The 144,179-nt window shown below is 41.0% G+C and overlaps 1 protein-coding gene across 4 annotated transcripts; it reads right to left on the bottom strand.

The window, feature by feature from the left end:
- Positions 1-23,673: 23,673 nt before the first annotated feature.
- si:dkey-71h2.2 (low density lipoprotein receptor adapter protein 1) lies at positions 23,674-133,163 on the bottom strand. 4 transcript variants are annotated; one of them, XM_059981639.1, is made up of 10 exons: positions 132,779-133,163; positions 68,377-68,519; positions 61,364-61,476; positions 57,225-57,339; positions 52,022-52,094; positions 41,534-41,614; positions 41,291-41,421; positions 37,247-37,281; positions 31,664-31,697; positions 26,702-26,806 (listed from the first exon to the last, which is right to left on the bottom strand). In XM_059981639.1, the coding sequence occupies exons 1-10, from the start codon at positions 132,861-132,863 to the stop codon at positions 26,798-26,800; spliced, it is 819 nt and encodes a 272-aa protein (XP_059837622.1). In that variant the 5' UTR covers positions 132,864-133,163; the 3' UTR covers positions 26,702-26,797. The 4 variants fall into 4 exon arrangements, with proteins under 4 accessions (XP_059837621.1, XP_059837623.1, XP_059837622.1 ...); XM_059981641.1 differs by having other exon boundaries at positions 26,711-26,806; positions 41,527-41,614; positions 132,779-133,161; XM_059981638.1 differs by lacking the exon at positions 31,664-31,697 and having other exon boundaries at positions 23,674-26,806; positions 132,779-133,158.
- Positions 133,164-144,179: the final 11,016 nt, after the last annotated feature.

Raw genomic sequence — 144,179 nt, 5'->3', positions numbered from 1 at the left:
GTACATGGAGCTTAGAAAAATAGAGGGCTATAGGTAAGCCTAGTAATTTCTAGGGTAGGGACATGTTCGGCACAAGCTTGTGGGCTGAAGGGCCTGTATTGTGCTGTAGATTTTCTATGTTTCTATGACACTCAAAGCTGCTGCGCAGGTTGACTACGTGGTTAAGAAGGCATATGGTACGTTGGCCTTCATTAATCATGGGATTGAGTTTAGGAGCCGAGAGGTAATGTTGCAGCTATATAGGACCCTGATTAAACCCCACTTGGAGTACTGTGCTCAGTTCTGGTCACCTCACTACAGGAAGGAGGTGGAAACCATAGAAATGGTGCAGAGGAGATTAACAGGGATGTTGCCTGGATTGGGGAGTATGCCTTATGAGAATAGATTGAGTGAACTTGGCCTTTTCTCCTTGGAGTGACGGAGGATGAGGGGTGGCCTGATAGAGGTATACAAAATAATGAGAGGCATTGATCATGTGGATAGTCAGAGGCTTTTTCCCAGGGCTGAAATGGCTAGCATGAGAGTTTTAAGGTGCCTGGAAGTAGGTACAGAGGAGATGTCAGGGGTAAGTTTTTTATGCAGAGTGGTGAGTGTGTGGAATGGGCTGCTGGAGGCATTGGTGGAGGTGGATGTGATAAGGTCTTTTATGAGACTCCTGGGTAAGCACATGGAGATTAAAAAAATAGAGGGCTATGGGTAACCCTAGGTATTTTCTAAGGTCAGGACATGTTCGGCACAGCTTTGTGGGCCAAAGGGCCTGTATTGTGCTGTAGGTTTTCTTTTTCTAAACACATTTTGCATGTTTTTAAAGTAACATCTCTTCTTTTTCTAATATGAAGTGGTATTCATGTTAAATAAATAACTCTCTTTAAAAATTATTTGAACTATAATTTATAAATTGGCTCTGCTCCTCTCACCGATGCTGTAAGCTCCATGTGCCCTCATTTTGTATACACTCAGTGGCCACCCTATTAGATCTTTGTGATCTGCTGCTGCTGTGGGCCGTCCACTTCAAGGTTCAATGTGTTCTGTGTTCAGAGATGCTCCTCTGCACACCACCGTTGTAGCAGGTATTTACTTGAGTTACTGTTGCCATCCTGTTAGCTTAATCCAGTCCAGCCATTCTCCCCTGACCTCTCTCGTTAACAAGGCATTCTTGCCCACAGAACTGCCAATTACCGGGTGATTTCTGCTTTTTATTTTCATCAGTCTCTGTAAATTCTAGAGACTGTTGTGTGTGAAAATCCCAGAAGGTCAGCAGTTTCTGAGGTGCTCAAAATGCCCGGTCTGGCACCAACAATCATTCTCATCAAAGTCACTTAGATCACATTTCTTCCCCATTCTGATGTTTGGTCTGAACAACTGAACCTCTTGACCATGTCAGCATGCATCGATTTGCTGTCCTATAACTAAAATGAGCAGGTGTACGGGTATAGCTAACAAAGTGGCTGCTCAGTGTATAAGGCACATTTATTTCGGACCAGGGCAGAATTGATTAACATTACTTCATTCTGTTGTCTCACAGTGAACAAATGGGGATATTAAACAACAACAGCAGAAACCTCTTAACTCCTGTCAGGAATTGAAGCTATTTGGTTTCTTTCCAGTTCAATCAAATATTTTTTCTCTCTCTCTCTGGCCACTTTCTTAGGAATACTGCTTTATTTGTGCTCGTGTTCACCTCGGACTCCAGAGTATTCAAGAATGATCCAGATGCTTGGCTAATAATCAAGCAATGTGTTTGTAGTGAGGCTAGCAGTTCCGCATTTTCTACTTTCTCCAAACCATTTAAATTTTTAATAACTTCTCTTAGCTCCCTTCTTAGCCGCCTTTCTCAAGAGACAAAGAACCAAAATAGGATACATAGCAGGAAAAGATGGACTGTCATTTCCGGTATTACCATAGAAACATAGAAAACCTACAGCACATTACAGGCCCTTCAGCCCACCAAGCTGTGCCGAACATGTCCTTACCTTAGAAATTACAAAGGGTTGCCAATAGTCCTCTATTTTTCTAAGCTCCTTGTACCTATCCAGGAGTCTCTTAAAAGACCCTATCGTATCCTCCTCCACCACTGTCACCAGCAGCCCATTCCATGCACTCATCATTTAAACTCTGCGTTTTAAAAAAAAAACTTACCCACCCCTGACTTACACCTTAAAACTGTACACTCTCGTGGGAAAAAGTCTCTGATTATCCATAAGATCGATGCCTATCATCTTATACATCTCTCTCAGATCATACCCTTCATAAAGTGATCTGTCAAACACCCAAAGCCTGCACCCAAAGAGTGCTGCGGGAATACTAAGTTACACTGGACAAAAATTTTTTTGGAAGTTTTGCTTCCTCAGAATTGTTTTTATTTATGACAGACTGAAGTTGAACACAAATATAATTTCAGACTGCATCACATAGGAATTTGAAGAAACAATATATTCACTCTTACTGAATATAATGTGTTTAATTGCATAATGACACTGGTACTTTGCAATAGTTCAATGGAGCTAAAAGTGTCTTGTTGATGATCTTTGGTTGTACTCAGCGGCTGAGGCTACTCATTTAAATGCCCAACAATTATCAGCCAATATTGATGGATTCCAGTTGCCCTGATGCTGTTTCGCCATGACCACTATATCGTGGTGAAAACTTTCACCGTGCTCATCATGGACAGTGCCAAGATTTGCAGGGAAGAAGTCTAAACTGGAATGCGGAAAATTAATCTTTAGTGAAATGTTGAACTTCATGGTTGTGTATGCTTGAAGCATGTTGACAACTAGCTTCATGTAGTCTGATGCTCTGTAATTGCCAAGAAAGTTTTGAACATCCTTGACTGTCTTCCATTCGATTTTTCTCAAATCCCACTAGAAGTTCTTCGAATTGCCTGCCATTGATCTGTGGACTAACAAAATTCCATTCCTTAATCTTGGCATCAGTTATTTTGACTTTACTTATGAATTGAAATAACATTTATTGGTGATTTCAAATAAAATGGATGTGATAGGGAAATTTCATGGTGATTTCATGATCAGCAGCCCAAATTCTGCAAGATATGCTCAAAAGTATTCAGGAAGCAAAATCTTTGCCCAGTGTTACCTGATGTATTGTCTTCTGGATGAAGTGTTACTGAGGCTGGGTATTTCCTGATAATTCCCAAACCCTCACTGCAAAATCTGTTACTTCAGTAGAAGTTCTTTCTTTTACAATGTACGGTGAAACTAAATAATGATGAGGAGACGTACAGGAGTGAGATGGGTTGAGTGGTGTTGTAACATCAAGCTCACGCTCAACAACAGCAAGCCTAAGGAGTTGATTGTGAGCTTCAGCAAGAGGAACTCAGAAGAGAATGCATCAGTCCCCTTTAAAGCGTCAGTGGCTGAAAGGGAGAGCAGCTTTAAGTTCTTGCATGTCAGCATCTCAAAGGGTCTATCCCGGGCACAAAGCCTTGATTGAAGAAGGCACATCAGCTGCTCGACTTCATTATGAGTTTAGGTATGTCACCAAAGTCTCTTGCAAATTTCTATAGTTGTACAGTGGAGAGCATTCTCGTTGGTTCATTACAGCCTGGTAAGTGTGCTCAAATACACAGGATTGCAGGAGGCCACAGACAGTTGCTCAAGATTTCCAGTTTCTGTGCAAACTCCTTTGTTACAGACTTGCCCAGCTCCATCCCTACTATTGAGGACATCTTCAAAAGTAAAGTCAAGTTTAGAAACATAGAAAACCTACAGCACAATACAGGCCTTATGACCCACAATGCTGTGCCGAACATGCACTGACTTTAGAAATTACCTCAATTTACTGATAGTCTTCTATTTTTCTGAGCTCCATGTACCTATCCAGGAGTCTCTTAAAAGACCCTATTGTATTCACTTCCACCATTGTCACCAGCAGCCCATTCCATGCACTCACCACTCTCTGCGTTTATATATTAAAAAAATCTTACCCCCGACATCTCCTTTGTACCTACTTCCAAGCACCTTAAAACTGTGCCCTCTTGCATTAGCCATTTCTGCCCTCTGACAAAAAGCCTCTGACTGTCCACATGATCAATGTCTCTCATCATCTTGTACACCTCCATCAGATCACCTCTCATCCTCTGTCGCTCCAAGGAGAAAAGGCCAAGTTCATTCAGACTATTCTCAAAGGCATGATCCCTAATCCAGGTATCATCCTTGTAATTCTCCTCTACACACTAGTTTCCACATTCTTCCTGTAGTGAGGCAACCAGAACTGAGCACAGTACTCCAAGTGGGGTCTGACCAGGGTCCTATATAGCTGCAACATTACCTCTCGGCTCTTAAACTCAATCTCACGATTGATGAAGGCCAATACACCACTTGCCTTCTTAACTACAGAGTCAACCTGCGTGGCAACTTTGAGTGCCCTGTGGACTTGAACCTCAAGATCCCTCCGATCCTCCACACTGCCAAGAGTCTTACCGTTAATACTATATTCTGCCATCATATTTGACCTACCAAAATGAACTACTTCACACTTATCTGGGTTGAACTCCATCTGCCACTTCTCAACACAGTTTTGAATCCTATCAATGTCCCGCTTTAACCTCTGACAGCCCTCCACACTATCCACAACACCCCAAACCTTTGTGTCATCTGCATATTGACTATCCCATCCCTCCATTTCCTCATCCAGGTCATTTATAAAAATCACAAAGAGAAAGGATCCCAGAACAGATCCCTGAGGCACACCACTGGTCACCGACCTCCATGCAGAATATGACCCTTCTACAACCACTCTTTGCCTTCTGTGGGCAAGCCAGTTCTGGATCCACAAAGCAATGTCCCCTTGGATCCCATGCCTCCTTACTTTCTCAATAAGCCTTGCATGGGGTACCTTGTCAAATGCCTTGCTGAAATCCATTTACACTACATCTACTGCTTTACCTTCATCAATGTGTTTAGTCACATCCTCAAAAAATTCAATCAGGCTCGTAAGGCACGACCTGCCTTTGACAAAGCCATGCTGACTATTGCTAATCATATTATGCCTCTCCAAATGTTCATAAATCCTGTCTCTCAGAGTCTTCTCTGTCAACTTAACAACCGCTGAAGTAAGACTCATTGGTCTATAATTTCCTGGTCTCTACTCCCTTTGTGGAATAAGAGAACAACAACTGCAGCCCTTCAATCCTCCGGAACTTCTCCCATTCCCATTGATGATGCAAAGATCAGCACCAGAGGCTCAGCAATCTCCTGCCTCGCCTCCCACAATAGCCTGGGTTACATCTCATCCGGTCCCGGTGTCTTAACCAACTTGATGCTATCCAAAAGCTCCAGCACGTCTTCTTTCTTAATATCTACATGGTCAAGCTTTTTGGTCCATTCTAGGTCATCCCTACAATCACCAAGGTCCTTTTCTGTAGTGAATACTGAAGCCAAGTGTTCATTCAGTACCTCTGTTATCTCCTCCAGTTCCATACACACTTTTTCAGTGTCGCACTTGATTGGTCCTATTCTCTGGTCTTATCCTCTTGCTCTTCATATATTTGCAGAACACCTTGGGGTTTTCATTAATCATGCTCATTAAGGCCTTCTCATTGCCCTTTCTGGCTCTACTAATTTCATTTTTAAGCTCCTTCCTGCTAGCCTTATAATTCCCTAGAACTCAATTATTACCTTGTTTTTTGAACCTTCCATAAGCTTTTCTTTTCTTCTTGACTAGATTTACAACAGCCTTTTTATGCCATAGTTCCTGTATCCTACCATGCAAATATCCCCTGAACATTTGCCATATTTCTGTCGTACATTTCCCTGAGAACATCCGTTCTCAATTCATGCTGCCAAATTCTGCCTTATAGCGTCATATTTCCTCTTACTCCAATTAAACTTTTTCCTAACTTGTCTGTTCCTATCCCTCTCCAATGCTATGGCAGAGGAGATAAAATTGTGATCACTATATCCAAAATACTCTTCCACTGAGAGATCTGACACCAGGTTCATTTCCCAATACCAGATCAAGTACAGCCTCTGCTCTTATAGGCTTATCTACATATTGTGTCAAGAAACCTTCCTGAACTCCCTGTACTCTGTTTTCAGGACCTCCTCCCTTTTCCTACCTATATTGTTTGTACCAAAATGTACCACGACCTCTGTCTGTTCACCTTTCCACCTCAGGATATCGTGGACACGATAAGAAACATCCCAGATCCTGACACCTGGGACACAAACTACCAGAATCACCTGTCTAACCCCATAACTATAGAGTCCCTTATCACTGCTGCCATCCTCTTCCTTTCCGTACCCTTCTGAGCCGCAGGGCCAGACTCTGTGCCAGAGGTACGGCCACTGTTGCTTCCCCAGGTAGGTCGTCCCCTCCAATAGTACTCAAACAGGAGGGGTACAGCCACAGGGGTACTCTCTAGTATTTGACTTCTGCCCTTCCCTCTCCTGACTGTTACCCACTTATCTGTCTCCCGAGGCCCCAGTGTGACTACTTGCTTGTAGTTCCTCTCTATCATCTCCTCACCTCCCCAGACCGGATGAAGGTCATCGAGCTGCAGCTCCAGCTCCATAACAGGGTCCCTAAGGCACTGCAGCTTGATACAGCTGGCGCAGATGTGGCCGTCCAAGAGGCTGGGAGTCTCCCAGATATCCCACTTCCAACACCCAGTACAGAACACCAGCCTCGCCGACATACTTCCTATTCCAATTCTTCACAAGTAAATTACCTCACCTCGACCCGTTATCGCCGAAGCCCCATTGAGCCAAAACCCACCTACTCTGACTCCCGCTCAATAAATCTGTCTTCTTCTCAAATTCTTCCCACCGGTCCAACTCACTGACATTCACATACCTGTGTAGTCGTGCCTCAATCAAGTTTATTGTCATCTTTCAGAGAAACATTGTCTCATTTCTATACACAGTACATGTATATAATGTGTATAACCATATAATGTATTTAGAAATGAGGCAAGGTTTCCCTGAACCAGGGTGTAAAGCACAGAAGTACACAAAACATGCCATAAATTATAAAGGTAAGGTTTCTTTCTTTCCTCGTGTTATGACCCATATGGAAGCAAAACTCTCCTATAGCTAACAAATTAAAAATAAATAATGTTACCTCTTTTCAGATGAAGAATGTAATTATACTTGTCATAGGTGCTGTAAATAGACCATAAGACATAGGAGCAGAATTAGGCCATTTGGCCCATCAAGTCTGCTCCACCATTCAATCATGGCTGATCCTTTTTTTTTCCTCCTCCTCGACCCCTTCTCCCCAGTATATGGTAATAAAACCACATACTGTTTATCTATAGGTCAGGAAGTAGTGTGCTGTGCCAACATTGTCACAGTGTAAAAACAACACTGATTGGAACATGGAGTGTGCGACCACACATATGCCTAGATTAAGAATTCAGTTTTCCAAAATAAACCACGGTCACTTTTTTATTCAGTGCCCCTTGCCTTTCACATCTGTCTCCTATCACACCCCATCCCACAGCACCTAAGTTTTTAATTGCCATGTTCGTGTCTGCTTCCGAATCCCAGCTGAAAATCTGATCTGTATGTGGCTGGCTCTGCTGCAGTGACAGCCGTCTACCACAAGGTGGAGCATTGACTCAGCACGAGCAAACACTGAGTAATGAGGTGAGAAATAAATATCTGTGGTTTGATAAGTAATAGCTGTGCCATAAACAATATCTGGCACAGAACATTTTCAATAAAATTTTAATCAGCTACTGTTGACGATCAACGCCGTTATTATCAGGGAGCCTCACCAATGATGTGTTGGGCTCGCTATTTATTACAAGCTTTGTCAGGCAGAAAAATATTGCGTCTGCAAGAGCAGATAGAGTTTGTTTCAGCATGGAAACAAGTGGACACCAAGTGTAACACTTGTCCCTGGTGGTGTGGATGATAAACCTGGCCCCATTACCCTCAAACAATGAAAGGGTGTATCACTCAGGGAGCCACATTGGTGGTTATGTTACCATAGTTTATGTTTTTAAAAAGCTGAGACAATTAAATGTAACAACCATGAATATTAAAGTTTTGTACTGATTCTTCATTCATAATAAAAAATATACACTAAATTGATTTCTAAAATTAATTTTTAAAAAATCGCTCTGGCCTATCCATTTCGCCCCCACTATGTTGCCCAGTGGTCTAGCCTCCTCTAAGTGTGTTTGTCTCATACCTCTCTCCCATCCACTCATTTGTCTAGAGAGATTTTGAATATTGCTAATGTGCTGCCTCTATCACAATTACTGACAGTTCACTCCATATGTGCACTACCTTGGTGTAAAGAAGCTGCTCCTGATCTTTTCACATCTTTCTTCTCTTAGCTTCCCTCTTGTTTCTCGCACCCTCTCCTGCTTTGCAGAGTAGGGGAATTAAGGGTTTTGGGGAAAAGGCAGAGGTAGGTGCAGTCGAGTCCGTGGTCATTTCAGCCATGAACTTATTGAATGGTGGAGCAGGCTCGACGGGCCAGATGCCGACTCCTGCTCCTATTTCTTATGTTCTGTGCTTTCACCCTGTCTATGCCCCTCATGCTCCTGTATACCTCTGTCAGTGTGGTAAACTATGTGGATACCTGTCTGGACACGCCCCTCTGCTGACTGCTCCTGTGGCTCCTCCCACAGACCCCTGTATAAAGGCGATTGGAGGCACTGCTCCTCCCTCAGTCTCCGAGATGCCGTGCTCCCTTTTGCTGCTAATAAAAGCCTATCGTTTACCTCCCGTCTCCGAGAGTTATTGAAGGTGCATCAATCAGGTCCCCACTCAAACTCCCATATAACAGGGTACTAAATCTTTGTACTGTAGTTGCTACCTCTCCTTGTAACTCAGGGCCTCACATTCAGGCAACATCTTGGTAAATCTTTTCTGCACTCTTTCTGGTCTAATAACATATTTCCTTTCACAGGGTGACCAAAACTGTACGTGATAGTCCAAGTGCAGACTCACCAACAATTTATATAACTGCAACATAACTTTCCAGCTCCTATACTCTGGGGCCTGACTGATGAAAGCTAAAGGGCCAACACTTTCTTCACCATCCTATCTACCTCTGATTCTGCTTTCAGTTGACTGAGCATTTGCACATCTGGACCCCTCTGTTCTATAACACTGCCCTAGGGCCCTTCAATTCACTGTTCAATTCCTACCTTGGTATGATCTCCCAAAATGCATTGATCATGAGTGAAAACCATTTATCAATCCTCAGATCATTTTTTATAACCCTCTACACTATCTACATCACACTTTTTTTCCAGAATCATCCAAAAATTTACAAACTGCTTTGTACGATCATATCCAAATCATTTATATAAATTACCAACAGAACCTGCACAGGCAGCTATGGTGGCCAAGTCATTGGGAAAATTTAAGACAGGGGTTGATTAATTCTTGATTAGTCAGAGCATGAAGAGATACGGGAAGAAGGCAGAAGATCGGGCTGAGAGTGAAAATGAATCGCCCATGAGGAAATGGTGGAGCAGACTCAATGGGCCAAATGGCCTAATTCTGCTCCCATATCTTAAGGTCTCAACATTTTCTGTTGACAAAGAGGAGTAGATGATATATAAAGGTTATGAAAAGCACATTGGCAAGCTTTTAGTTCAATGTCTACAATATAGTTCGTGTTTTTTTTTCTTTTGTGACATAGTGTTACAAATGTGCTGAAAGATAAATCCATCGCAGAAAGCAGGGTCTCTGCGTGATCCACTTTCAGAAGAGTGAACTGCACTAACTATGCAGAATATTGTACAATTTAATTTTGCTGAAGGATTCTAATCCTAGAGTTTCAATCTCTGTTAGATATTTTATAACGTCAGACACGAGCTGGTATTATGACTATTCTTTAAATCTTCATAGGACATCACAGCACAGCGAAGGCCTTTTGGCCCATGATGTTGTGCCAGCCTCTCAACCTGCTCTGAGATCAATCAAACCCTTCACTCCCACATAACCTTCCGTTTCTACTTCTTTCACACGCCCATGTAAAAGTCTCTTAAACGTCCCTAATGTTTCTGCCTTGACCACCAACCCTGATAGTGCTTTCCACACACCCATCACTTTTTGTATCTTTAAAAAAACAATCTCTGAAAGCACCCCCCTCCCCATACTTCCCTCCAAGCATCTTAAAATGATGCTGTCTTGTATTAGCCATTCCTAACCTGGGAAAATGTCTACAGCTGTCCACCCTATCTATGCCTTTTATCAACTTGTACACCTATCAAGTCACCTCTTGTCCTCCTCCACTCCAAAGAGCCTTAGCTCATGCAACATATCCTCATAAGACATGCTCTCTATCTAATCCAAGCAGCAATCTAGTAAAACTCTTAGTTTTACTCCTCTGCACCCGCTAAAAATTCCATGTCCTTCCCATATTGAGGCAACTGGAACTGAACACAATACTCGAAGTGTGTTCTAACCAGAGTTTTCTCAAGCTGCAGCATTACCTCACAGCCCCAGCTAATGAAAGCCAACATGATCAGTATTCTTGCGATACTTGTGGACTAAGAAAAGTGAACAGCCTTGGACTTGTGAGGCTAATGATACTGTTATCATTGCATCACCTTGTTCATCATTACTACATTTGCTACTACTCTTGCTGAATTTTGTTTCGTGATGTTGGTTCCATCTGGTGGCCTGTTCAAGTATAGGCAAAGTAATACTTCTCAAAAACTTAAAATCAGTAGTATTGAGTTGTGATATGCTGATAGTAATGTAGGTTCATTTTGGGTTGAAGTCATGAATGGTTGTAAGAAAGACACAGGTGACCTTCAAAATGGAACATTGGGGCATTACATAAATGGGGAAATATCTAGAACACATTTAAAGGGAACTGCAACTATAATGGGAAATTTTAACCTACAGTACATATTGATGGGTGGAACAAAGTAACAAGGGTATGATAGAAGTAGAGTTTGTAGAGTAGGTTGAAAACTGCTTTTTAGAACATCATGTTCTAGGAAGGTTCTGTAACAGGATGCTCTAAATCTGGTCATGAATAAATAACATGACAGTGAAGAAGGTCACCAAAAATTGGATGGTAAAGATAGCTGCCAAAAATTACAGGGGATCAGTTAAGTGGGCTGAGGAATGGCAAATGGAGTTTACTTCAGATAAGCACAAGGTGTATTATTGGAATGTCAAATCAAGGTAGGGCTTACTTGGTGAATGACAGGATTTGGGGCTGTTGATAAAACTGAGGGACCTCGAAATTCCACTACTTGGTTCCCTGAAAGTGAAACCACAGGTAGATATGGTGGTGAAGAAGTCTACTGACACACTGGCCTTCAGGCAAGCCATCGAGTACTGAAGTTGGGAGGTCATGGCATGCTAATGAGCGTGTGTTTGGAGTATTTTGTTCAGTTTTGGTATTTAAAAAAATGTTATTATACTAGAAAGAGTGCAAAATAAATTCTCAAGAATGTTTGCCATTGACCCACATGTTTTGGTCATGTCCCACCTTATATAACTATTGGAAGGATATATTTGCTATCATTTCCTCAGTTTGGAATATTGATTTACAACCCCATTTTATCACTGCAATTTTTGATATACCAGTTGAGGATGGTAGTCGATTTTCCCCTCCAATTAGACGAATGATCGCCTTTGCAACTCTAATGGCTAGAAGGTCTATACTACAAAATTGGAAAGAAGTAAATCCTCCTACCATGTTTCAGTGGTTCTCTCAAACTATTTCTTGTTTGAGCTTAGAAAAAATTAGAAGTACTATTTTTGACCCATCAATTAAATTTGAAGAAACTTGGGGACCGTTTATTCGACATTTTCATATGAGTTAATTTGACCTCTTCCGGATCTTTTCTCTTTTTATCCTTGTTCTGGTATGGAGTTCCAGAGTTCTTGACACTATCATGTATATATAAACTATTATTATTGCCCATGTTAGTTTAGGTTTATTGTTTTATTTCAATATATATTTTTTCTTGTATTTTTTTTCTCTCTTTTTGTGATTATCCCTTTTTTATATACAATTAATACAGGTTTGATTGATTATTTTATGATGTTCCTTGCTGATATCTCAATAAGATATTGATATCTTAATACTAATTTAACTTCAAGCCTAGTGTCTTTATAACCTACTCATTATTATGTTATGTTATATTTTTTTATATATGAAACTTAATAAAAAGATTGGAAAAAAAAAGAATGTTTGCCAGGACTTGAGGGCTTGAGTTATAGGGAAAGATTGGACAAGCTGGGTCTTTATCTTTTCAGCGATCATAGAAAGATCAGAATCGAGCTTAATATCAGTGGCATATGTCATGAAATTTGTGATGTTGTGGCAGCAGTACAGTGAAATACATAATACTACAAATGACTAACATATACATCATGGATTCTGCTTAATTGGGACATGTTTTGGTCCAATTAAATGGCTGTCCCAATCAGCTGAGGCATCATGGAAATAGTTAAAAAGTTTTTTTTTAAAAGAAAGGACAAGCTACCATCTAATTGAGTAATTATGTATTGAAATGAAATACAGAACAAATTATAATACCGCCAATACTGGAACAGTACTATGAAACTGTATTGGTTCCTAATAGTTAATAATGGAAGAATTCATCCAGGGTATGTTGCAGCGTACGGGGTGTCCAGGGAAGGGTAGCACCTCTGGTGAAGGGGCTTGTCATGGCCGTTCTGGGGCAGCTCACTCACTTCTGGCCCCCGCCAGACACTCAGCTCTCACCTGTGGCTCCAAGTAGCTGTTTGCCTGAAGTGAATAAATAGGGTGAATGCCCCCAGCCTTTTTCCCCAGAGCTCAGGAAATTGAGACCTAGAGAGTGTAGGTTTAAGGTGAGAAAGTAACGAATTAATAGAACTTGAGGGACAACTTCTTATTATATGCAAAGTGTGGAATGAGCTGCTAGAGGAAATGATTGATGCAGGCACAATAACAATTATTAAAAGACAGTTGGTTAGGGCAGGTTTAGGAGGACATGGGTCAAATTCTGGCAAGTTTGTGGATGCAGTTTTAGATCATAAGACATACTTTAGGAGCAAAATCTAGGCTATTCAGCCCATCGAGTCTGCTCTGCCATTCTATCATGGCTGATTCATTATCCCTCTCAATCCTATTCTCTTACCTTCTCTCTGCAACCTTGATGTCCTGATTAATCAAGAACCTGTCAACTACCGCCTTAAATATACCCAGTTATTTGGGTACATTCTTTTCTTAGATAAGGGGCCCAGACCATTCACAATAATCCATGTGGTCTGACCAGTGCATTATAAAGGCTCAGCACTGCATCCTTGTTTTTGTATTCTAGTTCTCATATAATGAATGGTGAACATTGCATTCTCTTTCCTTCCTATCAATTCAATTTGCAAGTTATCCTTTAGGAAATCCTGCACAAGAATTCCTAAACCCCTCTACACCTCTGAGTGTTGAACTTTTTCCCCATTTAGAAAATAGTCTACACCTTTTATTTCTTCTGCCAAAGTGCATAACCATACACTTCCCTACATTATATTCCATCTGACACTTCTTGCCATCCCTCAATCTGTCTAAATCTTTCTGCAGGCTCCCTGCTTCCTCAACACTACCTGTCCCTCCACCTATCTTCATTTTGTCCACAAACTTTGCCATAAAGCCACCAATTCCATCATCCAAATCATTAACGTGCAACGTAAAAAGAAGTGGTTCCAATACCAATCCCTGTGACAAACCACTGGCTACCAGCAACCAACCATAAAAGGCGCCCCTTTTCCACTCCTTGCCTCCTGCCAGTCAGCCAATCTTCTATCCATGCTAGTACCTTTCCTGTATTATCGTGGGTTCTTATCTTGTTAAACAGCCTCATGTGTACCACCTAGTCAAAGGCCTGAAAATCCAAATAAACAACATGCACTGACTCCTTTGCCTACCTTGCTTGTTATTTCCTCAAAGAATTACAAAAGATTTGTCAGGCAAGATTTCCCCTTGATTGAACCGTATTTACCGGCCTATTTTATCATGTGCCTCCAAGTACCCCAATTATGGACTCCAGCATCTTCCCAATCATTGAAGTCAGGCTAACTGGCCTGTAATTACATTTTTTTCTGCCTCTCACCCTCCTTAAACAGTGGAGTGACATTTGCAATTTTCCTGTCCTTTGGAACCATTCCAGAATAAAGTGGTTCTTAAAGATCATTACTAATGCCTTCACAATCTCCTCAGCCGCCACCTTCAGAATCTTGGGGTGTACACCAGCTGACTTATTTACCATCAAACCTTTCATTTTCCCAAGCACCTTCTCCTTAGTAATAGCAACAGCGCTCACTTCTGCCCCCTGACACTCTCACATTTCCAGCATTCTGCCAGTGTCTTCCACAGTGAAGACAGATGCAAAATGCTTATCAAGTTCGTCTGCCATTCTTTGTCCCCAATTACTACCATTTTAGCATCTTTTTCCAATGGTCTGATATCCACTCTCCTCTCTGTTCTGTTCTGTTCTTTAAAGATCTGAAAAAAATTTGTATCCTCTTTTATGTCACCCTTTCAAGGGGAACACTACTGCCTTCATATTATAAGGGCAATTATAATATGAAGATCATGTTAGAAAAGGTGGAGAGGGAATAGCTAAAGGTTGGGTCAGTAAGTAAACAGCCGATCCATAACACAAAGCAGGATTATGTCCCAATTAGAAAGACCTTCCTTGAGTAAGAAACACGATATGTGTTTAACAAAGAAGGTCATGGATAGTATTAACAATGTCAAATGGGGCACATAGTGTGGCAGGGGTGGATGGTGGGATTGAACTGTTCTTAAGACTGGCCATTGAAAGCCCATATGACATGAGAAAAATGATTATTTTGATATTACGTGCAAGGATTTTCTCATGCAAACTGCCAAAGTACCTATGGATATTTAATTAGGAATCTGTTGCTTAAGGTAGGTGTGGGATATCTGGAGATCAAGGCTGGTGAATGAATAACAGGAAACAGATATGTCATATGTTAAATACGTTGCATCAATCTTCATTATGAAGGATTCTGCAAATATCCTTAAGTTAACATGTGGGCTAATTTCAAGTACCAGGCAGTTACTTGTAAAAATCCTGATCACAAAGAATAAAGTATTAGATAAACTCACAGGGATTAGGGTGGAGAAATCACTGGAATTCAATGGGCTACAGAAATAGTTGAAACTTTTCAAAGCTTACCAAGTCACATGAAAGTACTAGAAGGTTGGAAATATGACTTCTTTGTTTAAAAGAAAAGGGAAGATAGAAGCTGGGGAACTAAAGGCCAGTTAGTTCGACATTATTATTGGTAAGATTATAGAGTTGACATTACTTTAAGAAACTCAATATAATCAAAGGTAGTCTACGTGGTTTTGTGAAAAGAAAATCATATTCAACAAATTGACTTGAATTGTTTGAGGATATTTGTTTTAGGTCTTTATTCTTTGGAGTGTAGAAGGTTGAGGGGACACTTGATAGAGGCATTTAAAATTATGAGGGGGTAGATTGAGTTGACGTGGATGAGCTTTTTCCATTGAGAGTAGGGGAGATTCAAACAAGAGGACATGAGTTGAAAGTTAAGGGGCAAAAGTTTAGGGGTAACACGAGGGGGAACTTCTTTACTCAGAGAATGGCAGCTGTGAGGAACAAGCTTCCAGTAGGTTCGGTATTGTCATTTTAAAAAAATTGGATAGGTATATGGACAGGAAAGGAATGGAGGGTTATGGGCTGAGTGCAGGTCAGTGGGACTAGGTGAGTGTAAGCATTCGGCATGGACTTGAAGGGCCGAGATGGCCTGTTTCCGTGCTGAAATTGTTATATGGTTATATGGTTAATAATGGGAACCTGTAAACGTCACGTATTTAGATATTCAAAATGCAATTGACAAGTGCTGCAAAATTTATGTCTCTTGAAAGCCCAAGGTATTGGACCAAGTATGTTGGAATAGTATGAAAAATATCAACCATATGGAAAACAAAGATTGGTAATAAACGTGTCCAGCTCAGGCTGGAGGGACGTAACTAATATTGCATCCAACAGATGGGTTGTTGAACCTTACATATTTACTATTAACAACTTGAAGGAATATAATCTAATGTTTACAAGAAATTCAAAAGATGCTGTCAGTAATAACTCATTGCTCCATACGGCAATGCACCAGAGTCATCAGCAAGGCAATATCTGAAAGATCTGTTTCAACTTCACATTCACTGAAGTAAAAAAAACAACTACCAAAGACTTCAGTTAGTCCTGATGAAGGGTCTTGGCCTGAAACGTCGACTGTACTTCTTCCTATCGAAACGGCCTGGCCTGCTGCATTCCACCAGCATTTTGTGTGTGTTGTTTGAACTACCAGAAATGTTGCTTTTGCTCAATGGTTTATTTAGTTGTTGTTACTACTAAAATTTCGTGAGTCCTGTAAAAGTAGCTTCACGTATACTGAAAGGACATATTGTGATGAGGAAATTGTGATTCAGCACCGGGATATAGATAGCAGTTGTGTGTAAATCTGACAAATAGTTTTATGTGAGGAAATACGAAATAATCCACTTTGATAAGAGGAATTAAAAGGCAAATTATCTAGAGAGGGAGAGTGTGAGAGAGAAAGAAAGACTGGAAATTAATGAACTCTGAGGTATCATCCCTGATGAAGGTGGCAGAATTTGTCATCCAAATGCTGGTTAAAATCTATACTTGTATCCAGTTTGAAGTCCGAGAATAGTTTATTTGCCACAAAAGTATTGGAGACGATCCAAAAGAGATTCACCAGACTGATTTCTGAGATGACAGTGTTGCCCTAACAAGCGAGAGACTAGATAACTTGAGTCTATATTCCTTGTAGTTAAGGATGAGGGATGACTTTATTCAAGCAAAAGATCCAAAGGGTAGATAAGGAGATGTTATCACTAGTGGGAGAATCATGAACAAGGATAATAAAGTAAGGAGCTGGTAATTTAAAAACAGTCAAGAGTATAAAAAAATTATTGATGGTAGTGAATCTCTGAAAATCTTTTTAAGATAGAGATAGAAACAAGATGGAGGCATTGCATTTTGCCTCAGATGGCCAAAGCCTAACTCCAATTTCTAGATCCAAATTACTTTTGAAAATAGCAAGAGAAGTAGTCACTATAATCACTTTGAGATGCCACTTCTCATGTTCTGCCAGAGTGATAATTTTCCTCATAACTTCTGTTTTCACTTTTGAAAACATTTTATTTCTATTCCCAACTCTGGCTCAACATTACTTGACATTCTCTTAAATTAATCTTTATTGAAGTCCCATTTAAAATCCATTCATACAAAATACTCTATGGGTAAAAATGATAGCTTTGATATAACCCTTGTAAATAAATTAACTAAACCTTTCACTACAGTTTTTTTTTATTCCTTACATTCTAAATTGTTTAGACAAGAGCTTCGTGGGGATGAATGACTTTTGAATTGTTCTCCATGATGCCTCAGCTTTTAGCAAACATTCAAAACCTTTCTAATTTCTTACATTCATATAAGTGTGTATCTGTTGTGGTCTGTGTATTGCAAAGATTGAAGCATTGGCACAATTTTTAATTTTTTTCATTTTAAAATTGGACAGTTTTACATAGAATTCAGAATATCCATGGACTGCCACAGAACCGTCAGCTTTCACTGCCTTGTTGCCTGTGTCAGGGGAAGAATTAAATGTTGAAATCCAAAAGCTGCTGTCAGGGATACCACACGCTTCCACACTGCACAGTGTTCAGCCAGGCAATTACTGAAGAATCTGTCAACACTAGTGTATCAACTTTTCAAGCACCATTATTATAAAAATCACCTAAAATGTTTGTTTTTACCAATGGCATTGTTACTACACTGGTATCTGGAAAGGGTAAATCGATTGCTGCTGAATCTTTCTGTGCAGGTTTGAGGTAGGTAGCCAAACGATAGTGCCCATGTGTTTACTTGGTTTCGAATATTGGAGTGAGCAATCTGATATTGGTGAGAAATCTACTTGGAGTCACAGCAAGTTAACACAAGCTTCCATAACTGAATATTATTTATTCTGTTAAATTTAGCTAAGAGGACGTTAATGAGACTTTGTGGAAACGTATGTTTGAATTATGATGCCGTTTGACAGAGTAAAATGATTTAGATGAAGGCATTGAGAATAACATCAGCAAATTTGCTGATGATACTAAGCTGGGTGGCAGTGTGACATGTGATGAGGACGTTAGGAGAATTCAGGGTGACTTGGATAGGCTGGGTGATTGGGCAGATACTTGGTAGATGACGTTTAATGTGAATAAGTGTGAGGTTATCCACTTTGGGAGTAAGAACAGGAAGGCAGATTATTATCTGAATGGTGTAGAGTTAGGTAAGGGAGAAATACAAAGAGATCTAGGAGTCCTTGTTCATCAGTCACTGAAGGTGAATGAACAAGTGCAACAGGCAGTGAAGAGGGCAAATGGAATGTTGGCCTTTGTTACAAGGGGAATTGAATACAAGAGCAAGGTTGTTCTTTTGCATTTGTACAGGGCCCTGGTGAGACCACACCTGGAATATTGTGTACAGTTTTGGTCTCCAGGTTTAAGGAAGGACATTCTGGCAATTGAGGAAGTGCAGCGTAGATTCACTAGGTTGATTCCTGGGATGGCAGGGCTGTCTTACGCAGAGAGGTTAGAGAGACCGGGCTTGTACATGCTGGAATTAAGGAGATTGAGAGGGGATCTGATTGAAAGATATAAGATTATTAAGGGATTGGACAAGATAGAGGCAGGAAATATGTTCCAGATGCTGGGAGAGTCCAGTACCAGAGGGATGGTTTGAGAATAAGGGGTAGGTCATTTAGGACAGAGTTAAGGAAAAACTTCTTCTCCCAGAGAGTTGTGGGGGTGTGGAATGCACTGCCTCGGAAGGTGGTGGAGGCCAACTCTCTGGATGCTTTCAAGAAGGAGCTAGATAGGTATCTTCAGGATAGGGGAATCAAGGGATATGGGGACAAGGCAGGAACCGGGTATTGATAGTAGATGATCAGCCATGATCTCAAAATGGCAGTGCAAGCTCGAAGGGCCGAATGGTCTACTTCTGCACCTATTGTCTATTGTCTATAGTAACTTCTAACCCCAGTTCATCAGATCTGATGTTAGCCAGGATCAGCCCACTAAAGCTGCAGGGCCTGATAACGTACCTGGTTGGGTGCTGAGGGACTGAGCAGCCCAGTTAACTGAGGTGCTAACAGATGTCTTCAACATCGCTCTAGAACTGTCCACTGGCCCCCTCGGGAATGCAGGGGCCACCATCATCCGGTACTGCTGTCTTCAACAATAATGACATGCTTCGAGCAGCTGGTTATAGATCACGTTAAATCCCATCATCCTGCTTAGCATTCAAATCAGTCCACCGATAATGCGATGGCCTCTGCAATCTATTCTATCCTGTCCCACCTGGAAAATGGCGCCTCATACCCCAGGATGTTCTTTGTTGAATTCATCTCGGCATTAAATATGATCATCCCTCAGAAGCCGGTGGGTAAGCTGCCCTTGTTGGGTCCCTCTCTCTGTAACTGGATCCTGGACTTCCTGACAGTAAGATAAGTCCTTGACATAGTCAGTCGGTGTTGGCAGAAACATGTTTAGCTCCATCATGCTGAGCACTGGTGTTCCCCGGACTGTGTGCTCAGCCCGCTGCTGTTCATGCTGCTGATGCATGACCACACTACCAGATCCAGTCTGAACGTCACCTTCACCTGCCAGAAGTCCCTCCAGCAGCAGCGTTAAGGAGTTGGAGCTGGAAATGGATGAACACCGAGTCATTCAGGAAATCTGAGGAGGTGATAGATGGGACATATAGAGAGGTAGTTACACCCAAGGTGCAGGGCACAGGATACTAGGTAATAGGAAGGGGCAAAGGGTTAAACAGCCAGTACAGAGTACCCCTGTGGCCATCCCCCTCAATGGCAGGTTTGGATACTGTTTGGGTGGGGGGAAGAGGGTGAGGGATAGAAACATAGAATATAGAAAACCTATAGCACAATACAGGGCCTTCAGCCCACAAAGATGTGCCAAACATGTCCCTACCTTAGAAATTACTAGGCTTACCTATAGCCCTCCATTTTTCTAAGCTCCGTGTACCTATCCAGGAGTCTCTTAAAAGACCCTATTGTATCTGCCTCCACCACCGATGCTGGCAGCCCATTCCACACACTCACCACTCTCTGTGTAAAAGCTTACCCACTGATGATCAAGCAGAGGAAAGCAAAGGTCTCTGGTGTTGTTTGGCTCTGTGACAGAGAAGGGAATGGGGGAGAAGAGGCACACAGTGCTGATAGAGGATCTGTTAGTTAGAGAAATGAAAAGGAGATTCTGTAGACAAGAATGAGATTCCCAGATAGTAAGTTGCCTCTTGCGTGCCAAGGCCTGGGACATCTCAAATAGAGTGCTCGGCATTTTTAATCATGGTCCATGTAGGTACCGATGACATGGGTAGGAAGACTGACAAGGTTCTGCAAAGTGAGTTCATGGAGTTAGGTGCTATGTTAAAGGACAGGACCTCCAGGGTTGTGACCTCAGGATTGCTACCTGTGCTGGTGAGGCCAGAAATAAGATGGTCGTACAGTTTAATATGTGGCTCAGGAGTTGGTGTAGGAGGCAGGATGTCAGACCTTTGGATCATTGAGCTCCCTTCAGGGAAGATGGGACCTATACATTAGAGATGCTTTGCACATGAACTGTGGGGGAACTAATATCCTAACGGGAAGGTTTGTTAATGCTGCACAGGGGGTGGGGGGTGGTGTTAAACTAGAACTGCAGGGAAATGGGAACTACAGTGGAGAGGTTGTGGAGAGATGTTGCTAAGAAGTCAGACAAAGTCAGGAATGAAAAGGCCCAGCATGGGTGCGACTAACGTTCTGAGCTGTGTTTATTTCAAAGCAACTGTATTGTAGGAAAGGCACATGAGCTCAGAGCAGGGATCAACACATAGAATTTTGATATTTTACCCATTACTGAGACTTGATTGCAGGACGGGTAAGACTGGCCACTCTATATTCCAGGGTTCCGTAGTTTTAGATGCAACAGAGCAGGAGGGGTGGTGTTACTAGTCCATCAAAATGTCATGGCAGTGCTCAGTCAAGACAGTAAGATTTAGAGAATAGACAAGGTAGGTGACAGAAGATTGTGTAGGGTAACACTTTGCATCCAGTAATAATGATGTCATTAGTTTCCATGTAAATATGGAGAAAGGTAGATGCTGTCTGCAGGCTGAAAAAGGGCAATGATGATAGTATCAGCAAGGAGCTGACAAACGGTGCAGAGTCTGTATGTTCCTGTCAGAATAAATGGTAAAGATAGCAGGTTTAGTGGACCTTGGTTTTCAAGAGGTATTGAGGCCCTGGTTAAAGAAAAAATGGAGGTGCATTGCAGGTCAAGGCAGCTAGGGACAAATGAGGTACTTGTGGAGTATGACAAATGCAAGAGAACACTTACAAAAAATATCAAGAAGACTAAAAGAAGGATTGAGGTTGCCCTAGCAGACAAGGTGAAGGAGAATTCTAAGGGATTAAACAGGTATATTGAGAATGAAAAGATTGCAAAGGACAAAATTGGTCCTCTGGAAGACCAGGATGATAATCTATATGTGGAGCCAAGAGAGACAGGATGACCTTAAATGGAATTGTTACAACTGTATTTTCTTGGGAGATAGACACAGAGTTTGTAGAAGTGACGAAAAGCAGGAACTAAGTCATGGACCCTATACCAATTACAATGGAGGAGGTGTTTGTGGTCTTGAGGAAAATTAGAGTGGTGAATCCCCAGGGTATAACAAAGAGTGTTCCCTCAGTCCCTGTGGGAGGCAAGTGCAGAAATTGCAGGGCACCTAGCAGATATTTAAATCATCCTTAGGTGAGATGCCTGAGGATTGGAGGATGGCTAATATTGTTCCGCTGCTAAAGCAAAGCTCTAAAAATAAACCAGGAGGGTCTGACTTCAATAGTGGGAAGGTTATCAAAAGGTATGCTAATAGACCGATATGAGTAGTTGGGTAGACATGACTGATTAGGATAGTCAGCATGACTTAGTGTGTGGTAAATTGTGTCCAATGAATCTTAAAGTTTTTCAAGGAAGTTACCAGGAAAGTTGAAGCCAAGTCAGTAAATTCTGTCTACATGGACTTTGGCAAGGCATTTTAAAGGTCCTGCATGGGAGGATGGTCAAGAAGCATTCGAGATGAGGTGGTAAATTGGATTAGAGATTGGCTTTGTTGGAGAAGCCACAGAGTGGTAGTAGATGGTTACCTCTCTGTCTGGAGGCCTGTGACTAATGGAAAGTCGTGGGGATCACTGCTATGTCTCTTGTTGTTTTTCATCTGTATCAATGATCTGGATGACAATGTGGTTAATGGGATCCGGACCAGATGGAAAAATGGGCTGAAAACTGGCAGATGGAATTTAATGCAGACACGTGCAAAGGTGTTGCATTTCAGTAAGACCAGCCAGGGTAGGTCTGACATACCTGAATGGTAGGGCACTGAGGACTGAGGTAGAACAAAAGGATCTGGAAGTACAGGTCTGTAATTCATTGTAAGTAGCAACACAGGTTGATAGGGCTGTACAGAAAGCTTTTGGTACATTGACCTTCATAAATCAAAATATTGAGTGAATATCATCACACTTCCACCCATTAGAGATAGTTATTAGGAGCACTGCATATACAGTGATCCCCTCCATCTGTCTTATCAAACTCTTTGACCGCGCCCCCCCCCCCCCCCCCATCATCAGGTGTGAGGTTCCATAGCATTAGGACAAGAACTGTTAGAAAGGGAAGCAGCTTCCTACTGATCTGTCTCATCATGTATGAAGTGCCAGTAGCATTATACTGTTTACTTTTTAACTTGGAGTTGTCAGGGTTAAGGTTTTTATGCAGAGAGTGCTGAGTGCATGGAATGGGCTGCCGGAAATGGTGGTGGAGGCAGTTATTATAGGGTCTTTTAAGAGACTTTTGGACAGGTACATGGAGCTCAGAAAAATAGAGGGTTATGTGTGACCCTAGGTAGTTTCTAAAGTAAGTACATGTTCCGCATAGCTTTGTGGGCCGAAGGCCCTGTATTGTGCCATAGGTTTTCTATGTTTTGTATCGCAAATGCACCCTATTATCTGTTCATTTATTTGTGGTGATATTACTTTGTGTTATGCGTGTGAGTTACACGTACCATGTTGCGCACCTTGGTGTGGAGGAACGTTGTGTTATTTAAGAGTATGCACGTGTACGGTGGACTGATAATAAGTTGAACTTGAGCTTAAACTTTAATTTCCAGCCCTTGATTCCTCGTTATTTAATTCCAAGTAAACCAGTTTCATCATGTTATTTGATGAAATAACACTTACCATTGAGACAATGATGAGTGATGAGGACCCATTTGCTGAAGTACAAAGGAGGAAATGCTTGCTGTCTCATCCGAGTTGCTTTTTGCTCTTCGATTCTGCCCCATATTTCCTCCTTTGTACTTCAGGAAATGGTTCCTCCTCATCCCCACTTTCTGGAAATGTTCCTTCAGTCTTCCTCCCAAGTTTTTCCAATGTTTTCAGATAAAACATTGGGGAAAAGCTTCCTCTTTGATATGGAAGGAGACGAGAGCAATCTGCACAGTGCCTGATCTAGAGATCACAGAGAAATCTGTGTGTCATCATCTCAGTGAAGTATCACATTGAACTTTATTTTCTACTTCTTGTATTTGTATGTTCAATCAAGACAAAAATTCAAATTAAAATGTCTCAAGATTTTTATTACATATTCATTAATAAAAATGACAACCAATAATTTTATCACAAGTATAATATATTTTATCCAAAAATCTGTAATTGTACAGTCATTAGAATACTATCAAATTGTGAATTACATTGGAAGCTAAAATTTTTAGTTTGTGCAATGCTGCCATTTATACTACATCCTTGGTGTTCACAGACAAGAGATTTGCTATGGTGACCAAGCTTTGTATTGGTCATAATTTTTGCCTATTTGTGTTCACTAACTCAGTTGGAATTTGAGAGTGAGGGTAAGCTTCCATAAACTTTGTAGTACTAAGGCTGCATTTGATATTTGGAATAAATGTCAGTGCTATATTATGGGAGAAAGAATTGCAGTGTTGTAAAAATTAAATGCATTAGCACAGAGTGTTTACACAGACTACACTCAGAAATAAAGCATTCTGTTTGCATAGCAATAACCAACCGCAAACATTCTCATGCTAAAATTAACATGGTCTTAATTTCTACCTCAATTCAATTATTTCATAGAATAGCTTCTTGACTTGATTAATGTAAATCTACAAACATAAACCTAATGTTAAAATTTATTTTTTCCTTTAAATAGCAGAGCTCAACTCCAAATAATCCAATCGGCACTAATTAACCTGGAAATGAGGAATTCTGTCATGGCACACGATGGCAATATAAATTATATCATATTTTGTCAGTAATATCCATAACAATGAAATAAATTAGTTATTTAATTTAAATTAAATTATGTCCAGTATTCTGCACGATCCACATTCAGTTATTCTTCAGTCAATATTCTCAATGCACCAGTATAAAGCATCAGAACCCACAGTGCCAAGGCCAGGCAAAATCCACCACATAATATCAAATACAGTAAATGTGCATCAAAATATTTCATACCGATATAGTCAACTATAACACAACAAAATGACATGGCAATGCACTTCTGTTGATTTGTTGCTGCAACATTAATTGGAATATAACATTCTTAGATCAAAATAGTTGCTGGTTAAAAATCTGCAGCACTTCCTGTTTTAAAAACTATAAGCTTAACATGTGATTCTCTTTGAATTATAACTACAAGTGCTATTATCTGGAATAATGTATCATATACCCAGGTGAAACTTGGTACATCTTTGGATATTTGAAATCTAGAGATTTAAATCCTTACAATGATCAAGGACCTAGAATCGCTCTGAATATTTTTAGTACAGTATCAGACTTGAATATGTCAAAAATATTTTTATTGTTAAGATATTGTAGTTTAGAAAGCTATCAAAATTGAAGTAGTTTTGAATGATGCTTACATGCAAAAATAACTTCCTGATTATTTATTTGCAAACTATAACATTTCAATAACATTATATTGTGGCATTGCATGAGTGATCACAATGTTTCACAAATGGATTTGAGGGCATGCTGTACTGTGAAAACCATTTGTAAAATATGGTAAAATTTATGCGTCAAAGACCACATGGGTCTCTACGATGGATCCTCTTTTACCAGCATATTTATAACAATTCACTTTTTCCACAGATGCACATCATAGCACAATGTATACATCATTCTCCAATGATTAAGTCCAACAGGCACAAACTTAACACAATTTTCTGTAACCATTTTTTAACCATCAATATGATACAAAAGGCATAAGCTTGAGAAATATACAGAGTTTGGAAAATACATCATTCAAAAGAAAAATCAAATAGAAATTCTTGTTTACAGACTCAAAGCTACATTCATCTTTAACAAAAACTACCACAATTATTTCAGACATTCTGAAATATTAACCATCAATCTGCAGCCAAAATTGTATTGAACTTGTAGATTGATAATTCAGTTTGTATAGCAGTCGGTGAAACAGCAGTGGACACTCTTATAGCTAGCTTTTTGTAGAGGGTTGTTAGTGCTGGTTCCTGCATGTTTTCTTGTGTAGGAGTGCATTGTACTGGCTGTTATTTCAGTACAATAGGAGATGGTAGGTTAATTGTCAATATACTAGAGGTAAACAACCTACCATAAAATTAGCAGTTTCCATTCCAGTCATGTGAGTAATTGTACAATAATTATCTGCCCAATAAATTCATGGTTACTAGAATCATACGTCCACCTGCACTGGAACCTAACAGAAGTGTTGAGTGATTAAAGCTTTCTGTTAAATCTACAACTGACTCAGAAGTGACACAAGATTAAGCTCAATGGTGCAAAGCTTTGGGAAATCAACGTGAAGTCATTGTCTTTCTCCCAAGCACTCTATTTATTTGCCAGAAGTCATAAATATATCCAATTTGTATTTGAATGAGTCTTTCATCCTTGTATCCAGGGCTTGGAAGGCAAGCAGAAGGTAAATTTTTAAAACAAGATATTTCTCATGACTAATAGCAGCAGCACATCAAAGAAGGAAAAAATAAATCGAGGGGAAAAAAAAATCATCTGGCTTTCCTTCAGGCTCTCTGCTCCCCTCAGGCCTACAGTAACCTGATGGCACGCAGCAGCTTGTAAGCACTAAAGCTATACCTTACTGACTATACTACCTGTGAAATTGCTGACTTGTCACAGTAAGTAGGAATCCCCTTTGGAGGCTTCCACTTTGAGTTTGACCACGTGTAATACAATCTGCTCTTAACTCACTCAGTCAGATACAGAGATGAAAAAAAATATTGTTTGTATATTAAAATGCTGCTCTCGTCCCCTTTATCTTTTTCACTAGCTTGTCACAATCACGGTTTTCAAAGAAGTGTATGCAATTGCTGCATGTAAATATAGGCTCAAAAGTAAACACAATTTGAAAAAAATCTGTTTAGCTATTGTTAAGGCATCAAAATGAATTAGGAAAAGCTGTTTATTTCCAGCACACTGAAGCAGTATATTTCCCTCCAGCTCTTCCCTCAGCACGTTTAAAAACCAAGTCCAATTTACTGTGGTTAGAATGACACCCAAGTCGATGAGAGATTGGCAGTTCTGCTTGAACTTAGAGGCATGGTGATGAGTCTCCTGTGTTTGAGTCCGTAAGGGACGAGTAAACTTTACTCATGTCCATGGCTGCCAGGTGCATCTCCTTTACCTGAGAATCCTGAAAGTCTGAGATATTTGTGCACTGTTTGTTTGTTCGCGATTCAGCAAGCCTGAAATAGGAAAAGAGAGCACCATTCAAAATTATTAATGAGGAATGAGGAACAAGCTGAGGTCTGACCAATTTAAGCCCAAGGCCAAGTTGGAAAGGTCAGGCACAGGCTGAAACAAGGTGACGGGTCCCAGGCCTGAGAGCAGGCCCAGGAGGTGAGAGGGAGAAATAACTTGATATTTGGCCGATTTAAATGCGCAGCTAGATTGGAAAGGTCAGGGAGTCAGGGCTGGAGGAGAGGGAGGCTTACTCATCTCTGTGCTGAATTGAGGCAGAGGCCTGCAACAAACAGGCTGTGACTGGCTTTGTGGCTGTATCATGAACTTCAGTTCTGAATGTTATTTGCTTACTTTTAATGTTTATGTTTTTTTCTGCACATTGCATGTTTGACAGTCTTTTTATTTTAAATGGGTCTTATTAGATTTCTTTCTTTTAAGGCTGCCTGTAAGGAGACAAATCTCAAGGATGTATATAGTATACATACTTTGATTATAAATGTACTTTGAACTTTAAAACTGTCAATTTACAGATCCATTCTACCACCGGGTTGCCTTACCCACAGACTTTGCTCTATCACTCAGCTCAGCTCAGCCTCCTGCTGTATCAAACGGGGGGGATTGAGTTCAAGAGTAGAGAGGTCATGTTGCAACTCTACAAATCTCTGGTGAGACCGCACTTAGAGTATTGTGTTCAATTCTGGTCACCTCATTATAGGAAGGATGTGGAAGCTATGGAGAGGGTGCAGAGGAGATTTACCAGGATGTTGCCTGGTTTGGAGAACAAGTCATATGAAGCAAGGTTAGCAGAGCTGGACTTTTCTCTTTGGAGCATAGAAGAATGAGAGGGGACTTAATAGAGGTTTACAAGATTATGAGAGGCATGGATAGAGTGGATAGTCAGCACCTGTTTCCCAGGGCACCAATAGCAAACACCAGAGGGCACATGTACAAAATTAAGGGAAGGAAGTTTAGGGGAGACACCAGGGGTAAGTTTTTTACACAGAGGGTTGTGAGTGCCTGGAATGACTTGCCAGGGATGGTGGTGGAGGCTAAAACATTAGGGGTATTTAAGAGGCTATTGGACAGGCACGTGGATGAAAGAAAAATGGAGGGTTATGGGGTAGTGTGGGTTTAGTACTTTTTTTTGAGGATTATATGGGGCAGCACAACATGGAGGGCTGAAGGGCCTGTACTGTGCTGTAGTGCTCTAGTGCTCCTAGGACTAACAAGCCCCGATGTGTCATTTATAATGATTCTATCCTGCAGCCAATTATGTAAAACAACCAATCAATATAATTATCATCAGTGAAATGAAACATGCTCTGGGGAATTCAAGAAAAAGGAAACGCTTGCACTACAGTATCATGACATTAGGTTGTCTAAAACCACTAAACAATTGATTAAGAACTTTTGAAATGTAGTCGGTGGTGGTAATGCAAGAAATGCAGCAATTTATTCACACACAGAAAAGATATATAGACACAGGTAACTGATATTCTAATTATAAGAGCATAAGATATAAAAGCAGAATTAGGCCATTTGGTCCATTAAGTCTGCCATGCTATTTCATCATGGCTGATCCATTTTTTTCCTCTCTGCCCCAATCTCCTACCTTCCCCCTGTATCTCTTCATACACTGACCAATCAGGAATCTATCAACCTCTGCCTTAAATATGTATAAAGTTTTGGCATCCACAGTTCCCTGTGTCAAAGCATTCCACAGATTCATCACTCTCTGGCTAAAGAATGGGACTTCTTTACATTGATTGAGAGATCATTTTTTAATTCCAAGGCAAACTTCTCCATTCTGAACAGTATATTGTAATCTATGTGAACAGCCCAGAGAGAATAAGACCTCATTTGAACATCACAAGGGAAAAACAGCACTAGCGACATTGCAACACTCCATCAGTACTACAACAGAGTGCTGTTCATCACTTGATGTTCAAGTCTCTGGACTAGCACCAGCAAACGGCAACTTAATTTATTCCCAGAATTGTGAGACTTACAAGGAATGTGTCAATAACTCTCATTGTTTCAAAAAAAAATTGATAGCCACAATCTTACAAATGGTAGGACAATAAAATGAGAGGAAACTATTTCATCCATATTTGATAATGCCAACAATTAATCTACCTTTGGTGCTATGGAACTTGAAGGAAGAATACTAGGTTAATTCTTAACAATGTGGTGGAACAGAGAGATCTTAAGGTACAGGTCCAGAGATCCCTGAGATTTGCAGTGGTTACGGTAGTGCAGTGGACTTCATTAGTCAGGACATTTGAGTTCAAGAGCCATGAGGTAATGGTGCAGTCCTGTAAAATCCTGTTAGTTGGAGCATTATGTTCAGTTCTGGTCGACTCATTATTGGAAGGATATTGAAGCTTCAGAGAAGACACAGAGGAGATTTATCAGGATGATGCCTGTATTGCAGAGCATACCTTAATGAGGATAGGTCATATGAGCTGGGGCTTTTCTGGGGCTAAGAGGTTGTTGCAGGAGGGATAATGGCAAAATAGCAATGGGTGGAATTTCTGGCAGCAATTCAGAAGACGCAGGACATGTACATCCCAAAGAGGAAGAAGTCTTCTAAAGGCAGGATGACACAACTGTGGCTGACAAGAGAAATCAAAGCCAACACAAAACCAAAGGGAGAGCATATAATAGAGCAAAAATTAGTGAGAAGTTAGAGGATTAGGAAGCTTTAAAAACCAACAGGGGCAACTTTAAAAAAAAGTCATTAAGAAGGAAAAGATTGAATACGAAGGTAAGCCAGCCAATAATATTAAAGAAGATACCAAAAGTTTCTTCAAATACATAAAGTGTAAAAGAGAGGGGTAGTAGGTATCATACTACTGGAAAATTATGCTGAGAGGGATAATGGAAATGGTAGACAAGCTGAATGGGTATTTTGCATCAGAGTTCACTGTGGAAGACATGACTGGTATGCTGAAAGTTCGAGAGTGTCGGGGGGGGGGGGGAGGGTGCAGAAGCATATGAAGTTACCATTACCAGAGAGGAGGGTAACTAAAAGACGAAAAGGTATAAATGTAGATAAGTCAACTGGACCAGATGGTATATATCCCAGGGTTCTAAAAGAGGTGGCTGAAGAGATTGTGGAGGCATGAGTAATAGTCTTTCAGGAAACAATTGAGTCTGGCATGGTTCCAGAGAAATGGAAAATTGCAAATGACTCTCCACTGTTCAAGAAGGGAGGGAGGCAGAAGGAAGTAAATAATAAGTTAGTTAGTTTACTTCAGTGGTTGGGAAGATGTTGGAATCAATTGATAAGCATATGGTTTCAGGGTACTTGAAGGCATATGATAAAATAGACCATAGTCAGCACAATTTCCTCAAGGGAAAATCTTGCCTGAAAATGTGTTGGAATTCTTTGAAGAAATAACAATCAGGATAGGCAAAGGAGAATCAGTGGATGTTGTGTACTTGGATTTTCAGAAGGTCTTTATCAAGGTGCTGCACATAAGGCTGCTTAACTAGAGCTCATGGTACTTCAGGAAAGATACTAGCTTCGATAAGGCAGTGGCTGGTTGGTAGGAAGCAAAAGAATGGGAATAAAAGGAGCCTTTCCTGGTCGGCTGCCAGTGACTAGTGGTGTTCTACAGAGATCAGTGTTGGGACCGCTTCTTTTTACATTATATGTCAATGATTTGGATGATGCAATTGATGGCTTTGTTGCAAAGCTTGTAGACGATATTAAGACAGGTAGAGGGACAATTTTTTTTATGAGGAAGTAGAGAGGCCACAGAAGGTCTTAGACAGATTGGGAGAATGGGCAAGAAGTGGAGATGGAATACAGTGCCAGGAAGTGTATGGTCATGCACTTTGGTACAAGAAATAAAAGGGCTGACTATTTTCTAACGAATGGAGAATGCATACAGTTAATGGTAGAGCCCTTAACCTACATTTTACTTCAGGCAACACTCCTGGGCACAGTTAAATTCTTTATGATTGAGGGCTTTGTTCATTGTCTGAGTCTATGGACCTGAGCCTTGCCCCAATTCTGCTCGAGTGTAATTCCCTCATTAGCCCCTGTTACCAGTCCTTCCTATTTGAAGATCTTACTGCAAGGAAGCATAATTGGAGAACATAGTAACCATTAATACAAATAAGATCTTGACACTAATTCCAAATACATCTTCTGAGCAGTAATTAATTTTTAAATTGCAAGGTCAGCTGCCTGAACAAACACAGCCTCAGCAAGGAAAGCAACTACCAGGTCTTACCAGGGAGACACTTGAGGACTTTTGAACCAGACAATGTTACCTGCTGTTTTATTTATACCCCAAATATATAAAAGCATGATGTATTTTTCAATTTGGAGAGAAATTTTCAACCAGGTCTCCCCTGCATCTTTGCTTTAGCGTAAAAAAGACCTGGTGCATTCTGAGCTTTGAAGTTGCAATACTGTAGTGGTATCTACATTTACATTTTGCCATTTACACCACTAGGGGTCAGATTTCAACTGGCTGCTGAGCAAACTTTCATAACTTGATTTGACAATCTGAAAATTAGATGAAGTATCTGTGTCGAGCTTTTCATGTCAAGGCATATCTCAAAAGCTTTAGAAGCACACATTTTCATTCTGCAAAAATTATTTGACTCTAACAATTCAAGTCTCTTGCTTTAACTGATAATTTGCATAAATTGTAGTTTTCACACTTTGCTGATTTCACACTCCATTGACAGATGGATCAGATTGATGGCAAAATTTTAAAACGAGTGTGGGAAATGTGATCTTAAAGCAGTAAACACCTTCGTATGAACACAAACGTAATTGTTTCTACGGATCTAATCATTATTCACTGAAACTGAAAACGTTTAGGAATCAGAAAAGGTACCTGTGATTGGCTTGGCTCAACTGCATCCACAATGCTGCTTGTAAAATTGAAAAATATATATCATACCTCACAAACTTCATTCACTGGCTAACTTTTAGAGGGAAAATCTTTTTGGCTTCTTTACTCAGGTAAACATAAATTTCATACAATATTCAGGTCTATTTAGGCATGTATTTTTATACTGTTACCACTTGGGACAAATCAGAAAGATTATCAGACATGTGAAGACATACCAAGGAAGAAAACTTACTAAATACTTTCAACTCTATTGTTCCACATTCTTAAATCAGTTAAAATATTTTTGATTATATTAATCAGAAATTTAAGTGCCTAATGTTAACAAAATCTTAATGACAGAAATGCAATATTAAGGAAAGTGACAGGGTATTATTAGTGTATTAATCTTCCTGCGCAATATCCAAGGACTTATTACTGGTTTTGGATGCACAGTCCAGTTTTCAATAATGGCAAACAATTCCTTGGGCATGAAAGCCTCCAATCTCCTCAACCATTTTTGAGCAAGAGAAATATTAAATAGCAAGCTAGGAAACAGGCAGGAGCAAGGATCTTCAAGTTGGTTGCCAGTTGACGTTGCTGCAGATGAGATTAGATATCTTCTAAAGAAATGCCAAATGTGTGATGGTTCATCTGATGAGTGCATTTTATTTTTCTTCCAGTTGTAGGATTGGTTCAAGATTCATCAAATCCATTGGTCTAAGAACCAACATAATGTAGCTTCTAACCTGATGGCATGAGCATAGATTTCTACAACTTCTGGTAATTTCCCTTCCCCCCACCCCTTTCCACTTTTTCATTTCTCCACTCTGGACTCTTACTACTCTCCTCAGCTCCCTATCACTGCCCCTCCTCCTTCCCTTTCTCCCATGATCTATTCTCCTCTCCTGTTGGATTCCTGCACTTTGCCTTATCTACTTGCCCCACTTCTTATTTCATCCCCCCCTCCCCAACCCACCTGGCTTCACCTACCACCTAGCTTGTCCACCTCCCCCCTCGTCCCTCACCTTCTCATTCTGGCTTCTTCCCCCATCAGTCTTGATGAAGGGTCTAAACCCTTGACTGTTAATTCATTTCCACAGACACTGCCCGACCTGCTGAGTACTGCCACCCACCATTTTGTGTTGTTTCTCTGGATTTTCAGCATCTACAGAATCTCTCATGTTTTATGTTTCACTACTAAAAATAATTCTGTGTTAACTATGATATTCATGGTTGTGCATATATTCAGAAATGTAATAAGGCAAGAAGACCGTACATGGTTAGTGCGACACATGGGGTTCCAGAGTTCAATACCGGTCCCGTGCTGTAATGATTCTCTATACATCCTCCCTGTGGAATGCTTGAGTTTTCTCAGGGTCCTTTAGTTTTGTTCCATGGTACAAAGGCGTACCGGGTAGGTTAATTGGTCATTGTAAATCGTCCTGTGATTGGGTTAACTTTCATTGGGTTTGTCAGGGGTTGCTGGGCTAGCATGGGTAAAAGGGCCAGAAGGGCCTACACCACACTGTTTCACTAAATAAATACATACACATGGGATCTGGAGATAAAACATCTGGTGAAATAGTGACAATTAACACTGGCACACCTTAACCCACTGCTCTACTCTCTCTACACCCAATACCATGGGGCTAGGCACAGCTCAAATGCAATCTATAAATTTGCTGACGATATAACCATTGTTGGCAGAATTTCAGATGGTGACGAGAGGGCATACAGGAAAGAGATATATCAGCTAGTTGAGTGGCATCGCAGCAACAACCTTGCACTCAATGTCAGTAAGGTCAAAGAACTGATTGTGGATTTCAGAAAGGGTAGGATGAGGGAACACACACCAGTCCTCATAGAGGGATCAGAGGTGGAAAGAGTGGGTAATCTCAGTATCTCTGAGGATAGATTTCTTTAGGAGTTTGAAGAGATTTTGCATCTCACCAAAAGCACTCGCCAATTTCCACAGATGTACCATGGAGAGCTTTCTATTTGGCTGCATCATCATCAAAGCTGCAGAGAGTTGTAAACTTAGTCAGCTCCTTCACGGCCACTAGCCTCTGTAGTACCCGGAACATCTCGAAGGAGCGATGCCTCAAAAGACGGTGTCGATCATTAAAAATTCCCATCACCCAGGTCATGCCTTGTTCTCACTGCTAATATCTGGAAGGAAGTACAGAAGCGTGAAGGAACACACTCACTGATTCAGGAACACTTTCCTGACTGTGCCATCTGATCTCTGAATGGACACTGAAACCATGAACATACCTCACTTTTTTTTTTGTTTCAGTTTTTGCACTACTTATTTTATATGTATATGTAATGCCCTGGTTCATAATTTTACTGCTACGCTGTATGTATTGCATTTGGCAGTTCTGTTAGAGCAGCTTGTTTTCAGCTTGCTCCGGTTTTTGTTGAAGTTAAGAGATGAGGAGAAATGTGAGCCATCCAATTAGGATAGTCAAATTAAGGGGAGCTTTATCGTGGTGAAGGATAATAAGGTTGGTCTTGGGGTTTTTGGTCGGCAGGAGATGAAGAGAGAAGATTCTGGGGAGAACCGCTCGTAGCATCTGATCTAGTGGGAGAGCCATTTGTTCGAGATGGATTGCGAGCGACATTCGGAAGGCTTTCACGTTGACCGAGGGCCCAGTGCGTGGGTGACAGAGAAGTTCAAGATGAGCTCCAACTTGTGCACATTTGACTCTTTAATTAGAATGAGCCCCTTTCTTTTTGTTATTCTTTACTAACCATTTAGTTAAGATTCATAAACGTAATCCCTTTCATCGTATGCAGTGTACTGTCTGTTATTTCGTGGCACTAATTTGTAACAGGGTAGCAAATGACATAGCGTCCACACAAACTGAGGTTTGGGGTGGGATGAGCTGTCTCAATCTCACGAGTTTGGCGGGACTTGAGAGCATCTTCCCTAGACTTGTGTAGCCAAGGAAACCAGGGTGTTTCAGATATATTGTACTAAATTCAGTTTTTTCTACTATTGGGTATTGCATTGTAGTTCTGCAGAAAAATCAACAAATTTCACGACATAGGCCAATGATATAAACCTAATTCTGATTCTTGTAATATTTAAAATACTGCTTAATGTTGAGTCTATTAGAAATGATTAGAATATACTCATCAAAATAATAGCAATCGAGAATACGATTAAAATGCTCTGGTGCATAACTACAATTTAAATATCAAGATAAAAAATGCTTTAATTGGCCATTGAGTTCCCTCTGCTTTAGGATTTTCCCACAGTTAAACTATATGGGATCCAGCAGAATCTGTAAATAAAACTTCCTTTACCTGCAGTGAAGAGTTGCAACTTATTAGAGATATGATGAACTTCAGTGAAAAAGCCACTGTGCTATGATGCTAAAGCATGTCAGTAAAGTCTTGCATTAGCTAATCTAGAACACACGGAAAAAATCTTAACTACTGCATTGGCAATTGGCCTCCATGGTTTGATACCAAATTGGAGTTCTCGCTTCTGAATAATAACAGTGACTCATGGTGCAAAGAAGTAAGGGATTAAAGGTTAAGTTTTTTTATGCAGAGAGTGGTGAGTGTGTAGATTGGGTTTCTGGTGACAGTGGTGGAGGCAGAATGGATGGACTCCTGGACAGGTATATGAAGCTCAGAAAAATAGAGGGCTACGGGTAACCCTAGGTAATTTCTCAGGTAAGGACATGTTCGGCACAGCTTTGCTGTTGGCTTTTTTAGATTACTATGTTACCTATTACCATGGAATTTACTCTTAAAATCAGCATCTTGATAAGAGTTTAAAAGCTGACTAACAAGCAAAAGCAGCTGAAATAAATGGGTTCAGCAGTGAATCCGAACTGAATTTTTTTTATCTTGCTTCTCAGAGCTAATATTGTATTGCAGACAATAAAAGTCCATTCCCACACTGCATGCTTACGATGCTCAAGGAATTAAGTTTAGCCCATGGTTCCAATCTTATTTTATACATAAAGGTCATGGAACTTAACACAATTCTTGATGAGGTTTGTTCTCTAAAATTATTTGACAAATCTGCACTCTATAAAATTACATTGTTTTCATCTGGCTTTTTGTTTCAGAATATATGTACAACCATGAATATCAAAATTGATAAAATTATTTTAGTAGAATTAAATTCATTCTTGTACCAATGGATTTGATGGATATACAAAGCCAGACCTACAACTGGAAGGAAAATAAATTGCAGTCACCAAAAGAAAGTAGCGCATATTCAGCAATTGTATTTTTAAAAACTTCCAAATAGGTAAATCATACAGAAATGAAAATAACACAGATAATTTTGTTTTTGAAGACTGAAAGCCACTTTTTTTGCCAGGGGTTGCCAGTGAGCATTGGAAGATACCTTTTAAAAGCACTAGATTCTTTTTTAGCTTCTAATTAGTTTAAGGTTTCATCTACTAAGAAAACTGTTCCTTGTACCCGAGCACTACTCACATCCAGTTACCCTGTGAATACAACATAAACCGCACCATAAAAACCACACATCACAGTAGTCAGGACATGGACTGATGACATGTCACACACTTGAAATAAATAATGTTTATCTCAAATGCAAAGGCCTTAAATTGAAACTCACATTAAAGAGTGAAAAAAATTGTCAGTTCTGGGAAAATTATGGTTTCTTCAATGATGCTGCTTCCATCAAATTCACTAATCATTGCACAATGTCCACTTGTGTCTCCACAGCAAATGAAGTTCTCCATGTCTGAATGCAACAAATCTGGACAACACTAGGCTGTCATGTTTATGGCATCAATGTGACGTCTGGAATCTATCTGCCCACCCTTGACATTCAATGGTTCTTCCAATGTCTAGTTATCATCAACATCCCACCCATCACCATCGTACAGATGCTCAACTGGACCCGGCCACATAAATACTGTGGCTGCAACTACCAGGACAGAGGCAACCAACTCCTAAAACTCTGGAGGATTCTACCATTGATAAGGCACTTTGGAAGCATAATGGAAAAGTCTCCATCTGGATGAGTGCAGCTCCAACACATGGGTAGAGAATAAAGGAGCCTGCTTGATTGATGACCCAATGGCCACCTCAAATGTTCATTCTCTCCATAAGAGATATGCGGTGGCTGGAGTGCTTACCATTTACAAAATCTACTGCATTTACTCAGCTTGACTACTCCAAGAGCATCTTTGGAATCAGACAGCCCTACCACTACGGATGATCGGGGCGTTACTTGCCCTCCAAGCTGCACTCCAACGTGCTCTAGAAATATCTCATTGGCCCTTCATTGCTGCTGTATTTAAATCCTGGAAATCATTCCCCGACAGCACTGTAGGACTGCAGCAGTTCAAGATGGTTCATCACCACCTTCTCGAGATTAAGTGCTGGAGTTGGCAGCAATACCCAGATCCCAAAATATGAATTAAAAAAGAAAATGACAACAATGGAGATCAGATGAATGCTTCACAATATGGAGCTTATTAATATGCATTAAACGTACTGAAGCTAAGTAGCCAGTAATAATATTTAAACGAGGAGATTTAATTTGGGTTGTGTATCACCACTAAGATATTAGATTCTCCAACTGCTTACCTTGAAAAGGCATCATCAAGACCGTCGTCCTCTTCCTGCAAAGTAAACGTAAGGAATTTTATTACTATTACCCAATGGCCCCATGCAGTATCACTGAAATTACAGCACATCGTATCACTGTTACAGTAATATTTAGTCAGCTTTTCTCGTGCTTTTTGCCATATCTTAACAATGAAGAAAAGTTACAGCAGCCTTCTATCCCCCATCCTAACCAGCACTTTGAATGCAACAGAAGATTATTAACTGGGATAAATGTTAAAACTTCAATTTGCAGCAATAATTCGTTTCTGCATTTTGCTTAAAACCGGAATTGATTTTCTGTACTGGATTCAAAATCAAGTCCATGAAATTGGTAACCCTAATAGCTTTGCAGTCACTCACAAATCTCCACATCTTAGTTACATATAGTTACAGCTCACAGAAAAAGTGCAAGGGTTTGCATAATTGAAAAATCACAGCTGGAAATCTGAAGTAAACAGAACTTTATGGAAATACTCAGCAAATTAGGCAATTTCAATGAAATGAGAAACCAATTTAATGTTTCAGATCCAAAACTCTTCCTCAGAACTGGAAAGAGAAGGAAAAAAAATGGGGGTTTTAAATGGGAGAAAAGAACAGAACAAGGGAGGAAAAAATATCATAGTGTAGCGGTGTGCTACACGCAGCGCTAAAATTACGACACGGAGTCGGTAACTGCAGTCGAAGGAAAAACTTTATTCGAAAACTTCAGCCTCACTTTTAAGCCTCTGTCAACCGGCCCCCCATGGCGAAGAGGCTCCAAAGCTCTGTGCTCGCAAACCCCCGTAGGCTATCTAATTGAGAGTCGGTTCGGATACGCTAGGAAATGAGTCGCCACAATAGCACGAAGCCAGGTGAATTGGGTTAAGATTATTTCTTTTTCTATTTTACTAAAGCAACCAACTAACCTACTTGGCCTCACCTTATCACAGATACTTCCTTGGTCCTTTTCAGCAATTTACCTTTTCAGCAATTTAAAAAGACATTTTTTTTGAGTCTCTTTCCTAATTCTGACTTAAATCTCAGATTTAAAATGTTAACTCTGATTCTCTTTCCACAGGTACCACCTCATTTTCTGCGTGTTTTCAATGCTTTTTGTTCTCGTTTCGGCATAATTAAAGCCATGTTGAAAATGATAGGTTTGACAATTAACCAAATATATGTGTACCACATAGGGATTTCAACTCAAATTGAAGTTGAATAGGTATGTCAGGTGTTAAACTCTGAGAGCTTATTTTTGTTGTTTTACTTGCTCATCCATCATATAAATTATTTATTGTGGAAATGGGCACAGAATTCCCTATACAGATGGTAAAATGAAGATTTTAAAGCTTTTACAGATATTACGCAAATTGATGGAAAGAAGTTATTTTTACTGGTTTGTGTACTCAGTGAATGAATGTGAAAATTAGAATCTATTGAACAATTTCTTAAATCTGATGTTGATAATTTTTTTGCTGTGAATGTTTTCTGGGAAACAGAAAAACTGAGTACATAGAGTTCAATCACAGAAACACTGAGACAATCTATGACTCCTCAAGGTCTCAGATTTACCTATATATGAAAAATCATAAAAACACCAACTGTGACTCCAGCTCAGATTGGAAAAAATGCACTGTATAAGTAAATTTTTAGATATTTTCAAGAAGAAAAAATATTACAAATAAATAATAGCCACGCTTTGTTGTTTCTAATGTGAAATCATTATAAAAATCATTACCAATTTGCCAAACTTTAACCAAGATTTTTAATTTCAGAGTATAAATTGGTGTAAACCTGTATAATTTTGAAGCACCTTCAGGGAAAAAAAACTCAGGGAAGGAAAGGCAGAGCAATTTTCATAAATCCAGGAGCAAACAACCTTAATTACTTTCTTCAACAGGGCTCAGAGCACAGATACTACAAATCCCTGGCCCAGAGCAAGAATGGGAAACAATACTATACTGATGTCAATGGTTAAAGTTCACATCATCCCATCATTTATTATGTCACAAGAAGAATACAGAAAGTAATGTGTTTCAAATACAAACTATCCAGACTAATAAACCAACCAACTAAACATGATGACCTAATTACAAGAATGCTTAAAATTACCCCAAATATATCATTTATTTGCACAATTCAGATTTTTCTTGTTTTAACTTTTTGGTGGATTGATTTTAAAGAAGTACGGCCACAGTCAGGTAGAAAAGCACCAAATAAATAACTCTTCTGTCTACCTGTCAGCAAAAAATAGCCTTTGGCAAACAACATACGTCTGAATTCTAATGACTCCAGCAGAAATGGGGTAATAGGAGATCAGAAAAATAAAGTTAGAAGAATAGAAATCAGCAGTGAAGTTTTTAAGCACAATAGGGGGAAACATGAGGCAAGTTTAATGTGCACTGCTGTATTAATTTTTAATTTGCACACTATGAATTCTGGTCACATTAGCAACCATCATAGGAGATGGAGTCAACATCAGCATGTGAATCTTTTAGTTGGAGCTAAAAATAATTACTTAACTACATCCAATGTTCACTTTCAGTTTACTGTGTCATGCCAATCAAGCAGTGATCCCAGCACAGAAGTGTTCATGGGAAACAACAGTATCCCTTGGGGTCGGGGGGGAGGTGGTGGGTAGATTCAGTGTCCAGATGGAAGCTGGATCTCTCACTGAAGGCGATCGCCAGTCCTGCCCCCGATATGCAGCAAGTACAGAAAAGACAAAAGATATAAAGGGAGAAAACAAAGCAAATAAGTAAAGGCATCTCAGAGAGTGAAATTTGAATGTTTGTTAATTTTTTTAAAAAATACTCACTGGCATGATAATTGATCTACTTAAATTCACACCCAGAAAAATGCACCACTGAATACACAAAACAAAACATGAAGACAGATGTTAAAGGCAATCAAAATTTTGCGGTACCACTTAGCCACCAGTGGCCAGATATTAACTAAATAATTAATGATAGAAATAACAGACTCATAATGTGCACTCATAAAACTTTCTGGATTTAGGGAGGTGAAATGTGATATACAGTACATGTTGATTCAGGTGCTCAAATGTAAATTGGTCACTGACAATAATATTAATTTCATGGTCATTTTTTTCTGCAAGTCCAATTAATTCAGTTTCCTATATTTGTTCTAAGATCAGAGCATCCATTAATTTATTCTAATTTAATGACTTATTACATAAATCTGTAGAATTAGGCTGACATGCTTTAGCTCCTTTGAAAGTGAAATAATCACAAAGCTAAATGGGAAGTTCCAGCTGTGCCTACTTGTATTTTCTTTTAATTTAACATCACCTCAGTGTGATTTTGACCTGATGAGGTCTTACCTAGCTTTAGGGCTTTCATGGTACACAAAAAAAAGAGTGCACAGGAATCACCAGTTTATCCAAATGACCATCTGGCAGTCTGAGACTAGTCAGAGCCAAATCCTGAATGTCTGATAAGCTTCTCTCCAGTCAGACAATATTTGACATTGATAAACCAAGGCAAGCCCGAAAGCTAGACAAATGGTTCCCCGGCACAAAGGCAATGTCAATTCTCTTGCTAAACCTAACAACAAAATCAAAATTATAAATGTATTGCAAATTAGCTATGTTGCTTATATAAGTATAGATGACAACAGAGCTCTAAACAGGGAAATTCTGCAGGTGCTGGAAATCCAAAGCAACACACAAAACGCTGGCCCTGAGGAAAGGTCCTGGCCTGAAACGTCAATTGTTTATTCTTTTCCATAGATGCAGCCTGACCTGCTGAGTTCCTCCAGCATTTTGTGTGTATTACATTGGACAATGGAGATTGTTTATCACAGATACAACATTCCTTCCATCCACCCCCCCGCCCCACCACTGACCCCAGCAGGCTACGATGCAATCTCAGCTTGGTTGTGTTAAAATAGGAAGGAGATTCATTATGTTTTTCTAATATGCAGCATTTCAGTCCTCATTTTTTTGTGTGTGATTTAATAAACTTCTATTGAAAACAAACAATAGGAAAAAATAAAATTACAAAAAACAATATTACAACGTACCCAAGAGAGTGCGTGTGAAGGAGATCCACAGGATGGACTGCTTTGCCTTGTGATATCGAAATGAATTTCGGCTTGTGAAATAAATGGATTCTGGACTTGGTTTACTGTATGATCCTTTGCTGTGGTTGCATCTGAAAAATAGAAAAACAACATAGTTTTGTCAATAATAACTATTTTCACATTAATCCTTTGCTATAAATAAGATGTATAGTGACTATTAAAGATTGGATGCTTACTCTTTACCTGGCTCTACATATCGTGTTGCTCCATTAAGGGCTGCGGGTTCAGGACTGTTACATATTTCACGAGTCTTTTTACATTTTTCTGGAAGCACAAAGTGAACCACAAGCAGAGTCATAGAATTATACAGCACGGAAAAGGGTTCTTCTGCCCACCAAGTCTGTGACAACCACCAAACACCTAGTTACGATAATTCTGCTCGAATCTTGTTCTCTTCTCTCCACGTTTCCATGAACTCTTAGCCCAGCTTCAGTCTCTGTCACTCATATGGACACGAGGAACACTTCACAAAGGGCAAGCGTGGCTTTGGAATGTGCGAGAAAATCAGAGAACCTCGGGGATACCCACACTGTCAGGGGAAGAATGTTCAATGCCATACAGGCAGCTTTAGAACTGAATTTAGGGTACTGGCACTACAAGGCAGCAGTGCCACCTGCTATGCCACTGTGCTCTCCAAATACTATTCACTCTCCTACCGCAGACATTACTCCTTTCTTCAAAACTACAATCCCAATCACTAGTTCCATTTTATAACCAGATCCATTCTCTTCACCAAGCAACTACCTTCATGAATAGAAAACACTTAATTTTGCACAGGAACCTGTTCAGGTCTGTCCAAAAATCCTGTCTGATGATGTTGTTTTGCTGTGCATCTCTTTTTCAGAGCTTTAAGTATTCAAAGTTCAAAAGTTTGAAGTAAATTTATCATCAAAATACATGTCACCATAGACAACCCTGACATACCTTTTCTTGCAGGAAAGCACAGCAAATTCAATGCCACCGTTACTGCTATACAATTGCTATACAGAATAGAGGGACATCCATTTAAAATGGAGATGAGGAATTTCTTTAGCCAGAGAGTTGTGATTCTGTGGAATTCTTTGCCACAGGCAAGTGTGGAAGCCAAGTCTTAATGTATATTTAAGGCAGAGGTTGAGAGATTCTTCAAAGGTCACCGCACAAAAGGGATATGTGGAGAAGGCAGGAGATTGGGGCTGAGAGAAAAATTGGATCAGCCATGATGAAAAGACAGAGCAGATTCAAGGGCCAAATGGCCTAAGTCTGCTCCCGTATCTTATGGTTGTATGGTCAGGACTTGAGTGGAGAAAGGCTGTCTCCGTCAGCAGATCTCTGTTTTTACTGACTAATCTCAGCAGTGTTATTCTACACTTGAGAATGTACATGATCTGTTGATGTGAAAGGAACTGAGATCTGGAATTGGCAGCTACGGGATTCACAATCATTTTCTGTTTGAGTTTTAACTTGAGATTTTGTTTGGCATTACATAGGTTTCAATTAGAAAAATTAAGTACACTGATTATTGATTAAACCATCTGGCATTTCAACTTTGCGCCAGTTAACAGTCATTAATACATATTCTTTGGTCTTCAGAGGACAATACTTGAAAGAACGACAAATCCAATTCCTGCTGAAAATAACTCCCAGGCTAGCAAGCTCACCAGCAATCAGCTCCCTGTTATGTTAACTCAGTGTAGGTCTGAACCTGCAACATTAGTAAACTGTAAGTGGATCAATACCTGTCTAACACGCTCAGTTAAAACACGATCCTCATCTTCTACTGACTCACAAGCCACACAAGCACATTGGGCACCTATTCTCAAAGTCTGCTCTTCCTTGGACCAGTTCTACAAATAACATCCAGTACTCCGATCCTAATTATCTCTGTTGTGTCAGTAGGCAGAGGGGATGATGTGGCCCTGTGTGTAAGAAATAATATTAAATCATTGGAAACAGATGACATAGGATTGGAAGGTGTAGAGTCTCTATGGGTTGAGTTAAGAAAAGGCAAGGGTAAAAGGATCCTAATGGCAGTTGTATACAGGCCTCAAACAGCAGCCGGGATGTGGATGATAAATTACAACGGGGATAGAAAAGGTGTGTCAGAAAGGCAAAATGTCATGATAAACGTTGGGGATTTTAACATGAAAGTGGATTGGAAAAACTGGGTCAGTACTGGACCTCAAGAGAGAGAATTTGTAGAATGTCTAAGGGACGGCTTTTTAGAACAGCTTGATGTTGAGGCCACTAGGGGATCGGCTGTGCCGGATTGGGCACTGGCAACGATCCAGAGGTGATAAGAGAGCTTAAGGTTAAGGAACCCTTAGGGAACAGTGATCACAATATGATCGAGTTTACATTGAAATTTGAAAGGGAAAAGATAAAATCCAATTTGTCTCAGTATTTCAGTGGAATAAAGGAAATTACAATGGCATGAGATGGTAACTGGCTAAAGTTGACTGGAAAGGGATATTTTCAGGGAGGACAGCAGAGCAGCAATGGCTTGAGTTTCTGCAAAAAGTGAGGGAAGTGCAGGACAGATATATTCCAAATAAGAAGAAATTTTCAAAGGGAAGAAGAACACTACCATTGCTGACAAGTGAAGTCAGAGCCAAAGTAAAAGCAAAAGAGAGGGCATACAAGGAAGCCAGAGCTAGTGGGAAGATAGAGGATTGGGGAGCTAAGAAGGTCATTCAGAAGGAAAAGATGAATTATGAGAAGAAGCTGGCGACTAATATCAAAGAAGATACTAAAAGCTTTTTTAAGTATATAAAAGGTAGATCAAGGGTAGATATAGGACCAATACAAAATGATGCTGGAGATATTGTAATGAGAGATGCAGAGATGGCAGAGGAACTGAATGTGTATTTTGCATCAGTCTTCACAGTGTAAGGCGTCTGCTGTAAACATTCAAGAGGTCAGGGAAGTGAAGTTTGTGCTGTGAAAATTACAACTGAGAAGGTGCTCAGGAAGCTTAATGGTCTGAGGGTGGATAAATCTCCTGGACCTGATGGAATGCACCCTTGGATTCTGAAGGAAGTAGCTGGAGAGATTGCGGAGGCATTAACAATGATCTTTAAAGAATCGATAGGACTCTGGCATTGTACCAGATGACTGGAAAATTGCAAATGTTACTCTGCCTCTTAAGAAGGGTGGCAGGCAGCAGAAACTACAGATCTGTTAGCCTGATATCAGTTGTTGGGAAGTTGTTGGACTCGATTGTTCGGGGTGAGGTTACGGAATACCTGGAAGCACATGACAAGATAGGCCAAAACCAGCATGATTTCCTGCTAGGAAAATCCTGCCTGACAAACCTACTGCAATTCTTTGAGGAAATTACAAGCAGGGTAGACAAAGGAGATGCAGTAGACATGGTGTGCTTGGATTTTCAGAAGGCCTTTGACAAGGTGCCGCACATGAGGCTGCTTAGCAAGATAAGAGCCCATGGAATTACAGTGAAGTTACTAGCATGGGTGGAGCATTGGCTGGTCGGCAGAAAACAGAGAGTGGGAATAAAGGGATCCTATTCTGGCTGGCTGCTGGTTACCAGTGGAGTTCCACAGGGGTCAGTGTTGGGACTGCTGCTTTTTACAATGTATGTTAATGTTTTTGACTACAGTATTAATAGATCTGTGGCTAAATATGCCAATGATACAAAGATAGGTGGAGGAGCGGGTAGCGTTGAGGAAACAGCCTGTAGAGAGACTTAGGGGAAAGGACAAAGAAGTGACAAATGAAATACAGTGTTGGAAAGTGTATGGTCATGTTGGAAGAAATAAACAAACAGACATTTAGGTAGATGGGGAGAGAATTCAAAATGCAGAGGAGCGAAAGGACTTGGGAGTCCTTGTGCAAGATACCCTAAAGGTTAATCTCCGGGCTGAATTGGTTGTGAAGAAGGCGAATGCAATGTTGGCATTCATCTCTAGAGGTATAGAATATAAGAGCAGGGATGTGATGTTGAGACTCTATAAGGCACTCGTGAGACCACTCTTGGAGTATTGTGTGCAGTTTTGGGCTCCTTATTTTAGAAAGGATATGCTGACAATGGAGAGGGTTCAGAGAAGATTCACAAGAATGATTCCAGGAATTAAGGGGTTGCCATATGAGGGAAGTCTACAGCTCTTGAGCTGTATTCCCTGGAGTTCAGGAGAATGAGGGGGAATCTCATAGAAACATTCTATATGTTAAAAGGTGCGAACAGATTAGATATGGCAAAGTTATTTTCCACTGTAAGGGATTCTAGGAAAAGAGGGCATGACTTCAGGATTTAAGGATCCTTTTAGAACTGAGATGCAAAGAAATTACTTTAGTCAGAGGGTGGTACATCTGTGGAATTTGTTACCATGAGCAGCTGTGGAGGCTGAGTCTTCGGGTGCATTTAAGGCAGAGATAGATAGGTTCTAGATTAGCCAGGGCATCAAAGGGTATGGGGTGAATACAGGGGAGTGGGGATGACTGGAAGAATTGGATCAGCCCATGATTGAATGGTGGAGCAGACTCGATGGGCCAAAAGGCCTATTTCTGCTCCTATATCTTTTGGTCTTATTGGTATCCCATGTCTGCTGAGCTGTGTCACGTAAAGGATTAGCAGACAAACAGAGGAAAAGATTCAAAGATGTGCTCAAAGATTCCTTTTAAAAAATGCAACATTCTCACTGACCCTTGGGAAAGAGCATTCAGGACAGCAGCAACTTCATGCCCCTGATGTACACATCTCACTAGGCATAACCTGCCATACCTGTGGAAAAGTTTCCACTTTTTATGTTGGTCTCCTCAGTTATTCCCAAATCGTCAGAACTAAAGTGGAAACGAATCGTTGACCCTAAGAGACTACCCAAGTAGAAAGAACTCTGACTTTCCACTTGGAATCTGCTTCCCAGCTGGTGAATGGTAGTGTAGGGCCAATTTGAGCAAAAGTAGTATTTAGAAGCATGCAAAACCACTCAAAAGCTTGTAATAAAAAATATTCTTGAAAATATACAATCAAAAATACACTGAACAATTAAAATCAATTAAACTTAATTGAATCAAAATAACAGGAAATCAGCTTTTATTGCCCCTCTCTCTACCTCACTTTCTCCTTTGAAGTCAACCTACTGACACAGGATATGCCAGGTCAACCAGTTACAAATTCAACTGGCATATTTTGCAGCTCAAATTCTGTGAAATCTGCAGAAGCTTACACTTATCCACCACAGGGGAAGGCAGCTACCCAGAAAATGCTGACAGCTAAGTGTCAGCTCTATTTAGAGAGTTGTCCCCAAATTTCCACTCAATTATGTTAACAAAAGCTGCCAGTTCCAACCAGATCTGCTGGCGTTTCGGCAGAAGATCAAGGCCAAAGCAAAAATCATGTTCCTGGCGATCTTGCCTTGTTCTAACAATCCTTCCTTCAAAGAAAGAACACTGAAACTCGACACAGTATTTGAGATGTGGCCTCACCAATTCCATGTATAACTGAAGCATGATTCTGTTACTTACATATTTAATTATCCATCAGTAAGTGATAACCATCTGCCTTCTTCAGAACTTTCCCAACTTTGTGTCATCAGCAATTACAGTAATTAAAACATCGATGCCTTTGTCAGTCATTTCATATAAAATTTAAAAAGTAGTGACTCCAGCCCTGATGCCTGTGGTATATTCATTATATTTCTGCCCCCCCCCCCAAAAAGTAAGCATATGGTGAGCCACTCTTTCCTATAAGCCAGCCAATCTTACATTTGTGCCCAATGTTACCTCCTATTCGATGAGCCTTTATATTCCACTATACCCTTTAATGGAGCACCTTATCAAATGCCTTCTGGATATTATACAACTACTAGTCACCCTTTATTCCAAACCCCCGTTATTTCTTCAAAGAACTCTGGACATGTACCAGACTGGATTTATACTGCTCCAGCACTTGTATTCACCATTAACAGTTAGAAGCTTTAGTGAGGGTGTTTGGCCATGGAAATGGGAGGCCCTCTGCCTGTGTTTCCCCGAATCACCATGGCTGATCGATTTTCAAAACAACTGCTCTAGTTACTGTGAAGACACTTCCGTAAGGTTCCTGCCTGCCTCCCAGGATTCCGAGCAGCAATGGTGTAGAAGCTCAACTTTCAGGAGACAGCTGCTATCAAAATCACACGGGTTGCGTTTTAACATCCCAGTGAGAGGAAGAAACAGGCGATAAGTTTTAATGAGAGATTTTAATCATTTTGCCTTTTCCTGTTTCGAGGTATTGCTCGGTGGCCTCCTCTTGGCCTCAGGGTGGAGGAGCTATACCTTATAATCCGTCTGGGTAGGGTTAGCCTGATGGCGTGAATATCAATTTCTCCTTCCTACACCCTACTTCCTCTATTCCGCACTCTGACCTTTCACTTCTTCTCGCTTGCATATTACTTCCCCCTGGGCCACTCCTCCTCCCTTTCTCCCATGGTCCACTCTCCTCTCCTATCAGATTCCTTCTTCTCCAGCCATTGGCCTTTCCACCATCTGACTTCACCAATCACCTTCCAGCAAGCCTTCTTCCCTCACCCCACCTTTTTATTCAGATATCCTCCTCCTTCCTTCTCAGTTCTGAAGAAGGGTCTTGGCCCAAAAGGTTGACTGTTTACTCTTTTCCATAGATTCTGCAGACCTGCTGAGTTCCTCCAGCGTGTTGCTTACAATTTAATGATGTAGTGATTTTATATTTGCACATTCATATTTAACACATCAAACACACTTGAAATATAAATTCTAGGAATATAACTGATTTCTTTTCAATAAATCTCCATTAGATGTTGCAAAATTTTAAAGCTTTGTATCTGAACTTGGAAGTAGAATCAGTGTCGTACTAACATTAAGCCATGTGGAAATTAATTCACAATAATTGAAGGGAAAGACAGAGAAGGAAAAATGGGGAAAAAGTAAATGAAGAAAGGCAGGCTTGGATTCTTCACATGCAATTAAATGCTTTTGAAATGTAGTACACAACGTTTCAAACCCATGACATCTGTCTTATACATTACACTGTGATTAAATATTAGGGTCTCGCAACTTCATCCATTATTTAACAAAAGATGTCTGAAATGCATTCTATCTAAAGCAGCAGAGACTGATCTACATAAAGAACCCATTCAAATGGTGCTAGAGAGCTCTCTAGCATGTGATTTATTCTCAGTATTAGCTGAAATTAAGCACTCAGAAGTAGAAGGCTTCAGCAAATGATTTCAGATAAATTGTGGTCCGTGATGGCATATCCTGCAAAAGAGCAGCAGCTCAGGACGTGATGCTTGCTATCTCGTGCCAGAAAGTACTTCCATTAATTGCTTCGTTTTATATTAAACGATTACATTCTCCTTCAAATATACCTGCTTCACCACTTCACCGCCAAGCAAATTCTCCGATCACCCAGGACATGCCCTCTTCTCATTGCTAGACATCAGGAAGGAGGTACAGCAGCCTAAAGGCACACACCCAATGGTGCAGAAACAGCTTCTGCCCCTCTGCCATCCGATTTCTGAATGGACATTGAACCTATGAACACTACCTCACTACATTTTTTATTTTAACACTACCTCTTTAATTTAACTTGTATGTGTATGTATATACAGTACACACACACACACACACACACGCATACATATATGTTATATACATACACACATACTTTTCTCTATTATTATGTATTGCATTGTTCTTTTGCTGCAAAAACAACAAATTGCAATTCGCCTATCGACACTATAGGTCAATGGCAGATGTATTTCAATGGCTTTCCACACAGCTTTAAACCACCTGGACAACACAAACACTTATGCCAGGATGCTTTCTATCGACTATAGCTCGGCATTTAATACCATCATTCACACAATCCTGATTGAGAAGTTGCAGAACCTGGGCCTCTGTACCTCCCTCTGCAATTGGAACCTTGACTTCCTAACCAGAAGACCACGATCTGTGTGGATTGGTGATAGTATCTCCTCTTGCTGACAATCAACACTAATGCACCTCAGAGTGTGTGCTTAGCCCACTGCTCTACTCTCTGTATACCCGATTGTGTAGTTAGGCGTAGCTCAAATACCATCTATAAATTTGCTGACGATACAACCATTGCTGGTAGAATCTCAGGTAGTGACAAGAGGGCGTACAGGAATGAGATATGCCAACTAGTGGAGTGGTGCCGCAGCAACAACCTGGCACTCAGTGTCAGTAAGATGAAAGAGCCGACTGTGGACTTCCGGAAGGGTAAGACGAAAGAACACATAACAATCATTATAGGGGGATCAGAAGTGGTGACAGTGAGCAGTTCCAAGTTCCTGGGTGTCAAGATCTCTGAGGATCTAATCTGGTCCCAACATATCGATGCAGTTATAAAGTAGGTAAGTCAGCAACTATACTTTATTAGGAGTTTGAAGAGATTTGGCATTCAACAAATACACTCAAAAACTTCTATAGATGTACGTGGAGAGCATTCTGACAGGCTGCAACACTGTCTGGTATGGAAGGGCTACCGCACAAGACCGTAAAGAGTTGCAGAAGGTTGTTAAATCTAGACAGCTCCATCTTGGGTACTAGCCTACAAAGTACCCAGGACCTCTTCAGGGAGCGGTGTCTCAGAAAGGCAGCGTCCATTATTAAGGACCTCCATCACCCAGGGCATGCACTTTTCTCACAGTTACCATCAGGTAAGAGATACAGAAGCCTGAAGGCACACACTCCGATTCAGGACCAGCTTCTTCCCCTCTGCCATCGAATTCCTAAATGGACATTGAACCCTTGGACACTACTTAATTTGCTTTAAATATACAGAATTTCTGTTTTTTGCATGTTTTTTTAATCTATTCAATGTACGTAATTGATTTACTTGTTTATTTATTATTATTATTATTATTATTAATTTATTTATTTTCTCTTCTATATTATGTATTGCATTGAACTGCTGCTGCTAAGTTAACAAATTTTACGTCACACACTGGTGACAAGAAACCTGATTCTGAATCTGAAAACATTTCTTGATATATGCTGGTCATATTAAACCTGATTCTGATTCTAACTCAGGTCTTTGCTCGTCCAGTTACAATATTGGCCTCATCAAGACAGACAAAAATAATTTATGTGGCTCACCTTCTAATTTAATTTTCCTGGGAAAATACGTAGCTCTTCACTTTCAACACCATTTGAGAGCACGGAGAAGATTATCAATTCATTCATCAAAGCATATTAGAGGATATCAGTCAAAAAACATTGACCCTCCATCAAACAGTCCACAACTGTGGAATACTTCCTTGTGACAATGAAGGTTTCAGTTTAAATTGGATTATGTGCACCACTTATTGTACCTCCCAAAGAAGCAGCGATCAATGGTGAAATTTATCATCGTTTGTAGTGATCGGGAAGCCTTTGGTTGTTTGAGGAAAACAATGCATGGAGATCAAGACCATAAACCTGACAAAGGCCCAGGGCTACTGGGCAGCTGTGATTCCCACCCTCTGTATACTTCCTACAGCAGGTATTTCGAGGTACAGAATAGATAGCACCAAAGATGTTGTCTGTTGTTTCCTCCACATGCACAGATAAGATAAACAAATCAACATCAGTATTTATATCCTTTCCCAAGTCAACACTCCAGCACTGAGGTCCCATTTACTTCCCAGTTCATGCTCCGTCATGGCAAGGGATAGCAGGTGAACTAATTAAAAAAAACAAGGAAGTTCTCAGTATTTTCTTGGAAAAAAAAAGCAACATTCTCACTGACTCCTAGGAAAATCTGGCCCTTGATAACTCAAAATGGCAAAGCAGCTTTCAGAGCCATGAGCTAATGTACTGGCATCACACAGAAGCCTGGCATCATTGGTGTAAGATCCAACCCACCCACCTACTTAGCCACAGGTGCTCCAGTCCCACCCATGACAGAGTCTGCAAGTCTCACATTGATCTCATTAGCCACCTCAGAAACCCATAACTGGAATGAAGGCAAGGCCCTTTCCACCTGAGCGGCCGCCTATGAAGAAGGTAAGCCATCCATCATGTTTTATTATAGTCGAAGAAGAACGGTTTGTTGGGTTTCTATTAGTAAACCTAATTCTGCAAAAACCTCATTCTCCAGTTTTTTTTCAAGTAATTATCTAATTCTCACAGAAGAATTGGCATTTGCAACAAAAGGGCTAGGCAGGCCTGAATTCTCATCTCCCATTTTTGACGGCAGCTGCAGATCATGTTATCTCTCCTCTCATTCACCATCTTCTTTATGCTGATTGTACTCTTCCCAGGGCTCACCTAACCTACCTAAAGGCAAGTGGCAATGTGACAGGTGACCTTTATTGGAGATTCACTATCTGACAAGAGAGGAAAGGCACTGCAAAATAGGAGATACTACCTGTTTCTTATCGGTTTGACATGGGGGACATTTGAATTACTTTGTTTATAGAGCTTGCCCACAGTGAGAGGGTGTTCTATGATCCTGTCATAGCAGAAAGAACTACATGATCTGTTCAATCAATAACTAATCCAGTATGCCCACAAATGGACCAATGTAGGAGTTAACTCTATAAAATTTAGAGATGTCTACCGGGGTTTGTTCATCATGCTAATATTAATATAATTGCATTTACCCATTTCTCATCAAAAATTCTTGTACATATTCATTACTTTGTGTACTTTCTGTATAAAACATTGTTACACAACTTGAACCTCATTCAAAAACATTATATTTGTGCTTACCCTCTTGTGCTATCTCCCAAAGGTCAAACGCAACTCTGAAGGCCTGAGCAACTGTTAAGGTCACAGCTTGTGCCTGTGTCGGGGAAAAACTAACAATCATTAAGAAACAGTGTCATGCCTCAACAGATCAGATCAAATTTTGTTTGGGTTAAATAACTATAAGCACCAATATTCTAAAATGACCCAATGACCAATCACTGTTTCTATGTCTTATAAAGTAATAAACCAAGTTGAGAACAGTGTGTCACAATGATTGGACAAGATAGAGGCAGGAAATATGTTCCAGATGCTGGGAGAGTCCAGTACCAGAGGGCATGGTTTGAGAATAAGGGGTAGGTCATTTAGGACAGAGTTAAGGAAAAACTTCTTCTCCCAGAGAGTTGTGGGGGTCTGGAATGTACAGCCTCGGAAGGCAGTGGAGGCCAGTTCTCTGGATGCTTTCAAGAAGGAGCTAGATAGGTATCTCATGGATAGGGGAATCAAGGGATAAGGGGACAAGGCAGGAACCGGGTATTGATAGTAGATGATCAGTCATGATCTCAGAATGACAGTGCAGGCTCGAAGGGCCGAATGGTCTACTTCTGCACCTATTGTCTATTAATGTATTTTCTATTACAAAGACAGTTATAAATTAGGCCTATGGAATATAACGGAGATAGAAAAGACTGCAGATACTGGGATATGAAGCCTAAGAAAAAGTGCCGGAGGAGCTTGTTCGGTCAAGCAGCATTTGTGAATGCATAGGAACGGCTGGCACTTTGGGCCAAGTCCAAGTGACAATAAATAAGATGCTGGAATGAATAGAGTGTCCCATCTATTCACTGCTCTGTTCTTATTGTATTAGCTTCATGTGAGAGTACAATGTTGCCAACTAATTAAATTCCTGCTTACACAATAATTATCCATTGAAAACTGTGGACTTGGCCCAAAGTGCCAGCCGTTCCTATGCATTCACAAATGCTGCTTGACCTAGCAAGCTCCTCCGGCACTTTTTCTTAGGCTCCATATCCCAGTATCTGCAGTCTTTTCTTGGCATAAATAGCAAAATTTTAATCCATTGATTCCAGCCAGGACTATACCTGCTCAAGTCTTTCTTCCATCTGTCTAAGGAATCAAGCCCACTTGCAGGGTTTCCCCTCACACCGTTAGAAGTCCTACACACCAGACTAATAAGATCCTCCAAAATCTTCCCTTTCAATTTCATTAGGGCACTTGAATAGTGATTCTGTAAATTCCTATTTAAGTTAGGGTGGAGAGGAGGGAAGAAGCTCTGAAAACAATTAGGTCCATTACAGTTTCAGGATTAGAACTCAGCATCATGGAGCTGAAATCTTAGAAATTATCCACCCTCAAGAGTTGTGGGTTTTCAGTAGTTACTTTCAAGAGTGACAATAGTTTTTTGAAGCTTGGGTTCAGGAATATGGAAATACTTTTAAGACAATGGAGGTTAATCATGCTGGATGAGTATTTATGTTTTATAATCTATTTTAGTTGGTTCAACAAACTACTAACAACAAAAAATTCCTGATACTTAATTTTCCTGATGCAGTGATTTTGGCACAGTTCTGCCTTTCTCAGTAATTTCTCTGTGCAACCAGATATGAGATGTTGAAACTAAACTGCAGAATTTCTGACAGCTTAGCCTACCTCTTGCTGGCTGGAATCAATGGATTAGAATTTTGCTATTTATGCCTGGGTAGTAAGATTTATCTGAATGAACAAAATAAAGAGAAATGGATTTCCACTTTTGTTAACATTATGGCAGTGCACAAATCATCTATTCTTCTCCTCACTCAGAATAAAGTACACAATGGAGTAAAAGTAAAGCTGAAAGCTTTTTTTCCCTCAAGTATAATGGGAATGAACTTTCTTGAATCTTTATTTGATATATCATCATAATATTGGTGGAATTATGGAATATGGAAGTATTCAGAGAGCTTACAACGAAGATTCAATATATTAAAACATGTATTATTCTTTCTGCTCTTTAGGTTTTCCACTTTTTTTCCCAACAGAAACAGCATTAATTTGTAAGATTCCCTTCATACCCCCCTCACGTCTCGGGAAGGACCTGGACTCACTGCAATTTGCCTATCACCACAATAGGTCTACAGCAGATGCGATCTCATTGGCTCTCCACATGGCCTTGGATCACCTGGACAATGCAAATACCTCTGTCAGGATGCTGTTTATTGACTATAGCTCAGCATTTAACATCATCATTTCTACAGTCCTGAACAAAAACCTACACAACCTGGGCCTCTGTAGCTCCCTCTGCAATTGGATCCTTGATTTCCTAACCAGAAGACCACAATCTGTGCAGATTGGAAATAACATCTCCACCTCACTGACAATTAACACTGGCACTCCACAGGGATACGTGCTTAGCACATTGAAACACTCTCTCTACACCCATGATTGTGTAGCTAGGCATAGCTTAAACAGCATTTATAAATTTGCTGACGATACAACCATTGTTGGCAGTATTTCAGATGGTGACAAAAGGGCACACAGCAGCGAGATATACCAGCTAGTTGAGTGGCGTCATAGCAACAACCTTGCACTCAACGTCTTCAAGACCTAAGACCGGATTGTGGACTTCAGGAAGGTTAAGATGAGGGAACACAAGCCAATCCTCAAAGAGGGATTAGAAGTGGAGAGAGTGAGCATTTTCAAGTACCTGGGTGTCAATACTTCTGAAAACCTAACCTGAACACAACATACCGATGCAGCTATAAAAAAAGGTGAGAGAGTGGCTATATTTCACTAGGAGCTGAGGAGATTTGGTTTGTCAACCAAAGCACTCAAACACTTTTACAAATGTACCATGGAGAGCATTCTGACAGGCTGCATCACCATCTGGTCAGTGGTGTGTGGTGGGGTGGGGGGGGGGGGGTGTGGTTAGTAATGAACAAGATCGAAATAAGTTGCATAAACTTGTAAAATTAGTCAGCTCCATCATGGCTACTAGCATCTGCAGTGTCCAAGACATCTTCAAGGAGTGGTGCCTTAGGAAGGCGGTGTCCATCATTAAGGATCCCCACTACCCAAGACATGCCCTCCTCACACTGTTACTGTTGGGAAGGAGGTACAGAAGCCTGAAGGCACACGGTCAGCAATTCAGGAACAGCTTCTTCCCCTCTGCAATCCGATTCCTAAATGTACATTGAACCCTTGTATACTACCTCTCTACTTTCTTTAATTTCTGTTATTTTGCACTACTTATTTTGAATTAACTATTGTGTACATATATATATATACTTAATGTAACTCAGTTTTTTCTCTGTATTTATTTATCATGTATTTCATTGTAGTGCTGCCTTAAAGTTACCAAATTTTATGTTTCATGACATATGCTGGAGATATTAAATCTGATTTGACTGCCCAGAATCCCAGACATCAATTCAATATGATCACTGTGTTTTTTCTCAGAAATTTTTTTTCTTTCGGCCCTTAATGATGTTCTTGTAAAATTCGACTGAAGTTAGTGTAATGGAGAGGGGAAGGCTTTTCTACCCATGCCAAACAAAAAAAACTTATTTGCTTATTCTCAGAATCCAGTTCTCAATCTGTCATCTTCTAGATGGCAGTAAGTGACCATTGTTTTTGGTGAAAATATATATATTTTTCACTCTCCTCTGCCAATGATCTTAAACCAATATTTCCTCTCTGCTAAGGGAAATCAATCCCTCAATTGATCTTATTTCCTTTGCTACATAAAACTTTGAGGCATACCACAATTTAAATGCCTCAACTGAATTTACCTTAGTTTTTGTTCTAAAAATTTACAAAACCAGCCTGAACAATCTCTCCTCAAAACAATAATTCTCTTACTCTAGTAACATCTGCTTATATTTCCTGTGCATTCACTGTAAGCATTTAAAACTGTCATGAAGCCTTAAGAGGTTTTACAAAGGTGAGGTTCCACCCTCAGTGTTGACTTCCATCAAAAGCTGTCAGGGTATCTCAGGGGTGGGGGTCCTGCAGTATATCAGCTCAGGCATTTGTTCTTCGCATTTTCTTTACACATCAAAGTTGTCCAATAAAAGTTACTTCCAATGTATAAGAGTGATGAGAAAACTTGCTCCCCCTTCTCACAAATGCAATGGTGAATGGCCTATTGGCTACCATGCAAGTTCATTAACTCCATATGAGAATTGTTGGCATCAACTTTTGTTCAGTTCCATCCAGTATATCCAAAATTCTTATGCCAAATCTTCCTGCAAATTGTTAGTGAGAAAGACTAAAAGCAACTTTCTCATTGCAAGTTTTTCCACAAGCTATGACTATTTTTTGAAACCAGATTTGAACGTGTTACACTGGTTAAGAATATCATTTCTACAGTTTCCTCAACTGGATCTGAATTCCTGTATATCTTTCTTAATTAATTAATTTATTTATTGAAATACAGTGTAGAATAGGACCTTCTGGCCCTTTGCGTCTGGCACTCAGCAACCCCAATTTAATCCTAGTGTAATCCTAGCGACAATTTACAATGATCAATTAAGCTACCAACTGGATGTCTTTGGACTGTGGGGGAAACCCGAAAACCAGGAAGAAATCCACACATGGTGACGGAGGAGATACAGCCCCCTTCCAGGCAGAGGTGGGAATTGAACCTGGGTCGCTGCTACTGTAAAGCCTTGTGCATTTGCTGTTTTGGGGAGAAAACTTTGAAAACTCCAAACCAAAACAAGCTCGCTTTCTAATAGTAATCTGCATCTGAATTTGCCTCTGATTCACTCTCTACATTAACATCCTCAATGTTATCTTGCCAAGTTTGACAGTATATCAGCCTTTATCATTTCATTACTTGTCAAACCCTGACACAATGCTATTTATAACCTCCATTAAACCAAGGGAACATTTATCAAAAGGAAAATAGAGACAAAGGTTTAAACAAAATTTTAAGAAGGATTTTTATCAAATATTAATTAATGAGCTTTGCAAACATTTTGCTGCAAGTGACCGTTTAATGTCACAAAACTAAAGAGTATCATTCAATTTCTTCCACAAATTACTCAGCACATTGACAGCTTTACATTGCAGCTTACACTTCAACTGAAATGTCACTTCATTTGATAAAGAATCACCTCATTAATGTGAAGTACGATGTAATTCAAACATCAATCACCAATTTCCAGGAAGGAAGCAACAAGCCTGCTTTGGATATGCTTGAATAATGAAAGATTTTAAAACTTACAATTTTTTTCTTCGGACACAGAAATGCGTGACATTCCAAAGTCCCATTTAGCTGGCTCCGAGCAATATATGCAAATACCTTGTCCTGAGTCTTGTCTGCAGTGCAGTACGATATTCTGTTGAAACATTACACACACTCATTACTGAGATAGATTTGAATGTTAATTACATTATGTGGGTAAAAGTTTTTTTTGAAAGTAAAGGCAATTTAAAAGACTAATGTGCAACATTATTTTGATTTCCACATCTTAGGTCAGTCATAAATATTTCAAAGGTATTGACTGAGATAAAACTGATCAGATAATATGTGATAAAAAAAACCATTGCAGCTTCTTACAGGCAGCAAACTTGAGGTGGAGTTGGGTGAACTCTGGATCATTTGGGAGGCTGAGGGGTAGACTGATAGGAGATCCAGGGAGGTAGTTACACCTCAGGTACACAGGTAACTGGATGTCGGTCAGGAAAGATGAAGAGGTGTACACCCGTGGCCCCTCAATAACAAGTACGGTCGTCCGTCCATATCCGCAGGGGATTGGTTCCAGGACCCGCCGCGGATACCAAAATCCACAGATGCTCAAGTCCCTTATATAAAATGGCGTAGTCTACACACATCCTCCAGTATATTTAAAATCAACTCTAGATTACTTATAATACCTAATACAACGTAAATGCTATGTAAATAGTTGTTATACTGTATTGTTTAGGGAATAATGATAAGAAAAAATGTCTGTACACGTTAAGTACAGACGCAAACGTCGTAGCTCTTCTGGGAACGTTGATGCTGCCTTGGCATCAGCCGATGCCGATTCTCCCGTGATCTTTAGGTTCTTAAGGCTGTAATGTTTTACACAGCTAGCTAGCCATCCCTTACTAGCCTTAAACGCCTTCCACTTGCTCATAACACAAGTAGCGAACGAACGAGAAGCGAGACAAACAATGCTCAAACGACGAGTGCTAGAGAGAGAGAGAGAGACTGAGGATCTGTGAAATGGTGGGAGGCTACAGCAGGGTATGCTTACACATCACTTCATTCATGTGGATTCAGCGTAGTGCTCAGCAAATTCAAGTTTTGCTTTTTGGAACTTTCTGGAATTTTCTTTTCCAAATATTTCCGATCCGCGGTTGGTTGAAGCCGCGGATGCGGAACCTGTGGATACGGAGGGCCAACTGTTGAGGGGGACAAGCTAGTAGAGGGAGTCCACAGCAGTCAGCTCACTAGTACTACATCTGGCTCTGTGCCTCAGAAGGGAAGGGAGGAGAAGAGACGAGTGGTGCTCATAGAGGATTCATTGGTTCAAAGGACAGCCAGGAGATTCTGTGGATGAGAATGAGATTCCCGGATGGTACGTTGCCTCCCAAGCGTCAGGGTCGGGGACATCTTGCATCGAGTCCATAGCATTCTTAAGTGGGCCCAATCTGCCTGAAGCAACCAGTAACCCTCCTGTGCTCCTTCTCCTGTCAATAAGAACAGTTTTGCTGGTTGTAGTAGCTAAGCCACATGTGAAGGCTAGGTAGATAGACTTGGTAGTCAGAGGCTATTTGAGGTGCATGCCATTAGTGGGAGCTTATCCCTACTATTACCCTCAGCTACACCAACCTTAAAACCATAGACCATAAGACATAGGAGCAGAAATAGGCCATTTAGCCCATCTAGTCTGCACCACCATTCAATCATGGCTGATCCTTTTTTCCCCCCCTCAGCCCCAATCCCCAGCCTTCTTGTCTTAGACTCCTTCACCATGGAAAACATCCTTTCCACATCTACTCTGTCTAAGCCTTTCAACATTCTAAAGGTTTCAATGAGATCCATAGAACCATAGAACATTACAGCACAGAAACAGGCCATTTTGGCCCTGCTTGGCTGTGCTGAACCATTTTTCTGCCTAGTCCCACTGACCTGCACCTGGGCCATATCCCTCCAAACCCCTCTCATCCATATACTTGTCCAAGTTTTTCTTAAATGTCAAAAGTGAGCCCGCATTCACCACTTCAACTGGCAGCTCATTCCACACTCCCACCACGCTCTGCATGAATAAGCCCCCCCTCCCCAATGTTCCCTTTACACAGTTCCCCCTTCACCCGTAACCCATATCCTCTGGTTTTTTTTCTCCCCTAGCCTCAGTGGAAAAAGCCTGCTTGCATTCTCTCTATCTATACCCATCATAATTTTATACACCTCTATCATATCACCCCTCATTCTCCTACGCTCCAGGGAATAAAGTCCTAACCTATTCAACTTTTCTCTGTAACTCAGTTTGTCAAGTCCCAGCAACATCTTTGTAAACCTTCTCTGCACTCTTTCAGCCTTATTAATATTCTTCCTGTAATTAGGTGACCAAAACAACACACAATACTCCAAATTCTGTGTCATCAATGTCTTAGACTACCTCACCATTACATTCCAAATCTTATACTCAATACTTTGATTTATAAAGGCCAATGTACCAAAAGCTCTCTTTACGACCCTATCTACTTGTGATGCCACTTTTAGGGAATTATGTATCTGTACTCCCAGATCCCTCTGTTCTACTGCTCTCCTCAGTGTCCTACCATTTACCTTGTATGTTCTACCTTGGTTTGACCTTCTAAAGTGCAATACCTCACACTTGTCCACATTAAACTCCATCTGCCATCTTTCAGCCCATTCCTCTAATTGGTCCAAATCCCTCTGCAAGCTTTGAAAACCTTCCTCACTGTCCACTACACCTCCAATCTTTGTTTCATCAGCAAATTTGCTAATCCAATTTGCCACATTATCATCCAGATCATTGATATAGATGACAATAACAATGGACCCAGCACTGATCCCTGTGGCACACCACTAGTCACAGGCCTCCACTCAGAGTAGCAATCCTCCACTACCACTCTCTAGCTTCTTCCACTGAGCCAATGTCTAATCCAATTTACTACCTCTCCATGTATACCTAGCGACTGAATCTTCCTAGCTAACCTCCCATGCGGGACCTTGTCAAAGGCCTTAGTGAGGTCCATGTAGACAACATCCACTGCCTTCCCTTCATCCACTTCCCAGGTAACTTACTCAAAAAATCTAATAGATTGACTAAACATGACCTACCACGCACAAAGCCATGCTGACTTTTTCGAATAAGTCCCTGTCCATCCAGATACTTGTAGATCCTATCTCTTAGTATTCCTTTCAATAATTTACCTACTACCGATGTCAAACTTACCAGCCTATAATTTCCCCGCTTACTTTTTGAGCCTTTTTTAAACAACGGAACTACATGAGCTATCCTCCAATCCTCCAGCACCTGACCCTTGGATATCGACATTTTAAATATTTCTGCCAGGGCCCCTGCATTTTCAACACTAGTCTCCCTCAAGGTCCGAGGGAATACCCTGTCAGGTCCTGGGGATTTATCTACTCTGACAGGAAGCACCTCCTCCTCTTTAATCTGTATAAATTCCATGACCTCCCTATTTGTTTACCTTGTCTCCATAGACTCCATTCCAGTTTCCTTAGTAAATACAGATGCAAAGAACCCATTTAATATCTCTCCCATTTCTTTTGGTTCCATACATAGCCGACCACTCTGATCTTCAAGAGGACCAATTTTATCCCTTACTATCCTTTTGCTCTTAACATACCTGTAGAATCTCTTAAGATTATCCTTCACCCTGACTGCCAAACCCTCCTGATTTACTAAATCTGCCTGTGAGAATACTGGTCCCCCAGAGGAGATCCCAATAATCCAAGAACCTGAAGCCCTGCCCCTTGTACCAGCTTCTCAGCCACGCATTAATCTGCCAAATCATCCTATTTCTATCCTCACTGAGGCATGGCACAGGTAGCAATCCAGAAATTATGACCTTGGAGATCCTGCTTCTCAGTTTTCTACCAAGCTCTCTAAATTCTCTTTTTGATATCTCTTCATTTGATATATCAAGAAATATCTTGATATTTCCTTCCTATGTCATTGTACTGAGACATGCCCATGGCATTTAAGGAACCAGGGGAATCCACCTCAGTTAATAATAACAATGAGTTCATCAACATATTATGATACAGCATGAAGCTGCAAAATATCTTTAGAAATAAAGGTAACAAATCAAAGAGAAAAAATAAACAAATGACAAAATCTAAAGCTGCAGAGTGGCCTTCTGGATTGATTACAATACCTGTAGATGGAGACATTCTCTATGAGTTCATTGGTCATTGTGTCTTCCAACATTATCCCTCGAGGCGAAACAGTCAGGGTAACTTTGAGGAATTTCTTTCCACTTGCCTTTGCCTGAAATAATCATTAAAATTGATAAATATTTCATTATTACACAAGTAAAACACTAGACCTACTGGTTAAGATGCTTCATGATGCACATAATCCTAGTGAAAATTCCACATGCCGTGAAAATCAGTATTTTTGCACAAAAGTACACAGTTCATTCATTAAGTTGTTGTTTTATCTGTGGTTATTACTATCATAAAATATGATGAGATTTGGTTTTAATAACTGTCACTTTACAACTAAAACTGTGAGTGTTAAATGGAACCAGACCCTTTATTGCTGACTTCAGAGAGTTGTTTTATATATTGACAATAACCACAGTGACAAAGGTTATACATTACCTTTAAAAAAGTAGTCACACTGTCCTCCCCCATCCCCAGAAATTTTCATGCTTTTTGTTTTACAATATTAAATCACAGTGGATTTAATTTGGCTTTTTTCACACTGATCAACAGAAAAAGAGTCTTTCGTGTCAAAGTGAAAACAGATCTCCACAAAGTGATCTAAATTCATTACAAATATAAAATACAAAATAACTTATTGCATAAATATTCACCCCCTTCAAGTCAGTATTTAGTAGATGAACCTTTGGCTGCAATTACAGCCTTGAGTCAGTGTGCATAGGTCTCTATCGGTTTTGTACATATAGACACTGCAATTTTTCCCCATTCTTCTTAACAAAACTGCTCAAGCTCTGTCAGATTGCAATAGTATCATGCGTGAACAGCCCTTTTCAAATCCAGCCACAAATTCTCAATTGGATTGAGGTCTGGACTCTGATTTGGCCTTTCCAGGACATTAATTTTGTTGTTTTAAAGCCATTCCTGTGTAGCTTTGGCTTTATGCTTGGGGTCATTGTCTTGCTGGAAAACAGATCTTCTCCCAAGTCAGTTTTCTTGCAGTCTGCATCAGGTTTTCCTCCAGGATTTCCCTGTATTTTGCTGCTTTTGTTTTACCCTCTACCTTCACAAGCCTTCCAGGCCTTCTGCAGTGAAGCATCCCCACAGCATGATGCAGCCACCACCGTGCTTCACAGTAGGGACGGTGTGTTTTTGATGATGTGCGGTGTTTGGCTTACACCAAACATACTGTTCAGTCTGATGGCCAAAAAGCTCATCAGACCATAGAACTTTCTTCCAGCTGACTTCAGAGTCTCCCACATGCCTTCTGGCAAACTCTTGCTAGATTTCATGTCAGTGTTTTCAACTGTGCCTTTCTCTCTGCCACTCTCCTATAAAGCTGTGACTGGTGAAGCACCCAGACAACAGTTGTTGAAAGCACAGTCTCCCCCATCTCAGCCACTGAAGCTTATTACACCTCCAAAGATATCACCTGTCCCTTGGTGGCCTCCCTCACTAGTCCCCTTCATGTACAGTCACTCAGTTTTTGAGGGCGGACTACACTAGGCAGATTTACAGCTGTGCCATACTCTTGCCATTATTTGACGATTGACTTAACCATACTCCAAAGGATATTCGGTGACTTGGAAATTTTTTTGTATCCATCTCCTGACTCGTGCTTTTCAATAAACTTTTTGAAGAGTTGCTTGGAGTGTTCTTCTGCCTTCATGGTGTAGTTTTGCCACCAGCAGTTGGACCTTCCAAATACAGGTGTATTTTTACTACAATCAGTTGAAATACCTAGACTGCCATTAAACTAATCGTGTAACTTCTAAAACCAATTGGTTGTACCAGTGATGATTTGATGTGTCATATTAAAGGGGATGAATATTTATGCAATCAATTATTTTGTGTTTTATATTTGTAATTAATTTAGATCATTTTGTAGAGATATTTTCACAGTCTTCTGTTGATCAGTGTCAAAAAAAAACCCAAATTAGATCTACTGTGACTCAATGTTGTAAAACCAAAATGTAAAAGCATCCAATGAGGGAGGGGGTGAATGCTCCTTCTAGGCATTGTACATATCATGCTCCTTATTGTCAAAATCATGTTTTTAAAGCAATTACATTGATTGTCAAATAGTACATTAACTACACTCAAGACATAGAGTCAGGGTACTGTAAATCCTACACTTTTATTAAAGAATGGGTTACAATGCTACCATTTAACAAGTTTAACGTCTAGTTGACCAAAATAAGAAGCATCAGATTTTAACTTGACACAGGTGAGTCTAATTCACATTTATGACTGACAATTAGGCTTTGCAATTAGATTTTTTAAATGGTATCTTAATGCTAAAATGAACTTACAGATGTCAGTGATTGGGCTCTATACCAAGAGCATTAATAGAGTCATAGAGTCTTAGAAAACTACCGCTCAGAAGCAGGCACTTTGGCCCATCTGGTGCATGCTGAACCATTTAAATTGCCTGGTCCCATTGACCTGCACCTGGACCATAGTCCTCCATATCTCTCCCATTGATGTATCTATCCAAACTTCTCTTGTACATTGAAATAGAAATCGCATCCACCGCTTGTGCTGGCAGCTCTTCCAACACTCTCACCACCCTCTGAGAGAAGTTTCCCCTCAAGTTCCCCCAAACATTTCACTTTTAAACTTAACCCATGAGTTCTAGTTGTAGTCTCACCCAACAGTGGAAAATCTTACTTCCTATCTATAACCCTCATAATTTTGTAAACCTCTATCAAATCTCCCCTCAATCTTCTACATTCTAGAGAATAATGTTCTCACCTATTCAATCCTTCCTTATAACTTCAATCTGGCAACACCCTTGTAAAATTACTCTTTCAACCTTATTTACATTTTTCCTGTAGGTAGGTGACTAAAACTACACACAATACTCCAAATTAGGCCTCATTAACATCTTATACAACCTCAACAAAACAATCTATGTCCTATACTCAATAGTAACAGTAAATAGTCTGGAGATTAGAAGGCTTTGTTACCACATGGTAGCTTAAAATGTACACATCAAATTATCCTCAACATTATTCTGTTGAAATAGGTCCAATGTCATTTTGCACTCTCTATAAAATTGTGCAATTAAAAAAGAAATAATCCAAACCAATATTTGTCATCATTTTCTTACAAGGTATGCTACAAGAAATCAACTGGTCGTTCAATAAATACACAAATTGCTCAAGAGACTTCAACTGAATTTTCTTGAAGATTTTAATGGATTTATAATCAAAAATATGTTTTGCAAAGACAGTAATATGTAATTCTTGGACTCAAATTCCACCACATTCTACTCATGAAATTAATTCTTATAGAGTCACACAGCATAGAAACAGATTTTTTCAGTCCTTCATGTTCATGTTTTTTATCAAGTACCCAAATACATTAATCCTATTTACTAACACTTGGTAAGTAGATTCAAGTACAGATCTAGATACTTCTTAAATGTTGTGAGAGTTTCTGACTTCACCATCCAATCAACTCATATCATGCCCATAGAAAAATTCTTCCTCGTCCACTCTAATTTCTTAGCCCTCATACTAAACCTATTCCCTCTAATTTTAGATACCTCTGCTATGGAGAATTGTTTCCTTTCATCTACTGTGTCTAAGACCAACATAATTTTGCATTCATTTTTCAGGTTTTTCTTCAACCTTGTCATTTTCAGGGAAAACTATCTCAATCTTTCCTCATAACTGAAATACTTTATTCCAGGCAATACACTTTCTTTTGTACTCTCTCCAGTGCCAACATATCCTTCTTAAAGTGCAGTGACTAAAATTGTATTCAATATTCCAGCTGTGGTCCAACCTGTGTTTGCTAGACTTGCTCAATTAACTCCTTGTTCTAATATTCAATCCTTACATTAATAAGGATATGTATCCTATATCACCTAATCCAGGTGTGCTGCCATTTTCAGGCCAAAGGCCTTTTTGAAGTTCATGTAAACTATGGCAACTGCTCTGTCCTCTACAGTACATTCCCTTACTGCTTGAAAAATTCAAATTAATCAGACAGGATCTTCCCCTAACAAAACCACAGCAAGTATCCTTGATTTATCACAAACTTTCCAAGTGCAGATTAATCCTTTCCCTCAGAAATGCAGTATTTCCAATAACTTCCCTGGACCAGCATTAAGACTTACCGGCTGTAATTACTTGGCTTATCCCTGTGGATACTTCTTAAATAAAATTACCATACTTCCTGTCCTCCAGTTATCCACTGCCTCACTTGTTGCCAGCAAAGATTTAAAACCTCTGTCAAGTCCACAACAATCTCTTCCCTTGCCTCTCATAATGGCTAGGAATACATCTCATTATGTCCTAGGGCATTATCCACCTTTAATGACACTATTTATCTAATACACATTCTAGAATTTAACCATCCCTCTCCTTGGTTTTTCCTCCTTGAGTGAATAAAGAGAAGAAGTATTCTCTTAAGCCCCAACTAACAACTACTGGTTCCTACACACATTGCACTTGATTGTTATGGGTTGAACTCTTTCCATGGTTGCCCTAAATATGCTGATGATGTATTCGCAAATTTTCTAAAATCTTGTTTGTCACTGATACTTTGTGCTGCTATCTGCCACCCTATTTATTTTTTCTTAAAGTATTCTCTACACTTTTTATACACTTGATGAGTTCAGTTCTCTATATTTGCTATGTGTTTTTTTTTCCAATCTAGCCCTCGATAACAGTCAACGTCCAGGATTTCTAGTGCTCGTGCCCATAGAAACACATTGGACCTGAACTCCCATTATTTCACTTCTGAATGCTACCCACTCATTGAATGTAAACTTCCCTGCAGGTGGCTCCAACCAATCTACTTTGCGAGCTCTTACCTTGTAATATTGAAATCTGCCTTTCCTCAGTTCGGGGTTTTAATTTCAGGGTTTTAATTCTTTAGTCCTTTTCTAATTATCTGGAACCTTGCAATTATTGTCATCATCTCCAAAATGTCTTCCACTGACCCTCTAGTACTTGCCAAGCTATATTCACTAGCATTAGATTCACTATTGCTCCATCTTCAGTAGAAATATGTGTCTCCTGTAGCCACCCCCTAATAATTCTAATAAATAAACATAACATAAAACGGAATAGTATTTTGTTCATGTTATCATAAACTGACTCAGTACTGCTAATAAATAACAACTAACAAATATGAGGACTTGTGAATTTTTCCATAAACTCTTAGCATGCCTAGATCCATCGATAGCATTGTAATGGTGTGCATTTCAGCCCAACTGTAGGAAATAGTTCCTTGATCATAGTTCGCACCCACAACGATGCAGCACAATCTTCTATTCCAATAACCTTTGATTCAATGTTGGAAATGCAGTAGCTGTGTGTTAGCTGATTATCCATTTTATTATCTCTGCTACATCAATTAATACTATTCTGTGATATTTTAAGGAAAAATTTTCTTATAAGTCATATTACATATAAATATTCTTAAATTAATCTTAAGAATGAAGGTGAAGAGCACATATTCCTATAAGCAGGTTATCTTTCTAAGCAGCTAAGATACCATTTATCATTAGTAATTGGGACAGTTGCTGCACAGTTTTATCCATTAGTTCATGAAAATGGTTTGACAAGGGTTGTTTCCATGGTTGGATAATGAGTTTACTTAAAGCTGAACTAGTGAAAAAAACTGCCATCCAATAATTCAATGGACTGTCACTATAAATCAATGAAAATGGTCTCTTTTTGCAACAAGACAAAAGTTGACATTTACAGTTGCTGATCAATTTTGCATTAATGAATGTAATATTTTGACTCAAGTACATATAATGCCAAATTCTAGGCCTGCAAACAGAATGACATTTTGTTTGTGTGTAGTTTTTACTGATTCTGCAGTTTTTCACTGATACTGTAAGAAAATGAAACTCAGGGTAGCATACGGTGATATATACAGTACATACTTTGACAATAAATTTACTTTGAAGTTAGTGGTTCTATAAAAAGAAAACACACCAGACAAAATTCTGTGGTGTGCTATTAGTGCAACTCTTCGTCAAATCATGCACCACATTTAGTAATGCTTAGTATTTATAATGAATAGTCTCCAATATTACACAGACAGTAAGGCTTACATGGGTGGAGTTAGTTAAGGGCTCAGAATTGTAAGAACTCATAAAACTCAGAGTCATATAGCTAGAGGAGACTACAGAGATGGGAGTTGGGTTACTCACAATGCATTCCATCACTGAGGGACAGATTACAGGTGGACCTCATTACGGTTAGACCATTTGAACAGTACCACAATAAGCCCGTCAGTATTTCAGAAGCAGTACAGCTCAATGGAAATTGCTGTTTCTTGTCACGCTCAACATAAGAAATTATATTAAGTCAGAGGAAAAAGAAAACATTATTTACCTACTTCTGAAATCAGACTATCTCTGAAAGCATTGCACCCTCAAAGGTAAACTCTAAAGGCTACATGCAATCTGTTCACATTATCTCAAAGTTTTCACATTATCCTCTCAGATAAAAAATATCAATTCCCACTGAAGTCAGTAAGTTTCCTGATACTTTCAGTACCCACCTTATATCGTGGCATCAGATTGACCTGAGAGTGCCTCATGTTCCTATACCTGCCTTAAATATACGTAAATAAGAGAGCCCTTGGCAGGGACAGTAATGTAATGAATCTTACATCCAAGTGTGCAACTACCAGATATTTAAAATAGCTCATTGAAATTGGAGCCATAATTAGTGGATCAGTGCTCACCGATACAGTGACAGCTGGACACCAACGCTGTCCAGTGACAGATCTTTATCCGCCAGAGCAATACTCCAGTGTTATACAATGGCAGAGACATATCCATGTTATAGATCCATCAGTAGCACTGGATCTAGAGTTGGATATGGACCTGGACCTGAACATTGGCTCAGTAGATTGGACTGTACCAAATAAATCATAAATTATTTCAGAGGAACTAACGGTAATGCAATTGCAACCATCCTAATGCCAACCATTGAGTGAAGTCTTTTAAACGACATCAGCAAAATATTGTTACCACAGTAATTATCCGCCTAATGGCTGCCGCCGCCATCCCTTCCCCCTTTGGCTGGTCCACTGCTGTCACACCGAGGTATTTAAGGTGAAAAGCCATCCCTTCTTGTAAGGTTTCTTTCGTGTCAGTCCAGTTTTCCGACAACTCTGAAAAAGAGGGAAGGAAAGTTATAGACACATTTCTGAGAAAATTAGCTGTAATAGCATCTCTCTGAGGTTTACTGGAGAGAATCAGCCTATACGAAGTACCGTAGGCACATGAACCTTAACATGCAACACGCCAACCCACAGTGGAACCATTCCAGATAATGTTCAGTATCAGTGATTATACATCACTCAGATTTAGTGCAACAACAGAAATGAATAAGTGTGAACATCCTCGTTGGGAAGAGGTCAATTAAGCTAGGTTTGGCTGTAAGCAGCTACTCCACATCATTGGAGTGGAAGGCAGATAAAGCAAAGAAACTGAAGGTTGAGAGCAAATCTAATGTTCTAGATTTCAAGATGCAAACAAGGGTGAATGGTATAGATGTTGAATAAACTGATTTAAACTACAAAGTGGAAGAGAGATTATTTAATTAGCCAATTTAAACTAATTCATGGGTTATGAGCAATATTAGCTATTTAGACATATCGTGGTTCCTCAAGGTTTTTATAGCTGTGGGTGGTAGCATGGACAAGCTCCCACTCTCTATGACATAGGCCTTGACAAAAAAGTTCAGCTCCAGGTCTTCATATATAGCTTAGCTACTAAGCCCAGCAGAACCATTTCTACCGATAGGAGAAGGGGTAAAGGTGAGTTAAAACTAGTCGCTTTGGGCAGTTGGGGCTCATTAGCCATGGTTGGCAGCTTTCCTAGGAGAAGACAAACTCTGATCTCTGCTACCTTGAAGCTATACCCACTCACGGCCTTCAGGAGTAAACCCTGAGGTAAAATCAGGAGCTGGAGTCCATAAGGCAATCTGGTGTTGAGTTCAATGCTGACTGGCAACTTCTACAATGCTGGTGGTACTAAACCGCATTGGTCTCCGACATTCCTTTGGATTCATCAGATGAGTGGAGAGGGGGAGCCTGCTACATGGGCACAGCTTGCTGTCCATATCGTACTGCCCAGGCTTGCATCCAGGCATCTGACCACGAGAGGGCCTCAGACACATTGCCCATCCCCAGCTTGACATAGAAGTCAGTGACAATCAGATAAAAAATGCAGTTACTCTCAAGAAATCTTGCTGGAAGAGATAATCTTCAACATCTAGCAATGGAAAAATTACTCTTGTAAATATGGTGATATAGTAAGTGTAGGAAGTTGCAGCTACGCACTTCCATCTGTCAACATGGGATAAATCCAAACTCTCCATTTGCCACTGCTACAGGAAATATTGATCATGCTGTCCAGGTAAATGGGCAAAGAAGATCTCTCATTGATTTATCGTAGTAACACCCCACTGTAGCCCATGCACATTCTTAAAACTAAACCTGATAATTTCTTCATTTTTTAGCTTTCTTTAAGTTAGCTGGAGTGCTGTGACTTTTGAAAAAGTAACTGTAATTAATTTCATTTAAGAATTTTAAATATGCATTAATATTTTAATCTCACTGTTAAGCAATAGGTGTGCTTTCCTCAAATGCTCTAACAGAAGGCGCTCTGGCTTTCTGAATAAATCATTGGTGAAGACTTCTCATTTCCCAACACATTAATGAAAAAGTACATTAACTCACTGAATAATGAAATTGCAAGCATCAGGTACAGGAGCTTGGTGAGCATAAGGTAAAGGAATTCCAGAGGTATTTTGGCCAGGATGCCATGGAATTCAAAATGGGTTCCACTAGAGGTATTTTTAACTTTGGCTTTGAAAACCCTTTTTTGCTCTTGTTCGGGAACGGAGGCTGCAGAGGACAGCCTGCTGGGGTAGTTGAGCAAGCGGAGGAAGGGAGAGTGGTGGCAAATCTGAGGGTTGGCTGCAGAGACAGTATGGTGGATGCAAGGGAGGAAAGAAGCAGTCGCAGGTCTGGAAGAGTAGACAGCATGAATTGAGCAGTTGCCAAGGAGTTAAGACAATGAGTCAGTTGGAGCTGTGGGAGAATGTAATAAGCCATATTTGACCTAGAGGATGTATTGCACATACAGTCAGCCCTCCTTATCCACGGGGGATCCCGGAACCAATCCCCCATGGATAAGAAGGGCTGACTGTACTTGAATTCACCTTTTATTTTCAATAATGCACAATTAAGAAATTTTAAAACACTGATATACTAATTTGCATACATCATTGATATAACAGATAAACTCTAAAATTCAAAAACACAAGAGATTCTGCAGAATCTGGAAATCCAGAGCAACACACACAAAATGCAAGAGGAGCTCAGCAGGTCAGGCAGCATCTATGGAAGTGAATAAACAGTCGACATTTTGGGTCAAGACACTTCTTCAGGACTGGAAAGGAAGGGGGAAGATGCCTAGATAAAAAGTGAGGGGAAGAAAAACTAGATAGAAGATGATCGGTGAAGCCAAGTGGGTGGGAAAGGAAGGAATCTGATAAGAGAGCAGAGCGGCACACGGGAGAAAGGGAAGAAGGAGGTGATAAGCAGGTGAGGAGAAGAGGTAAGAGGCCAGAGAGTGGAGTGGAAGAACAGAGAAGGGAATGTTTTTTACCGCAGTGAGAAATCGATGTTCATGCCATCAGGTTGGAGGCTACACAGACAAATTATGAGATGTTGCTCTTCCATCTTGAGTGTGGCCTCATCATAGCAAAAGGGAAAGGCATGAGGCCCCAAAAATTAATATTATTCCATGCATTAGTTTCAATGTATATTTCAGGGATCTATATCAAGTTTTATTTATTTACTTAGCGATACATCGCGGAGTAGGCCCTCCTGGCCCTTTGATTCACACTGCCCCAGCACCACGATTAACCCTAACTAATCACAGGATAACTTACAATAACCAATTAACCTACCTGATACGTCTTTAGACCATGGGAGGAAACCAGAGCGCCTCTGGAAAACGCACGTATTCCATGGGAAGGACATACAGAGACTCCTTACAGAGTGACACTGGGAATTGAACTCTGAACACAAGAATGCTCCGAATTGTAACAGCGGCTGCACCAACCACTACTGATCAAGCATTAGTGTAACAAGTAAAACTGTAATAAGCCAGAACCTTTACTTGTCCCTTATTCCACACTTTTGATCCCATCCCAAGCCCAATAATAGATCTCTCATCCTTCCTTTGAAATAGCCATAAGAGACACAGGCCTGAAAATACATCAGCAGCAGGAGTGGGGGTGGGGAGAAGCAGACTGAAGAATGGATCTGAATTATTCTAATAGACATAGAAGTCATGCACCCTAAGCCTTTGGGTGGTAGTGACATGTGTGGAAGGGTCAAGACCCTCAATGCTTTGTGGAATTTATCATTCCAGAGCCTACAAAGGAAAATAGGAGTGGAGCAGGTCCAGCAATTCACGGGGGGAAGCAGGTCAGTATGTTAGAAGCTTAGCTGGGGATTTGGGGGTGGTATGGTATGGTAGCATTGTGGTTGGCACAACGCTTTACAGTGCCAGCGACCTGGGTTCAATTCCCGCCACTGTCCTGTAAGGAGTCTTAACGTTCTCCCCGTGACAGTATGGGTTTCGTCTGGGTGCTCCGGTTTCCTCCCACAGTCCAAAGACGTACCGGTTGGTAGGTTAATTAGTCATTGTAAACTGTCCTGCAATTCGGCTAGGATTAAACTGGAGAATTGCTGGGTTGAAGAGCCAGAAGGGGCTATTACACATCGTATGTCAGTAAATAAATAACCTCGGGCAGGGTCAAGAAATGATGGACTTATATAGCTAGTTATTAATTAAAGGCACATCAGCACCAGGAAATTACCACCAATGCAGTCTGCAAAATCCTCCAGATTAACTGGAGGTATAAACCAATGGAACCGTCTTTTCCCTGCAATGAGGCCCAAGTCTCTCTCAGTTGGCTGGCTATATAAGCCTTAGGCCCAACACCAGACTTGCTGAACACTCTGTTTGTAGTTCTACATTGGGTCAAGATGTTAATTGGACAAAGGGAAAGATTCGAGGATGTGTTCAAAGCTTCTCTGAAGTACTATCCATGTAAGAAGGTCTTGGCCTGAAACCTCGACTGTACTCTTTTCCATAGGTGCTACCTGGCCTGTTGAGTTCCTCCAGCATTTTGTGTGTGTTACTCACTATTCATGGCTGCCCAAAGTGGAGAAAGAGCATTCGGTATGGCAATGAGAGCCTCAAGGTCCCATTTTAGAAGAACACAAGAGCGGTGGGTTGTCTGGCAAAAGCAGTACACCACCTCAAAGACCCCACCTGCTGTCACAGCACCGACCTCCTGACCTGCCCCAAATGCAGGAAAGTCTGCTGTTCCCCTCACTGACATCACTAACACCTCAGAGCCTACAAACCCAGACTGAAAACATAACATTCTCAATCCTGAGTGGCTACAAAAGAAGAAATTAAAAAGCAGATATCCCTGAATTGGGCTTGGAGCACTGGATTATACCATTTTAAAGAGGCCTGCTTTAACTGGTATTATGGCTGAGCAGCCCAACTCTTCCTAGAATGCTCAGTAAGTGTATCTCAGTACAAAGTGACCTAATTTCCCAAGTAGTGTGCTAAAGGAGTATTACACAGGGGAATGATGTTCAATGCGTGTCTGATGAGGCAATCTACAGTACATCGAGCAAATACAACTCCTGACAGAATTGGACATTGAAATAGCCACAATTGCATTCCACTGAAGAAATAAACAAAACTGGCATTACTCTTGTCGCATACGTTGTACTTTATAAAATGTAACCGAAGGTTCAATAGTTAAGTCAGATGAACTCAGAATGTGGGTTGGTTCTGGAGTCGGGGATGTTACAATCAACATGGAAAAGTGGCTGAGAGAGGCTCAGGACTGGAATCTCACTGCTCCAGGATACAGAGGCTAAAGGTGTAACTGAGGTACAGGTGCAGAGAGTTATTGTCTTTTTGTTAAGGGAGGATATTAAAAGCAATACTTGGAGATAACATTCTGGGGCATCATCCAATTAGGTCATATGGGTAGAACTTAGAAACAAGGGAAGGGTCACTCTATAGCAGGGGTTCCCATCACGGGACCCACAGACCCCTCAGATAACAGTAGTTGTCCATGGCAAAAGAAGTTTGGGAACCCCTGTCTTGTAGGTCATCCCCCTTCCCAATAATCAGCAGGAACTTGAGGAGCAAGTGTGTAGAGATAATGCCCAGAATTGTAAGGTTTGTATTAGTGTGAGATTTTGATGTTCCCAGTATCAACTGGACCACTTAGAGTGTCAAAGGCTTCAGCAAGTTTGTGAAACGTGTCCAGCAAAGTTTACTGCGACAAAAGACCGAGCCCTACTTGGGAGGATGCAAAACTGGACCTTCTCTTAGGGAATGAGGTAGAGCAGGTAACTGAAGTGGCAGTTAGGGAACACTTTGGCTCAGGTGGCTGTAATTCTATTAGTTTTAATGGGCAAGGATAGGACATGTCCACAAGTCAGGCTTCTACACTGGAACTGGGCAAATTTGGGGAGAATTGGGCAGGGTCTAGCAGAGGCTGATTGGGTGAGCCTGTTTGGAGGGAAAGTGAGGGGCATTTCAGAGTGTCATATCAAGAGTCCAGGAGCAGCATGCTCCTGCTAGGGTGAAGGGTAAAATTCTAAGTTCAGAGTAAAATATATTATCAGAGTTCATACACGTCACTGCGTACAGCCTTGAGATTATTTTTCTGCGAGCATACTTAGCAAATCTATAGAAAAGTAACTTTAAACAGGACCTGTAAACTGAAAACAAACTGTGCAAAAGCACATAATAAATAGCAATAAATAATAAGCAGGAAATAACAAGATAATGGAGCCCTTAAATGAGTTTAGTTATCCCATTTTGTTCAAGTGGGTTTATCCCGTTTTGTTCAAGAACCTGATGGTTGAGGGGTAGTATCTGTTCTTGAACCTGGTGTTGCGAGTCCTGAGGCTCTTGTACCTTCTACCTGATGGCAGCAGCAGGAGAGGAACAGTCTTCCCAGCCAGGTACTCCATCCGGACCGGATGCTTTCCTGGCAAGATTAGGGAACCCTGGCTGATGAGAGCTATTGAAGTTCTGGCCAAGAGAAAGGAAGAATATATTGGGTTTAGGAGGTTGGGGATGAATAATTTGGATGAGTGAATCATTGCTGACTATAAACAGAGTAAGAATACACTTAAAGGGGAAATGAGGAAGGTGAAGAGGGAGGGTACAGTATAAGGTTGTTCTGGCAGGTAAGGTTAAGATAGTTCCCAAGTGATTCTACAGCAATTATTAAGAATAAAGGGTGGGTAGGGAGAAAGTAGCAGCTTCCTGCAAGGAGCGTCATGCTTCATGAATCTTCCAGAGATTTTAAGGGATAACCAGTAAAACAGTGGGTGACGCAAAAGTAGGAGCTATTGATGATAATGCAGAAGGTTACCACAGTTAACAGGGTGACCTTGATCACTTAGGGAAATGGGCTGCCTAGTGGCAAATGGATTTCAGTACAAATAAGTGTGAGGTAAAGCATTTTGGAAGTCAAACTAGCATATACTATGAATGGGACGCATTAGGGACAAACGGACAAGTGCTAATTCGTGGAAATTGGCATCATAGGACAAAAGGTGGTGAAAAAAGCATTTAGTACACCTGGTCTTCATCAATCAGGGCATAGAAGGCAAGTTATTCGGAGACTGCACAGAGTACTGTGAACACAGAATATTCTGCAGATGCTGGAAATCCAGAACAACACACAAAGAGTGCTTAAGTTACTTAGCAGGTCAGGCTGTATGCATGGAAATGAATAAACAGTTGATGTTTCAGCCCAAGACCCTTCTTCAGGATAGGAAAGGAATGGAAAGGTGCCAGAATAAAAAGGTGGGTGAAGGGGAAGGTGGAGTAGCCAGAAGGTGATAGGTTGAGCCAGGTGGGTGGGAAAGGTAAAGGGCTGGAGAGGAAGGAATCAGATGGGAGAGGAGAGTGGACCAGGGAAGGAGGAGACCACCTGGGGAAGGTGATAAGCAGGTGAGAGTAGAGGTGAAAAGCTAGAGTGGGGAACAGAAGAAGAGGAAAGGGGGAGTGAAAATGGAAGGAGAAAGTGAAGTTCATACAATCAGGCTGAAGGTTACCTAGACGGAATAAGAGATGTTTCTCCTCCACCCTGACAGTGGCCTCATCGTGGCAGAAGAGAAGGCCGTGGATTGACAAGTCAGAGCGAGAATGGGGATAAGAATTAAAATGGTTGGTCACCGGGATATTCTGGTGGAGTGGAGGTGATTGTCAAAGCGGTCTGCCAATTTACGTCTGGAAGTGGTTGACAAAGGTAGAACAGTCATTGAAGAAGCATTTGGATGGGTACGTGGAAAAGTAACACATGGATAGATATGGGCTGATGCAGGGAATTGTGTCGAGCTGGGAGGATGCCATGGTCAGCAGAGCCTGTATCCCTGCTGCACTGCTCGATTACCCAATTGCTGATAACTCTGTAACTGAATTATCAACCACAGCCCCTTAATATACTTCAGTACCTTGTTTTAATGGGGTTTCATTTTCATCCTGTTTCTCATATTCTCTACTTGTCTCTGATCACCCCATTCTGATTCTCGCCTGGCTAGTGAAAGCAGCAAATGGACTCAGGAAAAGGTTATTTCAGATTCCGATTCATTTATTTATCACACGTACATCAAAACATACAGTCAAGTATGCCGTTTGCATTAACAACCAACACAACCTAAAGGATTGCTACTCGTTCCGCCGCCAATATAGCATGCCCACAACGTTCAGCAAAACAAATCCCCGTTGCTTTTAATTTTAAATTTGCATTTAATTGTGTTGGTTGAAGGAGAAATATTGAGCAATATATCAGAAGGACTCCTTGACAATCTTCAAATAACGTGCTTGGGATTTCTTCTTAATTCCCACCTCAGCAATCAGGCTGTGAGCACCTTGATTTAAGATCCCATCTGAACACTTTAAGTTGTGAGAATGTGGCGCTCTGTTAGCACATACTGCACCAGGTCCTGAATCCACAATGTTCTGCCTCAGAAGACGAATGTCAATTAGCTGGCACTTAGCTCTATTTAACATGTTATGGCCGGGGGAATAAATGTTGGCCCTTTGTCTGTGGATCTCTATGAGGAAGACAAAATGCAAATTAAATGTGCACATAAAATGCTATGTAGTGGAGGAAGTGGTGTAGCGCCAGCAGTACTGTGACTGCTGCTAGCAGTCTTGTTCTTGGTTAATTTTAGATACTTCAATCATTGCCCCTGCATTGTGGACAACTTCACTCCCCTCAAGACTGAACTGAGCGCTGAACACAACCTAACCACTCACTTTCAAGTTATCTCCAACTCACGTTTTCAGTATTATTTATTTAACATTATTAATTTTTTAACATCTGCACAGTTTGCACATTGGTTGCTTGTCAGTCTTCGTTTAGAACATAGAAATCCACAGTCACATTGCAGGCCCTTCGGCACACGATGTTGTGACTACTCTAGAGCCTGGATTTTCCCTAGCACATAGCCCTCTATTTTCCTAAACTCCATGTACCCACTTAAAAGACCCTATTGTATCCGCTTTCACACCGCCACTGGCAGTGCATTCTGCACACCCACCACTCTCTGTGTGGAAAAACTTACCTCTGACATCTCCCTTGTACCTTCTTCCAAGCATCTTAGAACTGTGCCCCCTCATGTTAGCCATTTCAGCCCAGGGAAAAAGCCTCAGGCTATCCACACAATCAATGACCCTTATCATTTTATACACCTGAATGTGTTTATGCGTAATTTTTCATCGATCCTATTGTATTTTTTGTTCTACCATGAATGCTTGCAAGAAAATGAATCTCAGGTTAGTATACGGTGACATACAAGTTTAATTTGAACTTTGAAATTTTCCTTTCAGGAAAAAGAAATCCAATTTTTCGGAAAAATGTTCCGATGTATTTCGTCATAGAAGAATGATCTTCCACTTCACTGTCACAATGCTTTCTAGGTGTTCCATGCAAGTAACCGAGCAGAGTCAGGATTCACATAATAGGCCTCTGACATTTGAAGCCATGACTTCTCATTCTGGGTTAGACAGTTGCCTAAATCTGAGGCAAGAACAGTACGGAAACTTGGGTCGTTATGACATCATTCAGTGTACTTTCCAATATTCCCTCCTACACTGCACTTTGCTGCCTGTGATAAATGAGCAACTTGGTTTTAACAGAACTCAACACAACCTGATTTCTAGAGTACTCACTGAATATTTTTACGTTGCTGCTTTCACTTAAGTGCATCAGGAATTAATGTTGTACCAGCACTTTCTGCCAGAAGTGATAATGACATACATTGTAAATTATTCCAGTTTCTCATCTGCTCATCTGACCTGAATTTTCCATTTACTTCTATCCTGACAATGTGTCACGCTGCACCTCATTTATTTATGACCTAAGTGGCAGTGTGTTAAAAAACTGGTTGTTGAGCCTTAATGGAAGCTCCATCATTTGATAGGAAATTTCAGTATGCAACCTGCAGTGCATATAGTAAAATTAACAGGAATTATGTAAGTATACGAGCTAGGACAAATGTACCCACCTGGATACATAGATGTTCTTGAAATCATCTGATATTAAGTAAATGTCACAAACAAAATTATAGATAAGAGTTTTAATTCACTATATTCTCGGAAATACTTACATAACATTAAGGAAAACAATAATTTCACCTGAACTAGAGACCAGATAATGTACGAATTTCTCCTGGACCTGGATAATGCAAATACCTATGTCAGTTTGCTGTTTATTGACTATAGCTCAGCATTTGACATTCCTACTGTCCTGATCGAAAAGCTACAGAACGTAGGCCTCTATACCTCCCTCTGCAACTGGATCCTCGACTCACAGGTGAAGTGTCACCTCACCTTGAAAGTCTGTTTAGGGCCCTGAATGGTAGTGAGGGAGCAGGTGCAGTAGCAGGTATAACACTTGATCCACTTGTAAGGATGTGCTGGGTGGGAGATCAGTGGGGATGGACGAATAGACAAGGGAGTCACATAGGGAGCTATCCCTACAGAAAGCAGAAAGTGGGGGTGAGGAAAGATGTGGTTGGTGGTGCAATCCCATTGGAGATGGCTGAACTTTTGGAGAATTATGCGCTGTACACGGAGGCTGCTGGGATGGTAGGTGAGGACATGAGGAACCCTACCCCTGGTAGGGTGGCAGGAGGATGGGGTAAGAGCAGATATGCGTGAAATGGAAGAGGTGGTTGATGGTGGAGGAAGGAAAGCCGTTTTCTTTGAAAAAGGAGGATATTTCCTTCATTCTAAAATGAAAAGTCTCATTCTGGAGCAGATACAGTGGATGGTGTTTTTACAAGTAATAGGGTGGGACAAGGTGTAGTCTAGGTAGCTGTGAGAGTCTGTGGGTTTGTATTAGACATCGGTGGATAAGCTATCTCCGGAGACAGAGACAGTGAAATCGAGAAAGGGAAGGGAGGTGTTGGAAATGGACCTGGTGAATTTGAGGGCAGGGTGGAAGTTGGAGGCAAAGTGGATGAAGTCAACGAGTTCAGCATGGGTGCAGGAAGCAGCACCAATACAGTCATTGATAGCACAGGAAAAGTGTAGGATGGTCTCCAGTGTAGGCTTGGAACATTGTGAATATAACTTGCTTTCTGCACTTCAGGCATAAACCAAATATATTCATTAAATCGCAGGTACAATCACAATCCCGACGGGAAGCACTATCATTGACGCAAGGATGCATAGTCTCAATTTAAATTTTGCATTCAAAGTTTTGATTTTTAATGAACACTGTGAAGAAAGTTTCACATGACTATTTTATTTGGCTGTGATGCATCTCATCTTTGATAAAACACAAACTGACTGGAAGAAAATGTTCAAATAAGAAAATGCAGCAATAAGAACAAAAACAGAGTTTGTGAAAAGCTGTAACGTGTCACCTGGTTACAACAATAAATCAGAAGAGATAATGGCTTGAACTTGGAGGTACAAACCAGAGGATGTGCACTTTTGGAGCATTCATTTGTCCTTGGGCAAGAGGTAAACATTACATACTCTTGTTTTCACTGTAATCTTTGCTAAATTTGATAAATTCACTGGCTTTTCTCCAATGCAGAATGAGCGACAATTTCTTATATTAGTAATTGTTTGAAAAAGGAAATAAAATTTCAATCAGATCTATTTCTGGAAAAGTATACATTCTCTCTGGATCTGACACAGGAAAGTGGCAATTGTACTTTCATAGAATGGCCAATTTACCCATTATTTAACACGACTATGCAAACTAATGCACAATGATTCTCAGAATTTCCTGTTCTGGTTTTCCATAACAGTTTACCATTGAATTTATTTATATCATGAAATAAAATATATTATAAAATATCATGAAATAAATTAAATACCAGTAGTGCAAGATTCATAATTCACAATTCTCTGGGTTTGAAACATGGAGTGGAAATTCCCTCCCATTACCTATTTGCGAATTTCGAATTTTTAAAGGGAATGAAGAACACATTTTAATGTGTTCCAAGTATACTTGCTCTGCAATGGATCAAAGCATTCAACGGAGGAAGCTCCAAACATCCTTTCTCCCTTTTCAGCACAACCTAGGCACAGGTGACGAAGAGTCAGATGCCTGAAATGTTAATTGTTTCACTTTCCACAGATGCTGCCTGACTTGCTGAGATTTAACAGTGCTTTCAGCTTGGCTTTCTGAGTAGCGTTTCAGGATTGAGCTTAGCAGCTACCGAGACTGGCATCTTCTTCAGATTTTTTTCTTTTGATACTGCAGTGATCCTTTTTTGAACTTAGCCTTGGTGCTTGAATATACTCAGTAACATACCTCATCTTAATTGTTCATAATTGCAATTAATTAGAATGGTTTACATTAAGAGGGTCCTTTTTGTTTTAAACGGCCAGTGCAAGGTTTTCAGAAGTACAAAGGACTTTGATTTCAACCTTCAATTCTATTTCTCTTTCCACACAAAATGGCTGATCTCCTGAATGCGTCCAGTAATTTGATTTTATTTCAGACTTCAGGTGTTTCGTTTTGATGTTTTGTGGCAGGCCCAAAATATCAATTTTTTGTGCCGTTAAGTGAAACGTCTCCAAGGAAGCAGACTTTTCTCTGGTATTATTGTTCAGGAAACATAAAATCCAGCCAAGTAATAGGAATGGTATTGGTACCTTGACTGCTTTTTTAAACCTCTCTGATTGATCCAACGCAGGTGAGCCTTTCCTGAACATATGGCATTCGCTTTTGAAGGAGAATTGCTGTGAAATGTAATTGATGAATATCTGACTACAGCAAGTGTCAGTTTAGATTAGCCATGTATGATTTTTTTCCTGCCCCCACCCCCCTACTCCTCCTTCCATATGCATCAACTCAATAGCAGGAGAAAATACAAGGGCATAACACAAGTTGATAATTCACTCACAGCAGCCTGGCCCCAGTGTATCACTGCACACCAAACCCATTTACCAATGATAGTGGTACAGCTTCAGGAGGTGAAAATACTTCTTTCAGAATCCGTTCTCATGATGGGAGGCCACTGGCAAGGCCGACATTTAATGACCACTGTAAATATTGAACTGTGGTTAATACTAATGCATCTATGGCAATGTTAAAATTCCCACAAATATAAATCAATTAAGTTTTAACTATTAATGTACCTACTTTAACATTTGATTTCCTTTTATACATTATTGAATTAATTTAATGTAATCAAACTATAGGCCTACAAATCTCCATATACATGCAGCTCCGGCACTGCTGCACATCATATAAAACACCCATCCATGGTCAGCTATGAATGTGAAATCAATGCCACCTCGTATTCCAAAGAATACAAACTTATAAAACAAATCAGAAGCTGAGCTATTTTGAACAGGAAAGCCTGGAAAAGTGCAGGCAGTCCAGTGGAACAGCAACAGAACTAATAAAAATCATTGGCCTCAATGCCCACAGCTGTCTGTTGTATGTTCTTTTCCCTCCCAATGCATGGTCAGTTAACCCTCGATTATCACCACCTAGGAAAATGTTTGAATTTGGCAATAGTACATTAAGTCATGTAGAAAGCAAGAAATTCCATCAAAGCAATAGCTTTTTTGCCTTTTAAAAATATATAGCATATAGATACTGCAACAAGAACTATGTTGGCCTGATAGGATGCAAACTCTGTACTCACTTACAGGAACACAAATTGGGGGTACGAAGAATGATCCACTGTCGCTGATCTCAGTACATGAAGACCAAGATGGACACTACTTTAACTGGGACAGCGCGGAGGTTCTGGCGCAGGCAGACACAGAACAGGCACGAGAATTTTTAGAAGCGTGGTTCTGTTCTGATAACTCTGTTATCAAACATATAGAAATAGATGGCATCTGCGAACCCCTATGAGCCAAAGAAACACCGAGACAATAGAATTCAAAAGTCACCTGAAGGGGTTGCCAATCAGGACCAAGGCAAACAGACAGGAGTCTATATAAACACAAGCTCTCCCAGAGAGAAACGCCAACAACTGCGCACTGAATATGTCACCTTGACTGGTGCTGTCTGATTGCCAAGCTCAGTGATTACTGCAACATCAAGTACAGGGGAGACAGAGGGAGATGGAAAAAAAGAGAGAGAGAGATGTTTAATAAGAAACTGATCAATTGCTAATTATTTGAGCACCTGCCAATGACCTGATGCAGAAACCATGCTTTATTCCCCTCCATGGTCTCGATTCAAATCCAAGATGAACAGATGGAGTACGGCTCACATACTCTTTCTGACAAGGCCATAGTGCAAACAGAAAGGTTCAATGCCCAAAGCTATTGCATCAGTTGGCAATGTGTCTCATGTTAATCTGTCCTTCCCTTCCCCTCCCTGCAAAGTAAGAGGCCAGAATTATTACCCCACTTTCAGAGAAACAAGCAAGTCAAAACTGCTTCTGCTTAGAGCAACAGTCTTTGTGTATCACACAAAGATATTTGCAGCACAACCCAGTCACTAAACATGGGGCAACGCTCACGCAAAGCTCATTTCTGCTTTGCGGAAGTCAAACGTCTTCTTTGGCCTGGCCTGCAAGTTCAAGCCATCAAACCGTTGAGAATTCTACAATTGTTGTTTAGTATTCACTCTGCCCCACCCTTCATGCTCAACCTATAGTTGCCCCCATCCTCACTCTCTCTCTGGACCTACCCTGACTATATCTTCAACCCTCTCACTGGTCCCAAGTAAAATTAAACACAGATCCTATCCCACCAACCCCCCACCCCCCAGCAGGCCACCAGGTTTAACCAGCTCACATGTCCAATCCCGAATGCCTCTTCTTTTTGCGTTTACAAGCTCCATCTCCCGATTCCTCCAATCAAACAGTGCCCTTCCTGGACTGGCCAATCACTGCAAGCCAAGGCCCAGCTGGCTTAATTCTTAGCTCTGCAATAATGGGGAAAGGTGTTTTGACTTGTGTATACAAGCCTGTCCACCACACGCAGACCCATGGGCTTCAGATATAGCCACCCCTTTACTGAAGATTATTCTGAACACATGTCTACGACTTACAAAGGGCTTTCATGCGTGTTACATTTTGTACAAATTGGTGATTGTTGAATTCCGCCACTGTTATTTTCAATACAGAAATTGCCAGTGAAAATTGCAGGTTGAACAGTAACTTGTCTAGATTTTATTTTATTATATTCAGAGATGCAGCACAGAACAGGCCCCTCCAGACCAATGAACCGCACAGTCCACAACCCACCTACGTAATCCGAGCCTAATCACAGAACAACTCACAAAGACCAATAAGCCTACTAAAGATGTGCATCACATCTTTGTGGTAGGTCCCGCATACCCTACGCCGTAGAGTGACGTGCACCTCTCCAAAAAAGTAACATGCGTCACGGCAACGCAGACCACAACTGTGATCAGTCCGCTTGGTAGCATCACATTTCTGGTTGCTGGTTGCTTCTTCTCCACCATGTCTGTACACCGATGCGAAATAGATGAACCAAATCGTCAAGTCTACCTGCCGACATACAGAAATGTTTGAAATGCATTTCCTCGCCCATGTCTCTCAGGAAGAAACTCAACACAGTGGCGTAGAAACCCCACCGCCAACTAGCGTTTTGGCACACACCAACGCGTGCTCGTTACAGTGTAGAGCGACACAGAAGTGAAAATCAGGGCTACGGAGTAGGCTGCGGCATACCCGTACGCACAAGTATAAATCAGCCTAAATTGGTAGGTGTGGACTGGACTGTGGGAAGAAACCAGAGCACCCTGAGGAAACCCACACATTCATGGGCAGGAAGCACAAACTCCTTACAGAGGACACCAGAACTGAACTCTGAACTCATTCGCCCCAAGCTGTACTAGTGTCGTGCAAACCACTATACTACAACTGAACCCTCATGGATGCACGAGATTGCAGATGCTAGAACCTAGAACAAGGAAACATTCCATCTTTTGGGTTGGAGCCCCACATCAGTCCTGATGTAGGATCTCAACCTGGAACATCAGCCATTTCTTTGTCCCCACAGACGATGATTGACCTGCTGAGTTCCTCCAGCAGTTTATATCTTGCTACTGAATTGTCATTATCTTCTTCCCTTTGTAGCACCATTTCATGCACATTTGTGATTTCCTATTGCAGAGGTAAAAATTTAAAATGTAGTTTAATTAATGACATCTTTCAGCAATACACATCACATCACAAACCATTGAGACAATTTTCTAAATAATAAATTGTGCTCGCCATCAAGTGGATATAGTTTATTCCTCAACTTAAATTATCATTTTGAATTATATAAAAATAATACAGAATCCTTCAAATTCCCTCATTTTGTGGTATTTATCTATCTAGTTTAATTTTAAAACTTCAAGAATTCAATATTCTAAAGTTCAAAATAAATTTATTATCCAAGTACATATACAAGGGGTGATCCATAAGTTCCTGGCCTAAGGTAGAAAGAGTCAATTTTAGAAAACCTAGTACATTTATTTTTCCTACATTCACACACTTAGTCCAGCAGTTGTGGAGCATACGGATCCCTTCTTTTGTAGAAGCTGGCATCTTGGACCTCCAGAACTGGTCCACAAAAGGGGTGATTGATACGTTCGTGTTCTAAGGTAGAAGTTGAGTTATCAACTTCAAGCTTTCTGCATAATCACTCAAAGAGTTGAACAGCATGTGCATGTAACGAGAGCTGTATAACTCATCTCCTTCCATCTTAGGCCACGAACTTATCAATCACCCCTGCTATAGACCACCCGGAGGTCCAAGACACTCTCATTACATGCACGTGCAGTTCAGCTCTTTGAGTGATAATGCAGAAAGTTTGAAGTTAATAACTCATCTCCTTCTACCTTAGGCCACAAACTTATCAATCACCCCTGCTGTGGACCACTTCTACAAAGAAGGGATCTGTATGCTCCGCGACCACTGGACTAAGTGTATACATGTAGGAGAGAGCTATGTTGAAAAATAAATGTGCTAGGTTTTCTAAAATTGACTCCTTCTACCTTAGGCCACAAACTTATCAATCAGCCCTCGTACATCACTATATACAACCCTGAGATTCATTTTCTTGAGGGCAAGCACAGTAAATTCAAGAAGTACAATAGAATCAATGAAAAATTGTATCCAACAGGATGGACAAAACCAATGTGAAATAAACAAACTGTGCAAATACAAAAAGGAGGAAGAAAAGAAAAAGTAATAATAAATTAATAATCCTCCATTGATAACATCCCCAAGATGTGAGCAAATTAGATGCCAACAAGGAAGCGTCGAACGCCCAGCTCAGATTTAGAGACCTCTTTCCAGAAACAGAAAGATTCCTTGTGGCAATACAGGACCAGGTGGTTAACACAAGAAAATAATCAAAAATACATAATAAAAGACCAAAAAATTCAGATAATAAATGCAGAAAATGCCAAGAAAAACCAGAAACAATCCAACACGCTACAGGATCTTTCAGCAGTTTAACTCAATCTGATTACTTACACAGGCACAACAAGTGGCAAACATTATTCACCAAATCCTGCTTTACCATACCTTACTATAAGTACAAGCCTGATCCAGTTTTAGAGTCAATGTCCTACAAATTATATTATGACCAATCTGTTAATACAGATAGGACAATCCATAACAAGTAGGATCTTCTTACTTAAGAGATATAGCCATTCCAAACACACATAACATATAAAAATCACGAAGTGGAAAAATATCAGAAATATGCAGAATTAAAAGAGGAAATTGAAAGACTATGGAATATCAACAGGATACACTTTGTCCATATAGCAATATCTACAACTGGTATCATCACAAAGGCCCAACACAACAGCATCTTAGCAGCTTGAGCTGATGGAAAAATAATAATAATAAATAAACAAGAAATAAAAATTGAGAACATGAGATGAAGAGTCCTTGAAAGCGAGTCCATTGGTTGTGAGAAGAGTTCAATGGGGAAAGTGAAGTTATTCCCAGTGGTTCAAGACTCTGATGGTTGAGGGGTAAACCTGGTGGTGTAGGTCCCGAGCCCCCTGTTCCTTCTTTCTGATGGCAGCAGCAAGAAGAAAACATGACCTGGACAGTGAGAGTCCTTGATAATGGATGCTCCTTTCCCATTTTATATTTTTATAGGCCTTTCTACACCAGGGCATTGGTGTTTCCATAGCAGGACATGAGGCAACCAGTCAATATATTCTCTACCACAGATCTATAGAAGATTTTCAAAGTTTCAGATGACATGCCAACTCTTTGCAAACTTCTAAGAAAGTAAACAAAAGGCCAACTCCACGTTGATTGTACATGTCCAATGCTAGTACTCATGTTTACCAATTTTTAAAAGTACTCTTTTGAAGAGAATGGAGAGGAGAGCAATTATGTTGTTTAACTCTACTAAAGCTACTATTTGCAGGTAAAATGAACTATAGTATCACTCTGCTGTGCTTATTTAAATTATCAGGTCATTTGTTTTTGGGCATTCTGCATGTGTGCTACATTATTAAACCAACACTAATTTTGACTTTTGCAAGGTGAACTGCTCCACTGCATATAGAGTACGGTAGAATTCTCAGCCTCTCCAGCATTGAGGCTCGAACTATTCTCAGCAAACCACATGGGCTGGCCATGCGATCACATATTCACCAATACCAGGCTCCTGAAACAACCCTTTTAATCTGAGCTCTGTCAGGGGAGGAGAAAACCAAGATAAGACAGGAGCACAATTAATGACTTATACTTTTAAATTAGTCTAAAGTTATAATTTTAACTGATTATGAACATAGTGTTCCATCAGTAAATTATAACTTTCAATTCTAACAGCTGATCCCAGCAATGAGGAGCAATCATCCCAGCAACAGCAAATTCTTGAGCCTGTGGCCTCTGTCGGTCAGAGTTGACCATAGTTATTGCATCCCAGCTGTCTAGATATGCAAGCCTGGGCAGTACGATATGGAGAGCAGGCTGCTGCCCATGTAGCAAGCTCCCCCTCTTCATGCAGCTGATGAATCCAGAGACCAATACAGTTTGGTACCAGTAGCATTGCAGGAGTTGCCAGTCTGCATTGAACACAATCTCTGACTGCCTTAGGGACTCCAGCTCCAAATTTTTCCCTCAGGATTTACTCCCAAAGCCTTCTCCATGAGTGGGCACAAGGCAACTGAGGTTTGAGATCAGTTTTCCTTCTCCTGGATGAGCTGCCAACCATGGCTTATAAGCCCTGTCTGTTCGATGCGACTGGTTTTAACAGCAGATTAACCCTAATGTTAATGTATCTTTCAGGAGATACAACACAGGAACAGGCCCTTCCAGCTCAATAAGCCCATGCCATCCAGTTACATCCGTGGGACCAATTGACTTACTAACCCGTGTGTCTTAGGAATGTGGGAGGAAACCGGAGCACTCAGAGAAAACATACATGGTCAGGAGGAGAACGTACAAACTCCTTACAGACAGCAGCAGAATTGATCCTGGGTTGCGGGCAGTCTAAAAGCATTACACTAACCACTATGCTACCATACTGCCACAAATCATGAACCATATTAGTTACATAAAGAGTAAAAGATAGTTAAGACATGCAACAGAATGCAAGTTTACAACAAAACGAGCAAATTGCATTTGTTCCCATTCTGGCTCTATGTAATTAAGAACTACATATTGGTGCAAGAGGCAGATACTATGTGAATGCTTCTTCAGCATTTTCTCTCAGCTCATCTTAAAGGCTGGATATGTTTACATTAGAGGCAAATAGGTTTCAGTAGGTTAATTCATAAGATTAAGGAGTTGTCTCGTCAAGAATTCTAATACAGGCTTGACCTGCACTTCTTGTTGCTTAGAAGAATGCCAGCTGTTAGTTCTGAATCTTATGACTCTGAAGGGTTTTGACAAGCAGACCCTGTGTGGCTCGGCACAGCTCAAATACCGTCTATAAATTTGCTGACGATACAACCATTGTTGGTAGAATCTCAGGTGGAGACGAGAGGGTGTACTCGAGTGAGATATGCCAACTAGTGGAATGGTGCTGCAGCAACAACCCGGCACTCAACGTCAGAGGAAATCAGTGAGCCTGAGTATGTGCTTGCTGAGGTAAAAAAGGTAAGGTCAGTAGGTACTTTTTTCATTTATTCTGACTGATCTGGGATCAGGTAATGGGGGAGACAGTTAGAGCAGAGGTGTGCTCCGTATGCAGTATGTGGGAGGTCAGGGTCAACACAGTTGTCCCTGATGACCACACCTGCAAAAGGTGCATCCAGCTGCAGCTCCTATCAGACCGAGTTAGGGAATAGGGGCAGGAGCTGGATGAACTACGGATCATTCGGGAGGCAGAGACTGAGAGAGATAAGAGTTATCAGGAGGTAGTCACACCAAAAAGACAGGAGGTAGGCAAATGGGTGACAGTCAAGAGAGGCAGGGGGAGCAGACAGAGAGAGCAGAGCACCCCTGTGGCCATTCCCATCAACAATAAGTATACCGTTTTGGATACTGTTGGTGGGGATGACCTACCAGGAACAAGTTGCTGTGGTCCTGTCTCTGGCACTGAGGTTGGACCCTCAACTAGGAAGGGGAGGAGGGAAGAGAAGAGAGCGGTAGTGATAGGGGATTCTATAGTCAGGGGGGCAGATAGGAGATTTTGTGGGGAAGATCGGGAGTCTGGGATGGTATGTTGCCTCCCTGGTGCCGGGGTCCGGGACAACTCAGATCAGGTGCAGGTTATTCTCAAGAAGGAGGGCAAGAATCCAGATGTTGTGGTCCATGTAGGGACCAACGACGTGGGTAGGATGAGTGAGGGGGTCCTGCGTAGTGAGTTCAGGGAGTTAGGTGCAAAGCTGAAGGGCAGGACCTCCAGGGTAACAATCTTAGGATTGCCACGTGCGAGTGAGGCAAGGAACAGAAGGATTATACAGATTAATACGTGGCTGAGAGGATGGTGCAGGAGGGAGGGCTTCAGGTTTTTAGATAATTGGGCTTTGTTCCAGGGAAGGTGGGATCTGTTCCGACGGGACGGTTTACACCTGAACTGGAGTGGTACTAACATTCTTGCAGGAAAATTTGCTAGTGCTTCTCAGTGGGGGTGGGGGGGTTTAAACTAAATTTGCAGGGGGCAGGGATCCAGAATGTGAGAGAGGATAGCGAGATGAAGAATAAAGGACAGGTGGGGACTACACAGTTCCGGAATATTAAGTGCGTAGTAGAGAAAGGTGAGGCAGAACAAGTGATAAGGAGGACACGTGTACAGAGGGATGGTCTGACGGAACATGGAATTAAACGTGCTGAAAGAATAAGTAAATTTAGAAAGGACAACAAAATTCAAGGGGCGTATAGCCCGATGGGAGTTCGGGGAGCTGGGTTAAGAACAATAGGCAGTGATTTAAACAGAGAGAGGAGAAATGGGCTAAAAATTCTATATCTGAATGCACGAAGTGTCAGAAATAAGGCAGATGAGCTTGAAGCTCAGGTGCGAATGGGTAACTATGATGTTGTTGGGATAATGGAGACATGGCTGCAGGGAGATCAGACCTGGGAAATGAACGTACAAGGGTATACGTGCTATCGTAGGGACAGAAATGTGGGCAGAGGGGGTGGGGTGGCCCTGTTGGTGAGGAATGAGCTTCAGTCCTTTGCAAGGGGGGGATATAGGATCAGGAGAAGTAGAGTCTGTGTGGATAGAATTAAGGAACAGTAAGGGCAAAAAGACCCTAATGGGTGTTGTCTACAGGCCACCAAACAGTAGCATGATTATTGGATGCAAGTTGAATAGGGAGTTAACATTGGCATGTGACAAAGGTAATGTCGTAGTAGTTATGGGGGATTTCAACATGCAGGTGAACTGGGAGAATCAGGCTGGTGCTGGACCCCAGGATAGGGAGTTTGTAGAGTGCCTACGGGATGCATTCTTGGAACAGCTTGTACGAGAGCCGACCAGGGACAAGGCTATTCTGGATTTAGTGTTGTGTAATGAACAGGATTTGATAAGCGATCTTGGAGTAAAGGAGCCATTAGGAGGTAGTGATCACAATATGATAAGCTTTTATCTGCAATTTGAGAAGGATAAGGGCAGATTGGAGATGTCAGTGTTGCAGTTGAACAAAGGAGACTATGGAGCCATGAGGGAGGAGCTGGCCAAAGTTAAATGGACGGATATCCTAGCAGAAAAGACAGTGGAACAGCAATGGCAGGTATTCTTGGGAATAAAGCACAAGGTGCAAAATCAGTTCATCCCCCAGAGAAGGAAGGATTCAAAGGGGGGAAAGGGGCCACAGTGATTGACAAAGGAAGACAGAGATTGCATAGCATTAAAAAAAAAGTATGACAGAGCTAAGGTGAGTGGGAAGACAGATGATTGGGAAATTTTTAAGGAACAACAGAACTTAACTAAAAAGGCAATACGGGGAGAAAAAATGAGGTACGAACGCAAGCTAGCCAGGAATATAAAGGAGGATGGGAAAAGCTTTTTTAGGTATGTGAAGAGAAAGAAGATAGTTAAGAACAATGTTGGGCCCTTGAAAAATGAATTGGGTGAAATTGTTATGGGAAACAGAGAAATGGCAGAAGAATTTAATAAGTACTTTAGATCTGTCTTCACTAGGTAAGACACAAGCAATCTCCCAGATATATGGATGGGCCAAGGACATAGGGTAACAGAGGAAATGAAACAGATTGACATTAGGAAGGAAACGGTGATGAGTAGACTGATGGGACTGAAGGCTGACAAATTCCCAGGTCCAGATGGTCTGCATTCTAGGGTACTAAAGGAGATGGCTCTGGAAATTGCGGATGCATTGGTAATCATTTTCCAGTGTTTCTTAGATTCAGGATCAGTTCCTGAGGATTGGAGAATGGCTAATGTTATCCCACTTTTTAAGAAAGGAGGGAGGGAGAAAACAGAGAACTATTGTCCTGTCAGCCTAACATCAGTAGTGGGGAAGATGCTAGAGTCCATTATTAAAGATGAAATAGTGGCATATCTGGATAGCAGTGTTAGGATTGGGCCATGCCAGCATGGATTTACCAAGGGCAAATCATGCTTGACTAATCTATTGGAGTTTTTCGAGGATGTAACCAGGAAGTTAGACAAGGGAGATCCAGTGGATGTAGTGTACCTTGATTTTCAGAAGGCATTTGATAAGGTCCCACATAGGAGATTGGTGGGTAAAATCAGAGCTCATGGCATTGAGGGGAAGATATTGACATGGATAGAAAACTGGTTGGCAGATAGAAAGCAAAGGGTAACGGTGAATGGGTGTTTCTCGGAATGGCAAGTGGTGACTAGTGGGGTGCCACAGGGCTCGGTATTGGGACCACAGCTGTTTACGATTTACATCAATGATTTAGATGAAGGCATTGTGAATAACATCAACAAGTTTGCTGATGATACTAAACTGGGTGGCAGTGTGACATGTGATGAGGATGTTAGGAGAATTCAGGGTGACTTGGATAGGCTGGGTGAGTGGGCAGATACTTGGCAGATGACGTTTAATGTGAATAAGTGTGAGTTTATCCACTTTGGGAGTAAGAACAGGAAGGCAGATTATTATCTGAATGGTGTAGAGTTAGGTAAGGGAGTAATACAAAGAGATCTAGGAGTCCTTGTTCATCAGTCACTGAAGGTGAATGAGCAAATGCAGCAGACAGTGAAGAAGGCTAATGGAATGTTGGCCTTTATTACAAAGGGAATTGAGTACAAGAGCAAGGAAATCCTCTTGCATTTGTACAGAGCCCTGGTGAGACCACACCTGGAGTATTGTGTACAGTTTTGGTCTCCAGGGTTAAGGAAGGACATCCTGGCTGTAGAGGAAGTGCAGCGTAGATTCACAAGGTTAATTCCTGGGACGTCAGGACCGTCTTAAGCAGAGAGGTTAGAGAGACTGGGCTTGTACATGCTGGAATTAAGGAGATTGAGAGGGGATCTGATTGCAACATGTAAGATTATTAAGGGATTGGACAAGATAGAGGTAGGAAATATGTTCCAGATGCTGGAAGAGTCCAGTACCATAGGGCATGGTTTGAGAATAAGGGGTAGGTCATTTAGGACAGAGTTAAGGAAAAACTTCTTCTCCCAGAGAGTTGTGGGGGTCTGGAATGCACTGCCTCAGAAGGCAGTGGAGGCCAATTCTCTGGATGCTTTCAAGAAGGAGCTAGATAGGTATCTTATGGATAGGGGAATCAAGGGATATGGGGACAAGGCAGGAACCGGGTATTGATAGTAGATGATCAGCCATGATCTCAGAATGCCGGTGCAGGCTCGAAGGGCCAAATAGTCTACTTCTGCACCTACTGTCTATTGTCTATTGTAGGACAATCAAGCTGATTGCGGACTTCAGGAAGGGTAAGATGAAGGAACACATACCAATCCTCATAGAGGGATCAGAAGTGGAGAGAGTAAACTAGCATGCACTTTCCTATTTTACAGCAGTGTTGACACTTGAAAGCATTTCTTGTCCAAAAAATATTATGTGGGCATTGTGAATGGCATGTGAATGGTTCTACAGTATGTGACTGTAAGCTATACCACCCCCCCAAACATAATCCAAGTTAGATCCTCTTCTTCAAGTTAGACTGAATTGCTTAACAATGCAAAAAGAAACTCAGTAGACACTATCAATCGAAGTCGAAGTACTTGGTTAAAGAAATTGAAATGTCAACGTCTGCTGCAGTGAGGAAAAGAACTGATGGGACATAGTAATTTTCACAGTGATGTTGGGAGAGGAAACTAAGGGAAATGTTTTACATTCAAAATGACAGGCCAAATTTTGTATTCTACAGAGATGTAACAGCATTCTCCAATTACCACAAAGATAATTGTGATTATGGAGTTCCACTCTTCCATCTATTCAAAAAGGGAGACAGAAAACAGAATAATCTGGCCCAGCAAGCTCAAGACGTATCACTGGGGAGATCCTCAAAGCTATTAAAAAGAATATGTTGTAACAAGGAAAAGAAAAAAAATGTGCTATAACTCAATTTTGTCTCTCTTAATAACCCTGACCAACCTACTGGGTCTTCCCAGCATTCTGCATTATTTCAGGATTTTTAGCAACTGCCTCGCTGTACCTCATATCTCCCACAGGCCTACTTTCTTCACATCTGTTCGTCCTCTCATTACCTCTCCTTGGGAGAGATTACATGCCGTTAGCAAGCCTTCAGCACCCTCTCTTCGCTGACACCAGACTGTGTAATCAGTTTTCTCATGCACTCTACACAGTAACAAACATTCTCGTATTTCTCTCCACCGTCCTCTGACAGTCTAAACATGCGTATTTTATGGAGAAGGGCCAGTGATCTGAACCATTTACTCTGCGTTTCACTCCACAGATACCACATGATCTAATGAGCTTTATAGCACTTAAAGATTTGTTATTCATTTTTTATAATCTTATAGGAAGCAAAATAAATATTGGATTATACATATGCACTTTTGATAAAGGTATAAAAGGTTTAAACACCTATCGATGTGAATCACAATGGATACATATAGAAAAGCTGTTTAAGCCAAAATAGATCACTAAGCAGCAGTTATGGCATAATGTCTCATTAAGAATTCAGACTTGTGCAACAGAATTTAGCATAATGATGATATTTTATAGCTGGAATATTTCTTAGATAATGTGCTGTCATTGTTTATTCATTGATTAAAATGAAGAAAGCATAATCTGCGAATCCTGTGGGAGAACAGGCAATCATCGGCAGGAACTTGTATATTTATTTCGTACCTCTGTACTCCAGAGGTAGGAGTCAAATGCTGTCAGTGTCACTGTCACTCCTGCCGCAAAATACACGTCAATGAAGCAACTCAAATAAGTTAGAGGGCAATTCACAGGATTGACTTCTCCAACACTCCTTGACAATCTTCTACATTCCACTGCCTTGTAACACCAACTTGTCCAAAATGTCAACACCTACATTATGTTGAGCACTGTTTAATACTGTACATCACTTCTGCCCTCACCAGAACTCATTGCTCCATTAACCCGCAGCACTCTGTGACAGCAGATTTTAAAGCTGCCTTTACATTCACCTACAACTCTTTTACGTAGTTCCTTTTCACTCCCTCAAAAATCTGCTTCTTCAGAATCCAGTGGTTTACCTTTAACCTGACAGGAAATACAATGTGTAAATGTCAGTGCACTGGCCAGATGAACATCTTTAAATTTATAAGAGGTTGAAATAGAAATAGAGAACCTGTTCCCACAAAGTTTCATACATTTTTTTGGCAGTAAGGGCAGTATTTATTGTCCATTCTCAATTATAATTGAGAAGGTGACAGTGAACCATTGAGTGAAGTTAATCGTACAATGTTAATGTGGAGGGTATTCTGGGATTCAGACCTAGAAATGATAAAGTCAGGATGCTGCGCGACTCGGAAGGGAACCTGTACTGGGTTGAGTCCCCATGCACCTCCTGTTCCTATACTTTGTGGTGTTGGAGCTCGTAGGTTTGGAAGATGGTGTTCGAGTAGATAATTTGAAGAGCTGCATCACTGTGGGGAAGACCAGAGTTAAGGAGCAAAGATCATAATATATGTTGGTCACTAATAAATCCACAGGAAATTCAGATGAAGCTCTTTCTGGAACTCACTGCTACAGAGACTACTTGAAGGGAACCCAGATGCAGCCAAAAGAAGCAAAATATACACCTGAGGCATGATGAATACAAAGATAAAGCTATGGAGTTAGATAAGGCTTGTGAAGAACATGAAACCTAGTAACAAGATTGTTTGGAGAGTGCACCTAATACTATGTGCTATGTTAGTCCCACTTCAGAGTTTAAGACCATAAGAGATAAATTAGGCCATTTGGTCCATTAAGACTGTTCCACCATTCAATCATGACTGATTTATTTTCCCTCTCAACCCCATCCTCCTGCCTTCTGCTTGTAACCTATGGCACCCTTACTATTCAAGAACCTATTAACCTCCACTTTAAAAACAATAGAAAATCTGTGGATGCTGAAAAATCAAGCAACAGACAGAGAATGCTGGACGAAGTCAGCAGGCCAGGCAGAATCTATGGAAAAGAGTACAGTCAACGTTTCGGGCCGAGACCCTTCAACAGGAAGGGACCTCTGTATGTTGCTTAAACCTCCACTTTAAATATACATGAAAACTTGACCTACATAGTTGGCTGTACAATGAATTCCACTGACGTACCACCCTCTGCTTAAAGCAATTTTTATTCATCTCTGCTCAAAAGAGATTTCAGTAGAGATTTCCTTCTACTCAGAGGCTGTGCCCTCTGGTCCTAGACTCTCCCACTATTGAAAACATCCTATCTACGAGCACTTTACTTAGGCCTCCAAAGGAGGTTCAGCAGAATGATCCAGGGAGTGAAAGTGTTAACGTATGAGGAGCACTTGATGGCCCTGTGCCAGTAATCGCTGGAGTTTAGAAGAATCGGAGAGAGGGTAACAATCTTATTGAAAGCTGTTAAATATTGAAAGCTCTGAAGGTCCAGAATTCTACACTGGAACTTCCAAATCCATTGGCACCTTCGATTTCTGCATTCGCTATTTAGACAACAGTCCTCACTTTATTCCTTCTACCAAACCCAGGCAACACAACCCTTGAGACCCTTGACTCTTGCGACAGAAAATTGCGTCTAATCCCTGACTATACTATCCCTTCTTACAACTGCATTTCTCTTCTCTCCACCCTCTTGAATGGCTTGCTGAACGATGGCGGGCACAGCTCCATTGCTTTCCTACAGTTCCACTCTCCTCCTCACGGGGAACAACAACCTCAGACCTTCTGGCAAGTTCCAAGGGCTGATGCAGCATTACCCCTCGGATCACCCGTTCTGCTTCACTTGTAGTCAGACCCTCTTTTCCCTGGCCACAGATTGAATTTGTAGTAGTTAATCTAATGGGCGTGACTGCCCGCTGAAGCATAGTGTCCAGGTACCTCTCCAACAGCCTGATAAATTATCGTCTTTGAAGCTCAGATTCCAGGTCATCAACCCTGAACCTGAGTAATTAACATTTGCTGCCAATGTGGTCATCAGGAGCCACGATGGGGTCAACCAACCCCCACATCATGCAGCTACAACACATCTCCTGATCCTGCATCCCGACTTTATTTAATTACTTTTACATAACTAGGGACACAATTTTGCCCACGATATCTCGATATTCCTCTCGGCATAATGCATTGCACTAACTTGGGCAAAGGAGTGTCACAATGGTTTTATAGATAAATTACTTATTTATAGAGACAACATGGAAACAGGCCCTCTCGAACTGTCCAATTACACCCATGAGACACAAATTCTGGCACTGAAACTTTTTAGTGTGAAATGTGTTCATCTCTGCCATCTTCCATTTCTGATTAGATTAATTATAGCCAAATGCAGGAAAGCACAAGGTGTAAATATTTTCTACTCATTGAATTTTCAGTGGAGACTAAAAAGAAATTGATCTAATCATCTGATCCAAGACATGTACGACTGGACACTGTCAAACAAGTTTTCACTTAACAAGAGAATAAAATCCATGCTACTGACTGTAATTTAAACTGTTATAGATACTATAAGCTAAGCGTTTTTTTAAAAAAGTGAAGAGACAAAAGGTTTTGACTAAGACATAGGAGGTTAATCAGAGGAGAATTTACCTCAATCCTAAAGCTACAGTGCAAGAGAGTATCATTTCAGCTGTCAAAACTGAGCTGTGAGAAAGTGTAAGTAAACGGCACCAGAAAGTAAAACTTTCAACTTGATGCTCTTGATGTTGAAACAAAATACATTTTAGAATGACAGTAGTCTTCCTTGACTGTGTGCATACATGGCTTAGGGATCTAACCTATTAACTTAGATTTTTTTAAATGATCTATAATATCCATAATATACATCCATATTTATAATATCATGTTATAGGTAACACATTAGAAACTTTTCCAGCAGTTTTATTTCACATTTCTGAAAGTCATAGTAACTTTTAGGATGTATTGTGGAGTTAGGTGAATATTGCAAATATTAATTTAAACAAGAACCAGGTTTCAGTTCTCATTGTAAATGTAAATAAGTGCAGGAAGCTTGCAATTAGCCATCAGGTTTTTTTTTGTGAATTGCAAGCAGAAAATTGAAGTTACGTGCACCGGATGCTCCATCGACGAAGAGATTGCATTTGCATCAGCCATAAGTTAAACAGTGGGGTTGTCTTAATTACCCTGCATCAACCCTGCACCATTGTGTAAATTCAGGGACCCAGCCAAGGTACGTGAACGTTCAGAAGTCTCTCCCACTTTGGACATATAATGCAAAGGAAGTACTGTCAGTCTGATGTATTGAAGTAATAATCATCTTTGAAAAGGGTATAAAAAATGTGATGTATTTTGAGTTAGTGAGCCTCTAACAGGAGTGTTTGATGCCTGCTTGTTGTGTGAATAAAGATTTCTATATCACCAACTTCCAAGTCACTTCAGTGACTTTGTTCACAGTAAAAACATTTGGGGGCTTGTTCGGGAAACATTCATGACCTACTGTCTGGCCAGCATCTTAGCAGCCTAAGGGGGTGAGTATTTTTTTTAAAAGAGTAACACACCATGCCTATAGCAACACACACAAGGTCAAGCAGCATCTATGGAAATGAATAAACTGTCGATGTTTCGGACTGAGGCCCTAGAAATGAAGGAGGAAGATGCCAGAAGAAAAAGGGGGGGGGGGGAGGGAAAGGAGGATAGCTAAAAGGTGATAAGAGAGGTCAGATGAGTGGGAAAGGTAAAGGGCTGGAGAAGAAGGAATCTGATAGGAGATGAGAGTGGACCATGGGGGAAAGGGAAGGAAGAGGTGATGGGCAGGTGAGGAGAAGAGGTAAGAGGGCAGAATGGGGAAGAGGAGATGAGGGAAGGAAAAGGGAAAGAAATTCACTCTTCATCCTATTAGGTTGGAGGCTACCAAGATGTAATGAGGTGTTGCTCCTCCACCCTGAGAGTGGCCTCATCATGGCACAAGAGAAGGCCATAGGCAGACATATCAGAACGGGAATGATGATAGGAATTAAAATGCTTGGCCACTAGGAATATCCATCTTTGGCGGATGGAGCGGAGGTGCTTGACAAAGCCGTCCGTCAGGTCTCACCAGTGCAGAGAAGGCCGCTTCAGGAGCACCAGATACAGCAGATGACCCCAACGGATTTGCAGATGAGTGCTGCCTCATCTGGAAGGCCTTTTTAAGGCTCTGAATGGAAGTGAGGGTGGAGGTAAGTGGGCAGGTGTAGCGTCTTTGTTGCTTACCAGGAGGGACGACTGGACAAAGCAATCATGGGGAGGGGTGGGGGGGGGGGAGAAGTTAAAGATGTATTTGGTGGTAGAATCCCGTTGAAGATGGCGGAAGTCGTGGAGGATGATGTGTTGGATGAGGGTGTGGGGTAGTAGGTGAGGACAAGAGGAATTCTATGCCTGGGATCACAAAGCACGAAATGAACAAGTTGAACTGGTAAGTATGGTACATGGGTGTGTTGCCTTTATGGCATTTGTTTAGTTTATTATATTTTCGCTTTAGTAATTAGTTTGTTATCATTTTCTAGTTAAAGTTAAGATTGTTTAAAGTAAATTTGTTGTCTGTGATATATCGCGGCATGCGATGATGTCACACCCGGTTTCGCCGCGTCTTATGGGAAAATACCAGTTTGGAGAAACGGGAAGGAGGGGGCTCACACGTGCAGGATCAGCGCGAGAAAAGTTTTCTTTCTATGCACTAGAACATCAGTGAAGCAACACCGTAAGTTCATGAGATAATCGATACGTTGAATTAAAAATGTTAACGCTGATTCTGTTAAAAGTAATGAGGGTTGATAAGGTTTATGTTTTTGTTACTTAAAGAGTTGCAGATAGTTTGTGTTGAAGTGTATTTAAATCAGTCAATGGCGTAGGTAGATTCTGACTGTATGTTGCACTTTAATGTAATGTAGTTGTTGTAGTTTTATTTTTGCAAGTATTTATGATGTAAATGTGATATCAAGAAGGAAATAAATACTGTATATATTTTGTATTGTTTTATCAACAGTTTTCACCATACGTTAATGTGGAAGAGTGAACAGTAAACGGTTAATCTTACTGCGATCCTGTCTTCATTGACTACGGTTTACCTCGGTGTTTAGTTCAGAATTCTTTTACACCTGTGTGAGAACACTACAATGGGCGTTTGTGTAAGGGATCAGCTACAAGACAGTTTTGCATAGCCTGGTGAAAAAGGGCCACCAGTTGTGAAAGATGGTTGAGACACCAGAGAGGTACATGTATATTCATTCAGAGGAACTGTATAGTACCATACAGATTTGTGAGTGTGTTGTAGAATAAGTTGGAAACCCTGGTAACTAGAATTTTAAATGCAAGGCAATACAACAAACATGAGTTCAGTGTCACACAAGTGGAAGATTGCAGAGTACATAAGAGGTTTAAAGGTTCATTTTATTGTTAAAGTATGCATGTATAATACAACTCTGATATTCATCTACTCCAGGTAACTATTAATTACAGAAAGACTATGGGTTTTGGTGAAAGAAATCAACTCCTCCCAACAGCCACAAAAAAGAGATAAAGCTCACAGACCCCAAAATCCCCCCTCACCCACAAAATCTCACTCTCGCAGACCCCAAAATCCCCCCTCGCTCACAACAAAATCTCCCTCTCACAGACCCCAAAATCCCCCCTCGCCCACAACAAAATCTCCCTCTCGCAGACCCCAAAATCCCCCACTCGTTGACCCCAAAATACCCCCTTGCCAACAACAAAATCTCCCTCTCGCAGACCCCAAAATCCCCCCTCACCTGCAAAATCTCCCTCTCACAGACCCCAAACTCCCCCTTGCCCACAACAAAATCTCCCTCTCACCTGCAGCAAAATCCCCCTCTCGCCCACAGCAAACATCAGCTACAATAACAGTCAATGACCCCCTACACAGGACAATCCCCGACCCCCGTCTCTGATCTCCACGAGGCAGTTCTCCGGACACAGCACAGCGCTGGATCCTTCAAATGAATTCAAACTTTACGTCATGGGCTCCGTTTCCGTAACATGTACAAAACAAATAGAACAAGCAGAAGCCGTAAAAAAGTGAAATAATTGATAAGATTTTCTATCTGAAAGATGTCGCCCGAGGAACAGTTGTTCACTGGCGCCATCTTAACTGGAATACTGTGCAGTTTTATGTATGTACTGCTTCCTTTATACGTTGTTTAGTATGGAAGTTAGTGTAAAGGTATTTGATGGAGAGGTTATACACAGTTATAAACGGAGAGGCAGTGTCCTAAAACAGGAGGAAGCAGGTAGAAGCCACAACAGCACTCTCTCTGTCCGATTTGACTGCCAACCAGATTATCGATTTGGTGAGGTCAGCATTTAGGTCAGACAAATGTCTGGCGGCAGCCTCAACTGCCAGCGGGGGTCATTCACAGTGGTACACAAAAGCTTTTTACAAGGGGCCAGCATTGCAATATGTTAATTCAGATTCGGATTCAGATTCAGTTTATTGTCATTTAGAAACCACAGATGCAATGCAGTTAAAAAATGAGACAACGTTACCCCAGAATGATATCACAAAAGCACATGACAAAACAGACTACACCAGAAAATCCACGTAATTTTTGGCAATCCCCAATCCAGAGTCCGGAGAGGCTGCTGCGTATTAATATCGCGCTACTGTCTAGCGCGTCCCCCGGAAAGGAGCTCCAATCCCACCAGACAAAAACAAGACCAAAAACTAAAGCTACAAGACCTGCACAAAACCACATAATTACAAAATATAGTTACAACAGTGCAAACAATAGCATAATTGATTAAAAAAAAGACTATGGGCATGGTAAAAATAGTCCAAGATGTTAAAGGACTGTAAATTCAAAAGAAATCACCACAATTTCCACAAGTCCCCAGGATTCCGACAGACTCGCCATCCCATGCCGGCGGCAGAAGGGAATACCCCCACTGTGGACTTCCATGGTGCCGCCCGACTCAGCCTCGCAGACGCAGCACACACCAAAAGCGACCTGAGTCTGTTGAACCTCCAAGCCGACGACCATCCCCTCCAGCACAGTTTCTCCGAGCTCCATCCTCTGCCTAGCGTATTAAGACGGCCCCGCCAACGGCCATCAGCAACGCAACCCCGAGGACTGGGGGCCTGTTCTTCCCAGCAGAGTCCCGGACCTCGCAGCAGCAGCAACGAAGAAGGTCTTCCTGGAATTTCCCGATGTTTCTCCGTGCTTCCACATCCGTTTTCAATCGGATATGATTGAATATCTTATATATAATAATCAATATGACTGCGCACGGCACCCCACTTCACAAATAACAGATAATCAGTTCCTGAGTGGCCACTGCAAGCTGTGTCGCGTCGCCATCTTGGATCAGCATCTAACACTATGACATCTACAGCATCTACAACTATGACATCCTGTACCGGCCTGGAAAGCTCAATGAGCCCCCTGATGCCCTATCACGGGGAGTGTGTGCCAGCACGCAGCTCAACCGGCTATACACCCTCTCTGCATATCTTTGCCACCCGGGGGTCACCCGACTTTACCATTTTGTGAAAGCCCGGAACCTGCCTTATTCCCTTGAGGACATCAGGACAATGACCAGGGACTGTCAAGTCTGTGCTGAGTGCAAACCGCACTTCTACCGTCCTGAAAAGGCACAACTTATGAAGGCCACACGCCCCTTTGAGCGACTGAGTGTCGACTTTAAGGGCCCCCTTCTCTCCAGTGACTGCAATATCTACTTTCTCAACATAATCGACGAGTACTCGCAGTTCCCCTTTGCCATCCCCTGCCCCGATACCACTGCCACGTCCATCAAAAAGCCCTGCGCCAGCTCTGCACTCTGTTCGGATATCCCTGCTATATCCACAGTGATAGAGGGTCCTCCTTTATGAGTGACGAGCTGCGCCAGTACCTGCTGGCTCGAGGTATTGCTACTAGTAGGACCATGAGCTATAATCCCCAGGGGAATGGACAGGTGGAGAGGGAGAATGCCACGGTGTGGAAGGCCACACTCTTAGCCTTTAGGTCAAAGGGATTGCCGGTCTCTCGCTGGCAGGAGGTCCTCCCCGAGGCACTCCACTCCATCTGCTCCCTGTTATGCACGTCCTCCAGTGCCACCCCTCATCAGCGACTCTTTTCTTTTCCCAGGAAGTCTGCCACTGGGACCACATGCGAGGAGCAATAAATACTCCCCGATGGTTGAGAGGGTTCACCTACTTCATGCGAACCCCCAGTATGCCTACGTGATCTTATCTGATGGGCGGGAGAACACGGTCTCGGTCTGCGACCTGGCGCCCGCAGGAGCACCAGACCCCTACCCCGAACACTCCACAGTGACTATGAACCCCGTACCCACCTTTGTATATACCCACGAGACACCACGCACACCAAGCCCTACACAGACTCCTCACAACACTCCCATACCGGGCACCACACACACGCATGAGGGATTACTGATGCCTAATGGGCTGGCACCTCAAGTCAGGCCGGAGCCAGCACAACCACCGTCTCCGGTGCAATCACCACTGGCACTGGTGCAATCACCACTGGTGCTACGTAGATCGCAGCGACAGACTCGACCGCCTGATAGACTTAACCTGTAAATACACTTGTAAGAAACTTAACCCCGTGGGGACTCTCTTTTAAAACTGTGGTAAACTATGTATACCTGTCTGGACACGCCCCTCTGCTGACTGCTCCTGTGGCTTCTCCCACAGACCCCTGTATAAAGGTGATTGGAGGCACTGCTCCCCCCCTCAGTGTCCGAGATGCTGTGCTCCGTTTTGCTGCTAATAAAAGCCTATTATTCGCTCCCATCTCCGAGAGTTATTGATGGTGCATCAAAAACAAAGGGGGGACCTTCAGTATCGATAACCGATGTCCCCTTGCCTTTGGCTGGAGAGGATACTTACATTAGCAGTGCAAGGTGAGAAACAATGAGGGTAGATAGAAGTGACCCTCAAGCACTTTAGATTGAGGGAACGCAGCTTCCTGCAGATTTGTGGGTGTGCCCAAAAAATGAGGGCACTGTCCTGGGGATAGACACACTAAGTAAAGCATTGAACCAGGAAAGGGAGAAATAACATCAGCAAGATAGGGACAGCAAACATGTGATTCCCAGAACAGACAACATGGCCCACAGAGAGACAGCAGCCCCAAGAAAGACAGAAGATGGCACTTCCGGTTAAGATGGTGCAACGCAACGTGCGTGACAGCTTCTAGTAGTCAAAAAGATAAGAAATCCAACTAAAAACATCACTAAAAATACCTTTTTGGTGGTAAATTGTATTAAATTATCACTCTGAACAGTGAAGGGGTGAGTGATGGTGAGGTGAGTTTGTGGGGTGTTGCAGAATCATTGCAGATGGAGTTCTGATGCCCATACGCTGGCCTGGGTACGAGGTTGGATAGCTCTGGGCACTGAAAGGAGAAGTCCGGGCCCGGGCAGAGAAATTCCAATGCTCGTTCAACTGGCCCGGGTGCAAGGTTGGATTGCTCTGGGCACTGAGCTGATCTAAAGACCTTGAGAGCGGCTTCAGGCTGGGGGGCGAAATCTGGGCCCAGAGTGAGTTGCTGCAGCTAGGTCCTAGTGTGAGGTATGATTCACTGTGTAGACAATTTAAACAAAAGCCCAGATCGAGGGCGATTACGCTCGCTCTATGTGATCTTTGCTCCTTCTCTCTTGGGGGCAGACCCTTTCACCGTTCTGTTGTTGGGTCAACTCAAACGTGGCCCAGATAGACTGAAAAGACAGGGTGTCAGTCGGTACGAGAGCCAACTTCACTCAATCTCTGTGAGGGTCTCTCCTCCCTATGTGGTACCAAGGCTATGAAGACTGCCCTGCTGTTGTGCTCCGTGCCCGCTAATATGATGAAACGAGAGGCAAGGCTTTGGGCCTACTCCGGACTGCTCTGGGCTTTGGATCTGAGGACTCTTCTTCGGTTCAGAATGCTGTTGCTGTTCACATCATTTTTATTTTTTTCCCCTTTCTCTTGCAAATCGAGTGTTGCTCTTTTATTTTATTTTTTTTCTTTAATTGGTTTCTTTCAGGTTTCTTGCTTTGTGGCTACCCAGGAGCAAACAAATCTCAATGTTGTATAATTTTACATTCTTTGATAATAAATGAAACTTGAATTTGGCGAGGGGACGATGCGTAGAAATCATATCCGGAGGTCCCAAGGGTTGGGAACAAACACAACCAAGAAATGTTAAAAGCAGTTCAGCCGCCTGCCAGGGTAGCAGCAATTACAGTAAAGGCTGACCAGAAAAGGGGAGAGAAAGGAGCATAAAGGAATTCAGTGTGCTGATCACGGAGCAGAGAGAGCAACGGAAAAACATTATGGAACAGAAATTGAAAGTGTGCAGGAAAAAGCTACAAGAGCCAATTTTCTAAGCTGAAACGGGAGCATGAAGGACCATTATAACCAGGTTAATATGATACAGGACAGAGTAAAATAGCAGCAACATATTACTGATTGGAGAGTGCCAGAGGGAGAGCAGTTAGACCTCCCACAGCTGGGTGAGAAAGGGAGCTGCCTGAGGGGGCAGGGTTCACTCCCAGGTGGATGGGAACTGAGGTGGTGCCTCTGCGTTTATGTACAGGTCTGGTGAGGACTGGACTCTGGTGAAACCGTATGACTCACCTTCTTGTCACCTTCATAGACAGAACAAGGGATCAAGTTCTCCCATGAACAGTGTCATTACAGAGAATGTAAGTGATGAACACCAGCCAGCTGCTTCACATCTGACCACACCAGATGGAAGTGAATGGAAATGCACGCGCAGAAGACAAAGAGAGCATGTCGGTGAATTGAGAATTTAGTTTGAAGTATAACAGTGTTTATATCTATACCTGGTCTTTGGAGGTAGATGATTACTTGCATAGATCAGAATAGAAAAATACTGGGGAAATTATGTAGAGGCAATGTGTAGTATGACTTCTAGCAAGCAGGAGCTGTGAATAGGGCAAAATTGCAGTCAACAGGATGAGTTGCAACATCCACAGATATCCAACATCTGCAGATTTTCTCTAGTTTGTGTGTTGCAGCGTAAACGCAGACAAAATTGAAAAGAGTGAATACAGGGCTGAAGGTGTTATATTTGAATGCACGCTGCATACGGAATTAGGTAGATGAACTTGTAGCACAGTTACGGACCAGCATGCAAGATGTTGTAGGCATCACGGAATCAAGGCTGAAAGAAGATTATAGCTGGGAGCTTAATGTCAAGGTACACATTGTATCAAAAGGACAGGCAGGAAGGCAGGTTAAGTGGCGTTGCTCTGTTGGTAAAAATGAAGTCATGAGAAAGGTGGTGACATAGAGTCAGAAGGTGTTGAATCATTGTGGATAGAGCTAAGAAACTACAAGGGCAAAAAGAACCTGATGGGAATTATGTACAGACCCCCAAGCAGTAGTAAGGATGTGGCCTACAAGTTACAACGGGAGATAGAAAGTGCATGCCAAAAGGACAATGTTACAATAGGCATGGGGGATTTCAATATCCAGGTAGATTGGAAAAATCAGGTTGGTGTGGGATTCCAAGGAGAGGAATTTAGAATGCCTTCAAGATGCTTTTTTTTTTAAACGGCAGCTTATGGTTGAGCCCACTAAGGGAGCAGCTATTCTGGAATGGGTGTTGTGCAATGAACCAGAATTGATTAGAGTGCTTAAAGGTAAAAGAACCTTTAGGGGCAGGTGATCATAACATGAACAAATTCATCTCAGATTTGAGAAGGGGAAGCTAAAGTCAGGTGTATCAGAATTACAGTGGAGTAAAGAGAATTAGAGAGGCATATGAGAGGAGGTGACCAGAATTGATTGAAAAAGAACACTGGCAGGGATGATGGCAGAGCAGCAATGGCTGGAATTTCTGGAAGCAATTCGGAAGGTACAGGAAATATATATCCCAAAGAGGAAGAATTATTCTAAAAATGAGATGACACCACCATGGCAATAAAAGAGAAGTCAAAGCCAACATAAAAGTCAAAGAGAGGGCATACAATAGAGCAAAAATTAGTGAGAAGATAGGGAATTGGGAAGCTTTCAAATACCAACAGAATACCAGAAATTTCTTCAGATACATATAATGTAAGATGGATGCAAGAGTAGATATCAGACTGCTGGAAAACGATGCTAGAGAACTAGTAGTGGGGGACAAGGAAATGGTGGATGAACTGAATAAGTATTTTGCATCAGTCTTCACTGTGGAACACCCTAGCAGTATGGTGGAATTTCCAGGAGTCAGGGGCCATGAAGTGTGTGAAGTTACCATTACTAGGAAGAAGATTCTTAAGGAAGGAAACTGAACAGCATAAAGAAGTTAAGTCAGCTAGTGTACACCCCAGGGATTTGAAAGAGATGGCCGAAGAGATTGTGGAGGCATTACTAATGATCTTTCAAGAATCACTAGATTCTGGAATGGTTCCGGAAGACAGGAAAATTGAAAATGTTACTCCACTCTTCATGAAAGGAGAGAGTCAGAAGAAAGAAATATATAGGCCAAATATTCTGACCTAAGTGGTTGCGGAGATGTTAAGGATGAGGTCTCAGGGTACTTGGAGGCATATGATAAAATAGCATGGTTTCCTCAAGGGAAAATCTTGCCTGACAAATCTGTTAGAATTCTTTGAAGAAATAACAAGCAGGATAGACAAGGAAGAATCTGTTAATGTTGTATACTTGGATTTTCAGAAGGCCTTTGACAGGATGCCAAACATGAGGCTACTTAACAAGTTAAGACCCTATGGTATTACAGCGAAGAGACTAACATTTATAAAGCAGTGGGTGATAGGCAAAGGCAAAGAGTGGGAATACAGAAAGCCTTTTCTTGTTGGATATTGTGCCTAATGATGTTCCACAGGGGTTTGCGTTGGCACCAATTCTCTTTAAGTTATACATCAATGTTTTGGATGATGGAATATATGGCTTTTTTGCCAAGTTTGCAGATGATACAAAGATAGGTAGTAGGGCAGGTAGTTTTGAGGAAGTAGAAATGCTATGGAAGGATTTAGACAGATTAGGAGAATGGGCAAAGCAATGGCAGATGGAATAGTGTCAGGAAGTATATGGTCATGCACTTTGGTAGAAGAAATGAAGGGGTTGATTATTTTCTAAATGGAGAGAAAATACAAAAAACTGAGGTGCAAAGCAAAGTGGGAGTCCTTGTGCAGGATTCCCTAAAGGTTAACTTGCAGGTTGTGCCTGTGGTGAGGAAGGCAAATGCAATGTTAGCATTCATTTCAAGAGGACTAAAATATAAAAGCAAGGATATAATGTTGAGACTTTGTAAAGCAGTAGTGAGGCCTCACTTGGAGTATTGTGAGCAGTTTGGGCCCTTTATCTCAGAAAGGATGCGCTGAGACTGCAGAGGGTTCAAAGGAGGTTCACGAAAATTATTCCAGGATTGAATGCCTTGTCATATGAAGAGTATTTGATGGTTCTAGGACTATATTCACTAGAATTTAGATGAATGAAGGGTAACCTAATTGAAAGTTATCAAATGGTTTAAGGCCTTGACTGAGTGGATGTGGAGAGGATATTTCCTATGGTGGAAGTGTCTAAGACTAGAGGACACAACCTCAGAATACAGGGGCATCCTTGTAGGATGAAGATGAGAGGAATTTCTTTAGCCAAAGAGTGGTGAATCTGTGGAATTTGTTGCCACAGGTAACTGTGGAGGCCAAGTCTTTATGTATATTTAAGGCAGAACTTGATAGATTCTTGATTGGTCAGGGTAAGAAGGGATACGAAGAGAAGTCAAATGATTGGGGCTGAGATGAAAAATAGATCAGCCGTGATGATATGGTGGAGCAGACTAGATGGGCCAAATGGCCTAATTCTGCTCCTATATCTTACAGTCTTATGGAAAATAGATGGGAAGGGATGAAAACTAAGGCAGAGACATCAAGTTCCACAATCTCAATGGCAAGGTAGACTAAGAAAGAGAGAAGAAACTGCACAGCGTCAGAAGGCAGCCATTCCAGCTGAAAGGGGTGTAAGCACAAATTTGTTGAGCCCTTTCAGTAGCTGAACCAGTAATTGAAAGGACAGTCTGGGAGGAGGTGTTCTCAAAGCAAGGTCTTTGCAGCTATTTGAATAGAAACCACTCTAAACCCTCCTGTAGATTGATCAAGAAGACTGGCTGTTAAGATCATTCTTGATAATCTTCTGTCATGGCATGAATGTGATCTGTTGCCTGTGAACCTGAAACAAGCTAACCTTGCTGTGATCCTACACACAGAGTAACTACTGATAGTTTTTAGCCATCAGATATTGAAGAGGCAAAGAGGATGTGATCAAATTTCCGGATTGTTTTATTGTTATCTTTGTGCAGTTTTGTAGACAGCTAGTTAAGGATGTTAGATGGTGTAGATGCAGGCTAGTAATTGGGGCAGAAATTCAAAGTGAGGGAAATTTTTTCTGCCCCATTTAATCAGATCTTCCTTAAAGTTTGACATTCCCAGAACAGATTCCTGTCCAGGGGCCAAGAGGAGGGTATGTTAGGGAGTATTCTGGAGATATGTTAATATAACAGATATCAGTTCAAACAAGAACTAGTCTTCAGTACTTATTTAAATGTAAATAAGTTCAGGATGCTTGCAATTAGAGTTTGGTTTTCTTTTGTTAATTGCAAGCAGTAAATTGAAGTTAAAGGTGGCACAAGGATTTAGAATACAGACATCACAGGTTCAGTCCCCGCTGCTGCCTCTAAGGAGATTGAACGTTCTCCCCATGATCACGTGGGTGTCCTCTGGTGCTCTGGTCTCATCTCACGCTCTGAAGATGTACCAGAGGTTAATTGGTCATTGCAAATTGTCCTGTGATTAGGCAAGGATTAAATCAGGGGATTGCTGGGCAGCGTGGCTCAAAGGGCCTTTCTGCATGGTGCCTCAATAAATAAATAAACCAATTGTAATTACAAGCACAGGCTGCTCCACGGTCTAAGAGACTGCATATGTACCTGCCATTAATTAAGACAGCAAGGTTGTTTTAATCACCATGGATCAACTATCTATTCAAGGAATTTGCACCATCGTATAAATTCAGGGAAGTGTCCAGCCAAGGTACTTGAATATTCAGCTGTGTCTCCCACTGTAGATCTTACAATTCAAAAGGAGCATCATCAACCCAATGTATTGAAGTAAATGATGTCATTGAAAGTGCATAGAATCACCTATTGTTAACATTGATCTTAAGTGTATAAAAATTGTGATATACTTTGAGTTTGTGAGCCTCCACCGAGCCTCTCCAGAATGATGTCTGCTTGTTGGAATGAATAAAGACTTCTTTATCACCAGTGTCTCTCCAGCTACTTTGATCATAGTCACAACAGTACCAAAGCATTATTTTCTTTGGATGTCTAATCATAATTCAAAAGCCAAATAGTGTTTTGTATTAACTTGCAATGCCCTTAAGGAAGGAGCAGTTTAGTTAGAGCTTTATTGTCATTGCTGGCGACAATGAGATTGTAGAGCTACTCCATGGAGTGCAAGCAGCACCCAGGCAATGCAATTACTAAAAACACAATGATTAAATTTAAAAATAATGCCTGAATTATTTACGGTAATATCTAAGTTACAACTGAATTAAAAACAAACAACTCTAAATTGGGACATTGCTCAGCTGCACAACAGCCCTGGGGGAAAATAGCTGCAATTCAGTATAGATGCTCTTGCAGGGAAGATTCTGTATCTCCTGCCGGATGGTAGATTAAACAGGTGATTACTGGGGAGGGATGAGACCATCACAATTTAAAGAGCCTGCCGTAGATACTGTGAGTTATAGGTGGTTTCCATATCTGGTAGTTGCATCCCAAAGATGTTCTGCGAAGTCCTGATCACTTGCTGAAGAGCTTTTTGGTCGACCTTGTTGCAGCTAGTTAACCATACGGTCATGCAATAGGTCTGTATGCCTGCAATTACACATTGATAAAGGTTTATCAGCAGCTTTGGGGCAGATTTGCTCTCTTTAATCTCCTAAGAGAGCCATCCCCCCCATCAAGGGGAGAACTCCTCTGTGACGTTCACTCCCAAGAAATTAAAGCTGGAGACCCTTTTCACTGCTTCACCGTCTATGGGTGGTGGAGCTTGTTCATACCATTTTGATTTCCTGAAATCAATAAGCATTTTTTTTATGTTGAGTGAAAGGTTTTGGTTTGTGCATCATTCCGGCAGTTTCTGCTCCTCTTCTGTTTGTGCTGTTTCACTTTTATTTGTAATTAATCCAGTCACTGTGGTGCATCTGCATATTTGACGATGGAGTTGGCAGGGACACAGTCGTGGGTGAAACAAGAGTAACAGAGTGAGCTCATTACACATCCCCGTGGTGTACTGGTGCTCAGGGTCAGGGAGGTTGATGAGTACTTCGCTATTCTTGGACAGTCTGGGTGTGATTGGTAAGAAAGTCCACAATCCAGTTGCAAATTGATGTACTTAATCCCAGATCATGTTGTTTAATGGTCAATTTGTTAGAGAGTATGGTGCTGAAAGCAGAACTATAGTTGATTATAAAGTCATTCAAACTCACTTTGATTGAAACAGTCAAGTCGGTGTCCAAATTCCAATATTTAAATAATTTGCCATTCACTTCTGGAGTAAGCCATATTGTTAATTTTCACACTGTTACTCTCAAGACTACCCAGGCCTGTGTTACTCTCATCACTGTCAGATTTTTCATCAACAGCATGCACATTGGTGCACTTTCTGAAACTGCAATTAGACACTTTTTCTCTTCTCTGTGCAGTCCATTCATTTTTGTCTGCCCGACACACTCTTTGTATGTGTCCTGCTTTGTGGCATTTTCTGTGAGTTCCGCATTTAAACCTATATTTATCTGTTGTTTGTGAGAACTGTAAAAACAGTAACACAATTTGCTTGGCCAGGCAGATTACTGACTAGACACTGCAATTTTGTTCTTGCTCACTTTCATTCGTGACTGCAACTCAATTGTATTTCTGTCTGTTGTTTCTATTGATACAGCTATTTCAACTACTCTTTCAAATGTAAGTTGTGCTTCAGTTAGGAGCCATTTTGAATGCTTTCTCTCAGTGCATCATTAAACCTATTACTAAACTGACAATGCTCAGAAAACGTCTTCAATTCAGCCACAAACACTGAAATGAAAATTCCTTCCTGTTCATTCCACTTATGGAACCTGAATCATTCATTTGCTTCAAAATCTTGCTCAATTTGCTCAGCACAAATAAGCCAGTTATCCATTGTGCAACTAAATGCACTTATTTTTCCAATGTAGCCAGTTATTTCTACTTTTGTTTTATGATTATTGTCACCTGGTATTCACAGTTTATAAACCCATGAATTTGCCCGTTTTCTGCCTTTAGTTTTTAAGACACTCGACCATTTCTCTCTTGCAAAAAAAAGCATGTTGCACTTTTTTTTTAAAACTTGAACACTTTGCTGTGTTTTATTTTAACTCCAGCATCTCACTGCTCTTCAACACATAGATAGTCACCTTGGTTTGGTCAAAACCTCCTTGTCACCACTGCTATGTTTTATAACTCCAAAACATAAAATCTAATTGAAATAAAAATACAAAGCCAGGAATAACTCGTGTCCATTCTTAGTTTTACTTTTAGCCTGGCACATACATACAATGTTTGGACATGATGACGTATGTCATTGATGTAACCTGTAATGAATTATTTAAACTAGCAACAATGTTTAATCAAACAAGATATTTACAATATCACTCAACTATTACTAAATTTCTATGTACACAGAGAGGGACAAAGCAGATTGAGAGCCTTGCCGAAAGAATCAATTGCAACCACTTCTGGTGATTAATTGTCTAGAACGTCTTGTTGCTTTCATAAATTTAATTTTACCCCTAAATAAAATTGATACCAATTGAATTCTAATCAATAGAATTTGTAAGAATTATGCAGCTACCATAGTTTCACATTAGTAATGAATTGCAGAAATAAATTTAAAAATATGTATTTCTTATGAAAATGTTCCCTGTTTACTGTCAGGTAAAGACCATTTTGATTAAATTAAGCCATTGTAATCAGCTGACCTGCTTACTTTTGCTCACAGAATATGCTAATCTCACGGTGCAAACTCTTTGGGCATTGCGAGTTATAAAAAGCGCAAGCTGGTAATGGTACAGCGAAGTCAAAGGGCACTGGAAATCTGAGATACATATACAATACTGTGCAAAAGTCTTAAGTACCCTATAATTTTTTAATGTGCTTTTAGATTGCATGGCCACCACAGAATCCTGTTCTCAACATCTTTGAAGCTGTCTGGGGATTTCTGGACAGACAGAAGCAAGTGAGAGTAAAAGTCTGCAAAAGGACTATGGCAGGTTATCCAAGATGCCTGCAACAACCGACCAACCAATTTTCTTAATAAAACTGCATGACAGTGTGCCTAAGAGAATTAATGCAGTTTTAAAGGCAAAGGGTGATCACACAAAATATTGATTTGATTTATTTATTGTTCACTGCTCTTTACAGTATTTTTTAATATTGAGAAACTTACTTCATTATTTTAAAATGTAATATGTATTTTTTGTTAATTTTCTATCCCTGCCTCTCTCATATATATATAATACACACACACACACACACACACACACACACACACCTCCATCTCTATAAGTATTTCATGTAAGCAGAAAGATAGAAAAGATAGAGTTGGCCATAATGAACCCTGTACTTTTGTGATGAACTAAATGAGAATCAGATCTTAACTGAGATAGCACGTTGGAAATGTTCTAATTGGTTAAATTGGTACCTTGTGGACTGAATGATATTTGAAAGTAGGAGATGTTAACTTTGGACTTCACTGTTTGGGAGAAAAAAAAAGGTCCAGGCATTTAAATAAGTATAACGGGAAATAATTTTCAGGACAATGGAATACCGAAACCGGGGTAATAGGGTTGAGTGGATTGTCCTATAGGAAGCCAATCCACCTACTGTTCAGCACTGAATCTATGAAACAAGCTGTTAGCACTGCTTTGTCAGTTTTTGTGTCACTAGCCTTTTACACCAAAGGCATATTACATAAGAAGTTCTCAGATTTAAAATTCTGGCTTGGACTGTTCTGTTTGTGGTAAAACTAGGGGCTCCCGGAACCAGTGGGGTAACCTATGTTCTTGAGCAAGAAGCATAAATCCTGAAATCATCATGTGGACTGCTGCAGTTCAAAGTGCTACCTCACAGTCAAATTTGCAAGGGCACCTCAGGAGGAATAATACATTTTGGGTCTGTCAACTATGGCCACAATCCAAGAATGATTTTTTTTAAATCATCTACAACCTCCAAATCATCTCCAAAACTCAGCTTCCTTTGAGTTCCACAGAATTTATCTAACTTCTGTAAGAAAATTTGGATTTTGCTTTGCAAAAATGACCAATCACCGTTTTTGTCATATCCCATTTCATCTCATCCCAAAGCGGCTGCAGAGTAGCTTTGCATCTACAGACACACACAACAAACTCAACAACTGAAAACTGCAGATTTTCCCCAAATACTTCAAATACTCCACCCCATATCTTAATCAACGGAGAAAGTTTCGATTCTAATATTTTTTGGTGCCTAAAGTAAATGTACACTGATGGTTTCATAATGGTGAAATGTGTTCAAATGATGAAAGTAGGCTGCAACAAGTTCGATTATTAACTCACCTGCAGACATGCAGAGCTCTGCACTAATGTACTTAAAAGTATGCACAGATCTCTGGCAACCTATCTGCAAATGATAGTTATATTTCAATATTAGAAAAGGGCCAATTCCCATCAACTCCACACAACCCTGAGTTGACAACACTAACCTACACGACTGCTTTATAAAACTACTATGGAGAGACAAGAGACTGCAGATGCTGGAATCTGGAATAACATGAAAACCCAAAGCTTGGGGAACTCAACCAGTCAGACTGCATCTGTGGAGGCAGAGTGGTGTTTTGGGTCGAGACCCTGCAGAGTCCTGATGCATTCTGAAACCTGGGTCATCCATCTGCCTCCACGCCTGCGATCTGAAGCACTGGGTCCCTCCAGCAATTTGCTTGCTATTATGAAACAATAACTCCTGGGACTACCGGCTATGCGTTAGTTCAATTACAAAGCAAAACAACACAGGGACAAATTCAGCTGAAACAAAATGAATGCCGTCCAGTTTACATAGTGGACATCTATTGAATAAAGCAAGTTACGCAACCAACAGGAATGTAACCCTTAAGACAAAAGGAACATTCTTCCACAACTTGTCCATTGTGCATTGGTAAATCAAGTGATGATTTGTTTTTGGAGAAGCTCCAGTTGCAAAGAGAAGGGATTTTTCTGTGCTTTCCACCCTAGCCATGAAGGGTTCCTACCAGCTACAAGTCATGCAAACAGGTTGTGGCTTCATTCAGAATTGCACGGCACAAGCTGATACTTGGATGAAACTTCACTTAAGAGATCAACACAACCGAGTGCTTCAAAACATTCCCGGATAAAACCACCACTGTGATGCATTTTTGAAGTATATGGTACAATGATTCACTGTGACTGTAGCCGAGATGAAATCTGATAAAATACTACACAAATCGCTTAATCCAATGCAGGTGTGAACACACAGCAACATGCACTTTGATGTAAAGGACAATGATACAAAAAAAGTGGCATTATTCTGATCACATCACCATTTCATGAATCATGTATGCAATCCTAAATATTTTAATTTCCACACCAAATCTCTCCAAGTACTTAACATTATTTCTTTGTAGTACTTTCCTTAAGTTAATCCTCTGACAAGGCTTTTCACCTCTCAACCAAGTGTCAAATTTTTTGCATGGCTCTCCTGTGAAGCTGTCAAAAAAAATTCCACTAAATAAATGCATGCTATTACTTAACAAACAAAAAAAAACTTTACTCTGTGATCCCTGTTGTTCTTTAAGCAGATAATTGTGCGAGCCAACTGATTTTAATTTTGTTTCAACATTGACAATTTTTTTAAATTTTCATTTTAATTTATATCCATTAGTGGGGTACACAATATTAAAAAAAGGTCAGGTGGAAGGTAGAGTGGCATGGAAAGAGAGGAAATTCCATTAGCAGGAAGGCTAGACAAGAACATTTTACATAATTGAACAAATTTTTTACAGGTAAAATAAAATTGGCAGACCATAAGGTTTATCCAAAGGGTGATTGATAAGTTCATGGCCAAAGGTAGAAGGAGTCAGTTTTAGAAAACCTAGCACATTTCTTTTTCAACATCATCCCCTCTTACATTTACACACTTAGTCCAGCGGTCATGGAGCATATGGATCTCGGACCTCCAGAAAGTGTCCACAGCATGAGTGATTGATAAGTTCGTGACCTAAGGTAGAAGGAGGTAAGTTATACAGCTCTCGTTACATGCACATGCTGGTCAACTCTTTGAGTGATAGCGTAGAAAGTTTGAAGTTAATAACTCATCTCCTTCTAACTTAGGCCACAAACTTATCAATCACCCCCGTGAGTTATTAACACAAATCACCCAGACCAGATGAACTGCACCCTATGGTTCTGAAAGAGGTAGCGGTAGAGATTGTGGTGACATTAGAAATGATCTTTCTAAAATCACTGGACTCTGGCACAGTCCCAGAGGACTGGAAAATTGCAAATGTCACTCCACTCTTTAAGAAAGGAGGAAGGCAGCAGAAAGGAAATTATAGACCAGTTAGCCTGACCTCAGTGGGTGGGAAGACGTTAGAGTCAATTGTTCAGGATGAGGTGATGAGTACTTGGTGACACAAGACATACAGTACAAAGTCAGCATGGTTTCCTTAAGGGAAAATCCTGGCTGACGAACCTGTTGGAATTCTTTGAGGAGATTACAAGTAGGATAGACAAGGGGGATGCAGTGAATGTTATATATTTGGACTTTTAGAAGGCCTTCAACAAGGTGCCACACATGAGGCTGCTTACCAAGTTAAAACCCCTTGGCATTACAGTAAAGTAACTAACATAGTTAGAGCATTGGCTGATTGGTAGGAGGCAGCAAGTGAGAATAAAAGAATCCTTTTCTGGTTGGCTGCCAGTGACTAGTGGTGTTCCACAGGGATCGGTGTTGGGACTACTACTTTTTATGCTATATATAAATGATTTAGATGATGGAATAGATGGCTTTGTTGCCAAGTTTTCAGATGATACAAAGATTGGTGGAGGGGCAGGTAGTGTTGAGGAAACAGGTAGGATGCAGAAGGACTTAGACAGATTAGGAAAATGGGCAAGAAAGTAGCAAATGAAATACAACTTTGGAAAATGCATGGTCATGCATTTTGGTTGTAGAAATAAATGCGCAGACTATTTTCTAAACGGGGAGAAAATCCAAAAATCTGAGATGCAATGGGACTTGGGAGTCCCTGTGCAGAACACCCTAAAGGTTAACTTGCAGGTTGTGTCAGTGGTGAAGAAGGTAAATGCCAGGTTTAGCATTTATTTCAAGAGGTCTAGAATACAAGAGCAAGGATGTGATGCTGAGGCTTTATAAAGCACTGGTGAGGCCTCACCTTGAGTATTGTAAACAGTTTTGGGCCCTTCATTTTAGAAAAGATGTGCTGGTATCAGAGAAGTTCCACAGATAGTTCAGAAGGATGATTCCAGGAATGAAAGGATTATCATACAAGGAATGTTTGATGGCTCTGTGTCTGTACTCAGTGGAATTCAAAATGATGAGGGGGGATCTCATTGAAAGACCTAGACAGAGTAGATGTCAAAAGGATGTTTCCCGTGATGGGGGAGTCTCGGACAAGAGAGCACAACCTCAGGATAGAGGGGAGCCCTTTGAAAACAGAGACACAAAGAAAATTCTTTAGACTAATTGTGGTGAATTTGTGGCCACATGCAACTGTGGAGGTCAGGTTGTTGGGTGTATTTCAAGGCAGAGATTGATAGGTTCTTGACTGGACATGGCATCAAAGGTTACAGGGGGAAGGCTGGGAAATGGGGTTGAAGAGGAGAAGAAAAAAAATCAACCATGATTGAATAGCAGAGCAGACTCGATGGACCAGGTGGCCTAATTCTGCTCCTATGTCTTCTGGTCTTATGAAAAAGGTGAACTTTTTGAGGAGTTGGATCTGCAAGGCAGTAGGATGGTATCTTTGTTTGTATCTCAATTGTAAGTGAGTGGCCACAGGGGATTTTGTGTACTGGTTAAAAGATGAATCTTCATACTGTTAATTTGCTGCGATAGGTTTCATGATTCCTTATATCTGCTTCCTCAAGACTTCCAGCTGTACTCAAGTAATCTTCATTTTGTAAACTCTTTTAAGGATTTCAAATAAAAGAGGAAGCGAAGTACTCCTTTCCCTAATAGGGAGTAACCTGGAAAATGGAGTATTGTATCAAAGGCCTCCTTAGTGATGAGAGGCCAGAGACAGCAAGTCCAGTTGTTATGCAAGAAAGGAACATAAGTGGAAGACGGTTGTCTCACCCATGAAGGCCACAAGACATCCTTCCTCTGCCAGTACCTTCAACGCTACATCCTAGAAACTGCACACACCCCAGATACAAAACTCAATGAAAATTACAATCAATACTCATGTGTTTAACATGCAGTACACTAGTTTATGCACTCCAGGTAAATTCAAATTCTGTATTCAGTCTAGATTTTATAAGCATCCATTTGATGTCTGTGTTCACCCTTCCATTAAAATAATCCTCTTCAAAGTTAAAATCAATTACCAACAACTTTGTTGGGAGTCCAACCTTCATTATTGTGTTTCAACATATGAAATCTCGTTTAGGATAATATGCAAGATTGCTATCAGGAACCTCAACCGGCAAAGCAGAATTTTCTTGTGATAAACAAGTATAAAGTCAACAGCAATCTTTTCTGGAGATATACTTGGAGTTTAATGGTTAAAACCTTCATACAGCTGCTTCAATGACAATTCTGTAATTTGCAGATCATAAATAAACTTACTGCTCAGTTTATTAAGATTTTCACACATTTAATAATGTAGGTACTAATTATAGGGACTAAAGAACAAAAGCAGGGCATGCAGTCCACACAGAATGAACTTTAATATAGTTAAACAGTGGGTATTTTATGCTTGGCTTGATATATCCATTACTTCACATCCCTTTCAATTTTGCATTCAATATTGCATTCTGTTGGTGGTGGAGAACCTATATCGTACGATTCAGAAACTGAAGCAGAGGCCAGAAGAGCGGTCAAACTTCTAGGTGTATCATTGGCGCCAAGAGTTAACAACTCCAAATTATTTTCTGCCATTTTACTGAAAAGGTGCTTCCTGACTTTGCTTCTTTCTGAGCGTAATATTCTGGATTATCCCAGTAGAGGAAATAGATTTCCTCACCTTCTCTGAAAGGAAATGCAACAGAAAATTTAGAAAACAGTAGGTCAGACAACATCTGACTCTGTTATATATACCAGGTAACTCCACCATCCTCCTTTCTTTCAGATTTCCAACACTCTCCTGTTGCAGTGCATTCTTCTGTTTTTCATTCAAAGTACATTTACTATTAAAGTACATATGCAGTATACAAGCCTGGGATTCATCTTCTCCACATCCAGCCACAAAACAAAGAAAACCATGGAACCCGTTCAAAGAACATCAACACCCACCCCTGTGCAAAAACACACATCGCAAAAAAAAGCGACATCAACCCAATCACACACACAAAAAAACAAAATTGTGCAAACGGCAACAAGAAAGAAGCAGCGAAAACACAGAAAGTAAAAGACAAAATTGAAGGAGTCCATATTCTGTAATTTTCCACATTCATCCATTAACTAAGTAGCCCACAAGTATTAAGTCACTGGGCAATCACAGGTGTTCACTTTGTTCTATCTCACTGCAATTTAAAACCACACACATTTTATTTTTCTTTAAATGTTTTAAGTCAAAGGCTTTTCATTTGAATAGATCTCTCCACTGTTCTATGAATTCAAATATTAGTTTAGTTCCTCTGTCCTTAGATCCTACCTGACCTGCTAAGCATTCTCAATATTTTTAATTTCAGATTTCCAGCATCTGTACTTTTTGATTTTCAAAGATTTTTCCCCACAATTATACTTTAAGACATACCATTTACCAGTTATTCTCTTCTCATACTCCTTTGCTCACAATAATTCATTTCCACTTCCCTCTGTCTACGATATTCAGCCTGGTTCTCAGTAACTATTCGCCTGTCATGCATCAGACAACTTGCTGTTTTCTCCCCCTCATCTTCTCTACCTTTAATATCTAGGAAGCTCCAATTTTGATATACATAGCTTTCCCCACATGTGAATGCATTTTCTCCGTACCTGAACCATTCGCTCTTTAATAGAATTTTACTTATCAATGAGTTCCCTTTTCATTTCACTCTGCCTCCCATTTAAAACTTCTCTTTGTATTATTCTTGCCTTTCATGATTAATCCAATGATCCTGACCATTAGTGCCCCCACAGGTTCTCCCTCTGCCACATCAACAATTTGCATATCACATTCCCCAATGTAGATTCAACAAGCTCATTCTTTATTGCGTCAGAAACATACCAAGTCAAGGAAGTCCTTGTTCAGCACAGTTCAAAAAAGCTAATAGACCATAAGACATAAAAGCAGAATTAGGCCATTCAGCCAATCGAGTCTGCTCGGCAATTCCAACATGGCTGATCCCAGATCCCACTAAACCCCATACAATAGACAATAGGTGCAGAAGTAGACCATTCGGCCCTTCAAGCCTCCACCGCCATTTTGAGATCATGGCTGATCAATTACTATCAATACCCTGTTCCTGCCTTGTCCCCATATCCCTTGATTCCCCTATCCATAAGATACCTATCTAGCTCCTTCTTGAAAGCATCCAGCAAATTGGCCTCCACTACCTTCCGATGCAGTGCATTCCAGACCCCCACAACTCTCTGGGAGAAGAAGTTTTTCCTTAACTCTGTCCTAAATGACCTACCCCTTATTCTCAAACCATGCCCTCTGGTACTGGACTCTCCCAGCATCTGGAACATATTTCCTGCCTCTATCTTGTCCAATCCCTTAATAATCTTATATGTTTCAATCAGATCCCCTCTCAATCTCCTTAATTCCAGCATGTACAAGCCCAGTCTCTCTAACCTCTCTGCGTAAGACAGTCCAGACATCCCAGGAATTAACCTTGTGAATCTACGCTGCACTTCCTCTACAGCCAGGATGTCCTTCCTTAACCCTGGAGACCAAAACTGTACCCAATACTCCAGGTGTGGTCTCACCAGGGCTCTGTACAAATGTAAGATGATTTCCTTGTACTCAATTCCCTTTGTAATAAAGGCCAACATTCCATTAGCCTTCTTCACTGCCTGCTGCACTTGCTCATTCACCTTCAGTGACTGATGAACAAGGACTCCGAGATCTCTTTGTATTTCTCCCTTACCCAACTCTACACCGTTCAGATAATAATCTGCCTTCCTGTTCTTACTCCCAAAGTGGATAACCTCACACTTATTCACATTAAACGCCATCTGCCAAGTATCTGCCCACTCACCCAGCCTATCCAAGTCACCCTGAATTCTCCTAACATCCTCATCACATGTCACACTGCCACCCAACTTAGTATCATCAGCAAATTTGCTGATGTTATTTTTTATGCCTTTATCCAAATTGTTAACGTAAATGGTAAACAGCTGTGGTCCCAATACCGAGCCCTGTAGCACCCCACTAGTCACCACCTGCCATTCCGAGAAACACCCATTCACCACTACCCTTTGCTTTCTATCTGCCAACCAGTTTTCTATCCATGTCAATGCCTTCCCCCAGATGCCCTGAGCTTTCATTTTACCCACCAATCTTCTACGTGGGACTTTATCAAATGCCTTCTGAAAATCGAGGTACACTATATCCACTGGATCTCCTGCATCTAACTTTCTGGTTACATCCTCGAAAAACTCCAACAGATTAGTCAAGCATGATTTACCCTTGGTAAATCCATGCTGGCTCGGCCCAATCCTATCACTGCTATCTAGATATGCCACTATTTCATCCTTAATAATGGACTCTAGCATCTTTCCCACCACCGATGTCAGGCTGACAGGTCGATAGTTCTCCGTTTTCTCCCTCCCTCCTTTCTTAAAAAGTGGGATAACATTAGCCATTCTCCAATCCTCAGGAACTGATCCTGGATCTAAGGAACATTGGAATATGATTACCAATGCATCCGCAATTTCCAGGGCCACCTCCTAGGGTGCAGACCATCTGGACCTGGGGATTTGTCAGCCTTCAATCCCGTCAGTCTTCTCAACACCGTTTCCTTCCGAATGTCAATCTGTTTCATTTCCTTCCTGTATCCTTCCTTCTCTGGGGGATGAACTGATTTTGCACCTTATGCATTATTCCCAAGAATACCTGCCATTGCTGTTCCACTGTCTTTTCTGCTAGGCTATCCGTCCAGTCAACTTTGGCCAGCTCCTCCCTCATGGCTCCATAGTTTCCCCTGTTCATCTGCAACACTGACACCTCCGAGCTGCCTTTATCCTTCTCAAATTGCAGATAAAAGCTTATCATATTGTGATCACTACCTCCTAATGGCTCCTTTACTTCAAGATCGCTTATCAAATCCTGTTCATTACATAACACTAAATCCAGAATAGTCTTGTCCCTGGTCGGCTCTCATACAAGCTGCTCCAAGAATGCATCCCGTAGGCACTCTACAAACTCCCTATCCTGGGGTCCAGCACCAACCTGATTCTCCCAGTTCACCTGCATATTGAAATCCCCCATAACTACTGCGACATTACCTTTGCCACATGCCAATGTTAACTCCCTATTCAACTTGCCTTCTCACCATATCCTTTGATGCCCTAACTTCTGTCTTAAATATACTCATGGACTTGGTCTCTACCACAGTCTGTGGCAGAGAATTCCACTGATTCACCACACTCGGGCTAAAAACAATTCTTCCTTACCTCTGTCCTAGAAGGTTACCCCTCAATTTTAAGGCTGTGTCCTCTTGTTCTGGACACTCCCACCATAGGAAACACCTCTCCACATCATCTAATCCTTTCAACGTTTGGTAGGTTTCCATGAAATACCCCCACATTCTTCTAAATTCCAGTGAGTACAGGCCCAAAGCTGCCAAACACTCCTTACATGTTAACCCCTTCATTCCTGGAATCATCCTTGTGAACTCTCTAATGGAAACACCTCTGGACTCTCTAATGGAAACACATCCTTTCTGAGATCAGGGGCCCAAAACTGTTGACAACACTCCAAGTGCGGCCTGACTAGTGTTTTATAAAGCCTCAGCATTATCTCCTTGCTTTAGTATTCTATTTCCCTTGAAATAAATGCCTATATTACATTTGCCTTCTTTACCACAGACTCGCCCTGTAAACTGTATTCCCATTTGCCGTCTCTGCCCATCAGCCATTCCTCTATCCATGCCAGTATCTTTCCTGTAATGCCATAGGATTTTATCTTGTTAAGCAGCCTCATGTGTGGCACCTTATCAAATGCCTTCTGAAAAGGTATCTCTTTCTTTGCCCTTTACACCAACTCTGTATCAACCAACATCAAAATCAGATTCAGAGAAGGTGTAGCCATCCATTTTAAGCCTGCCACACAATTTAATAAGATCACAGCTGCTCCAATTGTAAAATCAATTCTGTATTTCCATTCACCCATGGCAACTTTAAACTCCCTTGTGTATCTAGAAATTACTGATCTCTGCCATAAAAGAAAGTCTGCTACTGCTAGCATATGAGGAAAAGAATTCCATAAACTCACTAGCTTCCAAAAGAAAAGGAATTTCACCTCATCTCCAGCTGAAATGAGTGATCTCTTATTTACAAACAACAAATCCTATTTCTATACTTAGACACAAAAGAAAACATCCTTTCTGCATTTATTCTGCCAAGACCTTTTAGATTGTATGTTTCAATCATGCCCCCGCCACCTCAGAGGAAGAAGTTTTATATTTGCTGATGTGAATTTTAAAACTAGTTCCAATGCACCGATGTCCTTCCTTAAAGACCAGTCCTATACCTGTTTCTCCAGATGTGAACTCATCATTGTGCAATATAACACAGGCGTAACAGCCCACGTTTCCTGGGGAACTGTTTACAATCAACAATAATTTTCCATCAGTATTTATAATTATTGGCAGCATCTGGATAGTAGCCTTTTGGAAACCAGGACACCCAGATCCCCCTCCATCTCAATGCTCTGCAAACTCCCACCATTTAGATAACGGGCTTCTGTTTTGGTGTTCCCTGCCAAAATGGACAACTTCACACTTTCCTACATTACACTCCAATTGCCAGATCTTTGGACACCCATAATTGATCTAGATCTCCATAGTTTTCTAAACTTACCTGACAGGTATATCACAACTGTTCAACAGTTACACATCTCTGTAGTTTCTCTGCTATTTGCTTGTCTATCTTTATTTGGAGAATCTGTCCAGCATCATGATAACTGTTTTGAATTCTTAATTCTATCCAGATGGATTCTCGATATAACCTCTCGTTCTTTCCATCCTTATCTGCAATATTTTTGTTAATTGGACTACAATCAGAATAATCACTTTTCTCTTTGCTACTCCTCATATATTTTACGTGCTATGGTATGAATGCCCAGACCTGCCCTGTTTTTTTTATTAAAATGATGTCTAGCTCACCAGCTTTATTCCCCAGACCTTACCCATGAGCATGCATGCATTTTAAACTTGTTCTGCATTTCTTAGATACAATAATATATATTAGTATCTCCGACTCATCCCCTAATATTATACAATTTTGAGGAAATAACAGATGGGATAGACAAAGGAGAGTCAGTGGATGTTGTTGTGACTGTGAACAATGTCACCAGACGGACACAGCTGGCAGACATAGAAGTCTTTATTCGAGACACTCAAGCTGACAAGAGAGAGACTCGGAGAAAATATGCAGACACCTCAGTCATTTGGGTGTTTCCAGGTTTACAAATTACTCTGAGATGCAGCTCCAGGAAGTCTATCATTTTGAACTGCATTTTAAACTCAACCTACAGTCCACATTTAGATCTGAAATCTAGTTGCAGTTGAAATTATTATTTGCTATATACCTCACACCAGAATACGCCCTGACGTAGTTTACATGGATTTTCAAAAGGCCGTTGACAAGGTGCCACATGTGAGGCTGCTGAACAAGAGCCCATAGCATTACAGGAAAGATACTAGCATAGATAGAAGATTGGCTGACAGGTAAGCTACAAAGAGTGGGAATAAAGTGGGCCTTTTCGAGTTGGTGGCCAGTGACTAGTGGTGTTCCACAGGGTTCAGTATTGTAACTACTGTACCTCTTTTCACACTATACTTTATTTCAGCAATTTGGATGATTGAATTGCTGGCGTTGTGGCAATATTTGTGGACAATACAAAGAGAGGTGGAGGGCCAGACAGTCTGGAAGCAGGAAGTCTGCAGAAGCACCAAGATTAGGAAAATAGGCAAAGAAGTGGCAGATGAAACAACTGTAAGGAAGTGTATGGTCACATACATTGGTGGAAGATATAAAGACAGACTATTTTCTAAACGGAGAGCATATTCAGAAATCAGAGGTGCAGAGGGACTTGGAAGACCTCGTGCAGGCTTCCCTAACTTGCAGGTTGCATTGGTGATGGGAAGGAAAATGCAATCTTGGCATACATTTCAAGAGAACTAGAATATAAAAGTAATGACATAATGTTCAGGCTTTATAAGGCATTGGCCAGACTGCTCTTGGAGTACTGTTAGGAGCTTTGGCCCCCTTATCTACAAAAAGATGTGCTGTCATTGGAGAGGGTCCAGAGGAGCTTCATGAGAATGATTCCAGGGATGAAAGGGTCAACAGATGAAGAGTGTTTGATGGTTCTGGGCCTGTACTCACAGGAGTTTAGAAGGACGACAGAAGATCTCATTGAAACACACTGAATATCGAAAGGCCTAGATGGAGGGGATGTAGAGAGATGTTTCCTAAGGTAGAGGAATCTAGGACCAGAGAGCACAGCTTCAGAATAGAGAGACATCCATTTAGAACAGAGATGAGAAAGAATTTCTTTAGCCACAGGGCGGCAAATCTGTGGAATTCATTGCTATAGATGGTTATGGAGGGCAAGTCACTGAGTATTTTTAAAGCAGAGGTTGATAGGCTCTTGTTTAGTCATAGCATCAAAGGTTACAGGTACAAGGCAAGCGAATGCGGTTGAGAAGGAAAATAAATCAGCCATTATATAATGACAGAGAAGACTCACCGTGCTGAATGTCCTAATTCTGCTCCTATGTCCTATGGTCTTAACTTGCTTCCCCAGTTACTTTTCCTTCACTCATCCCTTTCTGTACTTTATCATACTTTTCCAGAACCACACAATGGATCACATTCTATTGCTAATTTAGTTTAAACATTCTCCATTAGTAACCTTCCAATATTGCTGCAAGTTCTACTCAGGTGTGGCCCAGTTTGAAAAGATCCTTCCTGTCCATGAACGGGTCCCAAAGTCTCAACAACCTGAAGTCTTTCTTCCTGCACCTCAGCTTCAGTCATGCATTAATCTGCCAATTTTATTTCTATTTTCTCTTGCGCATTGGGAGCAATCCAAAGATGACTATCTTTTAGATCTTTCCTAATTTAAAAAAAGCATTGCCCCTAGCTTCTTGAAGTCTGACCATCAGACCTCTACTCCTCTCCTCCCTACAATGCTGGATCCAAGGTCTACCATGACGTCAGGCTCACTCCTTTGCTCGCACACACTGTACTCAATGACCATAAGATATAGGAGTAGAATTAGGCAAACTTGGCCCATCAAGTCTGCCATTTCGTCATAGCTGATCCAGTTTTCCTCTCAACCTCATTGTCCTATCTTCTCCCCATTTCCCTTCATGCCCTGACCAATCAAAAATCTCTCAACCCCTGCCTTAAATATACATAAAGACTTGGCTTCCACAGCTGCCTGTGGCAAAGAATTCCCCAGATGCACCACTCTGGTTAAAGAATGATATTCATTACCCAGGCAAAAAGACAGCAATACATCACAAGAGATTTGGTTTAATGGCTAGGGAAACCCCTGTCCACCGACAGGCTACAGAAAGTGGTGGATACAGCCCAGTCTATCACAGGTAAAGCCCCTCCCACCACTGAGCACATCTACCAGGAGCATTACCACACAAAAGTAGGATCCATCATCAAGGATCTCGACTATCCAGTCCATGCTGTCTTCTCACTACTACCATCAGGTAGGAGGAATAGAAACCTGAATTCCCACACCATCAGGGTCAAGAACATTTATTACTCTCCAGTGACCAGGCCCCTGAACTGGCACGGATAACTTCTTTCACCACTACTCTGAACTCACTCCACAATCTCACCTTTAAGGACTCTCTATGTCTCATGTTCTCAGTATTATTTTTAGGTGCAGTTTTTCTTCTTTTTTGCATTGGTGTTTGTATAGGTTTTTAGTAACATTCTACTGCATTTCCTTTTTCCTGTAAATGTCTGCAAGAAAATGAATCTCGAGATATTATCTATATATTACCACATACCAACAGCAACAGACACAAAATGCTGGAGGAACTCAGCGGGCCAGGCAGCATCTAGGAGAAGAACATAGTCAAGGTTTTCGGCCGACTGTATTCCTCCAGCATTTGGTGTGTGTTTCTCAGATTTCCAGCCCCTGCAGATTTTCTCTTTTTTGTACTTAGATAATAAATTTATTTTGAACTTTGAGCACACTAGCTATATATCCCCTATACCTACTGCATTTCTACACTCGGCTGTTACCCATGGGTAACCAGCTCCATTGTGCTGTGCTTTTCTAATGAAGAGAACTCAGGCTATCTAATGATTCTTCATTATGTAGCAGTAAGAAATGGGAACAAGCACCAGAGAGCTATATCTGGCCTATGACTCAGGGACAAACAACACAGCTGTTGCACCAGGTCCATGATGTGTGAAAGGAAAGAAAGTACGAAGTTATGCAGAGAGCAAAAAACAAACTGCTGAAGGAAATCGGTAGACCGGGCAGCACTTGAAGAGGGAAATAAGCAGACAATGTTTCAGATTGAGACTGTACATTTCCATCCGTGGATGTTGCCTGACCAACTGAGTCCCTCCAGCAGTTTGCATTTCCCTCCTGATTCTATCATCTGCAGTCTCCTCTGGTTTCAGGTTATGCAGACATATGGATCATGAAAGCAGAATTCTCGAACCAAATCCAAGAAGCAGATTCTCATATCGCAAGAACTGGATAATTAAATACAGATATGATCAGTAAGCATTGGGGCTAAATTAGACAACTGGTGTGCGGCATGACCAAAATATTTGACAAATATTTAAACTGTGAAATCATCTTAAGATAGATGTTACATGGAAATCCTGATATTGTAGATTGGGTAAAAACAGTTTTCTGTTCATTTAACCTTTTAATATTTGGCCCCACAATGCATCTATCCCTATTAAACCAATAAAATGATAAAAAGACATTGGCTGTTATCTACTACACATAATTCATACTCTGTTTATTGTGCATATCATGCCATGAATTAAGGCAAAATGCTTACAATTACCACGTTATATCAGGAGAGAAAGAAATATATTGAAGTATAATATTTGCAAAGTTTTTGGTACTTTCTCTAACATGTTCATAACAAGATAAAAGAAGTTTTGCTCTTAGGCCATCAATAACAGTGCTTCAGGGGTGGTTTGTTAGAAGAATTTGGATTAAAGCAAAAACTCCTTCATCAATAGGTGTCAATGGGGAAGTACTGGCATGGTGTGATGGGATTTATACAATTCAAATAGCTGACAACAGCATGAGATTTGTGCAGCAGCCACATAAAATCCAGATTTATCCCATCTACATGAAGAAACAATCAGAATGGAGCATACTGTGTTTAAAATATCTTTCCCCAACAACAGAGGCCAGGTTTGCTAACAGCCAGCAATAACTGTATCCATGGCAACTGTTAGTTTAACACAGTGTTGTTTGAGAAGTCTAATGATGTAACTTACAAAATTTTAATCAAAATTCTTGTCAAGTTGCAAGTTGTTAAATTTGCTCTCACATATATCATTCAAAAATCTTGCACCCTATATTTAGTCACAATTACTAATTCTGCACCTTATGTACATAATGGTTATTAAATTATTTAATATGCTCCAGTTGAAAAGAGACATTATTTCTTATTTTGCTCAATAATAATCAGTGTGTGGCTTTCTCTCTTGGAAGTGCAAGCTCTTCAGAGCTGCCGTGAATTTTCCATAAAAATGTTGCTTCAATCTGCTTATAGAAAAATTATGGCCATAGATTTCATAGAAAATGTGAGATCCAGACCCAAACGTCTAGAAAATGCAGATACCACTTCTTAGGAGCAATGGGTGGCAGACAATTTAAGGTCAAACTAGCTGTGTAGTCTAATTTTCACTACAATAGCATTTCAATAAGCTGCTATCCTATTGTTCAGAAATCCACGAGTTCACCGGGGCCCTACTTCCCATGGTCCCTTTAAACACACTGGGACAGTGTACCCACACATCGTTTAAAGTCATTCGGTTTTAGCCGTCATAGTCCCTTTAAATTCAATTCCTTTAAACATTTAAAAGAAAGAGTAAATTAAATGCATGTGTTGGGTATTCATAAAAATAACATTTTTTTTTAAATGGGGTATCTAACAATCCAACACCAAAGGAGTCAAGGCGTCAAATTAACATAACTTTATATTGTACAGTTATTTCCAACCACAGCACACAGTTTAAGCTAGCTAATTTCCCTATCGCTCCTGGGAGATCATACAATTTCAGGTAGGAAGGAGCATGCATTAGGGTTAGTGCCACAGATATGTGAAACAAGTGGCTGGAGCACAATCTTCAGTGGTCAGTAATTGTTCAGATGTTCCTACATCACTGCCTTATACAAAATTAAATTTGTTGTTTTGTGGCAGCAATGCAGTACCACATTACAAAATTACAAATAAAGATTGGCAAAAATGAAGTGGCATTCATGGGCTGTTCATAAATCTGGTGGCAGAGGGGAAGAAGCTATTCCTAAATTGCTAGGTGCTGGTCTTCAGGTTCCTGTGCTTTCTCCTTGAAGACAATAAAGCGAAGGAGCCATGTCCAAGATGGCAAGAGTCTTCAATGTTGGATGCTGCCTCCTTGAGGCATCGCCTCTTGAAGATGGCCTTGATGGTGGGGAAAATTGTGACCATGGTGGGGCTGGCTGAGTCTACAATCATCTGCAACCTCTGGGATCCTGTGCATTGGAGCCCCCATACCAGTCTGTGATCCAACCCACGTGACCTCCATATAGAAATTTCAAGATTTGTTGGTGATGTATCTAATCTCCTCAGACTCCCAGTGAAGTACAGCCGCAGGTGAACCTTTGGTGTGACTGCCTCAATGCTTTGGGCGCAACTAGATCCTCTGAGATGCTGACAGCCAGAAACTTAAATCTGCCCATCATTTCTACACTGACCCCTCAATGAGGGCTGGTGTATATTCTACGAACTTCCCTTGCCTGAAGTCTACAATCAATTCCTATTTTTGCTGACGCTGAGAGTGAAGCTGTTGCTGTGACACCACATAACAGTTGATCTATCCCATTCCTGAAATACCACCTTCTCGACATCTGAAATTTCACCAACAACAGCAGGACCACCTACAAATTTATGAATAGCTTTTGAGTGCAAAGCCACATAGTCATGAAGGTAGAGAGAAAGTAGAGCGTTAGACTAAGGTCGCATCCTTTAAGTGAGTTTGCATTGATTGACAGTGAGGGGGAGATACTATCACTGATCCTTACTGATGGCGGTCTCCCAATAAGGAAGTTGAAGATGCAGTTGTGGGGGGAGGGGGTGTGGATGCCCATGTTTAGGATTTTGGTGATTAGTACTGAGGGAATGACGTTATTGAGCACTAATTGATAAACAGCAGTCTGACAAATTTTGCTGCTGTCGAGGTGCTCCCGAGTGAAAAACCAGTGAGACACCATCCAGTTGCATTGTAATCTTTTCTTCATACTCCAAAGCATTGGGTGTTTTCCATTCCACAATCTTGAAGGAACTGATATGCATCTCCTTAGGGAAAATGCACATCTTCCATGATAATAAAAGTTTGAAGATAAGATTTACTTCTTTTAAAAATGAAGTAGTAGTAGTGGATGGAGAATAAATATTATCCAGGATAGCATGCACACTCTCTGTTCTTCTTTGAAATACTGTCATTGAAATCCTTCTTTGCAATGAATAAATCAAGGCTCCACTTGCCCTGAACACTAATCTGAAAGCTGGTAAATCTGTCAGAGCTGTATTCACACAGCCAAGATCACATGTTTAACTCTCTGGAATGGAGCATGAACACACACCTTTCCCAGTTAGAAACACTTAGAGCATGAGCCTACCTAGACCATGGTCACGCAGGTTAGTTTCAGACAATTTATTTAGCAATGTTCTACATATGAAATAAACAGATCACATTTTTCCATTTGCCCACAATATATTGCATCATTACATTTTCCTTACACAACAAACTAACTGACCTAAATGAACTAGCAATCATGAACTTTTCCTGCGCCATTGCTTAAACCATTATTTGAACTGTAAATGTGTTTCCATAAATCATTAACTGTTGTTAGTAAGCTCTGCATGATGTAAAATGCCCAAATGGTTCACCTTCACTGCAGGGGTATACATGTGACATGATTCCTTTCCTCATTTAGAATCACTTCTAAGGGACAGCAAATTAGCAATCAGGAGCATTAGCCCAGTCCAAGCTTCTCTTCTTTAACCCAGGCGATCTTAACCTCTGCCCTTACAGATGAGAGACTGAACCTAGAGGACGGAACCTGGCAAAAATAAATAAAAATAATTTAACAAAAAACAGGTGCCTTTGCTCCAATATTTCTTGGAATTCTCTCTTAGAATACTAGCTAACATGAATTCTAATAGCTAACTTATAACAAAGAAATATTTTCACTGGAATAAAAGTAATCTTAGCAAACAACTTGTGTCACACCACCGTATCCAGCTCATGACAGTTACATAAAAAACATTAAGTGTTCAGCCGCAGTATACAGACCAGGCATTATGATTTATATATAAACATTTCCCAAAGCTGGATCCAAGTTAGATCCCCATTCTCCCCAATGATTGATTGCCTTTGCAGTTGCTGGGAATCAACAAAACAGCTTTACTACTTTTAAAGATGTACCACCCTGAAGCCATTAATTACCATTTGGAGCTGACATTGTGAGAAAATGATAACTGTGGCCACAAATTTCTCCGCTGGAAGCAGCACATTACACTTATTAAATTAGTTAGTGATTTATGCAAAACAGAACAGAAAATCTGATTGAAGACAGCAATGTTGCATTAAAAAATATATTCATTAACATTTTCCAATTTAATTCAGAGAAATTTGTTAGTAATGATTTTTTTTTACACTAGAAATCAAGTCTGTCAAATTTTACAAACTCGAGATCCTGCAGATGCTGGAAATCCAGAGCAACACACATAACATGCTGGAGGAACTCAGCAGGTCAGGCGGCGCCTACAGAAATGAATAGACAGGTTTGGGCCAAGACTCTTCATCAGTTTCCAAAGTTGAAAAAATCAGTAATACATTTCCATAATTTCTTAAATCAAATGTCAAAATTAATTTAGATTCAAAACAGTCCAAGGATTAATGTTTCAATGAAGCCTACTGAATGAAATTTAAAACTTGTCAGTGCAGAATCTAAAAGCAAAGTGCATGTGTAGAGTATAAACAGTACAGACCCTTCAGCCTGTGATGCTATGCCAACCTTTTCAGCTACTGCAAGATTAACCTAACCCCTCCCTTCCACATAGCCTCCATTTTTCTTTCACCCATGGAACTTCACAGTCTTTTCTACTTTAAATGTAGCTTAGTATGTTTGTAATGCCCAAGAAAATAATGAATTTCAAACTCACATAAAAACATTATCATTACAGCAGTAAATGAAAGCTTATACATTCACAGCTCATCATAACTCTTGACCAAAGTGACTGTTAAGTTGACAACATACCATTCAAAAATAAACATCGGGCCATTGATTTCCAAATAGTACCCAAACGACAACATAAAGCACATCGAGTACCAAAATGCTCAAAAAAAACAAAGATAATTGTAACAACAATGTGTTCAGTTCATTTCGTAAAATTACAAAATATAACACCATCTTCTTGAAAAATCGTAACTTATACCTTACATTTTATATATTACTATTCTTTTCACAAGTCATTTGTTTTCCACATTCTCTGCTTATAGAAATTATGTGGACTACACGTCTACCCACTCAGGTGGAAACTGCCCGTTTATATATTACGACTTCAATGGCAAAGGCAATAGCTTTTTTTTAAAAAAAAGAACTTGTACAAAATCATGGAAGATTCTTCTAAATTGCGCGTTAAAAAATTAAACAAGCCGAACAGCTCAACCAAGCAGAAATTTCAACAAATACAGCTCGGTAGGAGAATTCCAGTTCCTCATGCACCATTCAGTTAAAAAAAGACAAGCAACATAAGCTTCAGTTACACTCATCCGCTGTTATACTCATTAAACATATCTACTTGCGTACGAGTGGACAGATAATTTCATGAAAAGCTTACGCTGTAAATAAATAATCGGTGCAATAGTTAGATTAATAGTGCTGACAATAAGAATCACATTGCTAGTCAGATTGTCTTCACAGATTCTCCCTAACTTGTAGGGAACAAATTGAAATACGTCCGAACAAGACGAGCACAAGGACCCAGAGAACGCAATGCTCCTTTAATGGTACGGGACAAAAGGCCCAAGTGATATAAATTGGCAGCTTCAACGTTATATTTTAGAGGCAAATTGATTCATATTGTTCAGCGCCCCGCTGCCCAAGCCGATTCGGGGTTTCAATCGGAAGCGCGGGGTAGGTGACGCCTGCCGCCAGCCAGCCCATTGTACGAACCGCAGAAACTTACTGTGGTGCCTGGCCAAGCCCCAGCTGTGCCGGCTAATGCTGGGGCTCCGGATCAGCGCCCTGCCGGCCGATTTTAACGCGTCCATAGTTGGCGAGTGCAAAGTAGTTTGGGATGAGCAGAGTCTGGAGCGGCGTGGCCGGCTCGGTGTCCCTGAGTGAGTGAGTGACAGGCGGCAGCCGCCGCTCTCAGCCGAGCGAGGGCAGCAATGTAGGGGCGCGGTCGCATTAACTCCAATCTCCTCGGCACGACTCCGTTCAGCTTCGCTCGGCCTGACTCGGTCCGACCCGACTCAAGTCAGTGCACTGCCCTGCTCGATTTGGCTCGGCTCGGCTCGGCTCGCATCCGCTTGCTTCCCCGCAGCTTGTCTCAGCTCAGTTGCCTCGCCGTGGCTTTTACATCAGCTCTGTTCGGCTCGGCATGACTCGACTCACAGGCAGGGAGAAAGCAAATCAAGCGACTGGGGAAACTCAGAAGGGCAGGCAGGCAGCATCTGGGGAGGCAAATGGACTATCCTTGCCTGACCTGCTGAGTTCTCCCAGTAATTTTGTTTCCCCGTTTTTCTAGATGACACCATCCGCTATCTCCTCGCTTTGACAGAGCATGGCGCGCACCAGATTGTCTCATCTCGGTTTGGCTCCAATCGGATCAGCGGGATACCATGAGCAACTTCAGACGAATTTCATTATGCCCTCTCTCTGTACCATGGCCACCTATACACCAATTTCTCCAATGTGTAAAAAGTGTAGAACTTAAGTGCATCAGTCTTCACAAGACGTCTGCTGTAAACTGGACATTCAAGTGTCAGGGAAGTGAAGTTTGTGCAGTAAAAATTACAACTGAGAAGGTGCTCAGGAAGCTTAATGGTCTGAGGGTGGATAAATCTCCTGGACCTGATGGAATTCACCCTCGGGTTTGAAGGAAGTAGCTGGAGAGATTGCAGAGGCATTAATGATGACCTTCAAGTATCCATAGATTCTGGCATTGTACTGGATGAATGGAAATTTGCAAATGTTACTTCAGTGAATCAGGACTTCAGGACCTTGAGGGAAGTTTGTGTAGAAATAGCAGGAGCTCTGACGGAGATCTTTAATATGTCATTAGAAACGGGGATTGTGCCGAAGGATTGGCGTATTGCTCATGTGGTTCCATTGTTTAAAAAGGGTTCTAGAAGGAAGCCTAGCAATTATAGACCTGTCAGTTTGACATCAGTGGTGGGTAAATTAATGGAAAGTATTCTTAGAGATAGTATTTATAATTATCTGGATAGACGGGATCTGATTAGAAGTAGCCAGCATGGATTTGTGCGTGGAAGGTCGTGTTTGACAAACCTTATTGAATTTTTTGAAGAAGTTACGAGGAATGTTGACGAGGGTAAGGCAGTGGATGTAGTCTATATGGACTTCAGCAAAGCCTTTGACAAAGTTCCACATGGAAGGTTAGTTAAGAAGGTTCAGTCGTTAGGTATTAATGCTGGAGTAATAAAATGGATTCAACAGTGGCTAGATGGGAGATGCCAGAGAGTAGTGGTGGATAATTGTTTATCGGGATGGAGGCCGGTGACTAGCGGGGTGCCTCAGGGATCTGTTTTGGGCCCAATGTTGTTTGTAATATACATAAATGATCTGGATGATGGGGTGGTAAATTGGATTAGTAAGTATGCCAATGATACTAAGGTAGGAGGTGTTGTGGATAATGAGGTGGATTTTCAAAGCTTGCAGGGAGATTTATGCCGGTTAGAAGAATGGGCTGAACGTTGGCAGATGGAGTTTAATGCTGAGAAGTGTGAGGTTCTACATTTTGGCAGGAATAATCCAAATAGAACATACAGAGTAAATGGTAGGGCATTGAGGAATGCAGAGGAACAGAGAGATCTAGGAATAACCTTGCATAGTTCCCTGAAAGTGGAGTCTCATGTAGATAGAGTGGTGAAGAGGGCTTTTGGAACTCTGGCCTTTATAAATCAAAGCATTGAGTACAGAAGTTGGGATGTAATGCTAAAGTTGTACAAGGCATTGGTAAGGCCAAATTTGGAATATTGTGTGCAGTTCTGGTCACTGAATTATAGGCAAGATATCAATAAATTAGAGAGAGTGCAGAGACGATTTACTAGGATGTTACCTGGGTTTCAGCAATTAAGTTACAGAGAAAGGTTGAACAAGTTAGGTCTCTATTCATTGGAGCGTAGAAGGTTGAGGGGGGATTTGATCGAGGTATTTAAAATTTTGAGAGGGATAGATAGAGTTGACGTGAACAGGCTGTTTCCATTGAGAGTAGGGGAGATTCAAACTAGAGGACATGATTTGAGAGTTAGGGGGCAGAAGTTTAAGGGAAACACGAGGGGGTATTTCTTTACTCAAAGAGTGATAGCTGTGTGGAATGAGTTTCCTGTAGAAGTAGTAGAGGCCAGTTCAGTTGTGTCATTTAAGGTAAAATTGGATAGGTATATGGACAGGAAAGGAGTGGAGGGTTATGGGCTGAGTGCGGGTAGGTGGGACTAGGTGAGATTAAGGGTTCGGCACGGACTAGGAGGGCCAAGATGGCCTGTTTCTGTGCTGTGATTGTTATATGGTTATATGGTGTTTAAGAAGGGTGGCAGGCAGCAGAAGGGAAACAACAGACCTGTTAGCCTGACGTCAGTGGTTGGGAAGTTGTTGGAATCGATTGTGAGGGATGAGATTACAGAATACCTGGAGACACATGACAAGATAGGCCAAAGCCAGCATGGTTTCCTGAAAGGGAAAATCCTGCCTGACAAACCTACTGCAATTCCTTGAGGAAATTACAAGCAGGGTAGACAAAGGAGATGCAGTTGACATGGTGTACTTGGATATTCAGAAGGCCTTTGACAAGGTGCCACACATGAGGCTGCTTAGCAAGATATGAATCCATGGAATTACAGGGGAGTTACTAGCATGGGTGGAGCATTGGCTGGTCGACAGAAAACAGATAGTAAGAGTAAAGGGATCCTATTTTAGCTGGCTGCCAGTTACTAATGGAGTTCCACAGGGGTTGATGTTGGGCCTGCTGCTTTTTATGATGTATGTCAATAGTTTGAACTGGTATTAATGGATTTGTGGCTAAATATGCCAATGATACAAAGATATGTGGAGGAGCGGGTAGCGTTGAGGAAACAGAGAGCCTGTAGAGAGACTTAGATAGTTTAGGAGAATGAGCAAAGAAGTGGCAAATGAAATACAATGTTGGAAAGTGTATGGTCACGAACTTTGTTGGAAGAAATAAACAGGCAGACTATTATTTAGATGGGGAAAAAATTCAAAACGCCGAGATACAAAGGGACTTGTGAGACCTTGTGCAGGACACCCTAAAGGTTAACCTCAGTTTGAGTCAGTTGTGGAGACGTCAAATGCAATGTTGGCATTCATTTCTAGAGATATAGATTATAAGAAAAGGGATGAGATGTTGAGGCTCTATAAAGCACTTGTGAGACCACACTTGGAGTATTGTGTGCAGTTTTTGGCTCATTTTAGAAATGATATACTGACATTGGAGAGGGTTCAGAGAAGAAACACGAGAATGATACCAGCAATGAAAGGGTTACCATATAAGGAACATCTGGCAGCTCTTGGGCTGTATTCCCTCGAGTTCAGGAGAAAGAGGGGAGATCTCATAGAGACGTTCCGAATGTTAAAAGGCCTGAACAGAGTAGATATGGCAAAGTTACCCAGAGAGTTGTGGATTATGGAATGCTCTGCCTTAGAAGGCAGTGAAGCCCAATTCTCTGGATGTTTTAAAGAAAGAGTTAGATAGAGCTCTTAAAGATAGCGGGATATGGGGAGAAGGCAGGAACGGGGTACTGATTGTGGATGATCAGCCATGATCACATTGAATGGTGGTGCTGGCTCGAAGGGCCGAATGGACTACTCCTGCACCTATTGTCTATTGTTATTTCCCATGGTAGGGGAAATAATGGTAGGACAAGAGGGCGCGATTTCAGGATTGAAGGACTGAGATGCAGAAAAACTACTTTAGTCAGAAATCTGTGAAATTTGTTGCCATGAGTGGCTGTGGAGGCCAAGTCATTGGGTATATTTAAGACAGATAGATAGATTCTTGATTAGCCAGGGCATCAAAGGGTATGGGGTGAAAGCAGGGGAGTGGGGATATCTGGGAAGATTGGATCAGCCCAAGATTGAATGGTGGAACAGACTCGATGGTCCAAATGGCCTCCTTCTGTTCCTATATCTTATGGTCTTCTGGTCTAAACAAGAAATGCTGGAAAGCCAAAGCAAAACACACACACACACAGGAAAGTCAGCAGGTCAGGCAACATCTATGAAAATTAATAAGCAGTTGACGTTTCAGGCCAGAAACCTTAATCAGAACAGCGGTAGACCAAGCAACACAAACAAAATGCTGGTGGAACGCAGCAGGCCAGGCCACATCTATAAGGAGAAGCACTGTTGACATTTCGGGCCGAGACCCTTCGTCAGGATGAACTGAAAGGAAAGATTGTAAGAGATTTGAAAGTAGGAGGGGGAGAAATGCAAAATGATAGGAGACGACCAGAGGGGGTGGGGTGAAGCTGAGAGCCGGAAAGGTGATTGGCAAAAGGGATACAGAGCTGGAGAAAGGAAAGGATCATGGGACGGGAGGCCTTGAGAGAAAGAAAGGGGGAGGGGAGCACCAGAGCGAGATGGAGAACAGGCAGAGTGAATCACCTCTCCAGCCACTCTGTCTATTCCTCTTAATATCTTGTACACCTGTATCATGTCTCCTCTCATCCTCCTTCTCTCCAAAGAGTAAAGTTACTTTTTCATATGGAAAAAGTAACCGGAAGAAATGATAGATCTAATTACAGGCAGTCACCTCCCAGTTTCCACCCAGCTAACAGGAGTCACCTGCCACTCATTTCCAACTCATCACCTGCAACCTATTTAAACCCAGCTCTCATCCACTGTCCTTGTTCATCATCAAATCAGACAGACACAACCAATGGCTTCAAGCCTTCAATTACACTGTGGTGTTCAGTATCTGTTTGCTCTTGTTTTGTGGCCCCCTCATGGCTTGTTATTTTGTAGTCTACTATTAAAGTTGATATGCTGATCCATCTCCACTGCTCTGCTTTTGGGTCAAGCTTTCTCTACACTTCCTGACAGGATAGGGTAATGAACAATGGACCCAGAAGGGAATGCTTGCCTAAAGGAAGTTGTCTGTCAATCCCAAAGCAGCAGCTCACCACACTCAACCAAATCTCCGTCTCGGTACAGGAACTCCACACCAGTCAACCTCCTCCCTCGGAGTCACAGATTCCAGTGCCCAAATGCTTCAATGGATCCCCAACTCCGTGGTGCAACTTTCTGCACTAATGCATTTTACACTTTAAGCTCCATTCAATTCCACAGGTTAAGCCAAGATTGCCTTCGCTATCTCTTTCCTGACTGGGCAGACTCTGACCTAGGCCACTGCTAAACAGGACAATAAAGTTACGATTTGCAATAAATATGAGGAATTCACCACTGGGGTGTGCCATCATCTGGGAAGCTGAAGCAGGGCAACAGATCAGAAACTTTGCCGGTGTCAAGGCCTACGTTCAGGGGATTTACGATCCTCGCGGTGGAATGCGGGAGCGCTACTCTGCTGGCCCATTACCATCATGGCATCCGGAACGCTTGAAAGATGAGCTGTCTGCCCAGGAAGTGCCCACCAACCTTGAAAGCCTCATCACTCTGGCCCTCCGTGTTGACAATCGTCTTATAGAATGACCCTTCAGATCATCAGCCAGACCCCCTGAGCCAACACCAGAACCATTTCAGACTACAGGATCCTGATCACAACACCTTGAGAACCCTCTCAAGAGCATCAGCTGATGAGCTCTTCTTCAAACAGTGGTAAAAAATTTGAGCTCAACAGTCAGTTAAATTCAGATACTTATGTTTGAGGGAGCGGAGCCTGGTCTATCATCAATTGTAATTTCAATTTGAAAATGCCCATCAATTTCATAGCAACCAATAACAGGACAAGGGGAATGCCCTTTATTCTGTTTGAAAAAGAGTTTATCAGCTGAATCTATTCTTCTAACACTAAGTAAACAGCCCTGGAAGTCACAGCTCTTTACGGACACGGCCAAGTACTGTTTACATCTGATAAGGGTTTCTGCCTGTTAGCAAATAGTGAACTTCAAATCCCAACTTTTCATTAGAGCAAATGCTTGCCTCTAATCTTCTGAATAACTCTTTTCAATCTATGTCCTCTGGTTTTTGATCCCACTGAATAGTCATGAAACAAAACTTTGACCCGACCATTAGAATAAAACAAGACTGTAGACCTATGATACAATCATAACTTTGTTCTCAATAAATATTATTACTTGTATATATTATTTTGTACTTAATAAATAAATAATCTCATTTTCAGGAGTTCAGAGAAACAGGCAACCCTTTACCAATTTACAGTGAGGAAGAAAAAATATGGGGGAGGAGTTAATCAAGAGTTTTGTAAAATATATCTGTAAAACAGTAAGATGCAACCAGAGAGTGGATTCACCTACCTTTCAAATAGTACATTTTGTATAAAAGGAATTCAAGGCATGCCTTTATTGCTTAGAAGAGAACATTTGTAGAGAAATTTTGTAGAGAAAATGGAACAGAACTATTTTTTTCAGACATACTGTAAGTACATTTTATTTATAAGATTTTTAATGGTGATGTTCAAGAGAATTTTTTCATATAATCATTTAAACAAGGCCACTAAGGAAGAACAGATCTTTAGAGCACTGGATTAAAAACTTCTTGGAATGCTTATCCTGTGGTTCTAGAAATATGATGGGTTGCAAGTCATTGCAAAGTTTATGATGTCTGAATTTCCTTTATATGGCATCTCCTTTTGTTATTTCTGCTTTTTTTCTCGAGAGAGGATTGATAATTCGCATGCAAAAAGTGTAAAAGTTGACATACACTTGATCAGCCTCCACAATCTTCAGAGTTATTTTGCTCAAAATACTGGAAATGTCTGTGGAAACTTTCCTTGATGTCAGCAACATCCTCAGCCACCTGGCTTTAAGCTTGGGTGGGATGATGCATTGATTTTATTTGAAGCTGAGAGAAGTAGAAAGCTTTTTGAAGCAAAGGCAATCTCAGAATTTATGGATTCATATTCCAACAGAAGGGTTTCTCATACAAATAAATATTGTAAACACCAATCTGCAATATGGAACCCCCAACCTATGTGAATCTTATTTCTCAATCCTGGTGGATTTGAAGAACAATAAATAATCAGTATTTGCTAAGACCAGAGAGACCTTGTTAAATTCCAAACAAAGAATACAACCGCTAGTAACACATTTTCAACAGACTCCTCTATCTGTATATTTTCTTGCACTTTGAATTAAAATAATATATTTTTGTTCCTTTTGTTATAGTCAAGAATGTCCAATTCTGTTTCTGCTAAATCAGTATGTCTGCAGTTTTTCAAGCACTGTTCTCCCCTAAATAGAATTTTCCTAATAACTAAAGTGCTGAAAGGAGCAAAAAATGTTTTCCTAATTGCTAACATTATTTAATTAATGATTATAAGTAATTGATATTTGGAGAACAGGTGGCAGATATATTAATTAAAAAACAAAAACTACTCAGTATACACTTTATTAGGTACATGTCTTTGTTATTGCAAATAACTAATCAGCCAATCATGTGGCAACAATGCAGTGTATAAGAGCATACAGTCATGGTCAAGAGGTTCAGTTGTTGTGCAGACCAAACATCAGAATAGGGAGGATATAAGATCTAAGTGACGTTTTAAAACGATTGTTGGTGCTAGATGAGGTGGACCGAGTATCTCAGACACTGCTGATATCCTGGGATTTTTACACACTATGATCTTTAGAATTTATAGAGAATGGTACAAAAAAACAAAAATAAAATCCAGTGTGCAGCAGTTCTGTGGGGAAAAAATGCCTTGTTAATAGCCAGACTGGTTCAAGCTAACAGGAAGACAACAGTAACTGAAGTAACCATGTGTTACAACAATGGTGTGCAAAAGGACACACCACTCTGAACACATATGTCAAGCCTTGAAGTGGATGGGCTACAGCAGAAATGACACCCACTGGGTTACTGAACCTACAAGGGAATGTGCTGTCTTAGACCAAGATCTGTACAGTAAGACAATTAGAATTAGTGATCTTGTGGTTAGGGATCCTCTTGAAAGAGTGATCAGAGTACTGCAGAATTCCTCATACAAATGGAGGCTGCAATAGTTCAATCTAAAACCAGTGTATTATGCCTAAACAATGGAGACTACAATGGGATGAGGGAGGATTTGGCTAGTGTAGACTAGAAACATGGGCTATATAGTGAGATGGTTGAGGAACAGTGAAAGATATTCAAAGAGATTTTCATGGTGCTCAACAGAAGTATATTTCAGTTAAAAGCAAGGACAGTAAGGGTGGGGAGAGCCAGACATGGATAACTAGGGAAATAAAGGAAGCTAAAAGCTTGTGCATACAAAGTTGCCAAGAGTGGTGGGAAACTGGAAGACTTTAAAAAGCACCAAAGAACCACAAAGTGAGCAATAAAGAAAGGGAAGATAGATTATGAAAATAAACTAGCACAAAATATAAAAATGGATAGTAAAATTATTCAAACAAGAGGACCCGAGTTGAGACAGGGGGCAAAAGTTTAAGGGTAACATGAGGGGGAATTTCTTTACTCAGAGAGTGGTAACTGTGTGGAATGAGCTTCCAGTAGAAGAGGTAGAGGCAGGTTCGGTATTGTCATTTAAAGCAGAATAGGATAGGAATGGAGGGTTATGGGCTAAGTGCAGGTCAGTGGGATCAGGTGATTGTAAGTGTTTGGCACAGACTAGAAGGGCCAAGATGGCCTGTGTCCGTGCTGTAATTGTTATATGGTTATAAACGTTTTTATAACTATATAAAGTGGAAAAGGGTGGCTAAAGTAAACATAGGTCCCTTGGAGGACAAGAAAGGGGAATTGATATTGGGTAATAAAGAAATGGCAGAGGCTTTGAATGACTATTTTGTGTCAGTCTTCACAGTGGGGGGCACATCTAACATGCCAAAGAGATGTTATGGATGCGATGGGAGGTGAGGACCTCGATACATTAGCTATCACTAAAGGGGTAGTGCTGAGCAAACTTGCAGGCCTGAAGATAGATAAATCCCCTTGTTCTGATGGAATGTATCCCAGGGTACTGAAAGAAATGGCATAAGTTATAGTAGAGGCTTTGGTGAAAATTTACCAACATTCTCTGGACTCTGGGCAGATCCCAGTGGATTGGAAGATGGGGAATGTCACACCACTGTTCAAAAAAGGATGCAGGCAAAAGGCAGGTAACTATAGGTCAGTTAGTTTAACATCTGTAGTTGGGAAAATGCTTGAAGCTACCATTAAAGAAGAAACAGCGAGGCATCTGGTAAGAAATGGATCCATCAGGCAGATGTAGCATGGACTCAGCAAGGCAGGTCCTGTTTGACAAACTTACTGGAGTTCTTTGAGGATATAATGAGCGCAGTGGATAGAGAAAAACAGATGGATGTTATTTGGATTTCCAGCAGGTGTTTGATTATGGGCCACATAAAAGATTTATCCATAAAATAAGGATGCATAGAGTTGTGGGTGATGTATCAGCATGGATAGAGGATTGGTTAACCAATGGAAAGCAGAGAGTTGGGATACATGGGTGTTACTCTGGTTGGCAATCAGTGGTGAGCAGTGTGCTTCAGGGGTTGGTGCTGGATCCACAACTGTTCATGATATACATTAACTACCTGGAAGAGGGGGCTGAGTGTAGTGTATCTAAGTTTGTTGATACTAAATTGAGTGGAAAAGCAAACTGTGCAAAAGATACGGAGAGTCTGCAGAGAGATATCGATAGGGTAAGCGAATGGGCAAGGGTCTGTCAAATGGAGTACAATGTTGGTAAATGCGAGGTCACCCACTTTGGAAGGGAAAATGAAAGAGCTGATTATTATTTAAATGGTAAAAAATTGCAGCATGCTGCTGTGCAGAGGGACTTGTGAGTGCTTGTGCATGAATCACAAAAGGTTGGCTTGCAGGTGCAGCAGCCTATCAAGGCAAATGGGATGTTGGCCTTCATTGCTAGAGGGATTGAATTTAAGAGCAGGGAAGTTATGTTGCACCTGTACAGGGTACTGGTGAGGCCGCACCTGGAGTATTGGACTAAGAATTGGGAAATGAGCCTGGCCAAGTGACTAAACATGGAGGGAAATACTTAGGAAACTGCAATCACAATTCCTTAAGTTTTATGAATAAGAGTAAGTATAGACCTTGTGAAAAGGTATTAATTTGCAAATTATGTGAGTTCTAGGCAGAAGCTAGGGAGAGTTAATTGAGAGCAGGTATTTTTGTTGTAAGTCCATATCTGACATATGGGGGGTGCACAGAAGTATGTTCCAATAAGAAGGGTAAGAATGGTAAGGTAAGGACTCAGGGAGATGTTGTGAATTTTAGTCAAGAAGGAAAATACAGCCATGGATGGGTGTTTTAGTATGTTTTCAAAAGACACAAAGACTGGTGGCTTTGCAGATGATTCAGAAGATTGCCCAAGTAAATCCTTTGCAGATAGTGGTAGAGAAATTGCAGATGCAACTTAATTTAGCCAAGTGTGAGGTGTTGCACTTTGGGAGATCTAACAGAAAGAGAAAGTACATAAATAATGGACCCTTGATAGTGTTTAGGTACAGAGGGATCCTTGGGTCAAACTCCATCGTTCTTCGAAAGTAGCTGCTCAAATTGATAAGGTAATAAAGAAGGTGTATGGCATATTTACCTTTGTTATTTAAGGCACTGAGTTCAAGAGTCAGTAGTTTATGTTGCGGCTTTATAAAACTCAGGTTAGGTCGGATCTAGAGGATTATGTATAATGTGGTTGTCCATGTGTCTGATGATATCAGGAAACCTGAGCGGAGAATTCGTAAAGCAGAAAAGCCATCGCACCGGGGCAGTTCCACTCTCTCGACCTCAGAAGGCCAGGTCCAATGGTACGAACAAACATCACAAACTGGGCTCTTCCCTGGTCACAGTGGAAGACCATGACGACTTCTGAGCCTTATCATACCCTTCGCTCTCCACAGAGCTTTGCTGTGCCGCCTTCCTGACCGTTGGATCTCACAGTAGATCTCAAACGCCCAGTCCACCAGAACTGATTTCACATGCTGGGACAAGCATGTCCCTAACTCACCAGGTTATAAGGCTGCCGGCTACCCTCACCTTGTTCAGCTCGCCTGTTGAAGCGGTGTAAAGGGATGTGGCCGCTGTCACATGGAAACAGTGACTTGGAGCCGCAGGTGAGAGCTGAGTGTGGACCAAAGGTGAGCTCACAAATACACACACAGTACTTGCCTGGTATGCTTCGCCAGGAGTCATGGTGGAGGGAGATAAAATAGATCCATTTAAGAGGCTCA

This window comes from Hypanus sabinus, chromosome 10, assembly GCF_030144855.1.
Source record: "Hypanus sabinus isolate sHypSab1 chromosome 10, sHypSab1.hap1, whole genome shotgun sequence".
NCBI classification, from domain to species: domain Eukaryota; kingdom Metazoa; phylum Chordata; class Chondrichthyes; order Myliobatiformes; family Dasyatidae; genus Hypanus; species Hypanus sabinus.
The sequence above is the reverse complement of the archived record's forward strand: the minus strand, read 5'-3'. Positions and strand labels throughout refer to the sequence as shown.

Bases quoted from the DNA above. Each gene is read 5' to 3' on its own strand.
- si:dkey-71h2.2 (XM_059981638.1), bottom strand. From the start codon at position 132,863: ATGGACGCGTTAAAATCGGCCGGCAGGGCGCTGATCCGGAGCCCCAGC. The intron at 68,520-132,778 runs GTAAGTTTCTGC...CCTCTTTTTCAG, and splicing joins GGGCTTGGCCAGGCACCACA to AGTTGTCGGAAAACTGGACT. The intron at 52,095-57,224 runs GTAAGTTTTAAA...TCCCCGACACAG, and splicing joins TGTGTCCGAAGAAAAAAATT to GCACAAGCTGTGACCTTAAC.